General features: G+C 45.7%; 1 protein-coding gene across 1 annotated transcript; it reads right to left on the bottom strand.

The window, feature by feature from the left end:
* Nucleotides 1-8,974: 8,974 nt before the first annotated feature.
* On the bottom strand, nt 8,975-96,793 carry ACBD6 (acyl-CoA binding domain containing 6). The gene is made up of 8 exons (XM_044301333.1): nt 96,448-96,793; nt 87,595-87,659; nt 81,708-81,804; nt 57,874-57,959; nt 45,379-45,484; nt 42,230-42,319; nt 18,090-18,120; nt 8,975-9,187 (listed from the first exon to the last, which is right to left on the bottom strand). The coding sequence occupies exons 1-8, from the start codon at nt 96,661-96,663 to the stop codon at nt 8,997-8,999; spliced, it is 882 nt and encodes a 293-aa protein (XP_044157268.1). The 5' UTR covers nt 96,664-96,793; the 3' UTR covers nt 8,975-8,996.
* Nucleotides 96,794-121,896: the final 25,103 nt, after the last annotated feature.

Genomic DNA, 121,896 nt, shown 5'->3' with positions numbered 1-121,896 from the left:
GTCCGTGAAAAAACACAAATGCACACAAGATTGTCATCCGCGTCAGTGATCCGTGTCCGTAGGCTACTTTCATACAGACGGATCCATCTGCATAAAAGATCTGCATGCACGATCCATCTGCATAAAAGATTTTTCCGAGCTGAGTTTTCACTTCGTGAAAACTCAGATCCGGCAGTATATTCCAACACAGAGGCGTTCCCATGGTGATGGGGACGCTTCAAGTTAGAATATACTACGAACTGTGTGCATGACTGCCCCCTGCTGCCTGGCAGCATCCGATCTCTTACAGGGGGCTGTGATCCGCACAATTAACCCCACAGGTGCTCCACCTGAAGGGTTAATTGTGCGTATCATAGCCCCCAGTAAGAGATCAGGGGCTGCCAGGCAGCAGGGGGCAGACCCCCCCTTCCTCCCCAGTTTTAAATTCATTAGTGGCCAGTGCGGCCCCCTCCCTCCCTCTATTGCATTAATTTCATTGGTGGCCAGTGCGGCCCCTCCCCCGGCCCCCCCTCCCTCTACTGTATTAATTTTATTGGTGGCCAGTGCGGCCCTCCCTCTACTGTATTAATTTCATTGGTGGCCAGTGCTGCCTTAGCAATATTAGAAGCATTAAACTTACCTGCTGCGCTGTCTGTGACCGGCCGGGCGCTCCTCCTACTGGTAAGTGACAGATCTGTGCTTTAAGCAATGCGCCGCACAGACCTGTCACTTACCAGTAGGAGGAGCGCCCGGCCGGTCACAGACAGCGCAGCAGGTAAGTATAATGCTTCTAATATTGCTAAGTAACCATGGCAGCCAGGACTGCAGTAGCGTCCTGGTTGCCATGGTTACCAATCGGAGCCCCAGCGATTAAACTGGGTCTCCGATCGGAATTTTCCGCTGCCACCAATGAGGGGAAGGGGGGGGGGGGAGAGGGGAGGCCGCACTGGCCACCAATGAAATTAATACAGTAGAGGGGGGGCCGCACTGGCCACCAATGAAATGAATACAGTTCAGGGAGGGAGGGGGGGCCGCACTTGCCACCAATGAATTTAAAACTGGGGAGGGAGGGGGGGGTCTGCCCCTAATCTCCTACAGGGGGCTATGATAAGCTCAATTAACCCCTCAGGTGCGGCACCTGAGGGGTTAATTGTGTGGATCACAGCCCCCTGTAAGAGATCGGATGCTGCCAGGCAGCAGGGGGCAGTCATGTACACAGTTCTTAGTATATTCTAACTTGAAGCGTCCCCATCACCATGGTAACGCCTCTGTGTTAGAATATACTGTCGGATCTGAGTTTTCACAATGTAATCCGATGGTATATTCTAACATAGAGGCGTTCCTATGGTGATGGGGACGCTTCAAGTTAAAATATACCATCGGATTGGAGAAAACTCTGATAGGGACCCCTGACTTTACATTGAAAGTCAATGTGGGACGGATCCGTTTGCAATTGCACCATATTGGGTCAACGTCAAACGGATCCGTCTCCATTGACTTGCATTGTAAGTCAGGACGGATCCGTTTGGCTCCGCACGGACACCAAAACAACTTTTTTTTTTTTTTTTTTTAACTTTCCTTCATGTCTGGTGATCCTCCAAAAATCACGGAAGAAAAAACGGACACTGATCACGGAGCCCCGTTTTGCGGACCGTGAAAAAATACTGTCGTGTGCATGATGCACAGGGATTTCCATCAGTTATTGTGAGCCAAAACCAGGTGCGGCTTTAAATACAGAACAGGTGCAGATCTTTCCCTTATCCCTTATCTCTGTGGAGGCTCCAATCCTGGTTTTGGCTCACAATCACTGATGGAAATCACTGACCAAAACACTGATGTGTGAATGAGGCTTAAGGACTGATCAGTTCTTTATTGCCACCTGATTCCCCAGTGTTGTCTGCTTTCCTGCTACAACTGGAGTGAATTGTGTCATCTAATAAAAGCTATGTTAATTGCTAAATTAGTTTGAGATTTGATGACAATTTGATTGCATTGGATTAAGGCCTCTTGCACACGAATGTGCACGCCCTGTGGCCGTGCTGCGGCCCGCAATGCACGAACACCCACCGTGGGGCAGCCACAGCGGATAGCGGACCCATTCACTTTAATGGATCTGCGATCCCGCCTTTCCTTTAAAAGATAGGACATGCTCTTTATGCGGAACGGAAGTACAGGACGAAACCCTACGGAAGCACTACGTAGTGCTTCTGTAGGCTTTGGTTCCGTACTTCCGTTCCACACCCTTCCGCATCTCCTTATTTGCGGACCCATTGAAGTGAATGGGTCGGCATCCGTGATGCGGAATGCACACGGAACAGTACCCGTGTATTGCGGATCCGCAATACGGCCACGGGGCGCACACGTTCATGTGCAATAGGCCTAAAAGTTTGAGATTCCCAATTAGTGACAAAGGGGATGTTTCACTTCATTGGAGTCAATGGGACCTGTGGACAGGGGTGATGTTTTTGGATGAAAGCAGCTATATTTTTCTAATCCTGGACAACCCCTTTAAATACAACCATATGGAATTAGAAATATTTTTTTTTTTCAAATTTCAGCATGCTCTGGGTGTGGCGTTTTTCCACAGATTTATATACAGGAAAAATAAACTTCTGAAAAAATGACCAAAACAATGTGTGAATAAAAAAAAGAGCCAGAAAAAAATTAAAATGAAAAGTGGCAGCAAGCTTAAAGGCTATGTACACCATTTGGGGCAATTTTTTTTATTATAGCATTGTACTCATTTTGAGCTAATATTTTTTTTTTAAATTGGTCTTTATTAAAGACTATAGCACCCTTTTTTCTGTACAGAGCCGACATGCTCTAGAAGCACCTTTTTGGACTTTCTGTCTTTTCAGTCAGATCAGGAGCAAACAGACTCCTCATCTCTGCTCTCTGACCTTATAAAGCTCAGTTCTAATCTAACTGATAAGAATGTGGCTTAAATAAGTGCTTATGTTCTCTTAGTAGTTTAGAGATAAGGTTTATTAGGCTACTTTCACATTACAGTTTTTACTGGATCTGGCAGGGCTCAGCAAAAAACGCTTCCGTTACTGGTAATACCACCATCCGGATCCGTTATGAACAGATCCAGTTGTATTACCTTTAAAGGGGTTCTGCAGTTTTTTTAAACTGATGATCTATCCATCAGCATCTGATCGGCGAGGGTCCGACAACCGGGAGCCCTGCCGATCAGCTGTTAGAGAAGGCAGCGGCGCTGGCAGGAGCGCAGCGGCCTTCTCTCCGTTTACTGCAGGCCCAGTGACGTCACGACTAGTATCAATGGCTGGGCTACGCCCCTATGACGGATCTCAATACCGGAAAACTAAAACGCTAGTGTGAAAGTAGCCTTAGATGACCACAAAGTGAAAGTGAAAGTACCAGTCACACAGTTAACCCTTTGTAACAGAACAGCTCAATATTTTTTATAAAGGCCAATTGAAAAAATGTTTTTTACCCAAAAATGAGTAACATTTAAAATTGCCTTCGAAGGTGCACATAGCCTTTAAAGCATAAAAAACCCCTATAATTTGATAGACAATGTATCTGATCTATCCTAAGGACAGGTCATCAATATCAGATTGCCAGGGTCCGACTCCCGGCAACCCAGGCTTTTGAAGAGACTGCAGCGCTTGTACTGAGTTCTATTCACCATTTACTTACTCTTCGTTGATATTGCAGGGGTGAGCAGTGTAATTACAGCTCCTCCATCCCATTCACTTGAATGGCAAGGAAAAGTTGTAATTACATTACTCGCTGCTGCAATGTAGTGCTAGCGCTGCGTTCTCTAAAAAATCTGATGGGTTATCAATATCAGATCGGCAGGGGTCCATCTCCCAGCACGCCCACCGATCTGATATTGAAAACCTACCCTGAGGATAGGTCATCAATATTGGAAACTGGACAAGCCTTTTCAGGCTTTTAAGATGCATCCGTGTGAACAAGGCCTTATGTCCTGAATAGCATATTGCCAACCCGACTCAGCACTAGGTCTTGGAATGTGCGGCCTGCAACTGACACAGCACAATCCCACTTAGTCTCACTACTCGTACAGTACATGACCAGGCTGTACTCCATCCTCTATTTGTTCTGCACTGGCATCAGATACACCACAATTATTAAGAGTCGCAATGCATTTCGGTCCACTGGTGTGCCAGAGCTGAAATCTCTCCATCCAGGAGCTGGAGTAGATTTCAGCTGCAAAGTGCGGCAGTTTTTGGTCTCCCACATTGCTAAATGTGTTGGGCCTTGGAGGTCCCGCCTGTGGCCCTCTTCTCTTGCACAATTTTTACACAAGTGTCAAGAATGTCGGAAAGGGGGGAAAAGTTGTACATTTTGGCACAAGCTGCCAAAATTCGCAACTTTTCTGTCTCAGAGAACCAACATAGAAGCTTAATAAATCTCCAGGAGAGGAATTGAGTACAAGTATACTCTATGACCAAGAAGACTCAAACCAACAGGAAAGTTAAAGGGGTTGTCCAGGATACGAAAAATATTGCAGCTTTCTTCCAAAAACAGCACCACCCCTGTCCTTAGGTAGTGTCTGGTACTGCAGCTGAGCTTCATTGGAGTCAATGGGGCATAACTGCAATATCTGCAAACAACCTGTGGACAGGGGAGATGTTTTGGGATGGAAGCAGCTATATTTTTCTAATCCTGAACAACCCCTTTAAATACAAGCATATGGAATTAGAAAGACACGGCTGTTTGCTTCTCCCCCTGGCTCAGCATCACTCTTTTCTATGGGCTATGTCTGGTATTGTAGTTCAGGCAAATTCATATCTACTAATGTGGCCAAGCTGCAATACCAGACACAGCCAATGAACAGGAGTGGTGCTGTTTCTAATCCTGCACAACTCCAATTAAAATTGGAAAAATCTAAAAAGGAGGGCATTGGAGAACATGACACGGCTACATGAAGAGTGGCAAAATGGTCTTGTTTTAATGTTCGTAACTTTATAAGCCACAAGACAGATTCGCCGCTCCCCCTCCCGTCCCCATCACTGCAGATGCTGGTCTCAGCTTCTCTTTGGGTTTTATTTATATCATTTTTTTTTTTAATCATTTTAACATTTAATGCGCCTCAATTAAAGTGTTTTTAGAGTGGATCCAGCTTAAATTATGCATTAAGCACTTTGGTTAACGGTAGTTAAGGGCAAGGAGAGGGATTATAGTGGAGCATGTGTGTGTGTGTCAGTATATATATGTGCAGAGCGCTCTGCTGTAAAGCAGATTACGCTGCGGCATTTGCAATGGTAAGGGCAGCTCACAACCCGCATGCATATGGCTTGGGAGAGGAATTAACCCATTCGTGGGATGCAACAGTAATGCATGGGAGGCTCGTACATGAAATACTAGGGGATTCGTTCTTCTAAGAAAACAGGATTCCGAGCTGCTTTCAAGCCAGACTGATAACCATAGACATTGCTGGTGTCACCTTAATGGCACGGCACCAAGGTGACTAAAACTGGGGGGAGATTTGTTGGCTGGGATCCTGCAGCCCATCGATGTTACCGAATGCAAATTAATGACTCGAGATTTGGAGATTTAAAAAACTCATGAAGTTTGATCAGACCAACACTCATATTTCACTTTTTCTGATTATTTTTTTTACCCAAACACTGCAATCCTTTGTTAGAACAAACTTTTCCAAAAAATGAACAGGCATCCATGTTTTATACCATCTTGAGAATTTCACCCAGGGAATGTGTCATCTGAAAATGACCTACTGTTTGTATCAAGTTTTTATGTTAAACGGAGTCCGTCTTCCCAGCCAACTATTTGCATGGAGACATAGCTGTAGTTCACCTGATTAAAACGCGTTTTTTCTTTTGTAGCTCTCTGGTGTCATTCCCGAGTTACAATACTTTTTCCTAATATGTAATGTTTGGTGCAACAAGGGCATCACTATTGCTCTTGTTGCACTCAAACTCAGTTTTTTACGAAATCTTGAGGTGGTCACGCCGACCACTGAGAATTATATTATGCTGACCCGTCTCGGTACAAATCACTTTTCATCAATCATCTCTTTATCGTCATAGGCAGCACTGACGGCAAGATCGCCAACTCCATAATGATATACAGAAAACAATCTGCAATTGTAAAATAAAAATAATATTTATCACTACCTGGGTATCAATAAAAAAAATACAAATAAATACATGGTACATTCCCTTTAGGGTGCATTCACACGATTGTATTCATCTATCCGGATCTGTTTGGCAATTTTGCGGAACAGATTAGGACCCATCCAGTTCATTGGGGCCGCAAAAGATGCGAATAGACTTCGGATGTTTAATTTGCATAAAACTTCATTTGAATACTGTACAGAGTGAGAGCTCCGTACAGTATTAGGGCACTTTCACACTAGCGTTTTTCTTTTCCGGCGCTGAGTTCCGTCCTAGGGTCTCAAATCCGGAAAAGAACTGATCAGTTTTATCCTAATGCATTCTAAATGAAGAGTAATCCGTTCAGGATGCATCAGGATGTCTTCATTTCAGTCTTTTTGACTGATCAGGCTTTTCAGAAAACCGCAGCATGTTGTATTTTTACCTCCGGCCAAAAATCCTGAACACTTTGACTGAACGCCGGCTCAGGCCTTTTTCCCATTGACTTGCATTAACGCCGGATCAGGCCTTTTTCCCATTGACTTGCATTAACGCCTGTGTGTTCAGTCAAACCAGATCCGGCTTTTGCATGTTGAACCCGAAAAATGTGAAAAAAAAAAAAAAAAAGTTAAAGTCCATAAATGGCGGATCCGTTTTTTCCAAAGCACTTTTACATTGTGATCAAAATCCTGATCAGGATTCAAATGTAATCCGTTTTCACACGTTTTTCCGGATCCGGCGGGCAGTTCCGGAATTGAACGCCGGATTTAAACAACGCTAGTGTGAAAGTAGCCTTAGAATGTATTGGCTGAGGCAACTTCAGTAATAACTTCAAAAATGAATTTCTACTGTTAAAAACCTTTTCCTGAACTCTGGTTTGGTTCCAAGGTACCACTTGGAATTGAACCAGGAGTTTGGGAAAAGGTTTTTAAACAGAAATTAATTTTTGAAGTTATTACCCGAAGTTTTGCGAGACTTCGCAAAAGTAACAACTTCGGGTCATCGGAACAAATACATTCTAAGGGTCTATTCACACGTCCGCAGTATATTGCAATTTGCGGATCTGCTATACACCTGGCCGGCACCCCCATAGAACTGCCTATTGTCCGCAATTGCGGACAAGAATAGGACATGTTCAATTTTTTTACGGAGCCGCGGACCGGAAGATCGGGGGTGCGCTCCAGAAATGCGGATAGCACATTGTGTGCTGTCTGCATCCATTCAAGCCCCATAGAGAATGAATGGGTCCACACCCATTCCGCAATTTGCGGAACAGATGCAGACCTATTCTACGAACGTGTGAATGGACCCTAATACTGTATGGAGTTTTATGTGAATCGACTTCAGGTGTTTCATCCGAAGTTGATTCGCTCATCCCTATGAATTTTCTAAACACACGTGTAGGAAAAAAAAAACAAAAAAAAAAAAAAACAATTTGAAAAAAAAAATCTGCACCGAATCGAAGCAGATTTCTACGCCTCAAAATTATGCTTTTTTTTAATGCACTTTTGGCGCGTTTTTCAGGCTGATTTTTTACTTTATTAAATTCCATAGTACTTTTCTCACAAGCATCTTTTGGCACGTTTACGCGTGAAAAGAAATGCGCATGTGCACATCTCAAATGGTGCGTTTTTCTGCTTCTCATTAATTTGAATGGGGAAAAAAAAATCAATACCGATTCTGCCCGAAGATAGGACATGCTGCTTATTTACTCGCGTAAAAATGAAGCAAGCGCTGCTTTTCATTGAAATGAATAGGAGGCTTTTTTGAAGCAGATTTTGATATAGAAACAATTCAAAATCAGCGGCAAAAAAACCTCAGTGTGAACTGACCCTTACTCCACTCATATGCTTGTATGGGGAGCATACATGACTGTATGGCATTTTTGGCAATGCCGCTGTATACTGGCCAACCCCTCTAACCTTACGAGGACTTTTCACTGCAGTAATGGTTGGCCAAGAGGGGCTGACACTTTTTTTTTTTCCGGCAATGTAGATAGACCTGCAAACGCTGCTTTATTTGTACTGTGAGAACCAGTACTTGCTAATTTATTAATTTGTCTTTAAAGGGAACCTCGTTAGTTCTCCTGACAGGTCTGTTTTAGCAAATGCGAGTTTTCTTCCTGCAATACCAGTTCTGGAGCCTCTTTTCTTAGTACCTTGCATTGTGCCATTACTCCTGGAGATATATTAAATTCACAAATCTATCTATTTTTACTCATTTATATGGCGCCGACATATTCTGCAGCACTATACAGTACAGACATCATCACTGCTTGCTGTCTGCGAATGGGGCTCACAATCTTGAGGGTCTTCCCTATCAGTATGTCTTGGAGTGTGGGAGGAATATGGAGTACCCAGAGGAAAGCCACGCAAACTTCATGCAGATGTTGTCCTTGGTCGGAATCGAACCTAGGACCCTGATGCTACCAAATGGATGCAGCCATTGGACTTGTCAACAGGCTGTGACTCTACACAGTCAGCACTGATTGGACAGTTGGACAGTTTTTGTAGCAGGGTTAGGCACAGCCTGCTGCCCCAACCCACAATTCTGTGACTACTTCTAATGAACTAGTAGAGGGTCCCAATCCGTCCTGCTGGTCGAGCCCTTCTGTCTTCTTAGCCTGAAAGCTGTAATATTTACCAACCTCCTCCGGAGAACGGACAGATCCCACAATATGCACAGAGTGCAGAGTCTCTGTACAGTTACAGTCTTGTATCCACATATCGGAGGAAAGTGCCATCTGATTAGTGGACAAATAGGCAATTTTAAGATATATTAAAAGGTTTTATTATTTTTGCATGCATTATTGATTTTTTTTTTTGGGAGGGGGGTAGAGTTTACACAGTAGGTATGCATTTAAAAAAAAAATACATGTGAGGGCCAGAAAGGGTAAACTTGCATTCAGCTTTATTTTGCACTTTGTAAAAGGCTTGGAGGTTTGTCATGTTCCCCGAATGTGGCATGTTGCTTTAACATATCTGAAATTTCTTTCTCATCTGTGGCTTCATGTGGCTGGAAACCATCATTGTCCACAAGAGAGGGGTCAGCACCGTGGTCCAAGAGCAGGTCCACTACATCTGCGAACTCGCAAGCAGAAGCTATCGGGAACAAGACATTTATATAAGCATAAAATAATACAAAATGCAATAAATCACATATATCTTTCAATAAACAAAGTCAACCACAGTATACAGGCGCGTCAATGCACTTGTACAAGTCATGCATATTAAAATCCATGTTCTCCTCCAAAAACTTGCAATTCTACTATGGGTAACAGCAGGGTAGAGCAATCTAATTATTTTATTACTAACATAGTACCAACATATTCCACATCTCTTCACGGATAATCATCACTCACTGTCCCCAATGGAGCTTACAATCTAAATTCCATATATCAGTATATTTTGGATTGTGGCAGAAAACCAGAGTACCCGGAGGTAACCGAACCAAACACAGTGAGTACATACAACTAGGGTTGTTTCGGGAATCGAATTTTCGATACCCAATCAATACTTTTGTCTGGTATCGACCTAGATACTGGGATTTGCCTTTTTTCAATACTAGGCTTCGATATTGCGCAGTCTAGTATCAGAGAACATGGAGCGTGCTGCTCTCAGCACGCTCCGTGTTCTCTGCAGCACAGGGGAGAAGGAAGCAGTCTCTCCCTCCCCCCGGTGCCGCTGCCACCAATGAGGAAAGAGGGGCGGTGAGGGAAAGACGCTCACAGGCTGCCAGCTTCCTCACTGCGCCTGCGCCCAATGGCACGAGATTTTATCAGAGCACAGGGCTGTCAGGCAGATGCAAGCGCTGCCTGGTCCTATCAATGAGGACTTGGAGGGAGGCGACAAAGGTGGGAGAACGGAGCCTCTAGGAACAGGAACAACGCCCCCCGCGCCTAGAGGCAAATTAGCATATTATAAAAGTTAGATTTCTAGCGTAACGGGGGCATAGATAAAAGTAGGAATAGGCTAGTTAGGTTGTTTAGCTGACATTAGCGCATCGATTATGTCAGCTAGCTTAATCGGGTTAAATCTGGTTACAAACCCTTTAAAATCATTGGTGGCGCAGTGCACCCCCTCCCCCCAGTATTATAATCATTGGAGGCAGTGGCCACGGTGTCGCCTCCCCTCCTCCTCATTGGTGGTGCAGTGGTAGTTGTGATCAGAGTCCCAGCAGTGTAATCCTGGGGCTCCGATCGGTTACCATGGCAGCCAGGACGCTACTGAAGCCCTGACTGCCATGGTAAGCTCCCTGCTGCTGTGTGCACAAAGCACAGGGCAGCAGGGAGAGAAGTCCTATTCACCATAATAGAGCTCTATTAGGGTGAATAGGACAAGTGCTTAAAAGATCCCAGGTTCTAGCCCCTAAGGGGGAAAATGGTTATTAAATAAAAAGTAAAAAATTAAAATAAAAAAGTTGAAAAAAAAACCATCAAAATATTAGGTATAAAATCACCCCCTTTCCCAATTTTACATATGAAATATATAAACATATTACATATTGCCACTTCCAAAAAGTCCAAACTATTAAAATATTTTTTTAAAATAAGTGTCCTATGCGGTGGTCATCGTAACAGAAAAAATAAATAAAAACTGCATGATTCACCATTTTTTGTCACCTTGCCCCCCCCCCCCCCTCTCCCAAAAAAAAAATAGGATCGGACTGTTCTATTATGGGCCAGACGTTCCATAAAATGTGGAATGCACGCGGCTTTTTTTTGCGTGGTATTGAATGGTATAGAGTATCGCAATACTTTTTTATGGTATCAAAACAGATTTAAAATTTTGGTATCGAAACAACCCTAAGATGCTCTGTGCAGATGTTGTCCTTGGCTAGGTCTGAACCCAGTGTTGCCCACTGAGCCATAATAAATAAAGATAAGGGTCTGCAATGATGGTATTTGTTGCACACAAATCTACATAGTTTCCAATGATGGGAGGCCATCTTGTGTTCTGTTAATTTAACCAATTATTTATCCTAATTGTAACCCCGTTTATGTGCACTTAAAGGGGTGTTCCCATCTCAGACATTGGGGGCATATCGCTAGGATATGCCTCCAATGTCTGACAGGTGCAGGTCCCACCTCTGGGATATAGCCCCAATGCCTGAGATGGGAATTTCCCTTTAACATCTGCTCTGTGGAAGGGACTTGTTATAGAAAGTCACAAATAATATCTACTACTCTGACAACTCCCTAGACAGATGTTAAGATTATTATTTTTTTTCACATAGAAAGTCCTTGGATGACAGCAGTTTAAATCGCTGGGAGCAGGCTCGAACTCCGGTTGTACTGGTTTGATTTTGTGGCACTTTGAGTCTATGGCTGCATGCAATTAATGGAAGAGCTGAATTTCTGTTCCTCAAACCCTCTTCTCTGCACTGGCGATTTATACAAGTTCTCACACCAGATGTACTGGTGAGGACAATTAGGGGCACTGTGCAACAGCTCGATGGATACCCAGCTCCCAAAAGATCTGCTGTTTTAGCACCCATCTACTAGGCTGGATAGAGGGAGAAGTCAGTAGTTAAATTTCCCAAAAATCTGACATAACAAAAAATGTACTAGTTTATAACCTGTCTTGTTCATGCATAATATACTTGTTTTTTCATATGTATACCCCTTTTCATATGGACAGCGCCATGAAATAAATGTCTCTTTAATAATAAACTATAAGACACAGAATAAGTAAAGAAATGGAAAGCTCCAACCTGCTAATACATACATGGCTGGTCTCTTGGTCTACCACCCACACAGTCTGCTCTTTGGCCGTAGAGGGGACATATGGGGGAGATCTGTCAAAGACCTGTTTGTGCCTTTTTTATGCCACAAAAGTGGCACAGGAAAATATATCTCCTCCATAGAGTCACTGTAAGAAAATTAGAAAGACCTCTGTCCTTTTGAAGTGTATTAATGGGGCAGTCTCATGAAGACAACTCCTGCACATATACAGTTGAAACCAGAAGTTTACTACACTATATAAAAGGACACATATGCATGCTTTTCTCAATATCTAACAAAATCTGAAAAAAACTTTCCTGTTTTTGGTCAATTAGGATTACCATAATGTTTTGTCGAGAGATTATCTAACTAGCTATCTGAGAGAGAGAGAGGGAGAGAATGTTTTAAGGCATTTTTATTACTTTCTGCAAAGTCAAAAGTTGACATACATTCCATTAATATTTGGTACCATTGACATTAAACTGTATGACTTGGGTCAAACGTTTTGGATATCCTTCCACAAGCTTCTCACAATAGTTGGTTGGAATTTGGGCCCATTCCTCCTGACAAAACTGGTGTAACTGAGCCATGTTTGTTGGTCGCCTTGCTCGCACCTGCCTTTTCAGCTTTGCCCATACATTTTCAATAGGATTAAGATCAGGGCCTTGTGATGGCCGCTCCAAAACATTGATTTTGTTCTCCTTAAGCCACTCTGTAACCAGTTTGGCAGTATGCTTGGGGTCATTGTACATTTGGAAGACCCATTCCGCCCAAGCTTTAACTTCCTGGCTGATGTCTTGAGATGTTGCTTCAGTATTTCCACATAATCTTCTTTCCTCATGATGCCATCTATATTGTGAAGTGCACCAGTCCCTCCTGCAGCAAAACAACCCAACGTGATGCTGCCACCCCCGTGTTTTACAGTTGGAATGTTGTTCTTAGGCTTCCAAGCTTCTTCCTTTTTCCTCAAAACGTAACGATGGTCATTATGGTCAAAAAGTTCAATTTTAGTTTCGTCAGACCACAGGACATGTCTCCAGAAATGTAGGTCTTTGTTCCTGTGTGCATTTACAAACATTAATCTGGCTTTTTTATGCTTCTTTTGGAGTAATGGCTTCTTCCCGGCAGAGTGGCTTTTCAGCCCATGTTGATACATACAGCACTCGTTTCACTGTGGATATTGACACAATCTTACCAGCTTCCGCCCTCATCTTCACAAGGTCTTTTGCTTTTGTTCTTGGGTTGATATGCACATGTCGGACCGAAGCACGTTCATCTCTGGGGGACAGAACCCGTCTCCTTCCTGAGCTGTATGATGGCTGGATATTCCCATCTGGTTTGTACTTGCGTATAATTGTTTGTACAGATGAACGAGGCACCTTCAGGTATCTTGAAATTGCACCCAAGGTTGAGCCAGACTTGTGCAAGTCCACACTTCTCTTCCTGATATCTTGGCTGATTTCTTTAGACCTTCCCATGATGCTACACATAGAAGCAGTGTGTATCAGGTGTGCATTTAAATACATCCACAGGTGTGTCTCTAACTCAGATGTTGCCAATAAACCTAAGAAAAGCTTCCAAACACATGACCTCATCATATGGGCAGGCCAGAATTGTTTAAAGGCATAGTAATCTTACTGTATGTAAACATTTGACATTGAAAGAAAATAATTAAAATGCCTTAAAACATTCTCTCTCTCTCATTATTCTGGCATTTGGCAAATAATAATTATGGTAATCCTAATTGACCAAAAACAGGAAAGGTTTATTCTGACTTCATGTCAGATATTGAGAAAAACATGCATATGTGTCTTTTTATATAGTACCTGGTTTCAACTGTATGCTGTATTAGGACATATTACAAGTGAGCGCTTCAGGGAAACTTCTGCCTGGTCACATTATTCCCTTGGCATAATCAGCCGGGCTGCATTTTGTAAGAGGTTGTTTCTGGTGAGACAACTGCTTAAACTATTAAAATAACATACTTCTTTGATCAAATTTGCAATTTTTTTGTCTTTTCTTTGCACTTTTGAAGTTATAAACATCAGTAGAAAGAATGTAGGCGTGAGAAAATCCATAATTTTATTTAAGTTATGTTTTTAATTGCCTCGATAGTTACTAATGTAGCATCAACTGGAAGCGATCTGCCGCATGTGCCAATCTTACTGCTAATATCCATGTGTGAATGAAGCTTACGGTATAGACATAATCACCACTATCATCTATTTATCTTTAGGAGAGCTGTGTGGATATATAGATAGATATATAGAGATATATACACACACACTATATATATATATATATATATATATATATATATATATACTCTCACTGTATCTATAGGTCTATAGCACTCAAAAAATGACATATTTAAAAGGCATCTCTAATAGGAGTGCAAATATTTTTTGGGAAGCACGGTAACTGCGATTCCTCTAAGCGATGCAACCACTTTAACATCCTGATTGCAATTCTTTTCAGAGTGATGACAGCAGAGATGTATACTGCCTCCTCCCTGCACCAGATGGGGTCTAGTTCCCAGTCCAACCTCTCCCACTGCTTGAAGACGACTGATTTCCACTGGGAGATGCTGGAAATAGTATTTTACACCCCTATTCCAGGGCATCTTCAGAATGGAGGCAGCGACAGAGAGGGAGGGGAGCTGGATGCTGACCTTGGACAGGCACAAGCGAGAAAGATGGATTTACAACCCTTTTATGGGGTGCCTGACCTTTGTTATTACCTCTTGCTGTCAGGTTGCAGATAATTCAAGCTAAAGGATCTGCCCCGCACAAAGAGTTTAGGGGCAGGCAGATGTTACTCTGAGGGTCTACTGCAGAAACACGCCAACCCAAAACCAGTTCCCTGAAGAGGGCATTACACAAGGAAGGGTTTGCACATCATGACAGATTGTGTTTTTTGTTTTTGTCAAAACTGCAGCATTTTTGCACATTTTGTGAAAAATAACAGGACAAAACCAAAATCTGGAAGGGAAATGGATTGTGCTTTAAAACATGCATAGACCCAAATCTCCCCTGTACAAATGGGGCAAAAAGTCACTAATCCTAATATTTATACAGTGTAATCTTATCATAATGGCTGATGTCGGATGATAAATAGGGAGCATCTTTAGAAACTTTTGTCTAAATTTATACCACCTGTTGGTTGATTTAATTTGAACATCTTAAAGTGGCCAGGTCATCTTAGGAACCTGCCACCAGAAAAAATTAAATCCAGTACTTCCCTCGATTCTTGATGCTCCCGTTTTTTTTTTTTATGTTTACGGGCCCACCTACTGGTCCTGAGATACAGCCCCCGTACATTTTAGGGCAGTGGTTTTCTAAGTGGGCCCCTGCGAGCAGTGTTCTCCAGTGGAGTTTTATGCATGGCCCTGACGCCGTCTGATAAGTGGGGGCAGAGTCAGAATGGCATCTTCTCGAAGTATGCAGAAAGCAGGGTCATCGCGACCTAAGCCTTATCGCATGAGATCCTGCCCTCTGCGTATATTAGGAACAGGGAGCCAATGAACCTAAAAGAAACGCCAGTGACACATCCTCTTTAAATGAGTTGTGCCACAAAACATATTCTACATTTTTTTTTAAACCAGCACCTGGTTCTGAATACTTTTGTAATTGCATGCAATTAAAAATTAAGCATAGCTATTCAGTAAAATGCATCCGTATAGCGCCACCTGCTGTTTGTGCTTTTCCCGATTTCTTGTCTACCTCAATGAGGTGGTCACACGTGCTCAGCTTAAATCTTCATATTAGGGTTGTCACGATACCAAAATATTGATTCATTAAAAGTCGATACCATAAAAAAGTATTGCGATAATCTATACCATGCGAAAAAATAAAACACCAAAAAAGCTGCGTGCATTCCGCATTTTATGGAACATCCGGCCCAAAATAGAACAGTCCTATCCTATTTTTTTGGGGGGGGGGGAGGGGGGGACGACGACAAGGTAACAAAAAAAAAAATGGCGAATCGCAGAGTTTTTATTTATATTTTCTGTTACGGCGTTCACCACATAGGATATATATTTTTTATATTTTAATAGTTTGGACTTTTCAGACGTGGTGATATGTAATATGTCTATTTATTGTTTATATATTTTATATGTAAAATTGGGAAAGGGGGTGATTTATACCTACTATTTCCCCCCTTAGGGGCTAGAACCTGGGGTCTTTTAATCCCTTGTCCTATTCACCCTTATAGATCTTTATTAGGGTGAATAGGACTTCACACTCTCCCTGCTGCCCTGTGCTTTGTGCACACAGCAGCAGGGATATTACCATGGCAGCCAGGGCTTTAGTAGCGTCCTGGCTGCCATGGTAACCGATTGGAGCTTTGCGCCACTGCCACCAATGAGGAGGAGGAGGGGACCCTGTGGTCACTGCCATCAATGACTAATACTGGGGTTGTGGGGGCTGGAGGGCGCATTGCGCCACCAAAGAAGATAACTAACCCATTAATACAAATACAGGCGGCGGGTGCCAGCTGCAGAATCGCATAGCCGGCACCCGGCCTCTATGAAAGGGTGCTACGATCCACGGCAGTTAACCCCTCAGGTGCAGCACAGGGGGGAGGGAATGCTTCCTTCTCCACTGTGCTGCTGAGGGAACATGGCACACGCACCCTGACAAAGGACACATCCCCTGTGTCCTTTGAACGGTCAGACTGAAGAGAATCTAGCACAGCAATGTGTCCAATGAATATCTCTGAGGTACAGAGCTGCTTCTAGCTTAGTTAGAGACTGTCATGTACTATATGATGTCTGATTTTGATTTTTTACATCAATCATAGCATAACCCCTTTAAAGGGATATTCCAATCACAGACAATGGGGGATTATCGCTAGGATATGCCCCTATTGTCTGATAGCACCTACGCCGAGAATAGGGTGGGGAGAGTGATGGCTGGAGGACCTTGGGTTTCACAGGATTCAGCCACCACCAAGCGCTCTTCCCATACAAATGAATAAGAGCGCACTGTGTATGTGCGGCCACCACTCCTATTCATTTCTATGGGACTGACAAATAGCCGAGCACTGGCTTGGCTATTTGTCGGCTCCATAGAAATGAATCGACTGCGGCTTCACATGCACAGTGCACCACCTTTCCCCGCTCCGTTCTCAGTGTAGATGCGGGTCCGGCAGTGGGACCCGCACCTATCAGACAATGGGGGCATATCCTAGCGATATGCCTCCATTGTCTGTGATGGGAAAACCCCTTTTAAGTCCCACCCCTATCTCAGTAATGGCTCAAGCACACAAGAGTGTTTGTCATGTACCCGTATTGCGGACTCCAAACAGCAATATATGGGCACTGGCTGTGTGCACTCCGTATCACGGAAGCGGACCCATTGACTTGAATGGGTCCGCAATCCGCTGTGGAGGCACGGATTGGAAGCTCACAGAAGCACTACAAAGAAATTTGGTGGGATTTCGTTCCATGTCTCCGCACCGCAAAAATTAAAAAAAAATAATTAGAACGTCCGATATTTTTTTTTTGCAGTCTCTTGCAAATCGCGGACCCGTTCAAATCAATGGGCCCGCATCCGCAAACGGCATGGGGCACACACATTTGTGTGCATTATCCCCAAGCCAGTATCCTTTGCCACACAAGGCACAAAATGTGTCTAAGGCTACTTTCACACTAGCTTTTTTTTTGCGGATCTGGCATGGATCTGCAAAAATGCTTCCGTTACAATAATACAAACGCATGTATCCGTCATAAACGGATCCGGTTGTATTAGGTCTTCTATAGCCATGACGGATCCATCTTGAACACCATTGAAAGTCAATGGGGGACGGATCAGTTTTCTATTGTGCCAGAGAAAATGGATCCGTCCCCATTGACTTACATTGTGGGCCAGAACGGATCCGTTTGGCTCAGTTTTGTCAGACGGACACCAAAACTCTGCAGGCAGCCTTTTGGTGTCTGCCTCCAGAGTGGAATGGTGACTGGTCGGAGGCAAACTGACACATTCTGAGCGGATCCTTTTCCATTCAGAATGCATTAGGGCAACACTGATATGTTTGGGACCGCTTGTGAGAGTCCTGAACGGATCTCAGAAATGGAAAGCCAAAACGCTAGTGTGAAAGTAGCCTAAAAGCAGGCAAGACAATTGGAACAATTTAGGAGAGAATTCTCGTGTTTTAATACTAAGGTTAGTAAATCTCTCCATGTGTCAGTGTCTTTTTACGATGAATCAGTAACCTATACACATGCTGTAATGATGAGACCGGTACATATAAAGTAAAGAAAGGAAAATACCACCTACCATAATGTAACGGTGTCTGCCCTTCACCGTCCTGGAGAGGAAAAAAAAAAAAAAAAAGAAAGAAATTGAAAAAATATAATTGATCAATTGTTTCTACAAACCTATATATAGTTGTATAAAAGGATTGGCAGGTCTTCTAAAGATCTCTCTAAGTGTCCCCCAGCTTCAGTGTGTATTGATAAACTGTCATGTCATAGACCGGGTAAGCATTAATGTATTTGGCTGCTTCACTCCAAGCGGCTAAACATGCGACTGATGTATAATATTACACATATCCAGAATAATGCCATGCGATATTCCCCAAATCTGTATGCACCACTTTATTGCTAATGTGTACAGGACCTTAAAATGACATACACTGACTAGGTGATGGAAATGGCATCAGGGTTCAATCAAACTTAAAGGGGTATTATGGTTTTATCAAATTGTATGTATGATGAAAAGCTTGGGTCCATCCACGCGGCCGCTATAGTCGGTTATTGCCCGGGTCTACAAAGACTGGTGGATGACCAGAGAAATATTGTCACAGGAGAGGAGTACAGCGTTTTTATTTTATTTAAACTTACTCTGGATTTGGGGATTTTTCAGGGGTAATTTGCTGCAAAATATGCAACAATAGGGCTTTGTTGCGGATTTTGAATTTCCTACTGAAGTCAATAGAGAAAATCCGCAATAATCCATGACTAAATCGACGACATAAATGGACATACTGCCGTTTAAAAAAATCCACACCGCAGGTCAATTTCTGTCACACCAACCTATACTAGCTCCAGTAGGTAACCACTGTGCACACTACTCTAGAAAATCCACACCAAAGTTATAGGTACACAGCATAAAGTTAATCAAAATATACACTTTTACATAAACCATTAATAGAAAAATCTAAAATCTGCAGCAGTAGCATATACAGAAAAAAAGAGCCACAGTATATATGTCACGTGTTATTAAGCAAATCCTATCTATAAACCCCATGTTAAAGTATAGTTCCCACTCTTAGACGGTATTAGAGGGTAGTATTCATTCCTGCATAGTGAAAACAAGGGGGCGAGGGAGAGGATCCCCTGAGGAAGTGAACTGCGCAACGTGCGTTGGGGTACAAGCCACACTGGTCTGTAGAACTCTTCTATTCATTCCCTGATGTTCTCCATTTACTATTTATTGCACTGGGCACTTTGTCATCATTTGCTGAGGTTATGTACCGTGTTCCCTCTCCCTCCTTGCAGGAATTAATACTACCCTCTAATACCGTCTAGGGCAGGAATGGCCAACCTGCGGCTCTCCAGCTGTTGCAAAACTACAACTCCCAGAATGCCTAGACTGCTTACAGCTATCAGCCTACAGCAGGGCATGGTGGGAGTTGTAGTTTTACAATAGTTGGAGAGCCGCAGGTTGGACAGCCCCAGCAGAATGGACACGCCACCTGAGCTGCAGCAGAAAGGACACTCCCCTGAGCTGTCAGCTTGATATAAATCTAGCAGAGCAATGAATGTGGAGATCTCTGGATCCATGTGAAGTACAGGGCTGGTTCCAGCTTTGTTAGAAAGAGATTGTCATGTACTATATGATGTCCGATTTTCATATTTTTTTTTACATTAATTATGGGATTACCCTTTTAATAAAAGGCACTTACTAATGTATTGTAATTTTCCATACTGTCTCCTCCCGGGCTTGATTCATATTTCCATTGCATTACACACATTCCGTTTCCATGGTTACAACGACCCTGCATTAGTGGTGGCCGTGCTTGCACACTACAGGAAAAAGCGTTGTCCTATGCACACTCATGGCTCCAGCGACCAGAAAGGCCAGCACTTTTTTGTATATTGTGAAAGCAAGGCCACCGCTGATTGATTGCAGAGTGGTTGCAACTATGAAAAATGAATCCAGCCAGCAAAGGAAGCAATATGGACAATTACAATACATTAGTAGGTGTCTTGTATTAAAAGGATTTTCTGAGATTTTTATACTGATGACCTACCCTCTAGATAGGTCATCAGTACCTGTTCAGTGGGGGTCCAACACCCAGGACCCCCACCGAGTAGCTGTTTTGAGAAGGCAGCAGCGCCCCTGTGAGCTCACCAAGCATAGCGCTGTACATAGTACAGCAGCTCAGCCCCATTTACTTCAATAGAGCTGAGCTGCTCCTATGCCACGTGAGCAATGAACGTGACATCACTGGACTAGGACAAGCTGCTGCCATCTGATTGGTGGAAGTCTCCAGTGTCAGATAGGTCATCAGTAAACCAAAATCTTGGAAAACCCCTTTAACTTTATCTACATGATAAATGCCATTTAGTGAAGTGAGGCAAAACTTTAGCAGCTTCTTATAAAACCTTCTGTGTATGTGTACAGGAATACCACACAGTGCCAAGAGACTGGCACTACTTAAAACGCTACCCAGCATTCCCAGGTGCCCGGATGTCAAGTTTGCCTATATAGGCAGGAGGGATTTCTCACGGTCTACCTAGGAAAATCTTACATGAATCCGTGCTAGAGACCTGGAATTTTGTGGAGCTGTACACACTGTCCATGTCATGGTACCCTTTCAACGTGCAAGTAATCCAGCTTTCCAAGGACCATGGGAGGCAAACCTGCCTCGCTATGGCACTATTTGGGAGTAAGGAGAAGGATTTACTTAGACAGACTAATTATTGAGCAGTCCCTATTACAGGTCCTTATAACGTATTTTAGTCATATAGCACCAACAGTGCAGTGCTTTACAGGAGTTATAATTAATTTTCTACCCAGCTTTCCCAGGACTCTGAATGATCAATCTGTCTGTCTATGCTACAGTATGGAGGATTTTTTTTACTGGGATTCTTACACAGCTTTTCCGGGCTCCTGGCTAGCAAACCTAGGGACCTACAATGCTGGGGATTTATATGCTGGGTTAGAATCTCTGTGGGGTGGTGATGGGGGCACATTTGGTTATATAAAATACACACAAAGCCGCCCTGATATGCTGTGTGCTTCTTTCATACGTATGAAGGCAATATAAGCTGTTGTCACCAATACAGCTAAATAGTGTTGTCACTCAGCTTTTCCAGGATCCTGAATGGCAAGCTGGTCTAACTATATGAAGGGATTACTACACAGATCCTAAATGTAATATCAGGACAACCGTGAATATATCTTATATATGTAGTTTGATCCCCAGCAAACCGCCACGTGGTACCCAGCTTTTCAAAGCTGCTGAAAGGCAAATCTGCAAAATTATGCAGCGAAGGGAAGGATTATTACAGCATAACTAGGCAGATTAGCTATTCGGCTGCATGTTCTATAGCTGGTACTGTTTGTACTATTAGTAACTAGGAGATTCCTTCCAACAAAATGACCGCACTCTCTGTGTAGACAAATTATCCACACTAAACGCAGCCCCCTATTCCGAAATATCCAGGCTAATGTGCACTAGCATCAGAGGGAAGAGACTTGGCTGCAGCCTGAGAAAACAGTGCACTGCTTTTCTAGTTTATTTTCCATGGTCTGCAATTGTGATATCTGATGAAATGAGAGCAAATAAAGAGAGACTGTTACGTTGTGTAGGTTGCTGTCTTTTGTTTGGATTCTGGCTTTAGTGGCCCTTTAAATGTTGGTCGGGAGAAAAGCCCTTTAATTATTAATGTGCCTACGTTTCATTTCAGTAGATAGGGATTTGCACAGCTACCCCCATAAAATAAGGGGTGGTCCCAGCTACCAATGACCTCCTGTGGTTGTGGAGCTCTATACACATGGTTAGAGTTAGGATTATCTCTGCACATCTGTATAGAATATTGTCAGCCACTAACTGCCTTGTGCCATGTACTGCTCTGTAGTGTGATGTGTACTATTTTTACACTATTTTTTTTTTTTTTACTATTTTCACCCTTCATTGCAGTTCAACCTAATATGAAATAAAATAAAAATAGGCTCCCCAATAGAGTAAACTGAGAAAATGACAACATACATTTCAAGGGATGTACACGGAAACGGATGCGACAAGTGACCATGCTGATGGACTTCAGACCACCCAGTAGTGCAGTGGTTAAATTAAACTGACAGTGCCCCTAATGGGTTGTCCCCAGAGAATGAATACAGAGGTTAATGAATACAAAGAAACACAAAGCTGCCGAATGTTTCAGCATTCCACCTGACCCAAGCAGAGAGACTGAGAAAAATAGGGGACAGATGATGTGGGTGGGAGGATGGGTCGGGAGACTCGTGCCAGCCCTGAAACAACCAAGCATCTGAGCCCTGCCACGCGCTCCTGATTGGATTAACATCTCAGCTCCTAACAGATGAGTGGTTTGTCTGATGGGATCACAGGAGGTAACAAAGGTCTTCTCCCATCAGTTATGGTGTATATGGCTTGGGAATAAGGGTGAAACGTTAAAAAAAAAAAAAAAAAAAAAAAAAAAGGTAGAGAAGCTTAAAACATGCAACAGAAGGTGTAAACCTTGCGTTCTGCAGACCGCCTCTGCAGAAGATTTTGCTTCCATGACTTTCATTTCTTAGAAATAACTTGAATTGAGCAGCTGCATCTGACGAACACAAGAGGCTCGACTATTTTACATGTTATATAAGCTTTTTACCAACTGCTTTGATAGAATTTTTACTTTTGTTTGCTGTAAAGTCAATGCCAGATCAAAGTGGCCATGAGGCCAAAAATAAAAAAAAGTTTTGCCAAAATTATAATAAAATCCTTTTCGTAACACTGCAATGAATTTGGGCAGGCCAGGACCCTTGATGGGGGGGGGGGGGGGGGGGGGGGGGGGGGTTGCTTGTAGTGGCTTCTTTAAAGAGGACCTGTCGTCTCTCCTGACATGTTTTTTTAGTAACTACTTACTTTCCTCGCGTAATAACAATTCTGGAGGATCATAACTTCTAGTAGGAATAATAAAAAGGAACAGTACAACATAAAGTCACTACAGAATTGTTGTTATTACATGGGGAATGCAAGTAGTTACTAAACATGCATGTCAGGAAAGGGGACAGGTTCTCTTTAAAAGGACTCCAATGGCAGGGCTCCATAGGAACATAGTATAATCAGACTCCAATGCTAATACAATGTAGTCTATGAAAGTAGCAATTTGAGAATTGCTCGTTATAGGGAACCTATAGGAACTATCTACAGTATATTAAAAAAAAATATATATATAATATATATATAATATATATATATATATATATATATATACACATACACACATATATACACATATATACAGGTCCTTCTCCAAAAATTAGCATATTGTGATAAAGTTCATTATTTTCTGTAATGTACTGATAAACATTAGACTTTCATATATTTTAGATTCATTACACACAACTGAAGTAGTTCAAGCCTTTTATTGTTTTAATATTGATGATTTTGGCATACAGCTCATGAAAACCCAAATTTCCTATCTCCAAAAATTAGCATATTTCATCCGACCAATAAAAGAAAAGTGTTTTTAATACAAAAAAAGTCAACCTTCAAATAATGATGTTCAGTTCTGCACTCAATACTTGGTCCGGAATCCTTTTGCAGAAATGACTGCTTCAATGCGGCGTGGCATGGAGGCAATCAGCCTGTGGCACTGCTGAGGTGTTATGGAGGCCCAGGATGCTTCCATAGCGGCCTTAAGCTCATCCAGAGTGTTGGGTCTTGCGTCTCTCAACTTTCTCTTCCCAATATCCCACAGATTCTCTATGGGGTTCAGGTCAGGAGAGTTGGCAGGCCAATTGAGCACAGTAATACCATGGTCAGTAAACCATTTACCAGTGGTTTTGGCACTGTGAGCAGGTGCCAGGTCGTGCTGAAAAATGAAATCTTCATCTCCATAAAGCTTTTCAGCAGATGGAAGCATGAAGTGCTCCAAAATCTCCTGATAGCTAGCTGCATTGACCCTGCCCTTGATAAAACACAGTGGACCAACACCAGCAGCTGACATGGCACCCCAGACCATCACTGACCGTGGGTACTTGACACTGGACTTCAGGCATTTTGGCATTTCCCTCTCCCCAGTCTTCCTCCAGACTCTGGCACCTTGATTTCCGAATGACATGCAACAGTCCAGTGCTGCTTCTCTGTAGCCCAGGTCAGGCGCTTCTGCCGCTGTTTCTGGTTCAAAAGTGGCTTGACCTGGGGAATGCGGCACCTGTAGCCCATTTCCTGCACACGCCTGTACACGGTGGCTCTGGATGTTTCTACTCCAGACTCAGTCCACTGCTTCCGCAGGTCCCCCAAGGTCTGGAATCGGTCCTTCTCCACAATCTTCCTCAGGGTCCGGTCACCTCTTCTCGTTGTGCAGCGTTTTCTGCCACACTTTTTCCTTCCCACAGACTTCCCACTGAGGTGCCTTGATACAGCACTCTGGGAACAGCCTATTCGTTCAGAAATTTCTTTCTGTGTCTTACCCTCTTGCTTGAGGGTGTCAATGATGGCCTTCTGGACAGCAGTCAGGTCGGCAGTCTTACCCATGATTGCGGTTTTGAGTAATGAACCAGGCTGGGAGTTTTAAAAGCCTCAGGAATCTTTTGCAGGTGTTTAGAGTTAATTAGTTGATTCAGATGATTAGGTTAATAGCTCGTTTAGAGAACCTTTTCATGATATGCTATTTTTTTGAGATAGGAATTTTGGGTTTTCATGAGCTGTATGCCAAAATCATCAATATTAAAACAATAAAAGGCTTGAACTACTTCAGTTGGTGTGTAATGAATCTAAAATATATGAAAGTCTAATGTTTACCAGTACATTACAGAAAATAATGAACTTTATCACAATATGCTAATTTTTTGAGAAGGACCTGTATATATATATATATATATATATATATATCTCCATCTCTATATGGGAAGCGGACCGAAACGTCGCTGTTTGGGTGAATAAAGGATCCCACATTTTTTTCACCATTGGATGTGCTGCGGTGGATTTATTTCTTCTATAATATCTATCTATCCATCTATCTATATCTATATCTATCTCTCTATCTATATCTATATATCTATCTATCACCCTCCTATGTCCAAAATCTAAATGCAATTGCATAAGCAATAAATAAAAAAACAAAACAAAAAAATGGGCATGCTTTTATTGCAGCACTTTTGAGGTTTGTGCCTTTTGCAACATGCTGTAGGTATGGCATTTTCTTTGCCATTTGTCCTATAGGCTTCTCTAAAAAAGCGCATTAAAAAGGCAAAAAACACACTGATAAATGTCAGCCTGTGCGTGATGGAGCCATAAGGTTGCCTGCACACGGTGCAGATTTATGTGCATTAAATCTACAAGAAATCTGCACAAAAAAAAACTGCACTATTTATCGTGTTGTGGTTTTTAGTGCAGATTTTCCATAGAACTCACCATTCCATTGAAAAGAATAAACAAAAATAGGCAATTGAGCCAGTGGGTCAATATCCGTACCCAGGTATAAAAGTAAAGTAGTGTACGTGACATTTACCTAATCTCACTCACTTTATAGTAGGTACTGTATTGCGCCGCGTTTTTTCTAGCACAAAATCTGCATCGTGTGCAGCCACCTTTATACTTACAGGAAGGGACAGATTAGTAAATTCCTAATATAATGTTGCCAACTGCGCCTTTCAAAAGTTGGAGCGACTGATCGATTAACCCCTGTGATGACATTGGTATCGCTCGGCAGGGTTCTTCAGAAGAGCACACTATATACAACACAGTTATATATGGGCAGTTGCAGAGGGGTTTAAGGAAGGACAAATTATAGTAAATGTGCAAAAATTTGTGACAATCTCATGTGCCAACAGAAGCAGCATACATGAAAATCATTGGGCCCCCATAGTAAGAATCTAAATTGGGCCCTTAGCCCTGTTCCTAGCCCCTCCCACTACCCATCCCTGACTCCTCCCCTGTCCCCTTTTCAACAGCAAAAGGAGCCTTTGTGACATAATCGCGCTCACCACGTGGTGAGCGCGATTATTGAGTTTTTTGCGGACTGCATACGGAACCATTCATTTCAATGGGTCCACAAAAAAAGAAAAAACAAAAAAACCTTGTTACTCTCTGTGCATTCCGTTTCCATATGTCCGTTCCGGAAAAAAAAAAAAAAATAGAACATGTCCTATTATTGTCCGTATTACAGACAAGGATAGTACTGTTCTATCAGGGGCCAGCTGTTCCGTTCTGCAAAATACGGAATGCACACGGATGTCATCCGTATTTTTTTGCGGATCCATTTTTTTTGCGGACCACAAAATACATACGGTTGTGTGCATGAGCCCCAAGTCTGCCGACACACCCCTAGAATCTACTTTCAACTTGTAGATCCTGTTTTTCCCAGGAGATAAGCGTCCCAGAGGTGTTTGGCAGCAGCTTATCCTCAAACTACCAGTCTGGGCACTAATGTTCAACAGTACACACAAACTGGTTGTCACCCAGCTCTCCCATATGATGATTTTATAAGAAATGTTCCTTCACACCACACATGGAGAATTTAATGACTGTCCTGTGATCGAGCCCAGTGGGAGCTTGGAAGCAGGGACTCAGAACGGGACTCTGTATTAAATTCAGATAGGGAGCAAGGCCTATTGTCTATGGCCGGGCCTTCATTCCTCACAGGCCCCATAAGTAGCTGCATGGTCTGCCTCCACTGAAGGTATGCCCTGGCATACAGTACTGACGTCTCTGGATCGCCCCTATGCAGTCAAGGTTAAATTGACCATCTGATCCAAAGCAAAAAAATATTCACATTACCTTGGAGAAATGGTCATAACACTTACATGGGGACCTCCTTTTCATCTTTTGAGTCACGGATCCAACAATACCCAGACTCCTCTTCTGCCATCCAAGATGGCCTCACTGCTCCTCAGATTACCTGATGCACACCAAGTCTGAGACACTTCAGGTTTGTCCAGCACAACCCTCAGATTAGTCAATTTAAACAATAGACAAGCAGGTAGGTTACGTTTTGGACTACCAATACATGGAGTGCATCAGGTAGTGGGAAAAGCGTTGCAGCCATCTTGGATGGTAGAAGGGAGGCCCGGTAGGCACAAAGGAAAGACTGGACAACAGTAAGAATACTTAGAGGGTACTGATGATGGACCACATTGCCCACTTCTCTTTGGCCCTACAAGGTCCCTCACTACAATAAGGATGACTGAAGCAAATAAAGATTCATAAGGACTTTTATCTACAAGGATGAGTTCCAGTCATTTGCTTTTACCTCATGGGCCATAATGAGATCACAATAAGAAGAATAAACTCTGGGCAGACAATCCCGTCCAGGAAAAATAGATTCTGTACATTTCTCCAATAGACAATGTCAGTAGGTTGAATGTAAAGGTACATGACTTATCATAGAACTGTAATGTTATTAGGACATTTTCAGAAACCACATGAGACGTCTCTGCCAGAGAAAGAAAAGCAAGCCTCTTCTGTCTCTGCAGGACACACCGTAAGGTAGACGTACATAACAGTACGAGATTCTGACGGAGGCCTCGACATTACATGTGCCCAGCAACCTCCAGCTGTTGTGAAACTACAACTCCCAGCATGCTCCATTCACTTCTATGGGAGTTCAAAGAACAGCGAGTTGCAGTTTCAGCATAGCGTGAGTGCGAGAGGCTGCTGATCCCTGATACAGACATTCACGTGTATGTAAACACACATTTGCAGCCAATTTTCCAGTTCAGATGCCACGGACCCCACTACGTAGCCTCATTGAATGGAGCGAAACTGAACGAACATTCATAGTGGCCTCCAGTGGTGGTCATCCAAACACCTTCTTGGCACGGTGTTGCAATCTCAGATTGAAAACGGCAGAGGTGCTGCTGTGTAAACAGGGCCTTACAGAAAAACTTAGAGGGTCATGTACTATTTATTTTAATTATTATTATTATTTTATTTTTTACAAAATAAGATACAAGCCCTCTTTTTGTGACTTTCTAAATGCTGGTGAGACAATATTTAAGTGCACAGGCATTTTTACACAGTCATTAACAATTGGGATAAAAGAAAAAGGATTTAAAAAACAAAGACACTACTCCATTAAGGGGTCATTTTTCTTACAGGCGCACGGACTGCCAGAGGTACGCGCCTCATCATAACTTAGGCAACTCCTCCGGCAGGGCAGGAGGGGAAACAAAAAGCGTCATAAAAAGACAGTCTTCGGAAACTAGCCCCAAAAGGGTCTTCTTTTTAACCCCCAGGATAGCGCCACTTTGCCCTTTGGCTGTACCTAGTATACCGGCTTAGACCCATTCAAACAAAGGAGTCCAGGTGCAATACCAGGCATAGCTCAATCATGGGAGTGGTGCGGTTCCTTGAGAGAAAAAAGCCACTTATCTAAGATGACCCACTTTTATAGAAAATCCATTATGTGCCAGATACAAGTATTCTTTGCCTAGTTTATGCCTAATGATTATATATATATATATATATATTTCCTGAAAATCATTTCCATCTTCAGTATCAACAGCCAAAATGGCCTGACATGCATCAATGTAAAACTGCTGCATGCTCACATTTTTGTGCAGACTTATATCCACAGTGTGGACAGGGCTTTATGAAATTAGTCTCCGCATCAAAAATCCACAACTGCAGCCCTACAGCACGGGCAGCCAGTGATAGGTTCAGAAACGGGTTCATGTATAACTCTGGAGGAGGATATTCTACTTACGCCAGGGGATGGCGGGACATTTTATTAATTACAGTAGCCTAACCCTGTATTTAAATACTGGTGTGACATTCATTAAATCCCTCTAAGGTTAGTGAGGAGATCGGTCCGGAAGGTCTTGAAGGAGTGAAACAGAGGATCTGCTGGTCTCCCCCGACGTAATCAGTCATACTCCTCATCTCTGAATCCAGGACACAGAATGGGGACACAGAGAAGATGGAAGGAGGGGGACAGGTGGGACCTGCCGAGAGCAGACTGCGGCTTTTATAAATACATACAGAAATAATTAAAATCTAAGGGGTTTAGAAGGGTTAATCTGCTTTGTATAATCTGAAGCATAAAGCCAGCACAATCGCAGCTCAGGACCGGCTGTGCCATATCAGAGGCGGGAGTGCAATGGGGAGGGCGGGGGGATAAGGGTGTGGATTAACTAGGCCTGGAGAAAGGCAGGGAGGCCTATTAGAGCCAGATATTAGGGATCAGACTCTGCTGCAATATACCGGGCAGCAGGTAACCTGCATGGAAGTGCAGAACAGAGCATCGCCCTGAAAAGGAACATTGGAAAAGCTAGTGGAACAGGAAGATGTGCATCAGAGTAATCCCTGCTGCTCCTCCTCCGCGATCGTCTCCGTAGCGGGTTGAGGGGTCAGCAGAGAATAACTTTCATCCTGTGGCAGCAGAGAGTGCTCAGCCTGTGCTGATGGAATCATGGAAATTGGATTGCACCCATTTACCATGCTGGAGTAAAGCAGTGTATTTATCCTATTACCAGGGACATTGTAAGAGCAGTTCCATTACCCCCCTCCCCACTCACAGCGGCTGAGTGCTAGGCCCCCAACAAACCTGTCACAGCCACTAAGTAACACAGCCGGGGTAAGGTCTAGGTATCTGACAGACTAAAGACATGCCATAGTGTGCTCAAATAGGGGGAAAAAATAAGAATATAATTACCGGTATTTGAATTTGTTGTGATGCATCACATGTGATTTCCGGCAGTTTAATGGCATAAAGAATGCAAAAAATAAAATAAAAATTTACTTTAGCCTTTATAAAATAAAAATGTGAGGCTCAGTGGGAGGGACATCGCTTCCAGAGGCCCAAAAGTTCCACTATTATTTATACCAGAAACTGGATAGGTCATCAATATCTGATTGGCGGTGGTCAGACACCCCCAGCGATCGGCTGTCTGATAAGGAGGTGGCGTTCCATGTGAACGCCGCTTCCTGGTCATTACACATAGTCTCCTGTGAAGCGGTGGCATAGTATTATTACAAGTAATCACTCCATTCAAAATGACACTTCAGAGACAAAGTGCAGGGTAATGAACAGGAAGCGGGGCTCACGTGTAGTGCTGCCACCTCTTCAAACAGCTGATCGGCGGGGGTGCTGGGTCTCGGACCCCCTGCCGATCAGATATTGAGGATAGATCATCAGTATATATCGCTGCATAACCTCTAATGTGGATAACACATTTGCAGTGTTCACTCATTGTGGGTGTGAAGTGGATTTTGCCAGGGGCGGACTGGCTATAGACCCTACAGGGAAATTTCCCGGTGGGCATATGCCCAGGGGGCCGCCTGAGCCCCTCTCACAGCTGCTGGCCAGGTACATAATGATCTGATGCTGTCAAAATTTATCAGTGTAGAAGCATCAGGTCCGTATGCACCTTATGGTGGCCACAGGTGCCCTACTGAATTCCACTGCATCACCATCCTAAGCGCAGTGAAGTAGCATGTCGGAGGATTATCCCTAAGCGTTTCAGTCCGATTGAATGTTCAAAAATAATTTTTGGTCCCCAGTCATCACAGTTAGATTTACCCATGATGCTCAAAGCAAAAGTTGGCACCATGTTCAATATGATCCAGTTGATTTCCTGTGTGCCAACCAGAACAACGTTTCTTTGCATGTATTCTGCGACATGGCGAGTCCATATGGGATCAGTCATCAGTTCAGGCCTACACCTGCCTATAGTATGCCACATAACCACAATGGAATAGAATTTTACAAAAGTCCAACTTACGTTAGGAAGAAAGGTACATGTAGGTTGGAAAGTTCAGCTCAGTGACACCTCTTGAACAAATGCAATCGGCTGACAACCCACTTCAGATACAGAACTGTAAGTTGCCTTGAAATTTCTTGGAGGAACTAATCCCAAGAAGCCGATGTTAAATTCTCGGTATAGTGAGCGTGCCGGCAGAGTAAATGTCCATTTAATACAGGACAGAACAATAATTGTAGTGCTTTTTGTGCGCTACATGTAATAACAGCATTGGGCTCCGCTGGGATTTGGAAATATAAAAAGCAATGGCAAGACGTTTTAAGAGGCTCAAAGGGAGTGTCACGGTGCATGTTTTGCTATCGCCTGCTAATCCTCCCTGAGAGTTTCCTAATCTGCCTTGTGAGATGTCAGAATTGAGCTTGAAAAGGGAGCACAAGATGCTGCGGTGGTTATTGGAGTGAGGGTCCGTGCTAAAAGGATCAGGAGGTGCAGGGTGGAGGGGGCTGCAGAACGGCTAAAGCTGGAGGTCTAATCAAATCAGCTGGGAACGCTGCAGTCTCTCAGCGGTAACCTTGCCAATCAGAGAGGGACGGAAACATGTCTGTGCACACTAATCCCAGGGTGTCCTTCACCCCATCCTAATCACAAGGCAACCCCCAAAACACTGCTATACATCATCACATCCACTCTAACCTTCCAGGAAAGAGCCATGGGGGGTGCATCACACATTCTGCATGATGCGACAAATACAGTAATAGTATCGAAAAGGCTCGTTCACACTTGGTATTGGGCTACACAGTCAGGTTTTTTTAATGTAGTTTTTCAAGCCAAAATATGGAGTGGAAGGGAGATAATACTTTCTCTTTTTTTATGATCTACTCCTGAACTGCAACAAAAAGCCTGAACCTGTGGCTGTACTCCCATGGCTATAATTCACACCACTGCGCTCAGTTCATGTATTGGTCACATTTCCCGGACCAAATGTGGCTCCCCTGAACTGACTATCATAGTGACTCCTGATACAGTCAGTTCCCATCTGATAGCGGGTCTATAACAGTGTATTCACATTATCACGCGAGTACAGTCCAATAGACCCGCGATCGGCTCGGAACTCGCTGCATCATAAAACACTTATGTGGTCAGTTCGCATCGGGGAAAGGGGGGGTCCAAGGTCGGTCCGGGAGATATGGCCGATACACAGAACATATTTCCCGGACAGAGCATGGTCATGTGAATCAACCCTCAAGTGCTCATGTAAACGGCTGTATAACCATGGTGCCAGTATTGCGGGTATGCAATATACAGGCACCGGCCATAGGCACTCCGGATCACGGATGCTGACCCATTGACTCGAATGGGTCTGCAAGATACGGAGAGGGGCGGAGGCACGGATGGGAAGTCCATGGAAGCCATACAAAGCAATTTCGGCACATGCCTCCTCACTGTAAAATCAAGTGAATGGGTCCACATCCGCAAATGGTGTGCACACGGAGGGTGCCCAGGCAATGCAGACCGCTATTTGTGTTCCGGAGCACGGGCACATATGCTCATGTGCATGAGCCTTAAAGGTGCACTGGAGGACCTCACGAGACTGCTTCTATTTTATTTTACATGCTTTAAAAAGGGCATCTGTCAGCAGTTCTGTACCCATGACACCGGCTGACCTGTTACATGTGCAGATGGCAGCTGAAGACATCTGTGTTGGTCCCATGTTCATATGTGCCCGCATTGCTGAGAAAAATTAATGTTTTCTTATATGCAAATGAGCCTCTAGGAGCAACGGGGGCATTGTCGTTATACCTGGAGGCTTTGCTCCTTCTGCAGTTTGATTGACAGGGCAAGGCACTGCTGGTCCTGTCAAAGTGTGTAACAGTTGCAGAGAGAGCAGAGCCTCTAGGTGTAACAGCAATGTCCCCGTTGCTCCTAGAGGCTCAGTAAGAGTGTGTGCTGAAACTCCATACAGATTTCTCAAATGAAGGCGCAGAAGAACTGAGCTGCGCATTGTGCCCCTGTTCTGCTGATCCTTGGAGAGGAGGGTTAAAAGTGTACGGCCTCATAATAAGTATAAGAGTCTCAAAGATACGAGCGCAGAGGGGTAGAGAGTGGAGCAGAGCTGAACACAGATGAAAGGAGTACAGCATTCACCTGGGAGCTTCTGCCCTTTGCTTCAGCGATCGGTGGGGGTCCCAGCATCCTGACTCACAACAATCAAAATTTCTAACATATCAGAAGTTTTCTGAAACTAGAGACTACTTTTACTACTCTGAGCTACACGCGCCAATTAGAAAAATGTATACAGTTTTGGCCAATGCACGACTGTACCGCTGGGGCATGATGATACTGTGACCGGGTTTATCAGAGAATCACAATTTTACCAAGGCATTTTGTCCCCTTAGGCCTCATGCACATGACCGTATATTGTATTGCACACAAACGTATTCATTTCCATGGGTCCGCAAAAAACAGACAGCACACGGATGTCATCCGTGGGCTGTCCGCATCCATATGTGTATACGAGGCCTTATACACACGTCAAAGTCACAATTTTCCAAAATCATGGCACTTTATTTTTTATTTTTATAAACTACTGGTACCACAATAGACACATACATTCCACGTTTCACAGGTCAATGATCAAAGTGTTTCTAAAGATTCTGGATCAGGCGGTCAGCAACCTCCGGCACTCCTGCTGCTGTGGAACTACAATTCCCAGCATTCACACAGGCTCAGCTGCTCTTGTAACTCCTATAGAAGTGAATGGAGCATTCTGGGAGTTGTAGTTTCAGAACAGCTGGAGTGCCGAAGGTTGCCGATCCCTGTTCTAGATTATATACTGGACGGTTAATAAACCAGGATAGAAGATTTACTACCACTACCTGGTAGACAGAAACTGAGACATGTGAATAACCACATGTATTTACATGACACTGTGTGCAATTTTATTATTTTTGACAAAAGACGACCCATTATAATCTGTCATCTTAGGGTACTTTCACACTAGTGTTTCCAGCAGGCAGTTCCGTTGCCGAAACTGCCTGCCGGATCCGGAAATCCGTATGCAAACGGATATCATTTGTTTCCTAGTGCGGATCAGTCTGACAAATGCATTGCAATACCGAATCTGTCTCTTTGATGTCATCCGGAAAAATGGATCCGTAACACTTGGTATCGGATCCAGTATTAATACATGTCAATGGAAATTAATGCTAGATCCAGCAATCAGGCAAGTGCTCTGGATTTTTGGCCGGAGAAAATACCTCAGCATGCTGCGGTATTTTCTCCGGCCAAATACCGTAAGAGGGACTAAACTGAAGACATCCTGATGCAAACTGAACGGATTGCTTTCCATTCAGAATGCATTGGGATAAAACTGATGTGTTTTTTCCTGGTATTGAAACCCTATGACGGAACTCAATTCCGGAAAACTTTAAACGCTAGTGTGAAAGTACCCTAAAGGGGTTGGAGTTCCCCAAAATGTATCTTCGTGCACCAAGTATCTGTAATGTATTGAAGTTGGACTGAAGCTAATAAATCTGTTCCTGTACAATGTGCTATATGCTGACATGCCTTGCAATGGAATTGTGCAATTTACCGTAATAAACTATTTTTGCCATTAACTGAGGCGGTTCCGCTGTGTTTTTCTATGAATGGTTTTAGTGGAAGCCTAAATTATATTCATTTAGTCATAGCACCGATATGACATAATATGCCAGGTTTATGATGCAGTCTTTTTGGAAGAGAAAACTCAGAGGAGGACACAGCACCTCCACAGCTGTACTAGAAGCATACACCAAGGTGCCTAGACTTACACCTGTAGGTCAGGCTGGAGATGTGCACTGGAAAGGTACAGATGGGCGGTGGAGCCGGGTCCTTTGGGAGATATATTTATGGTTATTGATCTGCGGTGAGAGCAGTTAGGAGGGGGACTCTGCCCTCAATTAACTTATGAATCTGAATCCAATACAGCTGGAGCTCTGACCTCGTGCCTCACTCTGCCTGTGCTCATTACTGTTACCAAGACCTCTTTACCCCCCTCCCGGACATAATCTTTGCAGCAGACTGGGATCCTGACTGATAGCGGGTCTATGGCATCACTCACTCACTGCCAATACCAATTGACCAAACCGCCATGACATCACTTTTATAGACTCAGCTGGCAACTTCCTTGGACTGAAGAGGAAACAGACAATTGAGGGAATTTATAACTGCACGACAAGCCAAAATACATCAAATAAAGCGTGTGGCTAAAACAAAGACATTTACATAGAGCTTCACTAATAGCGCTAATTTGAAATAACGTCGCCATGCTTGATGACGGCCACTTACAGCACCTGTTACAGTGCACAAAGGGCAAACAACCCAACTTCGTCAAAGGCCCCCATACACGTTATACCGTTTTGGTGGGACTGGTTGACAGTTTGCATACAGTGCATTCGGACTTCAGACCCTTTCACTTATTTTCATATTCAATGTTCGAAATTTTTGCTAGTTTATAGAAAAGAAAAAACTAGAATCTTACATTGCCAAGTATTCAGACCTTTTAGTCAGGACTTAGTTGAAGCCTCTTTGGCAGCAATTTCAGACTCCAGTCTTCTTGGGTATGATGCCATAAGCGGTGAGACCTTATATACACAGGGCCGTGTCTTTCCAAATCATGTCCAATTACCTGAATTTACCACAAGGTTTGCATACCTGGATTTGGGGATTTTTGCCATTTTTCTCTGCAGATCCTCTCAAGCTCTGTCAGGTTGGATGGAGACCCTTGGTGGACAGCCATTTTCAGGTCTCTCCAGAGATGTTCAATTGGGTTCAAGTCAGGGCTCTAGCCGGGCCACTCAAGGACAATCACAGTTGTCCCTAGGCCACTCCTATAGGTCTTGGCTGTGTGCTTAGGGTCACTGCCTTTTTGGAAAGTGAACCTTTGTCCCGTCTGAGGTCCAGAGCACTCTGGATCAGAATTTCCTTAAGAATATATCTCTGTACTTTGCTCCATTCGGCTTTCCCTCAACCCTGACCGGTCTCCCTGTCCCAGCTGCTGAAAAAACACCCTGACAGCATGATGCTGCCACCACCACCCTTCACTGTAGGGAAGGTATTGGGCAGTGCCTGGTTTCACCACTGGGTTCTTGGTCCCCTCTTTTACCGAGGCCCCCCACCCCCCCAATTACTTACTTTGGTGAGGTGGCCAACTCTAGGAAGAATCCTGGTTGTTCAAAACTTCTTCCATTTAAGAATTATGGTGGTCACTGTGCTTTTGGGAACTTGAGAATTTTTTTTGTACCCTTCTTCAAATCTGTGCCGCCACACAACCTTGCCTCTGAACTCAACAGGCACTTTTCTTGCTCATGGCTTGGTTTCTGCTCCGATGTACATTGCCAGCTGTGAGACCTTATATAGACATGGCTGTGTCTGTCCAAATCATGTCCTTTACCTGAATTTACCACAGGTGGATCCAATCAAGGTGCGGAAACATCTCTAAGATGATCAAGAGAAATGGGAGGTCCTCAGAGCTAAATTTCAAGTGTCATAGCAAAGGGTCTGAATAGTTACAGTATGTTCATGTGAAATCTTAGTTTTTCCTTATTAATAAATTTGAAAACACTTCGAAAATTATTTTTTCACTTCAACATTATGGGATACTGAGTGCAGATTGAAGGAGAAAACCAGTTTAGTTTTTTCCCCCCATTTTAGCACCAGACCGCAACATAACAAAACATGAAAATGAAAGACTTTCCAAATGCACTGTATGTATGAGGATCTCCCAACTCTCCAAAACACATGATGTAGGGGAGCTCTGAATTTTTTAACATGATTGTTTCTCTCCTGGGAAGTAAGCCACTGCGAGTGGTGTCTAGTAGCGTCTCTCTCCATTGGAAAGACATTCATGCTCACTTGAAGCTCTGTGTGTATGTGTATGGGGTATTTGGGAGAGACAGATGTCAGCCAACAGCTCCTGAAGGTGTATGGAAACCTTTAGACCTCGACTGGGATCTGACATATTATCCTGCATTGTAACCTTAGGCCACGCTAAACCCATAACGCTGCAAATTTACAAAATTCTGAGCCATTCAGGAACACTTAGCAACATCCCTTAAAGGGCACTATAGTGATTTCCATTCGTAGTCATCAACATACATCTATAACAGTGCAGTAGACAATGTTCCCCTACAGTTAAATACAATATAAAAAATATCTTAAAGCTAGAAACTTATAGGCCCCCCCACACTTCTTGAAATGTCAATGCAGCAATACATGATGACACATTACACATTAGGAGACCACATGTTGACGGAGTTTATCAGCTTGGACCACCACCAATTAAAAAAATAAAGGGATTGAAAACTCCTACACAACATTATTAGTAAAGTCTCATTGGCTTGACTGGCTTTTTTTTTTTTTAGAACATTATGTAAGTGAGGAGTAATGGACCAGCTCAGGAGTTTAGGTTAGAAAATCATTGTTGGTCCAAGTTTATAGACTCCACCAACATGGACATGTCATCCCGAGTGGATTTCCTTTCTAAAGACGTACACAAATTTTACATTAGATTTGCCATTAAAAAAAAATAATAATCTGAAATGTTGATTTAGACATCATTATAGCTACGCAATACAACGTATGAAAGAGCAGCGCTGTAGCAAGGCCTTGGAGCAGGAAAATCTTAGACTTAAGAATGTCTCGACTGCAGGTTGTGGTCAGTAATGAGATGGATTTGGCAATGGATTGAGCGCTCAATAATAATGTTGTTTGTGAGAATCTCTCCCTGTGGAGACGCTCACTCTGCTATTTATTATCTCTGGATTGTCTTCCTCTGAAAGCTTAAAAAAAAAAAAAGACCCCCACCCTGCTTCTTATTTCATCCCTCCTCCTCCAAGCAATCTATTTATAACGGCTTTAAATCAAGCCCTGTCTCATATGTGGGGTTCCCTGCAAGCTACTTACTGTGGGGGTGACCTCTGAAATGAGTACACAGGTTAATTTCCATCCCCCCAAAAAAAAATGTACGGTAGGTTATGATGGAAAAAGGTCCAGCAAAGAGCTGCAATGCAACATAACAAAGCACTTAGGACTTGGACGCAAAACGATAAGAATCCCTTAGCCAGCACGCTGCCTTTAGTAATCAGATCCTTTGTACCTACTACCTGTATCCCACCGGCTCATCAATCAATAGTGTAAGTGCATTTACTTGTATAAACTTTAGGCATAAAACAAGAACTATATTTTTTTAAATAATAAAACACAAACTAATAAAAACAAAAAAAACAAAGCTTCTACAAAAAAAAAAAAAAAATACTGCACCTTACAGAGAATCAAGCAGCTATAGGAGTATTCACTAAGGTTAACAACTTGAAAGATTTTTTTAACTTTATTTTCTTTACACGCAATATAGCACTTTTAAAATCTTTTACTACCAAGGTTGTATGTAATGCATTATGACTTAGTGACCAATATGCCTTTTTATTGTGGTCACTAAGGGGTCTTTGGCTACAGCGCCACCTTTTATGGCACCATAGTGTAAGGTTGTATTACACTGCCTGATAACACTTCAGTCGTCTCCCTACCTTATTCTGCTCTATGGATTATCGGCATCACATCCCTGATTACACAGGAAGATGTGCTTTTGATAATTGGGCATCGCTCATCCTGATGAAAGATGACGATCAGCTCATCTCATTCATTGGCTGATTGATTAGGGTGCTGCGTTTGGATGCGAAGAAAAAATAAAAATCACATGCGGTATTCAAAAAAGGCATGCGTTTTTGCAACAACATACCTGTGATTATGGCAAGTTTTCGTCCAGCAACAAAGGGGGGGGCGCGGGGGGAAGCAAATCGCACACAGCAAAGCTGAATTACATTAATTACAAAATAGACTTAAAATTACATTAATGCAAGTCTGCTGTGTTTTCACTTGGTGCGTTTCTTCACCGCATCCAAAACACAGCACAGCTACGACATGCGGCAGCCCCCTCATATGAGCAGATTATCGCTAGTATTTCCAATAAGTGACCCAAAATTGTGCAGTGTAAGGGCTGTTTCATACAAGCGAGTCCATTGCGTGAATCACGCTCCGTGTGCGAGTGTGATCCTCTGCTCTGGACTTGCAGGAGCGCACTGTATTATACCGATTTATAATGCTATGTGTCTCTGCGTGGCCTTTTTTCCACAGAATTATAGTGACATAAAGCTGTCAGTATGATTCTGTAGAAATAAGGTCAAGCAGAGGCACATAGCATTATAAATCAGTATACTGCCGTGCGCTCCTGCAAGTCCAGAGCAGAGGATCACACTCGCACACGGAGCGCGATTCCCGCAATGGACTCGCGCGTGTGAAACAGCCCTTATAGTGCCTTAAAGGGGTTGTCCGGGTTCAGAGCTGAACCCGGACATACCCTTATTTTCACCCCGGCAGCCCTCCTGAGCCTGGCATCGGAGCATCTCATGCTCCGATGCGCTCCCGTGCCCTGCGCTAGATCGCGCAGGGCACAGGCTCTTGTGTTTTCAATAACACACTGCCGGGCGGTAACTTCCGCCCAGCGGTGTGTTCGGTGACGTCACCGGCTCTGAGGGGCGGGCTTTAGCTCTGCCCTAGCCGTTTTACTGGCTAGGGCAGAGCCAAATCCCGCCCATCAGTGCCGGTGACGTCACCGGGCTGCCTGTCAGCCCCATAGAGAGCCCGGTATGTCACCGGAACTCAGAAAAATGCCTTTGCCCTGCGCGATTTAGCGCAGGGCAAAGGAGAGCATCGGAGCATGAACTGCTCCGATGCTCATGTCAGGGGGGCTGCCGGGGTGAAAATGGAGGGATGTCCAGGTTCAGCTCTGAACCTGGACAACCCCTTTAAATCCTGCACAGCTATCCTGAGCCAGCTACAGCAAGTCAATAAGACAGCCAAGCTACTGGTCTAATGGTTGGGACTGAAAACACCTCTGATACTGACCAGTTAACTCCTTAGACGCAGCAGTCAATAGCCCTACTGACCGCTGTACCTACAGGGCTTACAGGAGGAGGAGGCCCATAAGTTCCATAGTGTAGCGGCCTTGGGGTGCCGATGGGTTGCCATAGCCGATGGTGGCCTCAAGGTCTGCCATAAGCAGAAGCCCATTAGGCCACACGAAAAGTACGCAATGTAAGTGTAATGCAGTAGTGTTGCAATAAATTACAAAAGCGATCAAAGGATTGTCTATTCAAGTCCACTACTGGCCCTCATACCGCTTTGTGGGCAGAAAAATAACACATGAACAACACGTCACCACTGCAGCCAATCATTGGTCTAGTCAGAAGCATCACTGAGGCCAGCGATTGCTTGCAGTGGGCCCGTGTTGTCGACATTTCATCACTGCTGCAGCTGGGTAGAGAGATCAACTGGGAGAACAGGAGCGGTGGTGCAGCATCTTGCAGGTACATGTAAGTACTTATAGGGCATTTGTCAGCAGATTTGTACTTTTGAAACTGGCTGACCTATTACATGTATGCTTGGCCTCTGTGTTGGTCCCATGTTCATATGTGCCCACATTGCTGAGAAAAATGATGTTTTAATATATGGAAATGAGCCTCTAGGAGCAATGGGGTCAGCTCTCTGTGCAATGGGAATACCTCCATTGCTCCTAGAGGCCAATTTGCATATATTAAACCTGTGTTTCCCAGCAATGCGGGCACATATGAACATGGGACCAACACAGATGCCTTCAGGTGGCAAGTGCACATGTAACAGGTCAGCCAGTGTCATAGGTACAAATCTGCTGACAGATTCCCTTTAACCGTTCCTCATTGCAGCTGGATCTGAAGTGTTGTCCTGTTTCATCCTTAATCCAGACAATTGCTTTAAATATCATCTTAAATCCCATAAATTTAGCTTTCAATTGATACTCCTTATTCTAGGTTGAATATTTGGGGCTAAACACTAATTTGTAGCCAAGGTGCAGCAATTAAAGCTTTTATTTACTCATTGTGTGTGTCTGTAAGGAGCATGAGTGAGTGAGTGTCTATAAGGAGATAGAGTGTGGAGTTTTATATTCTCAGAAACATTCAGGTTAATCTACTTAAGTCTAAAGGATGGAAGTTTTCCCAAAGTGTAAGGCCCCTTTCACACTAGCAAGTTTTCCGCGCAGGTGCAATGCATGACGTGAACGCATTGTACACGCACTGAATCCTCACACATTAATTTCAATGGGTCTGTGTACATGAGCGTTGTTTTTCACGCATCACTTCTGCGTTGCGTGAAAATCGCAGCATGCTCTATATTCTGGTTTTCACACAGCCTTGGCCCCATAGAAGTGAATAGGACTGCGTGAAAAAAGGAATGCATCCGCAAGCAAGTGCGATGCATTTTTCACTGATTGTTTTATATCGCACACACATGAAAAACGCATCAAAACGCATTGAATCTGCGTGGAAAAAACTGAACAACTGAACGCAATCGCAGACAAAACTGTCTGAACGTGCTTGCAAAATGGTGAGAGTTTCACTGAACACACCCTGAACGCATCCGGACCTAATCAGTATAGTTTGTGTGAAAGAGGCCTTAAGACTTTCACACAGTCAGTGTTTGGTCAGTGATTTTTATCAGTGATTGTGAGCCAAAACCAGGTGCTGGTCAAAAGCCTAGAACAGGTGCAAATCATTACATTCTACCTTATGTCTGTGTAGCCTCCACTGCTGGTTTTGGCTCACAATCACTGATGGAAATCACTGATCAAACACGGACTGTGTAAAAGCAGCCAAAACCCTCTTTAATTTGCTCTCTTTCAGTTGCACGTGAACCTCAAATATTTAAAGACTTAAATTGATAGCTGAATTTAGTTTGTATATTCCACTAGGTTTGTTCTCCATTTGCTTTAGGGTCCAGTCTCACGTCCGTTGCTTTGGGATCGCATCCGTTGCGCAATTTTGTGGAACAGGTGCAAACCCATTCATTTCAATGGGGCTGCAAAAGATGCGGACAGCACACCGTGTGCTGTCCATATCTGTAGTTCCGTTGCGCGGCACCGCAAAAAAGATAGAGCATGTCCTGTTCTTGCTCTCAATCGGACAAAAATAGGCATTTCTATCATAGGGCCGATCATGTGTGGTTTGCGGAATGCACATGGCCGGTACCCATGTTTTGCAAATCCGCAATTTGCGGACCACAAAATTATGGACGTGTGACGCGTTTTGATGAGTTTTTCACGCGCGTTATAAACTGAATGTTTACCAAAAACATCTCTTAGCAACCTTCAGTAAAAAAAACGTATTCCATCCGCACTTGCTTGCAGATGCAATGCATTTTTCACTGAAGCCCCATCCACTTCTATGGGGCCAGGGCTGCGTTAAAAACACAGCATATAGAACATGCTGTGTTTTTCACACAACACAGAACTGATGCCTGGAAAAAAAAAATAAAAAAAAAAATAAACGCTCATGTACACAGACACATTGAAATGAATGGGTCAGGATTCAGTGCGGGTGCTATGCGTTCATGTCACGCATTGCACCCGTGTGGAAAACTTGCTCGTGTGAAAGGGGCCTTAGGCTTCTGCTATCTACCGTCCTTACCTGCATATTTATATGAGCGTTATGAAACAGAAGGATAGACACGAGCTCTGTGCGTCCTCTGTCACAAGCCCAGTGCAGGAGGCTACGACCCTGCAAAACAAAAAAGACAAAACACATCAACCTTCAATCATAATTATCAATAGTACAAAGATGAAGGTGCAGCCGACTACAGGCCATAGACATCACATTTTTATTTCCAGGGGATCAGCTAAAAATCGAATGCCTAAGGCTACTTTCACACTGGCGTTTGCGAGATCCGTTCAGGGATCTCACAAGCGGTCCAAAACTCATCAGTTTGCATTCTAATGCATTCTGAATGGAGACGGATCCGCTCAGAATGCATCAGTTTAGTCTCCAAACTGATCCGTCCTGACACACAATGTAAGTCAATGGGGATGGATCAGCTATCACTGACACAATCGAAAACGGATCTGTCTCCCATTGACTTTCAATGGTGTTCAAGACAGATCCGTCTTGGCTATGCTAAAGATAATACAAACGGATCCGTTCAGAACGGATGCAGACTGTTGTATTATCTGAACAGATCCATCCATGACTGATCTGCACAAAACGCGAGTGTGAAAGTAGCCTTAGCTGAATGGCAGATTGTCCTTTAACACTTGCCATCAGACAAAACACAGGGGACAATCACAATACATTAGCAAGTGCCTTGTATTAACTTTCTGTACACGATAAATACCATTTGCTGAAGTGAGACAACCCCTTTTTCACCTTTCCAAATTTCACCTTTGTCATCTTTTTACAGATATTTTTAAAAATGCCTCTGGTATATAAAAAAGATTTGATTTGCATATCTGCCTCTTGCTTACACATTATTCCTATTCAGAAGACAGGGAAACCGGGTGGCAGCTTCATACTCCCTTCCGTATGTCTCCTAATTCTTACTAATGTACATCCTGCAGGTTAGTAATTAGCAGGTGAGAGATGGGTTTCAATATGTCTGAAAGATCAGACTTAGGCCCCATGCACACGGCCGTGTTTCACAGCCGTGTGCGGGCCGTGGAACCGCGGCCTGGATCCCTCCTGAGAGCAGGAGCGCACGGCGTCACTGGTTGCTATGACGCAGTGCGCTCCCTGCTGCCGGCACAGTACAGTAATACACTGGTATAGATCATACCAGTGTATTACTGTATTGCGGCGGCAGCAGGGAGCGCACGGCGTCATAGCAACCAGTGACGCCGTGCGCTCCTGCTCTCAGGAGGGATCCAGGCCGCGGTTCCACGGCCTGCAGACGGCTGTGTGCATGGGGCCTTACACACAGGTTGTGTATTATAGGCCTTCATAGGAGCTGCAGACACAAAGGCCGAATGCACACGGCCATGTTCCACGGCCGAGAGCGGTCCGTGGTATGCCGGGCTGGATTCCTGCTCAGAGCAGGAGCGCACGGCGTCATTGGTTGCTATGACGCCGTGCGAGTCATGCCGCCACTGCTGTACAGTAATACACTCGTATAGTGAATAGCCAAAATGATAGGATATTTTTAATCAAGAGAATTTTCAAAGTTACTTTACTTTAAAGACACATTAGTAGAATACTGAATGATAATAACAATGTTTCAAAGGAGGACAGAGTCTAACACCTCGACGTTACAGAATTGTATCCTTTCTTTTTGTCTCTCCTGACATTTCTTTTTTTAGTTAATACTGGCGTTCCTCAAACAATCAAATTCGATAGGGTCTGTCAAGCAGGACGTCCTGCTGCGGCTTTAATTACAATGATGAGAGTTTTCCAGGCCCCCAACAACTATTTTTCCATCAGTGTGATTACCACCGGTTACAATCTAGTCTCTATCACCAGTAAGCAGCCTGGGGACTCCACCGAGTAATTAAAAGCCAACATTTATAGAAACAGCCCGCTGAAACTTCCAGCAACTAGATTAACAGCCAGATCATATCCCACGCCTGAACGCGTCAAAAGTATTCCTATAAAATTACTACATACCACAAATGTACCCAAGATAAAATATGCAGCTAGAGGTGTGCGCTTAATATCCAGGTCTAGATCATGTCGCACACACTTCAGGGAGCTTTATATAAGATGGGGAGAGCAGAGCAACCCCTCCCTATGCATATGAATTCCCAGCGTCTCAGGCTATGAATTGATAATTACATCCTTTATTCAAAAGGGAACATATTTAGGAGTCACTGATGACAGGAAAACAAGCAGGCCAAAATCTGAAAACATGCGGACTGACAGGACACGGCCTGTCGCTGGGTCTGTAAGTGACTGGTGAGGAGAAGGAAGGAGAAGATAGGATAAGGAGGAGGGGGGAAAAAAAAAAAAAAAACACAACAACGATCAACGGTGCAGTACGGAACGTGAAGCACATTTATAAAAAAAAAAAAAAGTTCACACGAATAATACACTATATACACACACACACACATTATACAGAAAAATCTCTGCAAGGCTACTTTCACACTGGCGTTCGGTGCGGATCCGTCTTGTATCTGCACAGATAATGCCAACGCTTGTATCCGTTCATAACTGATCCGTTTGCATTATTAATTTAAAAAAAAGTCTAAGTCAAAATGGATCCGTCCCCATTGATTACATTGTAAGTCAGGACGGATCCGTTTGTTAGTCAGGCGGACACCAAAACGCTGCAAGCTGCGTTTTAGTGACCGCCTAAAAAACGCAACGGAGACCAAACGCAGCCAAATTGATGCATTCTGAACGGGGGCTGAACTGATCCGTTTTGGGCTGATTGTGAGAGCCCTAAAACGGATCTCACAAGCAGACCCAGAAACGCCAGTGTGAAAGTAGCCTAAAGCAAATAATTACACATATACAGCACGTATGGCGTATATTCACAGACACAGGGGGTCATTTACTAACCAGAAATAGGTCTATATTAAAAAGGTCCTTTGAGCCGCAATATGCAACTTTTCCCCAGTCTCATTTCCCATTTTCTACGCCTGGTTTAGGCATAGAAAATAGTCTAAATGTAAGACAGCAAGGAAGTTGTCTTACATTTAGAAGTGGTGGTGGATGCGCCAAAGTTGAGTAGAGACCTCTACATAACTCCGGCAGATCCACCGCCAGCTATACAGGATATTAAGATCAGCATCTAAAACGCTTGTCTTATTAAAGGACTCCTACAATGTATAGTTATACCCAATTCACACCTCATCATCTGCTGCATTTACATCGATGCTTCCCGTAGCCAAAGCTTGTGATATCCGTGAAATATCATTTTCCCGGCAATAGTCAAAGATGTCTTTATCTTCATCCCTACAAAAATAAATGATTGCATTAGTCAATATCTACTGAGGAGATCCATTCCCAGAAGAAGAGTTTTCCCCACTGTTTGGCCTCATGCACACGGCCGTTGGGTGGCCATTGCCATATTGCGGCCCATAAACGGCGGGTCGGCATCCACGGCCGCCGGCTGTGTGCACCCCGCATCACGGATGCGGACCCATTCAATTGAACACCGAAAGCAGTATGGAGTGCTTCCGTGGCGTTTCTTTCCGCTGTTCCACATGGCAAATAAATATGACGGGTCATATTTTTTTGCGGTGCGGACATACCATGGACCCAATTGCGGTCCCCAATACACGGAACAGCCGCAGAACAACCGTGTGCATGAGGCCTTTGCAGTACCATGCATTTCTATTGTACACTGACACCTTGAGCACTAACAGCTACATAGCGCAGTGATAAAATATGGGGTCTGGGCTTTGCTCTCAAAGTACCGACACAGCAATTCCTATCTTGACACTTAAGGAGCTGCAAGAAACTTTTAGGCTGGAGCTACACCTAGACTTTTAAAGGGGTTTTCCAGGATGGACAAAATGGAAGGCCCATCCTCAGCATAGGTCATCAATATAAAATCGGCGGGGGTCCGACTCAGCTCTACGAAGAGGCCGTGGCGCTCTATGAGCGCTTAGACCTCTTCCTAGGCCATTTGACGCCATGTTTTTCAGTCATACGAAGTTCAAGTGAATGGGGTTTAGCTCTGACACCAATCTAACAGTCCCCAAACAAGTCAAGGGACCATTTTTAATGGTCGTTTTCAGAAAGACACTCGTGAAAAAATGGTCATAAATTTTTTTTTTTTACGTTTTACCGTCAGTTTGATTGTACTGTATATCCTGCATTTTGCCCAGAAAACTCCTTTCAATTTTTCAACTTGAAGGCTATGAACAACTGTGACAAGGAAACTATATATTTACATTTGTTGGTACAACTTTTCTTTAAAGGGGTTGTGCCACTAATCTAAATGTGTCCCGCCTGATATCGCTGTTACACCACTTCGCCCAAATACCACCATTTATCAAAACTGCCTTAGGCTACATGCACACGACCGTATGTGTTTTGCGGTCTGTAAACAACGTTCACGGAAGCAAACAACGTTCGTGTGCATGTAGCCTTATTCTAAAGTTAGTAGCCCACCATTGGACCCTGTGGAAAATAAGTTTTGATCTCCAGTTGCTGTAGGTTACGTCCTGCATTGTAACCTTGTAATTTAGGACGTAGGAAGAGTCATTGGTAAGAACAAAGGGTGCGGTTAGTGTCACATGATCTACTGATGTCAGGACACATCCCACTGCCCTAAGTCATGATGGGACAGCAGTCACATGACAAACGGATTCAAACATGGGGGGATAAAGGAAAACTGCAAACGAAGTAAGGGCTCGTTCACACGAACGTTTGATGCCCATTGCCGTATTGCGGACCCCATTTGCGGATCCGCAATACACGGGCACCATTCCGTGGCCATTCCGCATCACGGATGCAGACCCATTCATTTAAATGGGTCCGCAAATCAGGAGATGCGGAACGGAACACTACAGAGTGCTTTCTAGAGTTCCATTCCGTGCTTCCGCACTGCAAAAAGATAGAACTTGCTTATCTTTTTGCAGAACGGAAGGATCGCGGACGCATTCAAGTGAATTGGTCTGCGATCCCCACATGCCTGCCCCACGGACAGTGCCCATGTATTGTGGACCACAGCACGGGCTTCACACGGTCGTGTGAATGAGCCCTAAATTTAAAAAAAAGCAATCCAAAAAGAGGAATGGGAGCTAGGAGTGATTGATGAAAATGCACTTTAAAGTGAAAAGTAGTTTATAGCACAATCCTTTTAACTCAAGATAACCACTACGTTTGTGGCTACAATCTTCATTCATTTCCAGACCCCTTATTACAGTTTGCAGTCTGCATCTAGATTCAGACCTTTCTCATGTTGGTATGTTCCACCCAGTAATACATGCTGGATGTAAGTTCTGTGGGTACAGGATGCTGCTGCCGTCACTAGCTCATGTATTTCTCCTCCTATAGCGCCTGGTGGATATTTTTACTGAAACATTCCCCAGCATAGAGGACAAGTGTCCCACTACTGGACCCCCATCACAAGAAAGTGGGTCCTGTGTTTTCCCGTTTGGAGCAGCAGTCGTGCATGTCCATTATTGCTCCATTCAACTCTATGGGACTGTGCTACTGTTGCTCCAGTCAAAGACGACACCGGACCCCTGCTCTTGTGATCCCCTATTTATAGGGAAAACCCCCTTGAGGACAGAACAGACTTATGTGTGAGTCAGCATCTTAAAGGGGTTTTCCAGGCGGTTTACACTGATGTCCTATCCTCTGGGTAGGTCATCATTAGTATCTGATTGGTGGGGGTCCGACACCTAAGGCACCGGTGCTCGCAGCAGCGTTATGGCAGTCTCCAGATTTTCCTAGGCCATATGACCACGTTAATCGTTCACATGACCTAGGCCTGTGATAGCTAACCTCCGGCACTCCAGCTGTGGTAAAACTACAACTCCCAAGATGTACACTTGCTTGGCTGTTCTCAGAACTCTATAGAAATGAATGTAGCATGCTGGGAGTTGTAGTTTCACCACAGCTGGAGAGTCGGAGGTTAGCCATCACTGGTCTAGGCATACCTGAAGTGAATAGGGCTGAGCTGCGATACCAAGCACAGCCACTACACAATGTACAGCGCTGAGCTTGGCGAGCTTAAAGAAGGTCTTGGTGCTACTGCAAGCACCTGTGCCTACTCAACAGGCTGATCGGCAGGGGTCCCGGGTGTCGGACCTCCACGATCAGACACTGATGACCTATCTGGAGGATAGATCATCAGCATATAACTTCTGGAAAACATCTTTAAAGGAGAAACGGTATAGGCAGACGGCATGGGTGGTAACATGCAGCTAAGAAATACCCACCTGCGGTAGCTGAGGGATGTCCAATTTTAATACAAAATCGTGCGCCCCAGCCGCGCCATCTGCCCATTAAAATAACCATTAAAAGAAAAAAAAAAAAAAAAGAAAAAAGGTTCTTTAGGGAAAGTAAGTAAGTGGAAAGGAAATGTATGTAAAGATGTAAAGGTCCTAACTACTTCCTTCCTTTCCTTTCCTCCAGGGACCAAGAGTCACATCACCTGTAATTATTTCCAGTCTTTAATCAGACGATGCTCAACGCCTCTCAGGGGCCAAGAGGAGCAAAAGCTCATTAAGAGCAGCGTCCACAGCCCTCCATAGCGCAGTGAGCTTTTAATTGCTTAGTGTGATTAGGCAATGGTGCGAGAGTGATCATTTTCATAAGAATGGGGGAATGCAGGATGATGGGGGCTGCAGTCCCCGGAGGTGTGCAGCGCACATACATCCTACACTCATGCAATTATTCACACCAGCTGAGCTGCTCCATGGCTGCATGAACACAGTGTTGAACACATTGGGAGGGGGACACAGAGTGGCACAAACTTGGCCGGCGCGTGCCAGTATGCTAAACAGGCAGGAGATCTGCCAGGACATCAGACCCTCACCTCTGTAGTTTGGGGAAATGGCTGTAATAGCTACAAGTGTCTGGATCCACCAATTCTGGTATACACACAGGGATGTTGGGTAGTAATGCAAATAGAAGGGGACATTTTAGTTCAGATGGAAAAAAAACTGGAAAAAAGAAAAAAAAAAAAAACTATATCATTATCACTAGGGATGAGCGAACTCGAACTGTATAGTTCGGGTTCGTACCGAATTTTGGGGTGTCCGTGACACGGACCCGAACATTTTCGTAAAAGTCCGGGTTCGGGTTCGGTGTTCGTCGCTTTCTTCGCGCTTTTGTGACGCTTTCTTGGCGCTTTTTGAAAGGCTGCAAAGCAGCCAATCAACAAGCGTCATACTACTTGCCCCAAGAGGCCATCACAGCCATGCCTACTATTGGCATGGCTGTGATTGGCCAGAGCACCATGTGACCCAGCCTCTATTTAAGCTGGAGTCACATAGCGCCGCCCGTCACTCTGCTCTGATTAGCGTAGGGAGAGGTTGCGGCTGCGACAGTAGGGCGAGATTAGGCAGATTAACTCCTCCAAAGGACTTGATTAACTGATCGATCTGCAGCTGTGGATCATTGAGCTGCTGATCCTCAATTGCTCACTGTTTTTAGGCTGCCCAGACCGTTTGTCAGTCACATTTTTCTGGGGTGATCGGCGGCCATTTTGTGTCTTGTGGTGCGCCAGCACAAGCTGCGACCAAGTGCATTTAACCCTCAATGGTGTGGTTGTTTTTTGGCTAAAGCCTACATCAGGGTGAAGCTGTCACACCAAGTGCATTTAACCAGCAATAGTCTGTTCATTTTTTGGCCATATACTAAATCAGGGGCAAGCTGCGCCTGTCACCAAGTGCATTTAACCCTCAATGGTGTGGTTGTTTTTTGGCTAAAGCCTACATCAGGGTGAAGCTGTCACACCAAGTGCATTTAACCAGCAATAGTCTGTTTATTTTTTGGCCATATCCCAGTCTAATTCTGTCACTAAATCCATACCGGTCACCCAGCGCCTAAATACTAGGCCTCAAATTTATATCCCGCTAAATCTGTCCTTAGTGCTGTAGCTGGGCGAGTTATTTAGTGTCCGTTCAAGCACATTTCTTGTTCTGGGTTGAAATACAATTCCCAATTTAGCAATTTCATAATTTAGTGGTTTCTGCTATATCAGAGCTATTTGAAATCTATCCCTAAAAGGGTATATAATATTCAAGGTGCACATTGGGTCATTCAGAATAACTTCACACACACCCGCTACTGTGTATTTCCAAGTCTAATTCTGGCACTAAACCCATACCTGTCACCCAGCGCCTAAATACTAGGCCTCAAATTTATATCCAGCTAAATCTGTCCCTAGTGCTGTAGCTGGGCGAGTTATTTAGTGTCCGTTCAAGCACATTTCTTGTTCTGGGTTGAAATACAATTCCCAATTTAGCAATTTCATAATTTAGTGGTTTCTGCTATATCAGAGCTATTTGAAATCTATCCCTAAAAGGGTATATAATATTCAAGGTGCACATTGGGTCATTCAGAATAACTTCACACACACCCGCTACTGTGTATTTCCAAGTCTAATTCTGGCACTAAACCCATACCTGTCACCCAGCGCCTAAATACTAGGCCTCAAATTTATATCCCGCTAAATCTGTCCTTAGTGCTGTAGCTGGGTGAGTTATTTAGTGTCCGTTCAAGCACATTTCTTGTTCTGGGTTGAAATACAATTCCCAATTTAGCAATTTCATAATTTAGTGGTTTCTGCTATATCAGAGCTATTTGAAATCTATCCCTAAAAGGGTATATAATATTCAAGGTGCACATTGGGTCATTCAGAATAACTTCACACACACCCGCTACTGTGTATTTCCAAGTCTAATTCTGGCACTAAACCCATACCTGTCACCCAGCGCCTAAATACTAGGCCTCAAATTTATATCCCGCTAAATCTGTCCCTAGTGCTGTAGCTGGGCGAGTTATTTAGTGTCCGTTCAAGCACATTTCTTGTTCTGGGTTGAAATACAATTCCCAATTTAGCAATTTCATAATTTAGTGGTTTCTGCTATATCAGAGCTATTTGAAATCTATCCCTAAAAGGGTATATAATATTCAAGGTGCACATTGGGTCATTCAGAATAACTTCACACACACCCGCTACTGTGTATTTCCAAGTCTAATTCTGGCACTAAACCCATACCTGTCACCCAGCGCCTAAATACTAGGCCTCAAATTTATATCCAGCTAAATCTGTCCCTAGTGCTGTAGCTGGGCGAGTTATTTAGTGTCCGTTCAAGCACATTTCTTGTTCTGGGTTGAAATACAATTCCCAATTTAGCAATTTCATAATTTAGTGGTTTCTGCTATATCAGAGCTATTTGAAATCTATCCCTAAAAGGGTATATAATATTCAAGGTGCACATTGGGTCATTCAGAATAACTTCACACACACCCGCTACTGTGTATTTCCAAGTCTAATTCTGGCACTAAACCCATACCTGTCACCCAGCGCCTAAATACTAGGCCTCAAATTTATATCCCGCTAAATCTGTCCCTAGTGCTGTAGCTGGGCGAGTTATTTAGTGTCCGTTCAAGCACATTTCTTGTTCTGGGTTGAAATACAATTCCCAATTTAGCAATTTCATAATTTAGTGGTTTCTGCTATATCAGAGCTATTTGAAATCTATCCCTAAAAGGGTATATAATATTCAAGGTGCACATAGGGTCATTCAGAATAACTTCACACACACGCTTCTGTGCATTTCCAAGTCTAATTCTGTCACTAAATCCATACCTGTCACCCAGCGCCTAAATACTAGGCCTCAAATTTATATCCCGCTAAATCTCTCGTTACCGCTGTCCTGTTGTGGCTGGGAAAGTTATTTAGTGTCCGTCAAAGCACATTTTTTGTTCTGGGTTGAAATACAATTCCCAATTTAGCAATTTCATAATTTAGTCGTTTCTGCTATATCAGAGCTATTTGAAATCTATCCCTAAAAGGGTAGATCATATTGAAGGTGCACATAGGGTCATTCAGAATAACTTCACACACACGCTTCTGTGCATTTCCAAGTCTAATTCTGTCACTAAATCCATACCGGTCACCCAGCGCCTAAATACTAGGCCTCAAATTTATATCCCGCTGAATTTGAATACAATACATTGGGCCAAATAATATATTTGTTGTTGTGGTGAACCATAACAATGAGAAAAACATCTAGTAAGGGACGCGGACGTGGACATGGTCGTGGTGGTGTTAGTGGACCCTCTGGTGCTGGGAGAGGACGTGGCCGTTCTGCCACATCCACACGTCCTAGTGTACCAACTACCTCAGGTCCCAGTAGCCGCCAGAATTTACAGCGATATATGGTGGGGCCCAATGCCGTTCTAAGGATGGTAAGGCCTGAGCAGGTACAGGCATTAGTCAATTGGGTGGCCGACAGTGGATCCAGCACGTTCACATTATCTCCCACCCAGTCTTCTGCAGAAAGCGCACAGATGGCGCCTGAAAACCAACCCCATCAGTCTGTCACATCACCCCCATGCATACCAGGGAAACTGTCTCAGCCTCAAGTTATGCAGCAGTCTCTTATGCTGTTTGAAGACTCCGCTGGCAGGGTTTCCCAAGGGCATCCACCTAGCCCTTCCCCAGCGGTGAAAGACATAGAATGCACTGACGCACAACCACTTATGTTTCCTGATGATGAGGACATGGGAATACCACCTCAGCATGTCTCTGATGATGACGAAACACAGGTGCCAACTGCTGCGTCTTTCTGCAGTGTGCAGACTGAACAGGAGGTCAGGGATCAAGACTGGGTGGAAGACGATGCAGGGGACGATGAGGTCCTAGACCCCACATGGAATGAAGGTCGTGCCACTGACTTTCACAGTTCGGAGGAAGAGGCAGTGGTGAGACCGAGCCAACAGCGTAGCAAAAGAGGGAGCAGTGGGCAAAAGCAGAACACCCGCCGCCAAGAGACTCCGCCTGCTACTGACCGCCGCCATCTGGGACCGAGCACCCCAAAGGCAGCTTCAAGGAGTTCCCTGGCATGGCACTTCTTCAAACAATGTGCTGACGACAAGACCCGAGTGGTTTGCACGCTGTGCCATCAGAGCCTGAAGCGAGGCATTAACGTTCTGAACCTGAGCACAACCTGCATGACCAGGCACCTGCATGCAAAGCATGAACTGCAGTGGAGTAAACACCTTAAAACCAAGGAAGTCACTCAGGCTCCCCCTGCTACCTCTTCTGCTGCTGCCGCCTCGGCCTATTCTGCTGCTGCCGCCTCGGCCTCTTCCTCCGCCTCTGGAGGAACGTTGGCACCTGCCGCCCAGCAAACAGGGGATGTACCACCAACACCACCACCACCACCTCCGTCACCAAGCGTCTCAACCATGTCACACGCCAGCGTTCAGCTCTCCATCTCACAAACATTTGATAGAAAGCGTAAATTCCCACCTAGCCACCCTCGATCCCTGGCCCTGAATGCCAGCATTTCTAAACTACTGGCCTATGAAATGCTGTCATTTAGGCTGGTGGACACAGACAGCTTCAAACAGCTCATGTCGCTTGCTGTCCCACAGTATGTTGTTCCCAGCCGGCACTACTTCTCCAAGAGAGCCGTGCCTTCCCTGCACAACCAAGTATCCGATAAAATCAAGTGTGCACTGCGCAACGCCATCTGTGGCAAGGTCCACCTAACCACAGATACGTGGACCAGTAAGCACGGCCAGGGACGCTATATCTCCCTAACTGCACACTGGGTAAATGTAGTGGCAGCTGGGCCCCAGGCGGAGAGCTGTTTGGCGCACGTCCTTCCGCCGCCAAGGATCGCAGGGCAACATTCTTTGCCTCCTGTTGCCACCTCCTCCTTCTCGGCTTCCTCCTCCTCTTCTTCCACCTGCTCATCCAGTCAGCCACACACCTTCACCACCAACTTCAGCACAGCCCGGGGTAAACGTCAGCAGGCCATTCTGAAACTCATATGTTTGGGGGACAGGCCCCACACCGCACAGGAGTTGTGGCGGGGTATAGAACAACAGACCGACGAGTGGTTGCTGCCGGTGAGCCTCAAGCCCGGCCTGGTGGTGTGTGATAATGGGCGAAATCTCGTTGCAGCTCTGGGACTAGCCAATTTGACGCACATCCCTTGCTTGGCGCATGTGCTGAATTTGGTGGTGCAGAAGTTCATTCACAACTACCCCGACATGTCAGAGCTGCTGCATAAAGTGCGGGCCGTCTGTTCGCGCTTCCGGCGTTCACATCCTGCTGCTGCTCGCCTGTCTGCGCTACAGCGTAACTTCGGCCTTCCCGCTCACCGCCTCATATGCGACGTGCCCACCAGGTGGAACTCCACCTTGCACATGCTGGACAGACTGTGCGAGCAGCAGCAGGCCATAGTGGAGTTTCAGCTGCAGCACGCACGGGTCAGTCGCACTACAGAACAGCACCACTTCACCACCAATGACTGGGCCTCCATGCGAGACCTGTGTGCCCTGTTGCGCTGTTTCGAGTACTCCACCAACATGGCCAGTGGCGATGACACCGTTATCAGCGTTACAATACCACTTCTATGTCTCCTTGAGAAAACACTTAGGGCGATGATGGAAGAGGAGGTGGCCCAGGAGGAGGAGGAGGAGGAGGAGGAGGAGGAAGAGGGGTCATTTTTAGCACTTTCAGGCCAGTCTCTTCGAAGTGACTCAGAGGGAGGTTTTTGGCAACAGCAGAGGCCAGGTACAAATGTGGCCAGCCAGGGCCCACTACTGGAGGACGAGGATGAGGAGGAGGTGGAGGAGGATGAGGATGAAGCATGGTCACAGCGGGGTGGCACCCAACGCAGCTCGGGTCCATCACTGGTGCGTGGCTGGGGGGAAAGGCAGGACGATGACGATACGCCTCCCACAGAGGACAGCTTGTCCTTACCCCTGGGCAGCCTGGCACACATGAGCGACTACATGCTGCAGTGCCTGCGCAACGACAGCAGAGTTGCCCACATTTTAACCTGTGCGGACTACTGGGTTGCCACCCTGCTGGATCCACGCTACAAAGACAATGTGCCCACCTTACTTCCTGCACTGGAGCGTGATAGGAAGATGCGCGAGTACAAGCGCACGTTGGTAGACGCGCTACTGAGAGCATTCCCAAATGTCACAGGGGAACAAGTGGAAGCCCAAGGCCAAGGCAGAGGAGGAGCAAGAGGTCGCCAAGGCAGCTGTGTCACGGCCAGCTCCTCTGAGGGCAGGGTTAGCATGGCAGAGATGTGGAAAAGTTTTGTCAACACGCCACAGCTAACTGCACCACCACCTGATACGCAACGTGTTAGCAGGAGGCAACATTTCACTAACATGGTGGAACAGTACGTGTGCACACCCCTCCACGTACTGACTGATGGTTCGGCCCCATTCAACTTCTGGGTCTCTAAATTGTCCACGTGGCCAGAGCTAGCCTTTTATGCCTTGGAGGTGCTGGCCTGCCCGGCAGCCAGCGTTTTGTCTGAACGTGTATTCAGCACGGCAGGGGGCGTCATTACAGACAAACGCAGCCGCCTGTCTACAGCCAATGTGGACAAGCTGACGTTCATAAAAATGAACCAGGCATGGATCCCACAGGACCTGTCCGTCCCTTGTCCAGATTAGACATTAACTACCTCCCCATAACCATATATTATTGGACTCCAGGGCACTTCCTCATTCAATCCTATTTTTATTTTCATTTTACCATTATATTGCGAGGCTACCCAAAGTTGAATGAACCTCTCCTCTGCCTGTGTGCTAGGCCTAAATATATGCCAATGGACTGTTGCAGTGGTGGCTGACGTGAAGCCTCATTCTCTGCTATGACATGCAGACTGATTCTCTGCTGACATGAAGACAGATTCTCTGTTACGGGACCTCCCTCCTCTGCCTGGGTGCTGGGCCTAAATATATGCCAATGGACTGTTGCAGTGGTGGCTGACATGAAGCCTGATTCTCTGCTATGACATGCAGACTAATTCTCTGCTGACATGAAGCCAGATTCTCTGTTACGGGACCTCCCTCCTCTGCCTGGGTGCTGGGCCTAAATATATGCCAATGGACTGTTGCAGTGGTGGCTGACATGAAGCCTGATTCTCTGCTATGACATGCAGACTAATTCTCTGCTGACATGAAGCCAGATTGTCTGTTACGGGACCTCTCTCCTCTGCCTGGGTGCTGGGCCTAAATTTATGACAATGGACTGTTGCAGTGGTGGCTTACGTGAAGCCTGATTCTCTGCTATGACATGCAGACTGATTCTCTGCTGACATGAAGCCAGATTGTCTGTTACGGGACCTCTCTGCTCTGCCTGTGTGCTAGGCCTAAATATATGCCAATGGACTGTTGCAGTGGTGGCTGACGTGAAGCCTCATTCTCTGCTATGACATGCAGACTGATTCTCTGCTGACATGAAGCCAGATTGTCTGTTACGGGACCTCTCTGCTCTGCCTGTGTGCTAGGCCTAAATATATGCCAATGGACTGTTGCAGTGGTGGGTGACGTGAAGCCTCATTCTCTGCTATGACATGCAGACTGATTCTCTGCTGACATGAAGCCAGATTCTCTGTTACGGGACCTCTCTCCTCTGCCTGTGTGTGTGCTGGGCCTAAATATATGCCAATGGACTGTTGCAGTGGTGGCTGACGTGAAGCCCGATTCTCTGCTATGACATGCAGACTGATTCTCTGCTGACATGAAGCCAGATTGTCTGTTACGGGACCTCTCTCCTCTGCCTGTGTGTGTGCTGGGCCTAAATATATGCCAATGGACTGTTGCAGTGGTGGCTGACGTGAAGCCTCATTCTCTGCTATGACATGCAGACTAATTCTCTGCTGACATGAAGACAGATTCTCTGTTACGGGACCTCTCTCCTATGCCTGGGTGCCGGGGCCTAAATATCTGAGAATGGACTGTTCCAGTGGTGGGTGACGGGAAGCCAGATTCTCTGCTATGGAACCTCTCTCCAATTGATTTTGGTTAATTTTTATTTATTTAATTTTTATTTTAATTCATTTCCCTATCCACATTTGTTTGCAGGGGATTTACCTACATGTTGCTGCCTTTTGCAGCCCTCTAGCTCTTTCCTGGGCTGTTTTACAGCCTTTTTAGTGCCGAAAAGTTCGGGTCCCCATTGACTTCAATGGGGTTCGGGTTCGGGACGAAGTTCGGATCGGGTTCGGATCCCGAACCCGAACATTTCCGGGATGTTCGGCCGAACTTCTCGAACCCGAACATCCAGGTGTTCGCTCAACTCTAATTATCACCACTGTAATATATTTGACATCTAGATTTTTTTTTTTATCGTTATGCCTCTGATTCATATTGGCGCTGATGACACAGGTTTATGGGCTCCAAAATCCCTCCCTTGTCATGCACATGTCCCAGTAAACGAGTACGGGGCTGCTCTGGAGCCCATATGAATATCTGCTAGTCTGTGCACATCTCTTTCTAAAAGCAAAAGCCTAACTGCCTGACCACACTGACTGACCTGTGATACTTCATGCCAAAACAGTCCATTTATCTGGCAGAGCAACTAATCAATTGCAGAGCCCATCAATCATCCTTGGTGGAACTAGTCGGGCCTGAGCGGAGAGGAGAGGACAGATGGCTGCCCGAGTGAGAAGGATTAATTCAATTCTGATAGATTACTGCAAAGCCTCATGGGACAGAGGAGAGGGAGGAGAAGAGGCACACTGGAATGTGGGAGACCTGTTATGTGGAGAGAATTAAGCGTGAAATGGAGACACTACAGACGAAGGTGTGAGACAACAGGGGGCAAAATAAATGAAACCATCAGTGGAAAAAAAAAAATCTAAAGGAAGCTGCATCCCTTCAGTTACCTAAGTGTCTCCTGCACCTTGTACAGGCAGCTGACCACTGGACCACCGAAAGTCGACTTGTGCTTTTCAACAGATTCTTCAGACGCCTGAAAGAAACACGCAGGGAGAACTAGGTGACAATGCAAACTTAATTAATATTTCAATACATATAAGCAGTGCCAGGGCAACAGATTCGCAGATGTACAAGAAGCAGCAGCAGGTGTTAAGGGAACCTGTCACCTCTACTGGGCTACCCTCACTGAGCGTTTCTAAATGGTCATTACACTTTTAATTTCATTTGCAGACGAATTCAATAAGTAAGTATGATGCATTTTTGTACTTCCTGCCTTTTATGCAAATTAACATAAAAGAGTCATATCTTACTTGTGTGACCAGAGAAGAGTCATGTTTTCAAGCGCAGACTCATCTCAGGTTAATTTGCATATGTATCAAATCGTTTTTTTACACCATAAAAGCACACAGAGCTATGGGGATTGGGTATTGCGGATGTTCTATCGGCCATCTAGAGAACCAAACTTAAGAACCAAGCATTGACTTCTAGAAGATGCACTAATATGAGTAAGCTACTGAGTTTTATTGCAAACATAGTACGATCCCTGAACTGGAGGGGGAAGGGGGGGGGGGGGGGATAAGAAAATGTGTTTTGTATGTTTAAGGGACTATAGAAAAACAGCATAGAACAAACATGCCTTTAGTGGAGCTTTTATTATCAGTAGTGTGACTATGAAGTTTTATTCTGCTCCTGCAAATGCCTTGGCGCTTCACTGTGAAGCTTTCTTCTACTTTGTATATTACTGGTTCTACTATATGGAAAAATATCTGTACTGGGACTTGCTGTTCTATTGGTCAGTAGATGGCAGTGTAGTGCGGACCTCTATTTTGTTGCTTCACTGCAAAACGCTCCTTGCAGTGAACTACTTCCGAGCCCCCCCCCCCCGGAAATCTCACATTTCACTTGAAGACTGCAGCAAGTTTTCTGGATTTCCCTGTAGCATAAGTTTTACAGTCTTCTTTTATTAAGAAATATACCCATATCACTACGCTGCCACGACCACGGTTTTCTAGGAAGGTGTATGTGTGGTGGCTTTTGGCAATACAGTGGCTTTCTATCACATAAACGAGACTGCTGAAGTATATGACCTAAAGTCACGTCTGCTGAAGTACAGTCACGGCCATAAATATTGGGACAGCGACACAATTCTAACATTTTTGGCTCTATACACCACCACAATGGATTTGAAATGAAACAAACAAGATGTGCTTTAACTGCAGACGGCCAGCTTTAGTTTGAGGGTATTTACATCCAAATCAGGTGAACGGTGCAGGAATTACAACAGTTTGCATATGTGCCTCCCACTTGTTCAAGGACCAAAAGTAATGGGACAATTGGCTTCTCAGCTGTTCCATGGCCAGGTGTGTGTTATTCCCTCATTATCCCAATTACAATGAGCAGATAAAAGGTCCACAGTTCATTTCAAGTCTGCTATTTGCATTTGGAATCTGTTGCTGTCAACTCTCAAGATGAGATACAAAGAGCTGTCACTATCAGTGAAGCAAGCCATCATTAGGCTGAAAAAAAACAACAAACCCATCAGAGAGATAGCAAAAACATTAGGGATGGCCAAAACAACTGTTTGGAACATTCTTAAAAAGAGGGAACGCACCGGTGAGCAAAGCAACACCAAAAGACCCGGAAGACCACAGAAAACAACTGTGGTGGATGACCGAAAAATTATTTCCCTGGTGAAGAAAACACCCTTCACAACAGTTGGCCAGATCAAGAACACCCTCCAGGAGGTAGGTGTATGTGTGTCAAAGTCAACAATCAAGAGAAGACTTTACCAGAGTGAATACAGAGGGTTCACCACAAGATGGAAACCATTGGTGAGCCTCAAAAACAGGAAGGCCAAATTAGAGTTTGCCAAACGACATCTAAAAAAGCCTTCACAGTTCTGGAACAACATCCTATGGACAGATGAGACCAAGATCAACTTGTACTAGAGTGATGGGAAGAGAAGAGTATGGAGAAGGAAAGTAACTGCTCATGATCCTAAGCATACCACCTCATCAGTGAAGCATGGTGGTGGTAGTGTCATGGCGTGGGCATGTATGGCTGCCAATGGAACTGGTTCTCTTGTATTTATTGATGATGTGACTGCTGACAAAAGCAGCAGGATGAATTCTGAAGTGTTTCGGCAATATTATCTGCTCATATTCAGCCAAATGCTTCAGAAGTCATTGGACGGCGCTTCACAGTGCAGATGGACAATGACCCAAAGCATACTGCAAAAGCAACCAAAGAGTTTTTTAAGGGAAAGAAGTGGAATGTTATGCAATGGCCGAGTCAATCACCTGACCTGAATCCGATTGAGCATGCATTTCACTTGCTGAAGACAAAACTGAAGGGAAAAAGCCCCAAGAACAAGCAGGAACTGAAGACAGTTGCAGTAGAGGCCTGGCAGAGCATCACCAGGGATGAAACCCAGCGTCTGGTGATGTCTATGCAGTCCAGACTATTGAATGCAAAGGATTTGCAACCAAGTATTAAAAAGTGAAAGTTTGATTTATGATTATTATGTCCCATTACATAGTGGGAGGCACATATGCAAACTGTTGTAATTCCTACACCGTTCCACTATTTTGGATGTAAATACCCTCAAATTAAAGCTGTCTAGTTTGTTTCATTTCAAATCCATTGTGGTGGTGTATAGAGCCAAAAATGTTAGAATTGTGTCGATGTCCCAATATTTATAGACCTGACTGTATATGACCTATAGTCACATCTGCTGAAGTATATGACCTAAAGTATATGACCAAATGTTGCTGTTTTGTTTTCATGATGGGCCTATTATAACAAAAATCAGAAGAAACCAGCAATTAAAGCAGCTCTGTCACTTGGATTAACCCTACCCTACCAGGCATACAAGTAGAGTTGATGATGCCGATTGAAACGAGGCCTGTCTTAGGTCTTATCGTTGAAGTGAAAAAAATTTGTTTAAAATTATGCAAATGAACTATTAGAGAACCGGGAATGCAGGCTTATGCAGTTCAAGCACTGCTCCAGCGTCAGTGCTCCATAATGACGCCCCTCTGCCTTTAGACTGACGCCACTAGACCACACTCGTGTCCAGAACGGCGCGTGGCCACAACATCCTCTGCTTTATCCCGACGAGTGAAGATGTTGCGCGCAAGTCCCGTTCCGGACACGAGTGCAGTCTAGCGCCGTCAATGTAAAGGTGGTGGGGAAGGGGGTTGTGTGATGAAAAGCCGAGGGGCGTCATTATGGAGCACCAGGGGTGTTGCTGTAGCTACGCTCGAACTGCATAAGCCCGTCTCCTGGTGCTCAAATAGTGCATTGAATAATTTTATATTAAGTTAATTTCTCTAAGCAACAATACCACCATCAGACATAGGACAGGTATCGTTTTAATCAGCGTCATCCGGATGACAGAGCCGCTTTAACCCAAGTAAATGTAATCTGTGATCTATTGGGCTGTGGAGCCATGTGCCAGCTCTCCACAGTTTTAATGCTGTTGGCACATTCCAACACAGCTTGAATACCTCGACAGGACACAAGTGATCCCCATTTGACTTCCCAAGGTATACACACTCTATGCTCATCCATCAGGTGATTACCAGCACACTTACACGAGCAGATTGAGAATGAGCATTTGTAGTAACGTTCATTCCCGATAATTGAACAATGGGGCAGTGTAAATCCAGCATTACACTGAACATTTTCCCATGAAACTATACATCAATCTGCTCAGCTCCTCCTGATCTGGAACATGCTGACTGCACTGCATTTCGCTGAGACAGTTTCTCTTTCGTGGGTTGGACATCAACTACTTTCACATTTGCGCTCTCTCTTTACGTTATTGAGATCCGTCATAAGATCTCAATAGCAGGGGAAAACGCTTCCATTTTGTCCCCATTGTCAATGGGGACAAAACAATTGAATTAAACCGAGTCCACCAGAATGCGTTCCGTTGAGTTGCGTCCCCATTGCAGACAAAATACCGCTGCAAGCAGCGTTTTTCTGTCCGTGATGTGGTGCGGAGCAAGATGGATCTGTCCTGACACACAATGTAAGTCAATAGAAAACTGATCCGTCCTCCATTGACTTTCAATGGAGTTTATGACGGATTTCTCATGGCTCTGTTAAAGATAATACAACCGGATCCGTTCATAACAGATGCAGACGGTTGTATTATCACAACGGATCCAGCAAAAACACTGGTGTGAAAGTAGCCTTACAGATTAGCTGCCTATAGGTGGCATTAGAATTTGAAGCGTGTGAATTACTGTACCTGAAAGAAATTTGGGGGGTACGATCTCGTCAATGGGAGAGAGTGCCTTAACCGATGTGAGGAGACTTATAAGCTATACACGCTCCTCTATACACACTCCTAGAATTCTGGGAAGAAAAGGGATGCAAATTATTGCAGACATCCTATAAGTCAATGTTCGACCTATGAAATTGGCCTTGAGACATGACTGATATTAAATAAGCCAGTGTCGCATACTACCCCCCCCCCCCCCTCACCCCAAAATGCTTATTTAGGCCTCTTAACCAGTTAAGCCAGTACTCTCTGCTCTGCACTGATGAGGGGCAAACGCCCCGAAACAGCTGTCTGCAGAGGAGATGCTGGCTTAATATCAGTCATGTCTCGAGGCCTATTTAACCCTTCCATGACCGGAGCTAAAAAGGCCTGAATGTTCACATGTTCGAATGTTTAGTGACCCCAACTTAATTTGTTTGACTACCAAAATATTTTTGCAATGTTTTTACTTGCTACTTAGGACTTATCAGCATTTTTTTTAAAGGTATAATTTGGGGGAAAACCACTAATTCTAAAGTAATTTAAATTTTTTTATTTTTTTTACTATAGCTTTTTATTTCTTAAATATTAAGACAAAAAAATGAATTCTATGGGTTCCCTATTTTGTGTTAATCGTTATGATATTTAACATTTATAGGTTTGAGTGAAGAGGCGACTATGGTGACTGTTTCCATTAGCGACAGCATTTCTTTTTTATTTTTCTACTATTTTAATTTATTTTTGCTACATATGTCCCCAGGAGATCATTACAGGACCTCTGGAGGACACTGACTTTTCTTTTTTTCCACAGTTTCCACTCTAACTGGGGCATCCACAGGAGCCCCAGTTATAGTGGAAAACAGCCCCCTAGGGGAACATAACACAGGCAGAGCTGATCATGGGCTTCTTAGAACCTGCAGCTCTGCTCCTGCCCCGAGACACTCGGCAGTCACACGACCACCGGACTAAGAGGAAGCGGCTCGGCCTCTTTCTGCTTCTCCCCCCTGCGCTCAAGTACCGCTCTCCTCTCGGCACAGGGAAATAAACCGCTCCTGTCTTCTCCTCAGGGTCCCCGCTGTCTCACAGCGGGGACCCAACCTGCTAGATTGCAGGAGCTTTAATCCCAGGATTAAAGTTCTGCCTAAACATTTATATTTATGGACACACCTTCTCATTCAAAGAGTTTTCTTTATTTTCATGACTATGAAAATTGTAGATTCACACTGAAGGCATCAAAACTATGAATTAACACATGTGGAATTATATACATAACAAAAAAGTGTGAAACAACTGAACACATGTCATATTCTAGGTTCTTCAAAGTAGCCACCTTTTGTTTTGATTACTGCTTTGCACACTCTTGGCATTCTCTTGATGAGCTTCAAAAGGTAGTCACCTGAAATGGTCTTCCAACAGTCTTGAAGGAGTTCCCAGAGATGCTTAGCACTTGTTGGCCCTTTTGCCTTCACTCTGCGGTCCAGCTCACCCCAAACCATCTCAATTGGGTTCAGGTCCGGTGACTGTGGAGGCCAGGTCATCTGGCGCTGCACCCCATCACTCTCCTTCATGGTCAAATAGCCCTTACACAGCCTGGAGGTGTGTTTGGGGTCATTGTCCTGTTGAAAAATAAATGATGGTCCAACTAAACGCAAACCGGATGGAATAGCACGCCGTTGCAAGATGTTGTGGTAGCCATGCTCGTTCAGTATGCCTTCAATTTTGAATAAATCCCCAACAGTGTCACCAGCAAAGCACCCCCACACCATCACACCTCCTCCTCCATGCTTCACGGTGGGAACCAGGCATGTAGAGTCCATCCGTTCACCTTTTCTGCGTCGCACAAAGACACGGTGGTTGGAACCAAAGATCTCAAATTTGGACTCAGACCAAAGCACAGATTTCCACTGGTCTAATGTCCATTCCTTGTGTTCTTTAGCCCAAACAAGTCTCTTCTGCTTGTTGCCTGTCCTTAGCAGTGGTTTCCTAGCAGATATTCTACCATGAAGGCCTGATTTACACAGTCTCCTCTTAACAGTTGTTCTAGAGATGTGTCTGCTGCTAGAACTCTGTGTGGCATTGACCTGGTCTCTAATCTGAGCTGCTGTTAACCTGCGATTTCTGAGGCTGGTGACTCGGATGAACTTATCCTCCGCAGCAGAGGTGACTCTTGGTCTTCCTTTCCTGGGGCGGTCCGCATGTGAGCCAGTTTCTTTGTAGCGTTTGATGGTTTTTGTGACTGCACTTGGGGACGCTTTCAAAGTTTTCCCAATTTTTCGGACTGACTGACCTTCATTTCTTAAAGTAATGATGGCCACTCGTTTTTCTTTACTTAGCTGCATTGTTCTTGCCATAATACAAATTCTAACAGTCTATTCAGTAGGACTATCAGCTGTGTATCCACCTGACTTCTCCACAACGCAACTGATGGTCCCAACCCCATTTATAAGGCAAGAAATCCCACTTATTAAACCTGACAGGGCACACCTGTGAAGTGAAAACCATTTCAGGTGACTACCTCTTGAAGCTCATCAAGAGAATGCCAAGCGTGTGCAAAGCAGTAATCAAAGCAAAAGGTGGCTACTTTGAAGAACCTAGAATATGACATATTTTCAGTTGTTTCACACTTTTTTGTTATGTATATAATTCCACATGTGTTAATTCATAGTTTTGATGCCTTCAGTGTGAATCTACAATTTTCATAGTCATGAAAATAAAGAAAACTCTTTGAATGAGAAGGTGTGTCCAAACTTTTGGTCTGTACTGTACGTGCTACCTGCACGGGGTATGTGCAGATATGACGTATATATCCAGTGGGCAGTCGGGAAGGAGTTAAAGGGTTGAACATTGACTTTTAGCAGGGATGCACAACCTGCAGCCCTCAAGCTGTTGTAAGGGCTCTTTCACACCTGCGTTATTGTCTTCCGGCATAGTGTTCCGTCGTCGGGGCTCTATGCCGGAAGAATCCTGATCAGGATTATCCCAATGTATTCTGAATGGAGTGAAATCCGTTCAGGATGTCTTCAGTTCCGGAACGGAACGTTTTTTGGCCGCAGAAAATACCGCAGAATGCTGCGCTTTTTGCTCCAGGCCAAAAAACTGAAGACTTGCCGCAAGGCCGGATCCGGAATGAATGCCCATTGAAAGGCATTGATCCGGACTTAAAGGGAACCTGTCACCCAAAAATCGCCTATTAAGCTGTTTACAGTACCTTATAGTGCTGTATAGTCGTTTCCTGATGCACTTTTTGTTAGTGTTGCAGCATGTATGCTCAGTCAGAAATCGATGTTATATTCAGCTGCTGCCCCGTGCTTCAAGTCAGGCTTGAAGTCACGGGGGCAGCGGCCTCGGCGTCTTACATGGCCCTCTCCCCGCCCCCTGCCTCTGTGACTGACAGCCGAAATCCGATTCCGGGACCGCGCTCACCGGCCGCATGCGCAGTAAAGGGCGGCAGGAGCGCGGTCCCGGCTGCCGCGCGTACTACGCGCCGTCTTACTTTCGCCGCACTGCGCATGCGCCCGACATCCTGTATCAAACGCGCCCGCGCCCAGATGCCGGGCGCGGGCGCGTTTGATACAGGATGTCGGGCGCATGCGCAGTGCGGCGAAAGTAAGACGGCGCGTAGTACGCGCGGCAGCCGGGACCGCGCTCCTGCCGCCCTTTACTGCGCATGCGGCCGTTGAGCGCGGTCCCGGAATCGGATTTCGGCTGTCAGTCACAGAGGCAGGGGGCGGGGAGAGGGCCATGTAAGACGCCGAGGCCGCTGCCCCCGTGACTTCAAGCCTGACTTGAAGCACGGGGCAGCAGCTGAATATAACATCGATTTCTGACTGAGCATACATGCTGCAACACTAACAAAAAGTGCATCAGGAAACGACTATACAGCACTATAAGGTACTGTAAACAGCTTAATAGGCGATTTTTGGGTGACAGGTTCCCTTTAAGCTAAACGTTGTCTCGGCGCATTGCCGGATACGACGTTTATCTTTTTTAGAGTGGTTACCATGGCTGCCAGGACGCTAAAGTCCCGGCAGCCATCGTAAAGTGTAGCGGGGAGCGGGGGAGCAGCATACTTACCATCCGTGCGGCTCCCGGGGCGCTCCAGAGTGACGTCAGGGCGCCCCAGGCGCATGGATGACGTGATCGCATGGCACGTCATCCATGCGCATGGGGCGCTCTGACGTCACTCTGGAGCGCCCCAGGAGCAGCACGGATGGTAAGTATACCGCTCCCCCGCTCCTACTATGGCAACCAGGACTTTAATAGCGTCCTGGGTGCCATAGTAACACTGAAAGCATTTTGAAGACGGATCCGTCTTCAAATGCTTTCAGTACACTTGCGTTTTTCCGGATCCGGCGTGTAATTCCGGCAAGTGGAGTACACGCCGGATCCGGACAACGCAAGTGTGAAAGAGGCCTAAAACTAGGGCTTCCATCATGCCCTGCTGTAGGCTGATAAGCGATCACAGTGATGATCCCCATACAGAGGAGAAGATTGCTGAATGTAAATGCAGCTCTCACCTCTGTTCACAATCAAGGAAATACTGGGAATGAACAGTTGACCATAATTGCCTGGTCAGTTGGCCCGTGTAAAGGGGGCCTTAAAATTTTAACAAATGACAGATCCTCTAATTCCGATGGCTAGAGATAGAGAAGTTCTGGGTACACAAGGCTGAGGCTGCATTAAACTCATTTCCCAAACCGTTTCCATGCCATTCATCACTCTGTAATACGGGAATAAGGATGTGACCAGTCCTATGTTTAAAAACACCCATCTCCAGTGACAGCCAACGCTATATTTCAAGTGTCCATCTGCAGCGGAGGCCCGGCAATAAATAAAGCTGCAGAGCTGTAAATTCCCAGTGAGGAGGACATTAAAAGGCAGCAGTCAGGTAAACGAGAACAAGCGGGGTACAGGACGAAGAAGAACACATTATGGATTCCACTTACCACTTCTCTGCAATACAGCTCTCTCCGCGCCTGTGACATTAACCTCATGGCGTCACAAACACTCCTAATAAAATACAGGCGACTTTTTTGAAGCAAATATTTACATAGCAGATGAGCAGTGCTGCATAGACCTATGGCAAAAAAAAAAAAAAAAAAAAAAAAAAAAAAAAAAAAAAAAAAGCTGCAAAACTAAATCCAGACTAAGCCTCATGCACACGACAGTATATTTGTTCCGCATCTGAAATGCATTTTTTGTGGATCGGATGCAGACCTATTCATTTCAATGAGGCCACAAAAAAAGCACGTCTGTTCTGTGGCACAGCAAAAAATTATAGAACATGACCTATTCTTGTCATTTGCAAGATACTGAGGGACCTGCGGAAAGAAAAACGCACACAGCAGGCATCAGCGTTTTGCGGATCAGCGATTTGCAGTCCGTAAAAAACGGATACAGTTGTGTGCGCATGAGTCCTAATATAGCCTAATGAGGTCATTCTGAATATGTTATGCCCATCCACTGTGCAGATACACAAAAATACATTTTCTGGCAGACACCATGGTTGTGAATATCTGCCATGATGATACGGTTACAAGAATCATTAACCGCTACAGGACCGCCGTACGCAGGATTGTGTCCTGGCGGCAGCCCTGCTCTTCTGGGTGGACGCATATACACGTCCTCCCGCGATAGCAGAGATTTGCTGTGAACGCGCGCGCACACAGGCGCGCGCGTTCACAGGAACGGAAGGTAAGCAAGTGGATCTCCAGCCTACCAGCGGCGATCGTTCGCTGGCAGGCTGGAGATGTGATTTTTTTTAACCACTACAGGTATATTAGATGCTGTTTTGATAACAGCGTCTAATATACCTGCTACCTGGTCCTCTGGTGGTCCCTTTTGCTTGGATCAGCTCAGTAAAGTAGCACCAAACACCACTACACTACACCCCCCCCCCTGTCACTTATTAACCCTTTATGAACCACTGATCACCCCATACAGACCCCCCGGTCATTGATCACCCCCCTGTCAGGCTCCATTCAGACGTCCGTATGATTTTTACGGATCCGCAAAACACATACGGACGTCTGAATGGAGCCTTACAGCGGGGTGATCACCCATATAGACTCCCTGATCACCCCCCTGTCATTTATCACCCCCCTGTCATTTATCACCCCCCTGTAAGGCTCCATTCAGACATTGTTTTGGCCCAAGTTAGCGGAAATAGTTTTTTTTTTTTTTTTTTGTTTGTTTTTTCTTACAAAGTCTCATATTCCACTAACTTGTGTCAAAAAATAAAATCTCACATGAACTCACCATACCCCTCACGGAATCCAAATGCGTAGAATTTTTTAGACATTTATATTCCAGACTTCTTCTCACGCTTTAGGGCCCCTAAAATGCCAGGGCAGTATAAATACCCCACATGTGGCTCCATTTCGGAAAGAAGACACCCCAAGGTATTTCGTGAGGGGCATATTGAGTCCATGAAAGATTGAAATTTTTGTCCCAAGTTAGTGGAAAGTGAGACTGAGAAAAACCAAATAAAAAAATCAATTTCCGCTAACTTATGCCCAAAAAAAAATAAAAATTCTATGAACTCGCCATGCCCCTCATTGAATACCTTGGGGTGTCTTCTTTCCAAAGTGGGGTCACATGTGGGGTATTTATACTGCCCTGGCTTTTTAGGGGCCCTAAAGCGTGAGAAGAAGTCTGGGATCCAAATGTCTAAAAATGCCCTCCTAAAAGGAATTTGGGCCGCTTTGCGCATCTAGTCTGCAAAAAAGTCACACATGTGGTATCGCCTTCCTCAGGAGAAGTTGGGGAATGTGTTTTGGGGTGTCATTTTACATATACCCATACTGGGTGAGATAAATATCTTGGTCAAATGCCAACTTTGTATAAAAAAAAAAAAAAAAAGGGAAAAGTTGTCTTTTGCCGAGATATTTCTCTCACCCAGCATGGGTATATGTAAAATGACACCCCAAAACACATTCCCCAACTTCTTCCGAGTACGGCGATACCAGATGTGTGACACTTTTTTGCAGCCTAGGTGGGCAAAGGGGCACACATTCCAAAGTGCACCTTTCGGATTTCACCAGTCATTTTTTTACAGATTTTGATTGCAAACTTCTTCTCACGCATCTGGGCCCCTAGAATGCCAGGGCAGTATAACTACCCCACAAGTGACCTCATTTTGGAAAGAAGACACCCCAAGGTATTTTGTGATGGGCATAGTGAGTTCATGGAAGTTTTTATTTTTGTCACAAGTTAGTGGAATATGAGACTTTGTAAGAAAAAAAAGAAAAAAAAGAAAAAACCATCATTTTCCTTGTGACAAAAAATAAAAAGTTCTATGAACTCACTATGCCCATCAGTGAATACCTTAGGGTGTCTACTTTCCGAAATTGGGTCATTTGTGGGGTGTTTATACTGTCTGGGCATTGTAGAACCTCAGGAAACATGACAGGTGCTCAGAAAGTCAGAGCTGCTTCAAAAAGCGGAAATTCAAATTTTTGTACCATAGTTTATAAATGCTATAACTTTTACCCAAACCATTTTTTTTTTTTTACCCAAACATTTTTTTTTTATCAAAGACATGTAGAACAATAAATTTAGCGAAGAATTTATATATGGATGTCGTTTGGTGGTATTTCATTGCTGCTGACATTTTTACTTTTTTTGTTATTAATCTAAATTTAACGATTTGTTTTGCCAAAAAATGACATTTTTCACTTTCAGTTGTAAAATTTTGCAAAAAAATCTTTAAATTTCGATTAATAACAAAAAAAGTAAAAATGTCAGCAGCAATGAAATACCACCAAATGAAAGCTCTATTAGTGAGAAGAAAAGGAGGTAAAATTCATTTGGATGGTAAGTTGCATGACCGAGCAATAAACGGTGAAAGTAGTGTAGTGCAGAAATGTAAAAAGTAGCCTGGTCATTAAGGGGGTTTCAGCTAGCGGGTTTGAAGTGGTTAAAAAGCATATCCCTTGTGAAGCTGGAGACATAACGGAGGCCATATTGGTTGTGATCCAGATGTACCACAAATGGAACTAGAAAAACAATATAACTTTTGTCTGGTGATTGGTAGTGTGGCCAACATTTCAGCTCCCGAAGCTTTCCCCAGAAATAGCTAGAAGACATTAAAGGGTTGTAATATGTAACTCCCATCCACAAGCTCTTTTTAGGGCACATGGAAAAAAAGAGGCGTTTCCCTGCTCGGGATCCCCATCTATGAGCCAGAATGGAGAGATGCTCTATATGAGCGGCTGACGTTCTAGCGAACTCGAACCATCCTTGCAGTACATGGAAGGCCATCCATCTGAATGGCTGCGTAACCATTCCCCCCCCCCTCCCCCCGCAGTCGGCGCTGCAGGGGAAGCACAAGGCAGGCCATGAGATCTGGGGCGGTCAGCAGACTTCCCTGAAATGCCTCATTTTTAAAGAGGTTGAGACAACCCCCTTAGGGCTCATGCACACGACCGCAGGTTTGGTCGGAATCCAATCCGCATTTTATTGCGGATTGATGTGGACCCACTCATTTCAATGGGGACACAAGAGATGTGAACAGCACATGCCATGTTCCGCGGCCCGCAAAAAAGATAGAACATGTCCTATTCTTGTCCGGAGAACATTTTTATTGACGTGAAAAAGAAAAAGGCAGCATGCACGTGGCCGGGATCAGTGTTTTGCTTTTGGTTAAATACTGTGATTTTTTTTTCCACCCCAAATAAGGGTTAGATCACTTCAGATAATCACCACTAGTCTTCATACGAGCACTGACCTGGGTAGACCTTCCCTCACATGTAGGCGTCAGCTAGGTACCAGCACATGTCCTCATGTTGTGCCATCCATCATTCATCGTGCTGATCAGCGCTGGGCAGGGAACTGTCTGCTACTGACTTGGTACACTTCCCAGCTTAGCGAAGGGAGGGGTACATGGATTAAAGAGTCCGATGCAGCCCTGATAAACAATAAAGCGCTGCTGTCTCTACAGACTTCCCTGGTGACAGATGTTCCTAAATGGCGTGGTTATTTTATGCAAATGTGCGTCTGCTCCGGTCTCTCATTTACATACCTGAATACTAGCAGCTAAGAGCTTGGCAATAAACTAGCAAGCAAAATTATAGCCACAGGTTGCAATGTTCAATGAGTATACGGAGGGGGCTGTGTAACTCCTTATGTGCCAAAAGAGGGTTCATACACTTGGTTGCGATTCCTATAAATTGCTCCTCGCTGCCAGTAAAGAAGGCACTGCAATCTGTTAATGGAAAGCATGGGGAGAGGTTAGAGCAACCCTTCAGTGCCACAAATGTCTTCTACATATTCAATCGAGCAATGACTAAAACAGCTTAAGACAAGACCATGTGTGGTTTAAAGAAACGCCAAGGGACAATTTCTCTACACCGCTCACCCCATCTCCCGATGTCCAGGAACAGGTGCCCCCACTGAGGCTCGAGGTAAAACCTACCTCAGTGCGGTCACTGTTCGTACTGAATTGAGCGACTTAATTGCCCGGTCAATAAAATAATAGACTCCAACTGTGTGAACGACGCGTTTTAAAAGGAGGTTGGAATAAGGGCGCTATTACACGTTGGTGGCAAAGCCATGGGTGCACCTGTAGTTTGGTTTAAAGGGAGTGTCTCACTTCTGTCATTTATCATGTAGACAGTTAATACAAAGGCACTTACTAATGTAATGTGATTGTCCATAATGCCTCCTTTTCTGGCTCAATTCAGTTTTCCATCACATTATACACTGCTTGTATCTAGGGGTTACGACCACCCTGCAATCCAGCAGTGGTGGCCATGCTTTCACACTATAGGGCAGTGGTGGCGAACCTATGGCACTCAGAGCCCTCTCTCTGGGCACCCGCACCCTGGAAAAAAAAAGTCTATAGTGTACCAATATGCCTTAGACTTTTCCTGCCATTCATCAGTGCAGGACGTGCTATGTGAATATATAAGCAGGATATTATAGCTAAATGATAAAGTACATGGAAGGTATACTATACTGGTATTCAGGTTACGTGTTGGCACTTTGAGATAAAGAAGTTGGTTTTGGGCACTTTGGGTGGCCAGAACCGTGGGGGGGATGCATAGGCCACTGCTTTTTCCTATATTGTGCAAGCAAGACCACCGCTGCTAGACTGTTGGGTAGTCATAACCCATGGAAACGAGCAGCGTATAATGTGATGGGGAGAAAAAATAAAATAAAAAATTATTTAAAAAAGCCAGCAAAGGAGGCAATATGGACAATCATCTACATGATAAATGCCACTTGCTGAAGTGAGAGGACCCCTTTAATGTTGCAAGTACAGGAACAGTCAAGCAGTAAACACTTTGTGATACCTGCAACTTAGTCGCATGTGTAACAGCACCAATAGGGTCCACTAACATGGCAGAATTTTGACAGACTCCGGACTCCAGTCAAAAATTCTGCCGGCGGCTGCATGGTATCTGCCTCCTGCTGTTTTCAATGGGAGGAAGTGCTGAAGTTCACCGCCTCCCAGAAAAAAAAACTGCTCAATGAGAAATACTGTATGAAATGAAGGACACACAAGCGTTCTTTGCTTATGGCATTCTTATTTCAATTTGGTGGCATTTTAAAATAACAAAAAGGATGTTTTGTTTTTTTTGCATCCCCTTCTTGATATGAGAGGAAGGAGAAAAAAAAAAAAAAAAAAAAAAAAAAAAAAAAAAAAAAAAAAACCCACACACACCACAATGCTGTTTTTATGGTAAAAAAAATACCAGAAAAAAAAGAAAAAAACGAAAAAAAAAAAAAAAAAACCCACACACACCACAATGCTGTTTTTATGGTAAAAAAAATACCAGAAAAAAAAAAAGAAAAAAACGGTATGTGAAGTCGGCCACAGGTGTGTTCAAATTTTTTGCCTTCGTGATAAAATTGCACTTGAATGTCTTCAAAAGGGGAAATCAAGTTAAGAGATTCTGGCATGTCCCAGATAGAAGAAATGAAGACATCTTGCCAGGACGCACGATCTCTCTTCAGCATTATAAACCTTTAGGCCTCCTTGACGCACATTTGTTCCAAGTGTTTTAAGGCGTTGTGCCAAGCTTTTAGGTCATCTCCTATGTACAGTATAGGGAATAACTAGCTGATCGCTAAGGGGGGGGGGGGGGGGGTTATACCTGGTACTCCCACCGATCACACAAATCATTCTCTACAGGAGCCACGGAAATTAGTCAGTGCAGTAGTCGGCTGTCTCTGGAGCTCTCATGGTGAATGAATGAAGTGGTGGGTCGCATGCATGAACTGACGCTCTACCAGAACGGGAATGAGGACCCATGTCCTCGTGTTCAGTGGGGGTCCCACCAGAAGGACCCCTAGCGATCAACTAGTTATCCCCTATCCTGCGGATAAGGGATAACTTAAAAGCTTGGCACAACCTCTTTAAATGTTTCATGCGGACCCATCCTGTCTGACACAGACAACTTGATTTGAGTGAGCGCTATGTAATGCTCGATTCCCCCCGTCGTGGAACACTTCATGCCGATTGTTGCATCAGTGTGGATTCTAGTAGCAGGACCGCCACGGACCAGACAAGACATCTATTAAGATACACTATCAATGCCTATTGTAGCAATGTATATAAATGCTGTTTTTCCTGGCAAAATGAGGTTATACTGCAGAGGCTGGGTGCATTTTTTATATTTTTTTGTAGAGATAGCTTTAAGGTTCTGTGCAAACTACTTCTGAGACTTCTTTTCAGATGTATACGTCGGGAACATTTTTGACAGAAGGCGCCAAAGTACGCCACTGTATATTCCTTCAGTAGCATATACTGTGCGGTATATTTTTAGCAGGTGATAAAAGGGTATGCCGATGCCGAATACACTGATGGAGGCCTAAGGGACACTCGAGTTCTCTATCAAGTAAATGGAACACTGTGGATAGGGCGGATGTATATGCTGGGAGCAGACATAGGGCTCAGACATGGTTTGCACAGAGCGACTGCTTGTGCATATCTGCTCCCCCCCCCCCCCCCCCATATCACTGAAGTCAATAGTGAAGCTAGCCAAATATTCAATGCATATTTCATACGCACACAAGTAATATCTGTTGTGAATGACAATGTCACAGGCAGGGAATTTGGAGCTTTGTATAAGGACGATAAATTTACTAAGAAATTATTACTTTCACAAAGTGCCTCACATCTTTCCTTGTGGGGAAAAAAATAAAAATAAACTTTAGAATTGCCGTCATCCAGTTTTTTTTTCACAATTTCTAGAAATAATGTAATTTTCTGTGGTCGCCTTATTTTAATTACAGAGAAGCATCTGATCCATTGAATTATTCTAGATTTTCAGTCCATCCAACCTTTAAAGCAAATCAAGTGAAATGACAATTCTGTGCAGTCCTCCGATATGCAGATGGTCCAATAATTGACAGGGCAGATATATGGATTGGTAAATGTGTAGCATAATCTATAGGCATATCTTACGGTAAGTAAAAGGTTTTATGCTATAAAGCTAGCATGCTTTGTCACCCCCCCCCGTCACCCCCCTCTCGGATATGATTTGTATTCCTACCATACTGACACCAAAGCCATAATTCAATTAGTTGAAGAGCAAAGGATCCCCCAGGAGTAGCATACTCCTGGCCCAAGTCGCTGCAATTCTCTGGCAGATGACAGGAGGGCGAGGGCTTGTGTGCTGGGGAGAAACAAACGGGCACAGAGGCGGCTGCCGGGGTCGGCCTGCTGGAATGAGACAGCCCATTTACCCTCTCAGGTTTTAACTCGTCCCATAGGGAAGGAGGGAAATGATGTGCACAGACCCGAGATGGGCAGTTAACAAAACACACAGAGACAACTAACTCCCACTGCAACCATAACACATTAATTCACAAAATGCTCCCTTGGGCACCAAGAGTGAAGTATCCGCTTCAGAAGAGGAGGGGGCCGAGCGCAGGCAGATGGCTCAATGTCTTGCGGGATCATTTTCCAGATTAAAGAGCAGCGTGCTCACAGCGATGTCAGGCGGTGTCACCTCCTCGCCGCTCTCACAACTGGCTGCAAAGTGAAACGGAGCTGACAAAAAACCAATGCCAGGTAACAAGACCTGATAACCCCAGCACCCCACACCCTCCCTCTGCTGCTGGGAGGACAAATCCTTGTTAGGCCTCTTGCACACGAACATTATGTGCCCATGGCCGTATTGCAGCCCACATACCGACACCGGCCCGTGTGCACTCCGCATCATGGATGCGCGGAACGGAAGCACGGATCGGAACCCCACAGAAGCACTACGGAGCGCTTCCATGGTGTTTCTGTCCGTGCCTCCACACTGCAAAAAAAATAAAAAATAACTTTTTTCGTGGTGCAGATGGATTACAGACCCATTCAAGTTGAATGGGTCTCAATCCATCCCGGCTGCCGCACGGACGTTGCCCGTGCATTGAAGACCACAAATTGCAGTCCCCAATGCATGGACCCACAACGGCCGTGTGCAAGAGGCCTTATACTACGGTATATTTGGGAAGTATCTATTCCATTGCAAAAATATATATTTGTCCACAGGCATAGCACATTTGCCCTACTTTTTTTTTTTTTTTTTTTTTTTAAATACTTAAAAAGGGATCTGGCCTTTGAGCAGACAACCACGTGGGGTCCTCCCCATCCCCTGAACATAGAATATATATTATATATAATGAGACAGGGACACTGATCTGGAGTTAGGAGTGGGTCCCAGAGTTAGGTCCTGCACCTATTTGACACTGATGTCATATCCTGGTGATATGCCATCAATGTCCCAGATGGGCCAACCACTTTAAAAGGACCATCATTTTGTATTGATACATCTATCTAAACTATTTAACGTTTTTTTGGTGGCCAAACAATAACCCCAATAAATATAACCCAGAGTCGCACCCCCCCGCCAGAAGCGGATTTCTAGCAGCGATGACCACCTGGCTCTGGGGATTTTTTCCGGTCCTGTTACTGTGTGTAAACTTGTGCTTCATCAAATCTCTCATTTCTGGCCCTGGTCCTATCCTCTGACGTCACTACGTGTTCTCCTCCTCTACAGAAGGTTAATCAGTGATTGCATGTAATGACTTTTTAATCAGTTTGACGATCCAGCCATAGATTAATCCTCTCTTCTGGCTGAAGCAAGAGATCTAATGTTAATCTATAGAAAGCTGTATGGTGGCTATATGGACATCAATATGGATGCAGACCACAGGCTGGCTTGTCTGGATTTAGCTCCACACCTGTCCATTCTGGGTCTATAATTTGTCCGAAAGCTATGGCACTGTGTGCATCATCTGCACTGTATCCTACACTGCGGATTACAATAAAGTATAGACGTATAATATGGCGGTTGCATCAGGTCATGTGTATCTGATCAGTGGGGGGTCAGACAACCGGGACCTTCGATGATCAGCTGTTTGAGAAGGCAGTAGCGCCACGGCCTTCTCTCAGCTTCCTCTAGGCGCAGCGAGGCCCCATTATAGTGAATAGGTCTAATCTGCGATACCAAGCACAGCCGCTATACAACGTACTGCGCTGTGCTTGGCGAGTAGAGAGAAAACCACAGCGCTACTGTGAGCGCTGGCGCCTTCTCAAACAGCTGACCGGCAAGAATCCCAGTTGTTGGACTCCCACCGATCAGATACTGGTTACCCATCAGTAGTAAGGTCTTGGAAAACCCTTTTTAATTTTATGCTGCGTATACTGATACATGGTCACTGTAAACTGCGGACCTTCCAAACATGAAAGCAATGCTCTCGCATAGGGCAAATTTACTTATCCTATAGATGGCTGCCTAGATCTGCACCCAGTTTATCACAGGGGTTCAGGATGGATGATAAATCTGGTGCGGGTATAGACACAATCTCACATTCGTGATAACATGGTCAGTGGTTCATCCGTGAAGGATCTACGTTTTGCTCAGTGTCTTTTTTTGCCATCCGTGAGTCATCCAAATCACATGGACGATGATACGTTGAAAATTAATTTCCAAAGCATCGCCTAGCAATGATCCATGAAACATGGACGAAAAACGGATGCCATCAGGGCGGTGAACATGTTTTTTCAAGAACCATAGGCAGCAGGTAAAGAGTGGGTGGGAGGGAAGAAATATATATATATATCACTGTTTTTAGTGTAAAACAAAATTGATTGTTGAAGACTATGTAAGAATTTTATTTAAAAAAAAACAAAAAAAAAAAAAACACACACACACACACACACACACACACACACACACACACCACATAGAATATAGCCAGCGCGATGGGTCCATAAACGTGGACATAAATAGGGCATGCGTCCATAGCATAAAATCACGGATGTGTGAACAAACGCATTAAAATCAATGCTGTCCTTCAATCACAGCACGTGTCTGAATAAGGCCTAACTATGCCAACTAATGGCTGGCTTAGTTTAAGAGTTTAAGACAGAATTTTATGCCACAAAACGTTGCATCTCAGGTTGCGCCCCCTTTCTCGTTAAGCAACCTCTCATTGCAGACTAGGCGAGGGAACACTTAAAACCTAAAAAGGTGTCAACCTGCGCCACTTTAACTCCATTTACTCCAAAATTTTGACCCAACACCATATCATCTGCCAACTCTCAACATTTTCTAGTAGTAACTAGCTCTGTCATCAGATGCTGGGAAGCGAACTGTAATACCGTTTGATTTACGGAACTGGAGTTTCACTACAAGGAAGATATTGATGACCTATCAATGTATGATCGTTGGGGGCCCCCATTGATTGGCATAATTAAACAGCCCTGCTTAAAACAGGACTGATCTGCAATACCAGGCACAGCCACAATGAAGCACCGCAGCTGGTGCATCGCAACCCCTTCACCCTACTGACTGGCGAGAGACCTGCAGCTTTCATCCCACCAATAGATACGGTTGACCCTTAAAATCTGATCTGATATATATTTGTTGGCATCTTGGAACAACGACAAAAATGTAAAAATCTAATCCCAAAACATAAAACAAAACTCTAGCAGAAGAGAGGATATTTAAGAAGAAGAAGAAAAAAAGAAAAAAAAAAATAAGATTCTACTGCCCCCTACAGGTTATTTGTCCCAACAACATACTTGGGGAATACTTACATAGGCAGTAATTTCTGCATTACAGCACAAAGTGAAGGGACAATTGTCGCACTATACAGACACATATGTGAAGCACTTCACAAGAGGTGCTCATATCACAAAAACATATTTGCTGTGTACCCCAAGATATACATGCCCTGCGGGATCTGCACATTTTCAATTTTGCCTGGTGTAAGAGCAACATCTAGTGGATACAAGTGGAACTGCAGTTACAGAAATAATTACAGATCATCTAAGAGCAAGGATTACTGGGAAAGCCACCGACTGTACAGACTGACAGAGGATAACACAGCCGGACACGTTCCAATCCACTTTACTCAGGCACAAGGCTTTCCTTAAGGTAACAAAAGGCCAGGAGGGCCTGAAATCTTTCTGTACCGAGCACTCTGTAATCGGGAATCTTTGTTTTACTGCATGTGGATGATATACACAGATTATTCTATAATGCTTTCAGAGGAGGATGGTTGAACACGGCCTAGGACTGTCGTGATGGCTCCTCATGGTCATACATCCATTCATATCTCCATGAGGCTTTGTTCACAAGACACCTGAACTGTATCCTTTATCAAATGAATCCCGACAAGACTCCATTGACTTTGCTCACAGGCGTCTGCTGTCTCCGCTCTCCATGGACAGCGCACATACTCAGCGATTTTAAAGGGGTTTGTTTTTGGTATTTGGCTTTCCACTGACCATGAAAAATCACAGAGACACGCACTACTTTGGTCTGTGATGAGGACCAAACACGTCCATTGAAGTCTATGGGTCCGTGAAATACCACTGACAACACGGGTGGCATCCATGTTCTGTCAGCGTCTCACAGACGATGCTCTGGAAATTAGCAGTGGAATACGGATGGCACATGGAGGGCAAAAAAACTGACACATGGATTCTTCACGGATGAAACCCAGGCGGATTTGCCATGGACATCAAACGGACACTGAAACGAGGCCTTATGATTAAGTTTGTCAGAGTGTGAGGATTCTTGATAGCAAGAAAGCGCTGAAGCATCTCCAGAGGTCCTTGTCCTCACACACCAGGCCTGTATGTGACTGCATGAATTTTTTTTTGCCCTTTTTGAAAAGAACACTCGACTATGCTTTGCAATATAAGAAGACCCCACAAGAGACGTGAAAGGTGCAGTACAGGGTCAGCGGCAGACATAGGTGCATACATCTACGGTACACATTCAGCTTGCAAGTCAATCATAGGGGTATATTAAGGCTATTTTCACACTTGTGCTTAGAGCGGATCCGTCTGGTGTCTGCACAGATGGATCCGCTCCTATAATGCAGAGGATGGGATCCGTTGAGAACGGATCCGTCTGAATTATATTTTAGAAAAAATTCGAAGTGTGAAAGTTGCTCAAACGGATCCGTCCAGACTTTACATTGAAAGTCAATGAGGGAACAATAAAATGATCCGCATCCCCTCAGAATGCATTAGGCTGGATTCAGAATTGAGCGTTCGCGATGGAGCGCTCTGTATGCGCGATTGTACGGGCGTTTGCAATCGCACATACAGAGACAAGCGAACGCCCATTGTCGCGCGTTCCCGCTGAAGTCTATGTACGGGAACGCGCGACAAGACGCCCCAAAGAAGCTCATGTACTTCTTGGGGCGTCTTACAGCGCGATCGTACGTGCTGTAAAACGCTCAACAGGCAAGAACCCAGCCTTAAGGCTGGACGGATCTGTTCGGGGCCGCTTGCGAGAGTCTTCAAACGGAACTCACAAGCGGAGCCCCAAACGCTAGTGTGAAAGTAGCCTTACTGAGGTTTTAATACACTTCTAGGAAACGAAAAAAAATTGCGTATTAGGACAATATATCTGCGTTACAATTTGCCACTTTTTCACGTCAACAATTCCCCCCCCCAAAAAAAAAAGTACGAAAAGTCGGCAGTGCTTAAAGGGGTTGTCTACAGCAAGCATGAGCGTAGTGTTCTCCTCACCGTCGACATTGCAGCAGCACGCAAGGGTAATTACATCTAAGCCTTCCCATTCATTTCAATGGTTCAGCTCCCTCCTATTCAAGTGATTGGGAACCCATTGCAGTGCAATAGCGATGGAACAAGGTAGGTCTAATGTTAGGTTTCGCTCACACTGAATTAAAAAGGCATTCATCAGGTTTCTGTTTTGTGAGGGAGAATGGGAGAGCAGACAATACTGTTCTGTGCAACAGGATGCCTGGTATATACAGTACCCCCCAAACTGCGCTGCAAAGGTGTATCCAGAAAGAACGCTGGGAGATTTCAGTTTCGAAGCCTGCAAAATGCAGCTCTGGACTACCAGAGAAAATTTATTCTGGGACCTGCACAAATTAATAAAAAATTAAATAAATTAATTTAAAAAAAAAAAAAAAAAAAAAAGGGGCTCCATTTTTAGGTCTTGTAAAAAAACTCATACATACACAAACACACACTGACACAAAGGGGCACTACAGCCATGCCCCAGTTCCTCCCGGTATCAGGATATGCACTGGCAAGAAGACCAAGTTGTCCCACTGCTGTGGCCATCTATGACGCAAGGTATGCCACAAGATACCAGAAACAATATCACACATATAAGGCTACTTTCACACTCACGTTTGGTGCAGATCCGTCATGGATCTGCACAGACGGATCCGAACTGATAATACAACTGCATGCATCCGTTCAGAACGGATCCGTTTGTATTATCTTTAACATAGCCAAAACGGATCCGTCTTGAACACCATTGAAAGTCAAAGGAGGACGGATCCGTTTTCTATTGTGCCAGTGAAAACGGATCTGTCCCCATTGACTTGGGCCGAATGCACACGGCCGTTTTTCATGGCCGTGAGCAGTCCGTGGAAACACGGGCTAGATTCCTGCTGAGAGCAGGAGCGCACAGCGTCATTGGTTGCTATGACGCCGTGCGCTCCCTGCTGCTGCCACAGTACAGTAATACACTGGTATAGATCATACCAGTGTATTACTGTACTGCGGCCACAGCAGGGAGCGCACGGAGTCATAGCAACCAATGACGCTGTGCGCTCCTGCTCTCAGCAGGAATCCAGCCCGTGGTTCCACGGACTGCTCACGGCCGTGAAAAACGGCCGTGTGCATTCGGCCTTACATTGTGTTTCAGGACGGATCAGTTTGCCCCTGCATCGTCAGGCAGACACCAACACGCTGCAGGCAGCGTTTTGGTGTCCGCCTCCAAAGCAGAATGGAGGCGGAACGGAGGCAAACTGATGCATTCTGAGCGGATCCTTATCCGTTCAGAATGCATTAGGGCAAAACTGATCCGTTTTGCACAGCTTGTGAGAGCCCTGAACGGATCTCAGAAACGGAAAGCCAAAATGCCAGTGTAAAATTATTCTAAATTATGCATTGTATCTGCCCCTCCTGTTCAAGGCCACACAGAAAGTAATCACAGACCGCATGCAGTCCCACAGCCGGAGGTTGTGTATTATAGAGGACAGTATCCCGATGACAATTATAAATCGCACCTTTGGTTTCCAGTCTGGATCTAGCTTTTTCACAGTTTCAATGTAATCTCGCATGGCCTGTTGACAGCTGTAATCTCCTAAGGATTTCCATGTTTCCCTATGAGTAAAAAAAAAATAAAAAATATGGAACAATGACCTACAAGCAAAGTATTTAATAAATTTTCAGCAAAAAAATAAAATAATCCACAGCTCTATTCCTGAACACACCCATTTACAGGAAGGCATATATAGCCCTCCTGACTAATCACATATACTGGGACCGACTCAAATCTTTACTTCTAATCCCTTATAAGAGTTTGTTCCAGGTACAAAGAACAATGCAGCTGTAGAGCTGGCCATAGACATAATAAATATGTTATAATGAAAATTATTTCGACAGGATCAAAGGAAAGAAGGATTTTGTTCTTAAAAGGCAATAATCTGCCATCAGAGGTGTCAGGCAGTGCCTTAAAGGGGTTGGCCCATATCACTAGGATATGCCCCACCTATATCTTTAGAACGGAGCCCGCTAAGTGCAAGAGGGTGCACTGTGCATGTGTGACTGCCCTCCACTCATTTCTATGTGACTGACGAAAATAGCTGAGCTCTGGCTAAGCTTTTTCTGTCTATCCCATAGAAGCGAATGGTGCGGTGGCCGCGCTTGCCATTCACTTCTATGGGACTTCCAGGAATAGCCAAGCATGCCGTTCTGCTATTCTCGGCACCCCCGTAGAAATTAATGGAGGGTTGCTGCGCATGCGCAGAGCACCCTCCTGCACCAAGCAGGCTCCATTCTAAGGACAGCTGTGGGTCTTAGAGGTGGGACTGGCACATATCAGACGCTGGAGGCATATCCTAGCGAAATGCCACCATGTCCAAGATGGGCCAACTTTAAGGTCCCTTTACGTAGCTCAACTTAGCAGGCGACTGTCGGGAAGGATTTACATGCAACGATCTCCTCCACAGTATGGAGAGGAGAGATTGCTGATGCTGTTTGAATGCTATACAGAGATCCGTCTCCGTACAGCAGTCAAATGTATGGGCTCCGGTGAGGGAAGTACGTCATCTCCGAAGTCTTGTGAGACTTTGGTGAATAACTTTAGACTTTATTTTAAAACTTGAATCCAAAGTTGGCTTCAGTACGAAGGTATCAGCCGGTACCAAAGCAGACTTTGTATTCAAGTTTTAAAATGGTTTCCAAGCAATAGAATTGATCGCCGAAGTTATTTAAAGAAGTCTCGTGCGACTTCAGTGATAACGATTTTCACCTCGGCGGAGCCCATACATTTGAATGTTGCACGGAGACGGATCTCTGGAAATCCTTTATACGAAGTTTAGACCGAAGCATCTTCAGATCTATGATCCAACGCTCGCTTGACTCAACACTAGCTCCACAGGGGACTGAAAAGCTGGGGATCTGCATGCAGCATCTCAGTACCAACAATAATAATAAGATTTAAAGAAATCTCATGCCAGTGCTGTGAAGAAAAAAAAATAATCTGCAGCGTAAATTAACAAGCAGTTCGTACGTTAAATCTGCAGCATGTCAATTTCCACAGCCGATTTTACCCTTAGCAATTCAGAGGGCGAAATCTGCAGCAAATCCACAATAAAGGCACATGTAACACATGCAGATATTACCATGGATTTCTTACTCTCCCTTCAAACAAAAGGAATGCTAGGAAAATAGGAAATACTGGTTTGCCAGAATCCAAATTTAAAAAAAATTGGGGACGAATTCCAAATCAGTAGAATCGCTCATCTCTATACTGGAGGTATATAAACCTACCACTTCCTTCATGCAAATTACAAACCGGCTAGCACCATAGTATCATTTATAGAGTGCCCTTATAAGTGGTACTTCAATAGCATCAGGGAATATTGAGAACAATACAAAATTAATAACAAAACAAATTAAATAGAGCATGTGAATGGAAATGAATCTGGCTTTTTGGAAATTAATTAAATGGAAGCTATAATTCAGGGCGAATGAGCAATTCTCTTTTCAGATGGGCTTGTCATAATGAATTAACCTGACGGAATAGATTTTAAATATAAGCAGATGATTCAGAGCATGACTTGTATAATGTGCCCTTTTTTAACATTAAAACTAGTTCTTCCTGATACAGACATATAACGTGTACAAGATCAGGGCTGAACAAGGCGCAGGAGACCGGGAGCCAATGAGCCTAAACCTGGTACTGATAGGTGTCAACTTTTTGGATTTTTCTCTACCGATGTCTATAAAGTTCCATGTCCATTTGTATGGCTAATCCAAAAATTAAGTAAAACGGATAATACTGTGAGTGGCTGCACAAGACAAAGAAAAGTAATACTACTATATAATTTTTTTATTTTATTAAAAAGGTAAGTTCTCATCGAGACAACCTCAAGTCTGTGTGGAGCAACAGGACGAGCATGTGCCTTCATTCTGTATGGGACTGCCAGGAATTGCCAAGCGATGTACCGTAACTGGGCCATCTCCAGTAGTCCCAAGGAGAATTAATGGCCCGGCAGCATGCATGCTCAACATCCTGCTCCATTCAGATGGGACAACAGGACCTTTTGTATCGATGGGAGCCCCAGTGGTCAGAACCTCAATAGTTAGATACCCATCCCTGATCCTGTAAAAAGGGGAACACCGTATTTTTCACCCTACAAGATGCACTTAAGGTTTTAGAGGAGAACAATAAGAAAACATTTTTCTTCATTAGACCACAGGTCAGACCAGCCGTCACAACCCCAATGTTAATCAGACCTCAGCTCACAGCTCCTATCAGACCCCCAATGTTAATAAGACCCCAATAAGACCTCAGATTAGACCCCAATGTGAATGACCCCCAATCAGACCTCAGATAAGAGCCCCATTGCCTCTCATCAGCACCCATTTGAGCCCCCATGCCTCTCAGCAACCCCCCCATATGAGCCCCCATGCCTCAGAACTTAAAATAAAAAAACACTTACATCCCCTGCTCCAGACGCCGCCGCTGCTCCTAAACCACAGTGCAATCCTTTTCATCCTGCTGTCGGCTGTGCTGTGATCCGACGTGCACAGCATAAGGTCACAGAGCGCCCTCACACAGCACAGTCGACAGCCGAGGACAAGGAATCGGCGAGTATAGAACCTTCACCGCTTCCTGGTCCTCCGGTACTAATGAGCGCTTCCATAATGGAAGCGATCATTAGTATTCGCCCCCATAAGACGCAGGGACAATTTTCCCCCCACTTTTGGGGAAAACAAATGCATCTTATGGGGCGAAAAATATGGTAAGGCATACTCATTAGATGAATGCTTGCTGAATTTGCTGATTTTAGTGGGGTGGAGGTGTTGTGAAGGCTGATGTTGGGGGAATAAAGGGAATAAACTCCACTGCCCTCTATAGTATATACGCATCTATACATAGGAGCTCTCTGCTTTGGCCCATAGAGTAAGTGCCAAATGGGGGACTCCCCACAATCACATCCAAATAGTACATAATGACACAAGTAGTCCTATAGGGGGATGTCCAACCCTTTAGATAGGCCATCACTATCTGATCGAAGGGGGGTCCTTTCCTGCAGCTTAGCTGGTTTGCAGTCACTCTGGTGAGCAAAATACATAGCTCTGAGCGTTCTGCAATTGATATTTGATAAAACAAAGAAGATGGCACTTTTGCCTCTTTTTATAAATAAAGAGGAGGTAGAAAGAGTAGGGAACCTAAAGTTTTGGAGATGGAATACTAACACGTCTCATTGGGTAAAGGCCCAGCAAAGGCTTTTCTTCATGAGGTAATTGAAGGATAGACTTCCATTTCAGCCGTTAGGTAATTTTTATAGGCGTGTGAGAGAGCATTCTGTCCTATTGAATCACAGTGTGGTATGGTAGTGCCAGGGGGGAGAATATTACATATGACTAGGATAGTTAAGACGGCCCAGAGAACTGTGGGGGTTAAGCGTCCAAAGCTAGACACGGTATAGGATGATTGTTTTTACAAGACAACCAACAGTATACCGCATTTTTCAGACTATAAGAAGCACCTAGGATTTCAAAGGCGGAAAATAAGAAAAAAAAAATATATATATATATATATATATAGAAAGGTGTGGGCAGCACAGCTATCTGGACAGTACGGTCGGAGTGCCAGCGGCTGAGGAGGCGATCCACCTCCAAGGATATAAAGGAGAAAAATCCACAGCACATCCAAGTTGTAAAAAGTAAAAGACGGCTTTATTCACCAGACACGCGACGTTTCGGGTGAATAAAGCCGTCTTTTACTTTTTACAACTTGGATGTGCTGTGGATTTTTCTCATATATATATTTCTTCAGACAAACCCCACCTCCGCCCCCAAAAAAAACACAACACACTATCTCGCTTGCTCAGGACTGCACTGCCACTCATTGCTCCTTGGTCTTCTTACAGCCCACGCTGCACTGTGACCTGATGTTGCAGAGCGCCAGGCCACAACGCGTGTCTATGTGCACTACGCCTGATGCTGTACGCTGTCAGGATACCATGCAGAGTGGGGCCAGGAAGAAGACCAGGGAGGGTGAGTAAAGCCAGTGCAGGGCTTCCCTCACCTCTCCTTGTGCCTCAAGCATGCTGATGACCACTTCTAGAACGGTCATTAGCCTTTTGACTACAAGACGCACTGCCACTTCCCTCTAACTTTTGGGAGGAAAAAAAAAAGTGTCTTCTAGTCCGAAAAATACGATAATTAAAGGATCCAACTCATTCAGACAATAGGCTAAGAAATAGTTTCTTTTGTAGGGCTGTGTGTTTGTACAAATGCACTTTAATAACTGATTGATGCACTGTTTTCTTAAGTCTTCAGTTGAGGCTGTAGGTTATTGGGAATGAACTGGGGGGATGGAGGGATGTTTATAAGACATAGACTGTTTTAAGTCTTGACCCACTTACGTGGGCTAGGATTGATGTGATTGCAAGTATGCACTTTGGTTCTGTATGGTATGTGAACATTATACATGGCAGTTTCATAATCCTGAAAGTTACTAAACAAAAATTAGTTGTAAGTAATTACAATGACAATAAAGTCTTATCTTAAAATAACTTAGCTTTTCACCATACACAGACGGTAAATGGAAAGTATCCACGTCCCCTATAAAAACTCACCTTTAGTAAGGCAGAGTGCCAATAACAGTGAACCTTAAAGGGTTTGTCACCAGAATTAACGCTATTAAACTAGCGATGTGCTCATGTAAGCTCAACCTAACTAGTCTATTCCTACTTTTTATCTATAACCCAGTTACTCCAGAAATAAAAACGTTTATAATATGCTAATTAGCATCTAAGTGCAGGGGGAAGGGGGAGGGAGGGGGTGTTGCCCCTGCTCCTAGAGGCTCTGTTCTCCCACTTCTGGCCACGCCCTGCTACACTAGATTGACAGGGCCAGGCAGCGTTAGTCTCCTACTGCCGGCCCTGTCTGCCATGTAAATCTCACGCCTGTACCTAGTATTCGGCGCAGGCGCAGTGAGTGAAGGGCGCTCGCCGGCTAACGGCTTCCTCACTGCGCCGAATACTGAATGGCGCAAGATTTCCCCAGCGCACAGGGCCGGCGGTTGGAGGTGAAGGCTGCCTGGCCCTGTCAATCTAGTGTAGCAGGGCAAGTCCAGAGGTGGGAGAACGGAGCCTCTAGGAGCAAGGGCAACGCGCCCCCCGCCCCCCCCCCCCCCCCCCCCTGCACCTAGATGCTAATTAGCATATTATAAAAGTTATATTTCTGGAGTAACGGGGGCATAGATACAAGTAGGAATAGGCAAGTTAGGTTCAGCTGACATTAGCACATCGCTAATCTCGGCTAGTTTAATAGGGTTAATTCTGGTGACAAACCCTTTAAGTGGTAGAAATAACGGAAAGAGAAAGCAGAAATGCAGGGTCAGCACATCTACAAAGACATTTATCATCTTACCATTTCTGTCTTCCTTCAAAATCAAAGAATCCTGGTTTCGACGTTGTGCATTTTCCAACCTTCACCTGTCAAGCACAAAACATAAGGTCAGGTACAAACCAATATGAATAGAGTTAAAGGGATTTTCCCGAGATGCTGATCAAGATAGATCATCAATATGAGAGTCTCCTCTCAGCTTACCAAGCGCAGTGCCATCCATTGGCTAACGGCCATGCTTGGTATTACAGCTCAGCCCTATTCACTTGAACGGGACGAAGCTTCACCTAAGCCATGTGACGTCACTGGCCTAGGAAGAGGACTCTGCTCACCGGATCACCACAGCCTCTTCAAACAACTGATCAGTGGTGGTGTCATGAGTCGGCCCCCCACTGATCAGATACTCATGACCTATCCTGAGGATAAGCCATCAATATCAGAATCTTTAAAGTGTGTTTTTAAACAGCTTATCTAGTGCAGTACAGTCATGAAAAGCTAAATAGCGGCACATCAGCTTTTTACATGGAAATAGAAGGGTAAGAGATGGTAAAGGACTATCCTCACTGCTGTACAGGTAAGTAAGGTCATCCAGCTTTCTATGGATCCTGAAGAAAGATTCTGCAGTAGTTTGCAGTGAAAACAAGAAGTGCAACATTTTATAGATCGATTTGCATGGGTACATTTAATCTATTTGATTTAATGTTTGTGTGTGCCGTTAAAAGATATAAACCATATTCCCTATAACAGTGACATCTACAGTACGCCGCCCCCTTAACAGTGACCTACACAGCCCCCCACCCCCTAACACTGACCCGCCTCCTTAAAATGGGACCTCCACAGCAGCCCACCCCCTTGACAGTGACCTCCACAGGGGCCCGCAACCTTAACAGTGACCTCTACAGCACCCACCCCTTAACACTGACCATAGGTTACAGTCCCCTTAACTGTGACCTCCACCATTCCCCTGCCTCCTTAACAGAGACCTCCATAGCAACTGCCCCTTTAACAGTGACCTCAAAGTACCCCGTTGCCTCTTTAATAGTGGCCTCACAGTACCCCACTGCCCCTTTATTAGTAGCCTCCACAGTCCCCTCCTCCCTTAACAGTGACCTCCACAGTACCCAGTCTCATTAACAGCCATCTCCACAGCGGCCGGCCCCTTAACAGCCACCTCCACAGCGGCCGGACCCTTAACAGCCACCTCCACAGTACCCCGTCTCTTTAACAGTGATTTCCACAATAACCCTCCTCCTTAACAGTGACCTCCATAGCGGACCACCTCCTTAACAGTAACCTCTACAGCGGCTGCCCCTTTATTAGAGACCTTTACAGTACCCCATCTCCTTAATAGTGATTCCCAAAACACCCTGCCCCCTTAACAGTGGCCTTTACAGCAATCTTCCCCTTAACACTGACCTCCACAGCAGCTGTCCCCCTTAACTGTGACCTCCACAGCACTCTGCTCCCTTAACAGTGTCATCCACAGCACCCTGCCCCTTTAAAGCGGACCTACAGCGGTGAAGAAAAATGGATGGGTTGTTATGGAAACCTGGTGCAAAACTGTGTGTATGTGGAGACTAAGGGTCTGCAAACTTCTATGGGCTGATAAGGGTCATGTGACCATGTCTATGGCAGTTGGGATATGAGGAGAAAGACCTGCAGGCTTCTATTGGCTAATGTAGGTCATGTGATGGTGCCATATTTGCATTGTTTTGGAATATCTCATGCTAGAGAGCTGAGACCCAGTCTAAAACCTTCCCGGACACCTGATGTACCTGTGTGCCAAATTATGTGATTTAAAATGCAACGGTGCAGATTCTTTTAGCAGACATACATACACACACTCAGCTTTATATATTAGATAGCTCATCCAACCGTGGCGACTGTAATAGTGTCCACATCCCCCTACATCACTTCGATGTGGGCGCTGAATGCAGCAGGAGCGGCCGGCTACAGGTTTTTGAAGCAGGTGCCAAACGCAGAGGTTAGCATAGAGGGAGCCACTCTCTGATACACTACAATGTGTAGGGCACAGCGGCGGGAGCTTGGATGAGACGGCTTCCTTCTCCTCCCCCAGTACTGCCCACATCACAATGTAGATTCCAGCACGGCGCTTCGATGTGTTGCGCTGACTGAGTGTAGCAGAAGCCACTCTCCGTTTTTTTTAGTGGGGGGGGGGGGGGGGGGGGGGGAAGCACTGCATGCAGTACTTTTTTTCTCATCTCGAAAAAAAATGTAAAAAATACAGATGGAAATGGCTCAGACTGCAAACTAAACAGGATCTTTTTTTTTTAAAGAAGTTTTTTCTTTTTTTTTGTGTTCTACTGATGGATCAGAAGGAAAAATAACAGTGATATGAACTATACCTAAGGGCTCATGCAAGCAAACGTATTTTCTTTCCGTGTCCGTGGCCCGTATGCGGAACCATTCACTTCAACAGGTCCGCAAAAAAAAAAAATAAGTTACTCCGTTTGTATTCCATTTCCGTATGGCCGTTCGGTAAAAAAAATAGAACAGGTCCTATTATTGTCCGCATTACGGACAAGGATAGGACTGTTCTATGAAGGGCCAGCCGTTCCGCAAAATTCGGAATGCAGATTTTTTGCAGCTCCGTCTTTTTGGGAAACGTTCGTGTGCATGAGCCCTAAGTTTGCGTTGAGACAGGATGGATGGCACTGCATGCAAAAATTCCTGTGCGGTTACTGCAAACCGATCCAGACCCATTCTGTAGTGCTTCCGTGCCTCCGTTCCACACAGCACCTTCCAGACCCATTCAAATTTGTGGGCTTTAATACGGGAACGGCCTAAGTCATCAACATTTTATTCCAGGAAAACCCCCTTTAATATATTTGGCTTTCTATTAGTGGCATTTCAACTGTAATGTTTCACAAGTGGCAGTCCAACCAGTTCAATCCCAGGGACAATAAAAACAGAGAATGCAAGGTCCCACCAAACACATCCACAGTTGTGCTCTTCACTGCACTGAATGCGATCCACTGTGCCCAGCTTGCCAGTTTCTGTTTTCCAGCCAGACAAGGGAGGCACTGTGAGTGGCGACATGCGGCAAAAGTGTGGCGTAAAGTTAGACAAAAGGAGTCTAGCCATGCACCAAATTTACCTGGCGCATCTGTAGACGAAGGTCTGCTATTTTGATTGAATCTGCACTGCTGGCCCAGAATGAAGCCTCTGACACCCACCCATGTGAACACATCCTTAGTTAATCTGCCCCAATATTTTTCTGTCCGTGTTTCATCCATGAAAATGTCCATGAGGAATCCATGTTTGGCCCGTGTGTCATTTGTAGTCCGAGGACAATGCTCAGTTAAAATTTCAAGAGAATCTCCTACCAAAGGTCCATGCAAACCACTGACAGAACACGGATGCCATTTGTGTCATGTCAGTGGTTTTTCATAGACCCACAGACTACAATCAGGGCATTTAGTCCGCATCACAGACCAAGGTAGAGCACGTCTTCGTGATTTTTCTAAAAACCACTGATGTGTGAACAAGCACATTAAAATCAATGGTTGCGTGTGCGGTCCGTAGAAAATGCGGATAGCACACATTCGTGAAAAATGGAAATGTGAACTAGGCTAGTAGGACTGGGTCCATGATGTCCTGGTTATACTGAAGGCTGGACAATATACCCCCCCCCCCCAAATACCCATGCCATTAGCTACCCTCCCATCTGGTATTCGTGGAGGGAACGTTCACCAGCCTTCAGTATGTCCAAGACATCAAGGAACCAGTTTTACTGCCTTTTGTGGCTCAGTTAGGAAAAATAAATTAATTAAAAAATATCAGTCACGTTTCATCTGTGAAGATGTCTGCGTTTGGTCCATGTCCATTTTTTGCCCTCCATATTCCACAGCCACTGCTGTGCTGAAAATTAATTTCCAAAAGCGTCTCCTATCAGTGGTCAGTGAAAAAAACTGACCAAACACGGACGTAGCACTGATGCCATGTGTGTTGTGTCCGTCTTTTTTCACGCACTCAGACCATAATGGTAGTGTTTGGTCCCCATCATGTACCAAAGTAGCACGTCTTCATGATTTTTCCAAAAAACACTGATGTATGAACAGACACAATGAAATCAATGGGTACGTGTGCTGTCCACAGAAAATGAGGATTGCACACATTAGCGAAAAACTGAAATGTGAATGAGGCCCAACACCTGCCCACACAATTTGCTCTTTAAAGGGGTTGTCCCATGTCAGACATTGGGGGCATATTGCTAGGATATGCCCCCAAATATCTAAAAGATGGGGGTCCCACATCTGGGATCCACAGCTATACTTAGAACGGAAGCGGCAAAGTCCCACAGGTCGCACCGCTCATGCCCGGCTGCCCTCTATTCATTCCTATAGTATTGCAGAAAATAGTCGCTAGCCGTCAGACCCATAGAAGTAACCGCGCTTGCTTGGTGGGCCTTCCATTCACGTCAGTGGGACTTCTGAAAATAGCCAAGCAGCACTCCCAAAGAAATGAAAGGAGAGTGGCTGCACATGCGTGGTGCGCCCCCTGGGACTTTGCTGGCTCAGTTTTAAGTATAGGTGTGGTTACAGAGGTGGGAACTGTATGGCCTCCTGTATCACAGCATGCCACCCACTATTAATGTGACCTTCATACACCTTGCTGCAGAACCAAACATAAAGGGGGCACCAGCCTGGCTTTGATCATTGGCCAAGCACCACCAGCCTTTTATACTTAGTCAATCTCAGGCCACATTACATTTTCCAGGTGCTCTTTTCTCATTTCTGCTGGTGTATTACATCTGCCGAAATTCACAAACTGGGAGAGCGGAAAAGAAGAGGAGCACATTGCATGATCACAGCAGAACTCCCCTCGGTGATGGATTACCACTACTGCTTCTAGGGGAGAATACTACCGTCATACGTGGCTGTATGCGGGCACCATACGGCAGGTCATGGAAGTGCTTACCGCGAGTCTGTAGTGCACAGATACTCCATATGCTGCCGTACGAGCTCTGCCATGTGAGGCCTTCCCCTGATCCCAATCAGTCACGCACATTACATAAGAAACTGGGCCACAGCCTCCTATGAACTCCAGGAATATTGAGGTCTGACATACCACCACCTGAAGCGACACCAGGAGCAGAAGGCTGAGGCTAGCCCTAGACTGTCACACTAGGCCAGTGATGGCTAACCTTAGCACTCCAGCTGTGGTGAAACTACGACTCCCAGCATGCTCCATTTATTTCTAGAGAGTTCTGGGAGCAGCCAAGCAAGGGGGGCATCTTGGGAGTTGTAGTTTTACCACAGCTGGAGTGCCAAGGTTAGCCATCACTGCACTAGGCCGTGTAATCACCGGACATGAAATCGCTGTGTACCCGCTGTAGACTCGTGTCTAGCGGGTGATATTTCATAATCACATGGATTTCAGAGCAATCTCCAAGATACTTACTGTAAAAATCGCTTCTGAAATTGCTGCGATTTAGGCTAGGGCTACACTGGTCGCGGCCGGGAACGCCAAGTAGCAGTGATCCAAAGACATAAACAGGATCGCTGCAACAGTCGCAAGAAATCCAGTCGTGTTGGATTTCCAGCGACTGTCGCGGCGATCCCTCATTTCTATGGGATCACCTCTACTCAGTGATGGTGGAATCGCATCAGATATTTTTTAATACAGTTTTTTTTATTTTTATGGATTTGGTGTGGATTTTCATTCTTCGGGAATATTGGGGTGCGGAATCCAGGTCAAGAATGGACAGGACACTTCTTTGTTTCACCGTGTGGTTTTTAACCCTTTCCAGACCAGCACCATAATAGTACGGCGCTGCGGGAAGTGACTTCCCAACCAGCGCCGTAGTACTATGACGCGCTGAACGGGCAAGTGCGATTAGCTGCAAGGGACTAGCTGTTCCCGTTAGCGGGACCCCTGCTGTATGCGCCGGCATCGGTGTAAACAGCGCTGACCATGGCATGTGCAGGGTGTGTGGAGGGAGGCAGCTCCCTCCTCTTCCCCATCGGGTCCCCGTGCTGATGAGAGGGAAACCGATGGCTGGGACGGCAGCCTGATGCCCTCCTGTTAGCCTGTGAGATCCAGCCGCCTGGATCTCACAGGCAGGGAGCTGTAAGTGCGATACACTGGTAATATACTTCTAGCCAATGCATTACAATACAGAAGTATTGTAATGAGGATCAGAACCCCAAAAGTTGTGTGTGTGAGGGGAGGGGGGGGGGGGGGGGGGGGGACGACGACAAAAAAACAAAACAAAAAAAACACATGCTGTACGGCAGAGGTCGCGCTACATTTTTTTCTGGAAGAGTAAAAATACTCCTCTTAACATTTTTGAGGAGCATTTTTAGCCAATGAGTACAAAAGTTACAGTAATTCAAATAGTTAATACGAAGGCCTACATAACATGCTTTTATGCAGGGAAACCATTACTAGTATCTAGAACTGTCTACAATGCATAAATAGCTAATTTATCCGACATTAAGTACTAAACATAAGACCACTGCCACATGACTGTACATTAGCCTGCATTATTACATCACTGGGTGTACTACCCCTGCACTGTGACCTCACTGTGCACATAACCCTGCCATTATTATTACATCACTGTTCTGTGACATCACTGTATGCATTAAACCTTTGCTTTAGGGCTCATTCAGACGGCCATATGCTGTCAGCAAAAATACTGAATGCTACAGCATAGCATTCAGTATTTTTGCAGACCCAAAGACTTCAATGGAGCCATGTCCTGATTTTGACGGACAAGTATAGGACATGTTTCATTTGTTTTGCGGAACCGTGGAATAGAAGTGAATGGGTCAGCATCTAATCCGCCAAAAAACAGATCCGCATTTTTGCGGATAGCAAGACGGATCCGTCTTCAAACTGCTTTCAGTGTTACTATGGCAGCCAGGACGCTATTAAAGTCCTGGTTGCCATAGTAGGAGCGGGGAGCGGTATACTTACAGTCCGCGCGGCTCCCGGGGCGCTCCAGAGTGACGTCAGAGCGCCCCATGCGCATGGATGACGTTCCATGCGACCACGTGATCCATGCGCTTGGGGCGCCCCGACGTCACTCTGGAGCGCCCCGGGAGCCGCACGGACGGTAAGTATGCTGCTCCCCTGCTCCACTTTACTATGGCTGCCAGGACTTTAGCGTCCCGGCAGCCATGGTAACCATTCAGAAAAAGCTAAACGTCGGGTCCGGCAATGCGTCGAAACGACGTTTAGCTTAAGGCCGGATTCGGATCAATGCCTTTCAATGGGCATTCATTCCGGATCCAGCCTTGCGGCAAGTGTTCAGGATTTTTGGCCGGAGAAAAAAGCGCAGCATGCTGCGGTATTTTCTCCGGCCAAAAAACGTTCCGGTCCGGAACTGAAGACATCCTGATGCATCCTCAACGGATTTCACTCCATTCAGAATGCATTAGGATAAAACTGATCAGGATTCTTCCGGCATAGAGCCCCGACGACGGAACTCTATGCCGGAGGAAAAGAACGCAAGTGTGAAAGAGCCCTAAAGGGAATCAACAAGGTAAAAGAGGAGAAAATATTTAAAAGAAAAACTACCACAAGAGGACATAGTTTTAAATTAGAGGGGCAAAGGTTTAAAAGTAATACCAGGAAGTATTACTTTACTGAGAGAGTAGTGGATGCATGGAATAGCCTTCCTGCAGAAGTGGTAGCTGCAAATACAGTGAAGGAGTTTAAGCATGCATGGGATAGGCATAAGGCCATCCTTCATATAAGATAGGGCCAAGGGCACCGTTGTCTAGCACCGTTCTGGGGGCGCGGGGGGGGGAGGTAACATGTCTGGCACCATTCTGTGGTTGCCATGGGTAACAGCTGTGCTCCTACCGCTGCCGGCACTATAGGAGCTGTACTACAGATAAGCGCGGGAAGCTGAAACCTTTACACAGTTACTACTTGCAGGGCGCACACCGCGGACGAGCACCACTATAGCTCACATATGTGTTCATAGCATGTGAGGCTGGACAAGGAAAAAAAAAAACAAGGGGCTCAGATCTGGGACCCTCACTACACAGCATGGCCACTTACCCCACCAGTGATGCGCGCCTCCTTCCTCACTTCAAAGCGTTGTGCCATAAGCTCCGGCAGCCGGCTTACACTGACCAATAACAAAGCTCCTTACTGTACGGAGCCTTGTGATTGGTTGTTTCAGGCAGCAGTATCGCTGCGCTGCCTGTGCCGCTCACTGCGCTGATGAATGTGCAGGGCCACACACGCATGCCCTTCTGACAGGACCCCCCCACACACACGCATGCCCTTCTGACAGGACACACACACACACACACGCATGCCCTTCTGACAGGACCCCCACACACACACGCATGCCCTTCTGACAGGACCCCCACACACACACGCATGCCCTTCTGACAGGACCCCCACACACACACGCATGCCCTTCTAACAGGACCCCCACACACACACGCATGCCCTTCTGACAGGACCCCCACACACACACACATGCCCTTCTGACAGGACCCCCCACACACACATGCCCTTCTGACAGGACCCCCCTACACACACACGCGCATGCCCTGCTGACAGGACCCCCCCTACACACACACGCGCATGCCCTGCTGACAGGACCCCCCTACACACACACGCATGCCCTGCTGACAGGACCCCTTCTACACACACGCGCGCATGCCCTGCTGACAGGACCCCCCTACACACACACGCGCATGCCCTGCTGACAGGACCCCCCCTACACACACACACACACGCATGCCCTGCTGACAGGACAAACTCCTACCCCCTTGCCAGGCCCTGCTGGAGGAGGCTTATTTTTGTATTTATTATAGACCATGGGTTGTCACTGGGTCACAGGGAGAAGGATGCAGGTGGGGAGGGGGATGCACCGGCTGACATTACCTGCTTGTACCTGGCATACAGGTAGAGCAGCTGCTGGGTGGTCGCCACATGGGCCAGTTTCTGGGCATGCTGTGCCGCCTGCTCAAAGTGACAGCGCAGCTCCTCGTCCTCCTCTTCCTCGGCCCTCTCTTCCAGAAGGAAGTCCCCGAGCTCTCCGTACCCCCCAGAACAGGCCTCTCCAGAGCTCGAATCGTCAACCACTTCAGGGGACGCCATGTCTGGGACTCACAGCAGCTCTCTGTACATAGCCGGCCGCCGGCACCGAGCTCCGGTCACAGCCCCGGGGTCTCCACACAACGAGGACGCTCCGGCTGACGTCCTGACGTTTTAAAACTGCCAGCAAACAATGCGCATGCGCACGAAAAGTGTTCCCTACTGATCTTGCGCGGAGGGCGCCTAATTGGGCATGCGCAGTAGAGCGCAGAGTGTAAAGTGCAGTACCAAAGGTGTATACTGAAGGCTAATGTCTGCCTGCCTCATTGTACGGCTCTGTTCACACTAGTGTCATGGCTTCTGTTTGTAACGAACGCATGACAGCCATTGCTTTCAAAGGGGCTATCCCATCCCAGACACTGATGGCATATAATTGCTAGGATATGCTCCAGTGTGAGATAGGTGCCAGTCCCACCTCAGGGACCTACTTTTAACAGTGCCATGTGCCAAAATGAAGGAGACCACACTGCACAAGCGCTGCCACCTCTCCATTCACCGCTATGGGAGGTCTGACTATAGCAGAGCCATAGCAGGGAATGGAGGGTGGCCGTGCATGCCCGGTGTGCTCTCCTTCACTTCAGGGGTCCCGTTCTAGGAACAGGATCGGGTCCGAGAAGTGAGACCCGCACTTATGTGACATTGAGGGTAAATTCAAGCGATAGGCCATCAATGTCTGAGATGGGACAACCCCTTTAATCGGGCGACATAAGAAAAAATTCTGGAGACTATACTTACAGTTAACCCCTTCCCAACATGCTTCATGAATTTAGGGTCTTGAAAGATGGCGCCTGCCAATGCCATAGACCCCGGGTGCCTGTTGTTTTAGGACTCATTCACACGACCGTCTAAGCCTTCTAACGTCCTAAAAAATTAAATGACATTTACAAAATGACGCCAACATAAAGTAGACATATGGGGAATGTTAAATAATAAATATTTTATGAGGTATCACTATCTGTTTTAAAAGCAGAGAAAATTTGATAAAATTTAGATTTTTTTTTATAAATAAAGGTAAAACACATCAACTCAAATTTACCACTGTCATGAAGTACAATGTGTCACGAGAAAACTATCTCAGAATGGCTTGGATAAGGCTTGGAGTGCACACGGGTACCCGTGGAGTGCATACGGTGCCCGTATATTGCGGAGCCGCCATGGGCACACAACGTTCGTGTGCAAGAGGCCTTAGTAAAAGCGTTTCAAAGTTATTACCCCATAATGTGACACATGTCTGATCAGGAAGGTGAAAACAGGCCTGGGGTAGACAAAAAAAGCAATGGGGGTCTGTGGTAGAAAAATGCCAGGGAATGAGGGGAAAAAAACACCAGTATCAGCACTTGACTCGATTAGAAAAAAAAACACCACTGACCCCCAAAAACACACCTCAGAGATGAAAAAAACATCACAACAAAAAGTGCATGTTTGTCCTGCATCTAATATTTCCCGTAGGCGTCCATGAAACATCTGGAACTGTTTTTTTTTTGCCTAAAATACATGGCTAAAAACTGCAGCGCAAAGAAGCACTAAAAAAAGCAAAATGCAAAAAAAATAAAAATAAAAATAACCTCTATGTGACGCCAGCCTTTAAAAAGAAATAGATCGGGTCATTTATCAAACTGGTGTAAAGTAGAACTGCCTTAGTTGCCTATAGCAACCAATCAGATTCCTCCTTTCATTTTCCAAAGGAGTTGTCCAAAATGGACGGAGGAATCTGATTGGTTGCTATGGGCAACTAAGCCGGTATTACTATACACCAGTTTGATAAATGACCCCCATTGTTTTTATGTGTTCTGTCTGATTAGGGTACATGGGATGGAAACTGAGCTGAAGAAATCTGCGGGAGATTTTGCCACAAATCCACAGCAAGACGAGTTTCATGCAGATTTGGCTGTGGATTTTCAGCAGTTATTTCTACTCTGAGGCCTCCTGCACACGAACGTGTGCGCCCCGTGGACGTGCTGTGGCCCTCAAGATGCGGGGGCGCAATGCACGAAACACCGTCCGTGGGCCAGCGATCCGGCCATTTCGCAAAAAGATAGGACATGTTCTATCTTTTTGCGGAACTCTGTAGTGCTTTCGTAGAGTTCCGTTCCATGCTTCCGTTCCGCACCATTCCGCATCTCCGGATTTGCGGACCCATTGAAGTGAATGGGTCTGCATCTGTGATGTGGAATGCACACGGAACGGTGCCCGTGTATTGCGGATCCGCAATACGGCCACGGAGCGCACACGTTCGTGTGCAATAGGCCTGAATTGCAAAGGGTGAAATCCATAAACATAAATTGACATGCTGAAGATTTGCCCTGTGGAATAATTTCTGCCCTCATTTTTTTCTACAGTATATGGGCTCATTCACACCACCGCAGCGTGTTTTGCGGTCTGCAAATTGCAGACAAGGATAGAACCTGCTCTATATTTTTTTGCGGGGCCGCAGAATGGAACTACGGATTCGGACAGCACACGGTGTGCTGTCCACATCTTTTGCTGCCCCATTGAAATGAATAGGTCCGCACCCGTTTTGCAAAATTGCGGAACAGATGCGGACTCATTCATATTGTTGTGTGCATGAGCCCTATAGCTGAGATTTGGTAAAATTTGAACCTTTTTGCTGCTACTGTAACACTGCAGATTTTCTATCCGAAAAATCCAGACAGAATGTAAACGTAGCCTTAGGTCACCTGCACACAAGTGCAGGTGATTGTACATAAGATCCGCACAAATTTCCTTTAGGATTTATGTGCATTTCTGCACCATATCCGCACCAAAATCCACAATTGTTGTGCGGATTAGATGCGTTTTTTTTTTTCTGCCGATCTCACCTTTTCATTGAAAAGGATGAAATCTGCGGCTAAAACCCACAAACATAGTTGTCATACCTTTACAGGGGCGTAACTACCATAGCGGCAGACCATGCGACTGCTATGGGGCCCAGTCTTAGGCCTCATTCACACATACGTGGATTTTCACGAGCCACGGTCCATGAAAACCCGGCCTGCCGTCTTACTGAGTGCAGGCGCGCACTGTGTATTTGGTCGCTATGATGCCGTGCGCTTCGTGCCGCTGTACAGTAATCCACTCGTATAAATCATCACTGAAAGGCAGAAATCCTTCAGTCCTGTGTGTGGGGGGGAGGCCTGGTTTGATCCTTGCTATGGGGCCCTTACTTCTCTTTGTACGCCACTGTGCCTTTACATTTGAAACCCGCAATGCAGGTCAATTTCTTCATGGAAAACATCTGCAAAGTGTACGCGAGATTTGTGTAATCTCATACGGTTTGCTGGTACTGTAATACGCTGCGGTTTTTCCGCACAGAAAAAAAACGTACGTATTCTGCAACGCGTGCAGGTGGCCTTGGGGTAGGTTCCTGCAGCTGAAAATGAGTTGCACACATCTGAATGGAATTGCTTTCGCTGCAAGCCCCATGGATTTCTGCAAGCCCCGTTCAGGTTCATAGGATAATCGAATCTTCCACATTTTCCATATGGTCTTGGGGTCAAACATACTGGGGGACATTTACTAAGGCCTCATGCACATGGCCGTTGTTTTGTTCCGCGTCTGAGCCGACCAATTCATTTCAATGGGGCCACAAAAGATGTGGACAGCACTCCGTGTGCTGTCCGCATCCGTTGCTCCGTTCCGTGGCCCCGCAAAAAGAATATAACCTGTCCTATTCTTGTCCGCGCTTTGCGGGCAAGAATAGGCAGTTATAATAAAGGCTGTCCGTGCCGTTTCGCAAATTGCGGACCTCAAAACACACAATGGTCGTGTGCATGTAGCCTTAGACAGATTTTTACACCAGTCTTCGTTCTGCCGTCAGGGGTGCACCACAATGAGGCCAGGTGAGGCGATCACCTCAGGCAGCACCAGGTAGGGGCAAGAGGGGGGCAGCGGAAGGGCCACGGGCAATGAGCGCTTTCATTGTGGCAAAGAGGTTAGGTTAAGAAATTGGCATTGGGGTGGCGCCATTTCAGTTTTCGCCTCAGGCAGCAAAAAGGCTAGGTTCACCCCTGACGTAGTATACGGCAAATTTTGCCACAAAATATTGTCACACGGATGTTAAAATAGCCAATAAAATTCCCTTTGCGACTAGCTTTATGCCAGATGATCTTTAATAAATGACCCCCACTAATTTCCGTGATGCCCACGTGACTCCGCTCCGCTTTTCTCATTGACCAAAGTCATCTTTTAACCTACAACAGATTACTCGTCATGTGCAAATTTTATAAAAATTATTAGCTTAGTCTTCTGATATCTAATAGAGAAGAAATGCTGATGGTTATGGTTGGGATAAATAAAATGATGTTAACACACCTGGCACCCGCCGTGTATGGAGCGGGCCCAGCTACTCAGTCTGCTCCATAGGCCCACGCACACATATAACGTACATGTATGGCCCAATTTACTAAGGGGTTAAAGTGGTTGTCCTTGCATACACTCCTGCCCATTCTCACATAGGGGTATGGAGAGGTGCAAATAAACTCTGAGGCTGGGGCGTGGATAAAGGCTGATGGGCCCTGCTGCAAAAGTTCAGCTTGGGCCCCCCTTCCCTCAGTGCTATGTGACCAGGGGAGCACATTGCCTTCGTGCTGCCCGAGGCAAAAATTGAAATGGCACCCCCCGCCCCATGCTAAATTCTTGACCTTACCCCTTCCCTCCAGCCAGAAGTGTAACTTGACCAGAATGCACTTTCTATAATACCGGTGTCTCCTTATGTGGCACAAGGGTCTTTGGGCTCCATCAGGCTCCTGGGCCCGATAGCGACTGCTACCTCTGCACCCCCTATAGCTACGGCCCTGCTCTGAGGCAACCAGCCAGCGACTCTTATGCACAGTTCCCAAAAATGGAGAAGAAAATAATGAAAAAAAGCTTTACACACCCTCACCCAGAGGCGGATTGGCCAGAGACCCTACTGGGAAGTTTCCCGGTGGGCCGATGCCTAGGAGGGCCACTCAAGTCCTCCTCACAGCAGCCAGCTGGGTACACAATGATCCTATTCTCTCCTATGCACCTGGCCGGCAGCTGCAGGGGCCCTCCTGAATACAACTTTATTGACATCGTCAGGACAGCAATATAGTTCAATACTGGTGGCAATGCAGGTGGCAGTATTTTCTGCTGCACTTTGGTATTTGGTACAGCTGGGGCGGTATATTGGTCTGCATTATGGTATTGCTGGCCCTGCCTACATATGTTGCCTTGTCTTCTGTCAATTTGGACCAGCCTGCAACATGGGGCCACTTTTATGTTTTTTTCCAGGGCCACTTTTAGTTCCCAATCCGCCCCAGCCCTCACCAGTCAGTTCCGCACCCTCACCAGTCAGCTCTCTACGCAACATCACCAGTCTTCACTTTTCGTCACACAGAAAATGGCTTGGACTTCCCACTCAGCCAATCGTTGATTGCAGTGATGGGGGATCGGTAAGAGGATGTAATGCTTTATATTTATTCATCTCTTTCTGACCTGTATTTTACCGCATGTGTTTTTTTTTATGGCATTTTTCTCCTGTGGTTTTGTGTTATGGCTACTTTTACACTTGCGTTGTTAATTCTGTTATTGAGATCTGGTTGTGTGAAACCAAAATAGAAAAAAAACGGATCCGGAACTGAATACATTGAAAGTCAATGGGTGACAGATATGTTTTTTTAGGCTCCTAAAACATTGTTTTCAGTGCCGGATCCATTTTTTTCCGCTTTTATGACTGCACACAAAACCGCAGCTTGTGTCCGGTCACAAAACGAAATGCTGACAGAACAGAAGACGTCCTGATGCATCCTGAATGGATCTCTTTCCATTCAGAATGCATGAGGACCAAACGGAAACGTTCCCATGATGAGATCCTCTGCGTGATCCTCTAAGGCCCCTTTCACACGGGCGAGTATTCCGCGCGGGTGCAATGCGTGAGGGGAACGCATTGCACCCGCACTGAATCCGGACCCATTCATTTCTATGGGGCTGTGCACATGAGCGGTGATTTTCACGCATCACTTGTGCGTTGCGTCTAAGGGCTCTTTCACACCTGCGTTCTTTTCTTCTGGCATAGAGTTCCGTCGTCGGGGCTCTATGCCGGAAGAATCCTGATCAGTTTTATCCTAATGCATTCTGAATGGAGTGAAATCCGTTCAGGATGCATCAGGATGTCTTAAGTTCCAGAACGGAACGTTTTTTGGCCGGAGAAAATACCGCAGCATGCTGCGCTTTTTGCTCCGGCCAAAAATCCTGAAGACTTGCCACAAGGCCAGATCCGGAATTAATGCCCATTGAAAGGCATTGATCCGGATCCGGCCTTAAGCTAAACGTCGTTTCGGCGCATTGCCAGATCCGACGTTTAGCTTTTTCTGAATGGTTACCATGGCTGCCAGGACGCTAAAGTCCTGGCAGCCATGGTAAAGTGTAGTGGGGAGTGGGGGAGCAGCATACTTACCGTCCGTGCGCCTCCCGGGGCGCTCCAGAGTGACGTCAGGGCGCCCCACGCACATGGATGACGTGATCACATGGCACGTCATCCATGTGCATGGGGCGCTCTGACGTCACTCTGGAGCGCCCCGGGAGCCGCGCGGACTGTAAGTATACCGCTCCCCACTACTACTATGGCAACCAGGACTTTAATAGTGTCCTGGCTGCCATAGTAACACTGAAAGGATTTTGAAGACGGATCTGTCTTCAAATGCTTTCAGTACACTTGCGTTTTTCCGGATCTGGCGTGTAATTCCGGCAAGTGGAGTACACGCCGGATCCGGACAACGCAAGTGTGAAAGAGGCCTTAATCGCAGCATGCTCTATATTGTGCGTTTTTCACGCAACACAGGCCCCATAAAAGTGAATGGGGCTGCGTGAAAACCACACGCATCCGCAAGCGGTTGCTAGGAGACGATCGGGATGGAGAACCGATCATTATTATTTTCCCTTATAACATGGTTATAAGGGAAAATAATAGCATTCTGAATACAGAATGCATAGTACAATAGGGCTGGAGGGGTTAAAAAAAATATATTAATAAAACATTTTTTTAACTCACCTTAATTCACTTGATCGCGCAGCCCGGCATCTCTTCTGTCTTCTTCTGTGCTGTGTGCAGGAAAAGGACCTGTGGTGACATCACTCCGGTCATCACATGATCCATCACCATGGTAAAAGATCATGTGATGGACCATGTGATGACCGGAGTGACGTCACCACAGGTCTTTTTCCTGCACACAGCACAGAAGACAGACAGAAGAGATGCCGGGCTGTGCGAGCAAGTGGATTAAGGTGAGTTAAATTATTTTTTATTTTTTTATTAACCCCTCCAGCACCATTGTACTATGTATTCTGTATTCAGAATGCTATTATTTTCCCTTATAACCATGTTATAAGGGAAAATAATACAATCTGCACAACACCGATCCCAAACATGCCAATTTTTCTCACGCGCGTGTAAAACGCATTACAATGTTTTGCACTCGCGCAGAAAAATCGCGCATTTTCCCGCAACGCACGCGCCTCTTATCCGGGCAAAAAACATGACGCCCGTGTGAAAGAGGCCTAAGAGAGCCTCAGTCACAGATTCCAGCAAAAAAGTAGCAAAAACTATCACTGCATTTTGTCCGGCTGGATGTTGGATACCATAATGGAATCCCAATGGATCCCATTATAATCTGGTGGTTCTGTCTGGCGCCATTTGTGTCCGGCAAATTTAGTGTTCCTATACTGAAACAGAAATTCTGCCGCATATGTGAATCTAGCCTGTGACTTTTAGGGGTTAACCTAACAACTTTCTTATTGGTACCTATTAAAAATTGCTTAACTGGCCAGGGCTGCGCTCCCTGTCCAGTTTTATGCCACTTCTAGGATCACGTGCCGTACATTGTCCGTGTGATCCTAGCCTAGTTATAACCCACAGCGCATGCATGAGAATGAACCTGTGGGTTGTACCTAGGCTAGGATCACATGGACAATGTACGGTACGCGATCGTGGAAGTGCCAGGGGCATATAATTGGATCGGGAGTGCAGCACTGGCCCGGTAAGCAACTTTTAATAAGTCCCAAGGGAGGGAACCTAAAAAAAGAAAATATTTGGATAACCCCTTAGACAGAAGTCTATCAAAGCTGGACAAAAATAGAAGTAAGGCCTCGTCCACATTTCCATGTCAGTGAAAAAAAAGCATACGTGTTTCATCCGTAAAAATGTCTGTGAAGGATCTGTGGTTGGTCCGTGTGCCCGTTTTTACCATCCACGTGTCATCCGTAATTCACAGAAGTTGCTCAGCTGAAAATTAATTTCCAAACTATTAGGGTCCATTCACATGTCCGCAACTGTTTTGCGGTCCGCAAATTGCAGATCCGCAAAACACGGACACCGGCCATGTGCGTTCCGCATTTTGCGGACCACACATGGCCAGCACTATAATAGAAATCTATTAAATTATTTTGCGGGGCCACGGAACGGAAGTGCATCTTTTGAAAATGATGAATGGGTCCGCACCAGTTCTGCAAAATTGCAGAACGGATGCAAACCCATTTTGTGTGAATGGACCCTTAGTCTTCAGTAAAAAACAGACGCAACACGGGCACAACACGGATGCCATCCGTGCTGTGTCAGTAATTTTCACAGATCCATAGACTTCAATGGGCGTGCTTGGTCCTCATCATAGATCAAAGTAGTGCATGCCTCTGTAATTTTTTTTACTGGCCCTTGGTCAGTAAAAAAAATACTGAAATATGAACAGACACATCTAAATTAATGGGTACATGTGCTGTCCGCAAAAAATGCGGACAGCACATGTGAATGAAAAACGGAAATGTAAACAAGGCCTAAATCAGCGACTAAAATGGAACAAGCATCGGAACCATTGATCAGGACTACACAGGAGCCATGGCAGGAACACTGAGGCCCAGGGCCTGGGTATGTGTGATTTGTATTGCCTTATAAAGCCCAGAGCAGGGGCATAGTTATGGGCGCTGCTCTGGGGATCAGGCAGCCAGGGCCGACTATAGAAGGACGAAGAGTAGTACATAATGTAATCTGCAGTTCAGAAAAAAAAAATCTATTCTTTACACGTCTGGTTATCTTTCATCAAATAATTGAAAAATAAATCTCAAAGAAATTTTAGTAAAACATTATAGAAAACCATCTGTATTTCCTAACCACTACCAGCAGAGGGCACTCTTGTATTTCCATAAATCCTGTTTACATTCCTTCTTGCTGTCCTTTTTTTCCGGTCACTTATGGATGCCATTTCTGCGCTTTTGTTTCTTTTGTCTCCCTAGTCTTTACCTGTCAGCGAGGGGTAGACAAGCCATACTCAAAAAGAATAAGAGCTACCTACAAATGCTGCCAGGGGTGTGCAGATTTGAAATGTAATTAGGGACTACAGGTGTTCCCTTCTAAGCTCAATTAAGGGGCTTCATAAGCTGTAGATCTTCTGCTCTCTGGAGCCAGACAGAGGAGGAAATTGAGCTTCAGGCTGGGAGCTGTGGGGCTTTCCTATTGGCGGAGACTAATTGATCTCCAATTATCCCAAAACCGGCCGCGCTCTTTGCAAAAGCCTTTAACCTTACGTGACCGGTAGGCATGTGAGATTGTTCTACATGAAGCTGCATATAAAAAAGCTACTTCTTGCCTGTAATAAAATGGCGACTGTTGAACCAGTAGTGTGCCGGAGGAAGGACAGCTGGTCGTTGGGATTTCAGGCTCATGGTTGACCTAAGGAGCCACCTGAACAAGGAAATCCCAAGGGCAAATGCAGGTCTAAATTTTAACAAGTCGTTGTTTGTCTTGGCTGGCCAGATCGGAAAAAAACAATCCGATAAAAAAAAAAAAAAAAAAAAAAAATCTGATCCATTTTCTCATCCGAAGTTAAATCGCTCAACCTTAATTCTGATTACTGGAATATTCTTACATTGGTCAGCCCTGCCCAATATTCTGTATATACCCTCTTGTGCCGCACTGCCGCCCAAACGGCTTTAAAGAGATTATCGCTCAATATACAGTGAGGAACAGAAGTATTTGAACACCCTGCGATTTTGCAAGTTTTCCCACTTAGAAATCATGGAGGGGTCTGAAATTCACATTGTAGGTGCATTCCCACTCTGAGAGACAGAATAAAAAAAATAAAAAAATAAGGAAATCACATTGTATGATTTTTAAAGAATTTATTTGTCTTGCACTGCTGAACATAAGTATTTGAACACCTGAGAAACAGCAAGAATTCTGGCTCTCAAAGACCTGTTAGGCTACTTTCACACTAGCGTTCGTCGGTCCGCTCGTGAGCTCCGCTTGAAGGGGCTCACGAGCGGACCCGAACGCTTCCGTCCAGCCCTGATGCAGTCTGAATGGATGCGGATCCGCTCAGACTGCATCAGTCTGGCGGCGTTCAGCCTCCGCTCCGCTCGCCTCCGCACGGACAGGCGGACAGCTGAACGCTGCTTGCAGCGTTCGGGTGTCCGCCTGGCCGTGCGGAGGCGTGCGGATCCGTCCAGACTTACAATGTAAGTCAATGGGGACGGATCCGTTTGAAGATGCCACAATATGGCTCAGTCTTCAAGCGGATCCGTCCCCCATTGACTTTACATTGAAAGTCTGGACGGATCCGTCCGAGGCTATTTTCACACTTAGCTTTTATATGCTAATATAATGCAGACGGATCCGTTCTGAACGGAGCCTCCGTCTGCATTATTATGATCGGATCCGTTCAGAACGGATCCGATCGAACGCTAGTGTGAAAGTAGCCTTACTGTGCCTTTAAAAAGTCCACCTCTACTCCACTCATTAATCTAACTTAGTAGCACCTGTTTGAGCTCTTTAAAGACCCCTGTCCACCCCACAGTCAGTCAGACGCCAACTACTACCATGGGCAAGACCAAAGAGCTGTCAAAAGACACCTGAGACAGAATTGTGGACCTCCACAAGGCTGGAAAGGGCTACGGGGCAATTGCCAAGCAGCTTGGTGAAAATAGATCAACTGTTGGAGCAATTATTAGAAAATGGAAGAGGCTAAAGAGGACTGTCAGTCTCCATCGGACTGGGGCTCCATGCAAGATCTCACCTCGTGGGGTATCACTAATAATAAGAAAGGTGAGAAATCACCCGAGAACTACAAGGGACGAGCTGGTCAATGACATGAAGAGAGCTGGGACCACAGTTTCAAAGGTCACTGTCGGTAGAACACTTCGCCTTCATGGTTTCAAATCATGCATTGCACGGAAGGTTCCACTGCTTAAGTCATCACATGTCCAGGCCCGTCTGAAGTTTGCCAATGACCATGTGGATGATCCAGAGGAGGCATGGGAGAAAGTCATGTGGTCAGATGAGACCAAAGTAGAACTTTTTGGTCTAAAATTCCCTCGTTGTGTTTGGAGGGAAAAAAAAGGATGAGTTGCATCCCAAGAACACCATCCCTACTGTGAAGCATGGGGTGGTAACATCATGCTTTGGGGGTGATTTTCTGTGAAGGGGACAGGATGACTGCACTGTATTAAGGAGAGGATGAATGGGGCCATTTATTGTGAGATTTTGAGCAACAACCTCCTTTCCTCAGGCAGAGCATTAAAGATGGGTCGTGGCTGGGTCTTCTAACATGACAACAACCTGAAGCACACAGCCAGGATAACCAGGGATTGGCTCCATAAGAAGCATATCACGGTTCTGGAGTGGCCTAGCCAGTCTCCAGACCTAAATCCAATAGAGCATCTTTGGAGGGAGCTGAAACTCTGTGTTGCTCAGTGACAGCCCCGAAACCTGACAGATCTAGAGGAGATCTGTGTGGAGGAGTGGGCCAAAGTCCCTGTTGCAGTGTGTGCAAACCTGGTCAAGAACTACAGGAAGCGTCTGTAATTGCAAACAAAGGCTTCTGTACCAAATATTAACACTGATTTTCTCAGGTGTTCAAATACTTATGTTCAGCCGTGCAAGACAAATACATTCTTTAAAAATCATACAATGTGATTTCCTGAATTTCTTTTTTTTATTCTGTCTCTCAGAGTGGGAATGCACCTACAATGTGAATTTCAGACCCCTCCATGATTTCTAAGGGGGAGAACTTGCAAAATCGCAGGGTGTTCAAATACTTCTGTTCCTCACTGTATTGATAATAACTCATTACTAGGATTTACTGGGACCTGTAAAAAGATGATAAATACCACCAAAATTATCTAATCAAGTACCACCAGATTCAAATATCACGGACACTTCTACCGTATTATAATTTTTTTCATGGACAAAAGTCACCTTTTTTTTACGGACTGTCCAGAAATTTCTGGACGGTTGGAAACCCTGCTCTGTACTCCCCATGTAATTAGGCCCCCGGTACTTTGTGGAGCGTGTGCCATACATTGGGCACATAATTCAGGCCAGTTGAGAGGTGTAGCATCCATGAGTTGGACTTGCTCAATCAGATAGAGATCTGGGGAATTTGGAGGCCATATCAACCTTAAACCCTTTGTCATGTTCCTCAAGCCATTATTGAGTAGTTTTGCTGGTGACTTCTGCTGAACCAGGTGCAGGACCTGTGCACACGTGGTCATGATGTCACCTCAGGTCCTTCACCCCTTCTAGCCTTGGAAACTGCACAGATAAGGCAGCCCTGGTATTATCAGTGCAGTTTTTCTGTTTTGAGATGCTCCTCACTGTCATGGAACCATGAACCAGACGTACAACAAGAGATAAGTGGAAATAAGAAGGCTTTATTGGAAATCAAGCTGTGAGGCAAAAGTCCAAACGGATGGCTAAACCGAAGCAGGGTCTTGCGAAGCCGGAGGTCAGGAACCAGCAGGGTAGTCAGACGAAGCCTGGATCAGGAACCAGCAGGGTAGTCAGACGAAGCCTGGATCAGGAACCAGCAGGGTAGTCAGACGAAGCCAGGATCAGGAACCAGAAGCAGCAGCAGTCTTAGAAGCATGTGAACACAGGAGGACCAAGCAAGGAACTGAAGCCACAGACCTCCTATATATATGAGCTAGGCATCCAGCATCTCCCAGTGGGAAGGAGAAGCCGCAGGGTGGGAGGCTACAAGAAACCCAGAAACCAAGATGGCCGCCAGCACATGTCAAACGAAGGAGAACAGCAAGAAGGTAAGACCATGACAGTACCTCCCCCTCAAGGGCCCCTCCTCCGCGGAGTAAAGAACGGTCTCTGAGGGAAGCGTGCGTGGAAGGCTCGGAGCAAGGCAGGAGCATGGACATCTGCGGAGGGAACCCAGGAACGCTCCTCTGGACCATAACCACGCCAATGGACCAAAAACTGCACCCGACCGCGGACCAGGCGTGAGTCCAGGATATTGCTCACCTCATACTCCTCACGATTGCCCACTTGGACCAGACGAGGCCGAGGAACCGAGGAAGTGAAACGATTACACACCAGTGGCTTCAACAGGGAGACATGAAACACGTTGGAGATCCGCATGCCAGGAGGAAGCGCAAGGGCATAGGCTACCGGGTTTACCCTGCGAAGCACTCGGAAGGGACCAACAAAGCGAGGCGCCAGCTTGGGAGTGGGCACTCGAAGGTTGAGGTTGCGGGTGGACAACCATACGCGGTCTCCGACCTGGTAGGAAGGAGCGGGCGCTCGTCTGCGATCAGCCTGGAGTCTCTGGCGCTGTGCAGAGACCTCAAGGGACCTCTGGATCTGTACCTAAGAAGCACGTAGGACGGAAAGGTGATCCTCCACAGCCGGAATATCCTGGGGAGAGAATACCTCCGGTAACACGGCAGGTTGGAACCCATAATTGGCCATGAAGGGAGACGTCCCAGAGGAAGAGTTCACCGCCGTGTTCTTGGCAAACTCAGCCCAAGGCAGGAGGTCAACCCAATTGTCTTGGTGATCGGAGACATAGCAACGAAGGAATTGCTCCAAGGCCTGATTGGATCGTTCTGCGGCCCCATTGGACTGAGGGTGGTAGGCCGAGGAGAAAGAGAGATGAATCCCCAACTGGGAGCAAAAGGAGCGCCAGAACCTGGACACAAACTGACTCCCCCAATCCGACACAATCTCCTTGGGCAAACCGTGCAACCGGAAGACCTCCCTGGCAAAAATCGTGGCCAACTCTCGTGCAGAGGGTAACTTCTTGAGAGGAACACAGTGGCACATTTTGGAAAACTGATCCACAATCATGAGAATGACCGTATGGCCTCGGGATGCAGGGAGGTCCACAATGAAATCCATCCCCAGGTGTGACCATGGACGCTCCCCGGTGGCTATGGGTTGCAAAAGGCCCAACGGACGGTGCCGAGGGGATTTACTCTGGGCACAAACGGAGCATGCCGCTACATATGCGGCGATGTCGGAACGTAGAGAAGGCCACCAGAACAGACGTGAAACAGCCCATGACAGCTGATTCTTTCCAGGATGCCCCGCGGCCTTGGAGTTATGGTAGGTTCGCAACAACCGAGTGCGCAACTCCTCAGGCACAAAACATCTGCCGTTGGGTCTCCCAGAGGGAGCACCAGATTGAGCCTCCAAAATCTGCTCACCCAGGGGAGAGGTCAGGCTGGTGCGAATGGCGGCCAGGATCTGATTCGGAGGTATGACCGAAGTCGGAATCGACTCCTCCCCGGACAGCTCGGAGTACTGCCGTGATAAGGCATCCGCTCTGATGTTCTTGGAACCGGGTAGGTAGGAGACCACGTAATTAAAACGTGACAAGAACAGAGCCCATCTGGCCTGACGTGGTGTCAATCTCTTGGCCTCAGAGAGGTAGGTCAGATTCTTGTGGTCCGTCAGGATGAGAACCGGAACCACCGAGCCCTCGAGCCCTCAAGCAAGTGCCTCCATTCTTTAAGGGCCTGCACGATGGCCAATAACTCCCTGTCACCAATCTGATAGTTGCACTCCGCGGAAGACAGTTTCCGGGAGTAAAACCCACAAGGAAGCAGAGGACCCTCTGGTGTTCTACGCTGAGACAGAAGGGCGCCTACTCCCGTCTCAGACGCGTCCACCTCGAGGACAAAAGGCAACCCAGGGTTGGGATGCGACAGAATCGGAGCCGACACAAAGGCGGACTTTAGAGCCTCAAAAGCTCGGATGGCCTCGAGCGGCCAGACCTGGGGATTACTGCCCTTCCTGGTCAGATCCGTGAGAGGCTTGGCTAGCATGGAAAAGTCCCTGATGATTTTCCGATAATAATTGGCGAAGCCCAAAAAGCGCTGCAGGGCACGAAGACCACTGGGCTGGGGCCACTGTAAGACAGCCGAAACCTTCTCAGGATCCATGGAGAACCCCTCAGCGGAAATGATGTAACCTAAGAAGGTTACCTGGGATCGGTGAAATTCGCATTTCTCAAGCTTACCGAACAGCTTGTTCTCTCGTAACCGTTGCAACACTCGTCTGACATCCAGAATGTGGGCCTCCATGGATTCAGAATATACCAAGATGTCATCCAAATAGACCACCACACACTGCTGCAACAGGTCACGGAAAACATCGTTGATGAATTCCTGGAAGACTGCGGGCGCATTGCACAACCCAAAGGGCATAACCAAGGATTCATAATGACCGGTCCTGGTGTTAAACGCGGTCTTCCACTCATCGCCCGCCTTGATCCTTACCAGGTTATATGCCGCCCTCAGGTCGAGTTTGGTAAAGACCGTGGCCCCTTTGAGGCGATCGAACAGCTCGGAAATCAAGGGTATCGGGTAAGCGTTCTTGATCGTGATGCGATTGAGACCCCTGTAATCGATGCAAGGCCTCAACTCACCGCCCTTCTTTTTCACAAAGAAAAATCCAGCCCCTGCCGGGGACGAGGATTTGCGAATGTGTCCGCGTGAAAGCGCCTCCCTCACGTACTCCTCCATGGCCTCATTCTCCGCTACCGACAGTGGATAGACTTTGCCACGAGGAGGAACGGCACCAGATTGTAACTCTATGGCACAATCGTATGGGCGGTGCGGAGGTAGGGCAACCGCACGCACCTTATCGAATACATCCCGGTACTCCTCGTATTCAGGAGGCAACAGAGAGTCCGAGGAAGTACACAGCAACTTGACAGACCCATGGATGCAACTAGCCCCACACTGCGGTGACCACGAGAGGATCTCGGCCGATCTCCAATCGAAAGTCGGATTATGCTTCTGGAGCCAGGGGTACCCCAAGACCACCGAGTAGTGTGGAGACGAAATAACCTGGAGACAGACCGACTCTCTGTGAACGGCACCAATGGCCATCCCCACTGGAAGGGTCTCATGAGTCACGTGTGGCGGCAGAAGGGGTCTGCCGTCTATCGCCTCAAGATCCAGTGGGGAACCTCGAGGCTGCAGAGGAATGGAATTGGCGGCAGCGAACACACTATCAATGAACAAACCACCAGCACCAGAGTCCACCAACGCCTGGGTCGTCACCGAGCCCCCGACCCAGGAGAGGACAACAGTAATCAGTGGTTTGTCAACACGGGAAACCGGGGACGAGGAGACTCCACCCAAGATCTGCCCCCGACAGGATCTCAGGTGCGAGCGTTTCCCGGACGGTTCGGGCATGCCAACCGAAAATGCCCACCGAGACCACAGTACATGCATCGGCCCTCGCGTCTCCGGAGTGCCCTCTCCCCCTCGGACAGGCGAGCAAACCCCAGCTGCATGGGTTCATCCCCAGACAAGTCATCCCCAGGAGGCGTGGGAGGAGAGGGAGGCACGGGTGGGCAGTAAACGTAGGCGCCAATCTGTTAGAAGACCTCCGCAGGCTCTCCTTAAAGGAAGGTCTCTCCCTGAGTCTGGTGTAAATCAAAATCAGGAAAGAAATAAGAGACTCGAGCTCCACTGGTAGGTCCTTAGCTGCAACCTCATCCTTCAAGGCATCCGAGAGACCATGAGAGAAAGCAGCGACCAGAGCCTCATTATTCCAGCCCACCTCTGCTGCCAGGGTACGAAACTCAATGGCGTATTCAGCTACGGATCGTGAACCCTGTCTGATGGACATAAGGAGCTTCGCAGCAGAGGCAGCACGAGCCGGCACATCGAATACCTTCCGAAGAGAAGCAACAAAACCGGAAAACTCGGCAACCACCGGATTGTTGTTCTCCCATAAAGGGCTGGCCCAGGCCAAGGCCTTGTCCGAGAGCAGCGAGATCAAGAAGCCCACCTTTGATCTCTCAGTAGGAAAGGCATGTGGCAGCAACTCGAAATAAATGCCCACCTGGTTAAGGAAACCTCGGCACTGAGTTGGCTCTCCCCCAAAGCGCTGTGGAAGGGGGGCAGAACCGGTCATACCCCGAAACACCGCAGGCGCAGCAACAGGTGTCGGGGTAGACTCTGGCGCAACAACCGGAGCGGCAGTAGGAGCGGGCCCAGGAGCGACAACCGACCCATCGGCAACGGAAGCTAAATGAGCCGTGCGTTCAAGCAGGGTTTGCAACGCCACAGCGAACCGACCCAACAGGTGATCCTGCTGATCAAGTCTGGCAACCAGCGTAGGTAGCGAGGATGGCCCTGTACCGTCAGAATTCATGGCTTGGTCCTAATGTCATGGAACCATGAACCAGACGTACAACAAGAGATAAGTGGAAATAAGAAGGCTTTATTGGAAATCAAGCTGTGAGGCAAAAGTCCAAACGGATGGCTAAACCGAAGCAGGGTCTTGCGAAGCCGGAGGTCAGGAACCAGAAGGGTAGTCAGACGAAGCCTGGATCAGGAACCAGCAGGGTAGTCAGACGAAGCCTGGATCAGGAACCAGCAGGGTAGTCAGACGAAGCCAGGATCAGGAACCAGAAGCAGCAGCAGTCTTAGAAGCATGTGAACACAGGAGGACCAAGCAAGGAACTGAAGCCACAGACCTCCTATATATATGAGCTAGGCATCCAGCTCCTCCCAGTGGGAAGGAGAAGCTGCAGGGTGGGAGGCTACAAGAAACCCAGAAACCAAGATGGCCGCCAGCACATGTCAAACGAAGGAGAACAGCAAGAAGGTAAGACCATGACACTCACTAGATAACGGGCCTCCGAATGCCCCCCTAAAATATGACCATGGCAGCCGGCAAACTGACTAAATATCCCCGCAGGGATCTGACAGGGCAGATTATTAGTACATCAGCCTCATCAAGAGATCTATGTAATATTCTATTATGAGATCCTTTACGCAGAGAACATTTTTAGGCCACCATGGCAGAAGCAGAGTTAATGCTAACAGCTCTGCGAGTGCACTTTGACACTAATGCATAATTAAAAACCACTGCCTTAGAAGTAAAATTCAAAGCTTTTGCAGGCCATTATTCGCTTGCATTATGTTAAATCCCTCTAAAAACCATTCCACTTGCCCCAGAAGGGAATTCGACCCCAAGCTTGCTGACAAGGCTGGTCTCCTCCTGACTCCCGGCACACACCAGGGCCGGCTATGGTTCACCACAAAGCTACTTTTGGTTTCAGTAGATGGTTTATTATTCACTTCAGCACACTCACAGACATTAAAACAAACCTGTATGGTTACACTGTACGATGGAGGGGATTTTAGCAAAGGCCGAGCTCCTTTAGTTGTAATATTAGTGATACTACGGTCAAGTCAGGTCTAACCTCACCGGAATAATAAAAATCCTCTCTAGACCAAATGATGCTAGCCAGACAAATCACATCCATTTCCAGTTCATTAATCTAGCCAAGACACTTGCACAAATTAACTACTGCCAGGTAGGGTTGATCCTGCTGATTAGTTGAAGAGAGTTTTTTTCTATATGTAAATTAGGGCTTCAGTGCAGCATCCTCTCACCTGGCCCTGTTAGTGCGCCGGCGTCATTCACCAAAATCTGGCACGTGTGCAGTACATCTGCTTTGGCTGAACAGATGCTTAATGCGCATGCGCTGAAATTGTGGTGCATGGCGAGCTACTACAGCGCCAGGTGAGAGGACACTGATGCCTGCTCCTTTCAATCAAGAAGAAGGCGTGCACTGGGGGCACTGAAGCTCAAATATACATATAGAAGAAAACTTTGTTTTCACTGAAACCTCAAACTGTTTTTTTTTTGCAATCCAGGTATTATTTTAATCAGCAGGATTGATTTGATAAAGTTGATCCTGCTGACAGGTCCTCTTTAAAGGGATATTCCAGTTAGTACACAAATCTACAGGATAGGGGATAACTTCAAGATCGGTGGGGGTCCTACCGCTGAGACCCCCACTAATTACAAGAACAGGGGCCCTGTACTCCTCCAGGCCCTCTGCAGCTCCCCTGAAATGGGAGTTCCGGAGATAGCCGAGTACAGCGTTCCACTATCTCCAGAACTCCCATAAAGATGAATGGAGCTGCTGCGCGCATGTGCAACCGGCTGCTCTGGTCATTTTAGAGTAGCTGCAGGGAGTACGAGGCCCCCGTGAGATTGGTGGGAGTCCCAGCGGTAGGAGCCCCACCGATCTTAAAGTTATCCCCTATCCTGTGGACTTGTACTAACCGGAATACCCCTTTAAGGGTCCATTCACATGTCCGTAGTGTATTGCGGATCCGCAATACACCCGGCCGGCACCCCATAGAACTGCCTATTCTTGTTCTATTTTTTTCTGGAGCCGCGGACCGGAAGATCGGGGCACGCTGCGGAAATGCGGATGCGGACAGCACACTGTGTGCTGTCCGCATCCATTCCTGCCCCATAGAGAATGAATGGGTCCGTTCCCGTTATGCAATTTGCGGAACGGGTGCGGACCCATTCTACGGACGTGTGAATGGACCCTAAGTCATCACAGAACTTCATTATCCTCGTCCTTACTACTCATATGAAAAAATGGAAATGATTGCCACGCCTGCACCTTGGCTTAGTAACCTGTACTCCGCCCTTATCAATAAGTGCTTAATAAACCTTTGACATTAAATCAATGTCGGCTGACCAGTAATTTTTTTCTTAAGGATGGCCGTCCATGGTGCGGATTACTGCTACCGGCCGGGCTGCAAATGTACTTGCTATTTGAAATAATATCAAGCACAGGAACATCATGGGAATTAGCGGTAATCCGCATGGTCGCAGAGCACCATGTACAGGCCCCCTCAGAAAATGTGAAAGTACTAACGGCAGGAGTTCTGGAAAGTGATGCCCATGGATGCTATATATTCTTGTACACAGTGTTCACATTCCATTGCTGTATTCTTGACTGATTAAACACTATGATGAGAGTATATCGCAGTCACACAAAACTGCAGCATTCCAATACTTCCAATCTACAGAACAACGCTATACTGCTATACACTTAAAGGGGTTCTCGGGGGGGTTTCACAAGATAACTCCCTTTAAATGGGTTCTCCGGGCTTTAAATATTGATGACCTATCCTCAGGATAGGTCATCAATATCAGATTGGCGGGGGTTCAACACCCGACACCTCCGCCGATCAGCTGTATGAAGGTAAGGCGCGCGCCGTCTCCCTTCTCTCTTCCTGCTCGCTGCTGCTATGTCTATACACATGATTGCCTCGCGCCTTCCCTTTATACAGCTGATCGGCGGGGGTGCTTGGAGTCGGACCCACGCCGATTTGCTATTGATGACCTATCCTGAGGATAGCTCATCAATATTAAAAGCCCAGAGAACTCATTAAAGGGATTATCTCATGAGTAATGTAAAAAAAAAAATCTAAATAAGACATCATATAGTACGTGTCTCGTTCTAAAAAATTTAGAACCAGCTCTGTACCTCACATGGATCCAGACATCTCTCCAGCCATTGCTCTGCTAAACTTATTTCAAGCCAGCAGCCGAGGGGGCATGAAATTTGTCAGGGAGCGTGTCCTTTCTGCTGCAGCTGGTGGTAGTTGAAGGATGGAACTGAGCATGTGCGTCCACCTCAGTGAGATGGACAGAGAATTTTGAAAAAGGGCAAAAATCAGGTGGAGATATACAGATAGATTTCAGTGAATAGCTCAGTGGCTATACTGCATTTTTAATTACACTCCATTACAAAAGTATTCTTTTCCAGGTGCTGGTTTAAAAAAGTAGAATAATTTTCGTGGGACAACCCCTTTAAAGGCGTTATCTAAGATTTTAATGTTGATGGCCTATCTTCAGAATAGGCCATCAACATCTGATCCGTGGGGGACTGACGCTCGGCAACCCCGCCGATCAGCAGTTTTTTCACAGTTTCTGTGCCAGAAATAGGCTTTGGAACGACACAACTCCACCCAATGTGCAGCGGGTAACTGCTGCGCCGCTCTCTTTCCCTTCATAGGAGCCACATCCACTGCACTAGAGATGCCCAACCTGCGGCCCTCCGGCTGTTGCAAAACTACAACTCCCAGCATGCATGGACAGCCTACAGCTATCAGTCTTCAGCAGGGCATTGCAGGAGTTGTAGTTTTACAACATATAGAAGGCAGCAGGTTGGATGGAGCTGTGTAGTTCCACCAGCATCGGAGCTACAAACAAACAGCTGATTGGTGGGGATGAGGTAAGTCTGCCCCTTTAGGGTAAAGCCATATTTAAATCCTGGCGTACCCCTTTAACAAAAGTATAGACATCATCTTGATAGACGCCTTTAAATCTTATTGTTATCACATTGCATTGGTCATGTGTCACTACTAAACTGTTCTTGATGAATATCATTATCACCAATAATATTTTCTCAATAACATTACCTGGATAGGTCTTGAACATCAGGTGTGGTCTGTATCATCGCCAGAGATGTATGTCCTTCACCTCAACCTTTCATGGGAACATTAGTGGATTTTTAGATCCTCCGAGTCCCTTCTAAGGCACTTATCATTGCTTTAGCATTTCATCTATCCGAGTACAACTAAGCTTCTTAGGAAACTGACCTTGGTCAATATGCAAGGAGGCATCTCCCAGGGATGGAGAACCATCTCTTCTTGAGGTGGCACCCTATGAGTCCAACTTTTTAACTAGCCTTTAAACATGACAAGGGAAAATAAGCCAAGCCAAATATCCATCTGTGGACAGTTGTTTTGGTGTGCTTGCCCCACATCAGTATGGAGTAGTATGGTGGCTGCCTGAGTGCTATGCCTTGAACGCAGCTTAGGTGGGTATCTGTGTATGGAGACTTATTGGCAATGCTCCATGCGAAAAAAATACACAAAGATGTATCTCCAAGGGAAAGACAGCCATCTCTCTAGCATGGCCAATAGGTCTCCATACACGGCGGTCAATGTGGAGGAGACACTTGCTCCCCTTTCATCAAAACGACTGATCAGATGACTCAAGGGGTGCAGCAGTCAAATGCCCCCCCTCCCCCATCAACGGATGTTGATCTCAGAGCGGCATTGAGAGGAAGAGCAGGCCCAGGAGCATAAGACAATGAACCCAGTGGTGGGGACCAGGTAAGTATGATCTCCACCACGGATCCGCCACTCTGGGAGGTCTGTGTGACTCTTGAATAACCTCTTTAATGCAATTAAGCCAAAAAACTCCAAATCCTCATTGTGCCCCTAAGTTGCCATGGATGTTAGCTCAGCTGTGGCACTGCAGGCCTGTGCCAACATCATTAAGGACACATGTCCATCAAGTGTTCGATGTCACAGAGCTTAATTAGGAGACTTCCTCCAATAAGCAGTGTGGGTTTATATAAATGAGAATGTTATCTCACTCTTCTGAAGTATTACAAATCTATTGGGCATTTTAGGGTGATACCAGGCGACATTTTGGCCTCACCCTGCCAATTATCAGTACGGTATGGTGAAAGATCTGAAGCTAAGTGTGTCCTGGTCACAGGGACTGCAATAAATGTACAAAAATATTGATTCTGTGGGTTTGACTTTCCAGCCCCTCTTGGCTATTTTTGAGGCTGCACCTGTGAAGCGTTCTGTCTGCAGCACGGTAAACAAGGCTTATTTATGCAGCAGGAGCAGCGCTCTGTTCCAAGCAGGTCTGTTGTGCCACTTATTGGGCTGCGGTCTCTGCAGGATACTCCTTGTTGCCTTGGCAGGCTCGTCCGTGCTTATTTACTGAGGATGTGTAAGGACTATTGATGATCTGGTATATGAAACGGTGACATACCGCTCCTATTGATGATCTGATAGAGGGAGCAGCATGGCTCAGCTGCAGTGTCAGAACGCTTCCAGCTCATTCCTTTACTCCACGGGTATTTATGTAGGAGGAGAAAGTGAAGTATATTAAAAGGGTTTTCCGAGACTTAACTACTGATGACCTATTCTCTGGATAGGTCATCAGTATCTGATCGGAGGGGGTCCAACACCCAGGACCCCCGCCAATCAGCTATGAGAGCCACACCCTTCTCCGTGCTTACCAAGCACAGCGCCATACATTGTATAGTGGCTGTTCTTGGTATCGCAACTGAGCCCCATTCACTCCTAGAAGTTAAGCTTCTCTAGGCCACCTGGCCGATGAAAGTCGGCCTACGAAAATCTGAGAGAAGGCCGTGGCGCTACTGCGAGCACTGCTGCCTTTTCAAACAACTGATCAGCGGTGGTCCTAGGTGTCAGACTCCTACCGGTCAGATACTCAGAAAACCCCTTTAAGGGTACGTCTACACCACAATTTTGGGGGTGACACATAAGTACTGCAGTGTAGCAGCACTACCATAGTAATAAAAGGGATTGCACGTTTGCTGCAACCATAACATGCAAATTGCAAAAAAATCAACACTGCTGGATTTTTTTGCAATTGTTAGCCCTGCTACACTGCGATACTTGGGAGCGTTACATTTGTCACTCCCATAATCGCTATGCAGATGTACCCTTAAAGGGAGTCTGTCACCAGAAAATGCACTGTAAGGCCGAATGCACACTGCCGTTTTTCACGGCCGTGAGTGGTCCGTGGAACCACGGCCTGGATTCCTGCTGAGAGCAGGAGCGCATAGCGTCATTGGTTGCTATGACGCCGTGCGCTCCCTGCTGCCGCCACAGTGCAGAATTCTCGCGCCTGCACCGTGTGCTTCTGTATTCGGCGCAGGCGCAGTGACTGTCAGACCGCTCCCTGCGCCGGCATCTTCACTGCGCCTGCACCGATTACGGTGCAGGGAGAGGACCGACAGTCACTGCGCCTGCGCCGAATACAGAAGCACTGAATTCAGCCGAGATGGAGAGAAGTAGGCTGTCAATCTAGAGGAGAGGGGCGGGCTGGAGCGCGCTGGGCAGCAGAAATAGTGAGACAACGGAGCCTCTAGGTGCTAAAAAGACGCCCCCATAGCACCTAGAGGCTCATTTGCATATCAATAAAACTACGTTTTTAAGCTTAACCACTCCAGACAAAGGTAATACATGAACGTGGTTAGGTACAGCAGACACTAGCAGATCGCTAGTGTCAGACACCTAAATAGGGGAAAATCTGGTGGTAGAAACCTTTTAACACGCATGGATCGGCAGATCTTACACAGGTTGCAATTTCTTCAGATGAGATAGAGATACTTAGGTGTTCCCTCTCTGAATCGTTCTAGAAATACCGGTGATCTTGTAATACCCCTGCACAGTGGGTGCATCTGCAAACTTTTTGTGATGTTATGTATGTTATTTAATGGCATGTACACCCAACATAGCCTGGTATGGTTGGCAGGGACAGGGTTAATCACCCTGTTCCAAACCTCTCAGGAGGGGCAGGAGTGGGCTGTTCCTACTTCCTGACTAGAGAGAGTGTAGTTAAGTGTGTGAGGATGAAAGAAGCAAGTCCATGTGCTCCTTCTCCTTAGGCCTCGGAATCCAGAGACTAACAGATCTCTGTGAAAGTTATTGTTTCTGCTACAGCAAGAAAGAGATAAAGAAAGAAGAACTAAGGCTACATTCACAGCTCCCGCTTGAACTCCGGCAGGCTGTTCCAACAGTCTGCCGGATTCTCCGGATCTGGCGCTGCCGGATGCGGACAAAATGTACGCTAGCCAAATAAGTATAATGGGGTCCGGCGGAGATCTGTACGCATTCTGGCAGATAAATGGAAAACCGGACGGACATAAACCACTGCATGCTGCTTGCTCTGCAGGAACGGCAGCGCCGGAGTTTCACACCGGAGATGTAAAAGTAGCCTTAGAATCTTCAAGGCCAAGCATACGAGTCAGCAAGGTAACCTGCGATTACAGCTATCCAGACTTTGCTGCTTGTGGGGGATTACAGTTAAGACACCTGGCACTTAACCACATCCTGGCCAGTGGACATTAACTATAGCCATAATTGTCAGATTACAGTTACCAGCTAGAGATTCTAGTAGGAGAGTCTTTAGCAAGATATAGGTCTTATGCACACGACCATATATATTTCATGGTCTGCAAATTGAAAATCCGCAACATAAGGATACTGTTTGTATTGCATCAGCATTTGTTATGGACCCATTAACTTCAATGTGTGCGTGTTCCGCATTTTTCAGCCAAGTATAGGACATGTTCTATCCTTTCACATCCATATGTCTATTCT

The sequence above is a fragment of the Bufo gargarizans genome, chromosome 7, assembly GCF_014858855.1.
Source record: "Bufo gargarizans isolate SCDJY-AF-19 chromosome 7, ASM1485885v1, whole genome shotgun sequence".
Taxonomy (NCBI): domain Eukaryota; kingdom Metazoa; phylum Chordata; class Amphibia; order Anura; family Bufonidae; genus Bufo; species Bufo gargarizans.
The sequence above is the reverse complement of the archived record's forward strand: the minus strand, read 5'-3'. Positions and strand labels throughout refer to the sequence as shown.

Coding starts and splice junctions, on each gene's coding strand:
- ACBD6 (XM_044301333.1), bottom strand. CDS start 96,663: ATGGCGTCCCCTGAAGTGGTTGACGATTCGAGCTCTGGAGAGGCCTGT. Junction 87,660..96,447: donor TGTATGCCAGGTACAAGCAG/GTAATGTCAGCC, acceptor TGTGCTTGACAG/GTGAAGGTTGGAAAATGCAC. Junction 9,188..18,089: donor GCAGACACCGTTACATTATG/GTAGGTGGTATT, acceptor TGTTCCCGATAG/CTTCTGCTTGCGAGTTCGCA.